At 39.9% G+C, this 144,179-nt stretch overlaps 1 protein-coding gene across 2 annotated transcripts; it reads left to right on the top strand.

Annotated features, from left to right (window-relative positions):
• Nucleotides 1–44,522: 44,522 nt before the first annotated feature.
• On the top strand, nt 44,523–114,543 carry MTPN (myotrophin). 2 transcript variants are annotated; one of them, XR_006738239.1, is made up of 5 exons: nt 44,523–44,923; nt 70,599–70,712; nt 71,629–71,712; nt 100,847–101,062; nt 111,366–114,543. XR_006738239.1 is itself a non-coding variant. In XM_045564936.1 (4 exons), the coding sequence occupies exons 1-4, from the start codon at nt 44,852–44,854 to the stop codon at nt 87,972–87,974; spliced, it is 357 nt and encodes a 118-aa protein (XP_045420892.1). In that variant the 5' UTR covers nt 44,523–44,851; the 3' UTR covers nt 87,975–91,149. The 2 variants fall into 2 exon arrangements, 1 of the variants encoding a protein (XP_045420892.1); XM_045564936.1 differs by lacking the exons at nt 100,847–101,062; nt 111,366–114,543 and adding an exon at nt 87,888–91,149.
• Nucleotides 114,544–144,179: the final 29,636 nt, after the last annotated feature.

The following is a 144,179-nucleotide window of genomic DNA, read 5'->3' on the forward strand; positions in this document are numbered from 1 at the left end:
AATAGGTGTTTTGGGTACAAAAATAGCTCTTCCTTACTTTGGAGCCATCTGGAACAAGGAGTTCAGTGCCTAGATTAACAAACTATTTCAATTTGTCTTAGCTTCCTAATGGCATGACGAGTTCCTTGAAGGCATGAACTTATTTTTTTTCTTGTGATAACCCAAATACCTCAGCATAGTACAAAGCTCATAGCACACTCTTAGGAGATATTTGTTAAATGAACTAATAGCAACATGAACTACCCAGAGCAGAAGCACTTCACAGATTCTCTTCTGGCTAGAGAATTTAGTTCTGCCACTCTCAGTTTATTTCTGTATCAAAGAATAATTTTATCTACCTCAAAGTACGTTATAAAAATAAAATTATTTGGAATGCTCTGCACAGTTGCTGGCACTCAGAGACTACTCCAGTAATGGTAAGTGTTATACAATGTAACTGTTGATACTAGAGAATTAGTCTCTGGGTGGAGAAAGCCCCTTAATTCTTACTTTGAAGAGCAAGAGAAACTGAACTCTCGTGCTCTAGTTCTAAATGTCCCCTCTCCATCAAAAATGCTCGACTTGGCAAATTCATGGGCAAAGAATAAGGGAACTCTCTGGGCTCTACATGAGAGCATTGCAAAACAGTGATTCTTAGCATAGGGCTCATGAATGGGATTTACCCCATTGATATGCATCTAAAACATGTGTGTACATATATTGCATTTCAATGCAATGGTTACACAGCCTGGATTAGATGCTGCTCAAGGGAATCTGTGGCTCAAAATAAAATTAAGACCAGAGCTACTGAATAATTTTAGCATAAGTATTGCTTTTCCCTAAAAATCACTAGAGAAAATTTTCTTCCATGAATTAAAGTGCCCAGGAAGAGCTTTGCACCTAGGGTGAATATTATACTTCATAAACCCAAGGAATTAATAATAAAAAAAATTAAAAACAGAGAACTGAGAAGGAAGAGGCATAAAATAGCAATATGCCCTCTGAAACAAACAAGTCCTAATAACTAAAACTCAACACATGCTTGCTTCAACACCTAGCCTTGAAATACATCAAAAAGAAATGTCATAACAATTAATATACCTTCTACCTTCTGTCCATATTCACTGAGAGAAAAATAAATAAATGTTTAGCAATTGCAAAAATTAAGGAGCAGAGTTTTGTTAGTTCTTCAAGAGATTCCAAGGAAAAAACATTTTTCTTTTAATGAAATATGCCACCAGCAGCCAAAAGATAATATAAGGGAAATTTTGTGGTAATTCCAGAATTTTGTTTCACAGGGCCATCTCCATAAGTCTGATTTCAACCACCTTAGGTTCCAGAGACTCCTAAGAAACTATATTTACAGATATATCCAACTATTTCCTTCACTAAAATTTGATCACTGCTTTCCATGTTATTCAAATGATCAAAGAATATCCTAAGTGGAAAGGAAAAGATTGTTGAGCTATTGCCTTTATATAAAATAATTTCTTCAAATGTCTTATTCATTCATTAAGCAAATTGATCCAGGCAGTGTAATAGATGCTAGAGGTAGGAAAGCAATTAAAATAGACATTGTCTCTGACATCAGAGAGTTTGCAATGTAGAATAGAAAAGATAAGGAGGAAAAAAGTCAAATCAATAGTTTAAATAATTGCACATTAAGGGCTCAAGTTTAGAATAACAAACAGAACCAAGGAAGATCTTTCTAAAGAAATGTCATTTAAGCTGAGACTAAAAGATTTAAACAACAGCTACAGCCATACATAGAATAAGAAAAAGAGATTCTATGGTTCAGAAAAGAGCATGTCTAAAGATTATGAAGCAGGAAAGAGCATGGCATTTTGAAGAAAGAAACAAGAAGAATGAGTGAATTCCATCCATTAAAGAAGAAAAAGGCAAGATATATGGTTGGAGGAGAAGGAACAAGACTCTGCCAGTCCTAGAGGCCATGGCCAGAAAGGAGTTCAGACTTTGTTCTAGGTGCAATGGTGAGTCCCTGAAGGGTTTCAAGCAGAGAAGTGACCTGATGCAATTTCTGTTTTAAGAGTATCACCTTCAATAACATGTGAAGGGTGGATTAGTGTGGGAACACTAATAGAGTTGGAGAAAAGAAGAAAGATGAAAGAAATAGAATAAACAGAATTTTCTGCTAGATTAAACCTGGGGAAGAAGAAACAGGAAGGGACCAAGCATTACTCCTAGGATTCCTGGAGTAACCAAGAAGATGGTGAGCCCATTTAGTGAGATTAAGAAGATTTGTGGGAGGTGTTCATAATGCATTTTGAACTTGTAAATTTTGCCATATCTGTGAGACATTCAGGTGGAAATGTCAAGTAGGCAGTAGGATCTATAAGAATGGAGTTCCAATGAGAGAGCAGGGCTGGAGGCATTACATTGGTGGTCTTTAACATGACTATCAAATTTATTTGGTATTGGAATCCACAGGACTGGGTGAGATACATTTAGGGAAAAAAATCTGGAAAAGAAAAAGGGGTCTGTAAGAGCTCCCCAGAAAACATTCATTTAGAGAACTAGTTGAAGACAGAAAGAAAGCAAGGGGGACTAAGACGGGAGGCTAGTGAAGCAGGAGGGAAGCCAGGGGCATGAGCAGCTGAACGGAGAGAAGAAGCAGTCGAGCGGATTAGATGCTGGTGAAAATAATCAAGTTAGATAAGAAGAGAGAAATGCCCATTAGATTTAGCAACACAGAAATCATTTTTGAATTTGACTTTGACCAGAGTAGTTTCAGTGAAGTGGTCATGGTAAAAGGCCAAGGATAAAAGCTTAGGAAAGAGAAGAGAAATGCAGAAGAAATATATGATGGCTGCATAGATAGTTATGGAAGTCTGATCAGGAAAAGGAGCAAAGGGTCAAGGAGTTTGTTTAAGCACTTGTTTGTTTTGTCAGAGAGACTAGAAAATGTTTGTGCGCAGCTGGGACGATCCAAGAGAAAGAAAGAGATTACCGAAGCAGGTGGAAAATAATATAACCAAAGGAGCAAGGTTCTTAAGCAGTTGAGACAGCGCAGAACTCAGAGCATGACGAAAAGGAAAGGCTGATCTTTAATGGGACAGGAGTCACTCTGGTCATGTGATGTCTCAGAGCTGACTGCCCCATCCCACCCCAAGGTTTTTCAAACCAATAAAACTCTTCTGTTATCTTGAGCACATCAATCTCACTATATCTCAGCATCCTCAGGCATAAAATGAAGGACTCGAACAACAAGATTCCTGAGGTGTCTGGTAGCTCTAAAAGTGATCCTCTAAGAAGCCTCAGAGAAAATGCCCATTTGCCTCAGGCACATCGATTTGTCATTGTCCCTGATGTTGCTTTGACTTAAAACACACCTTAAACCAGTACTTTCCAACCTTTTTCACATCTAGGCCCTGTAGAAAATGACATGTTTTACGGTTCCATGGGCAAAACGAGGGTATGTGGAGCCCGGCTGAGCTGCTCAGTGCCTGAGGTGCCCAGCTATGGAATCGCAAACCACACTAGTCTGTGACTAGACCAATGTATCAGTTAGGGCTCTCTTGGATATAGACAGTAAAAAACAATCTGAACTAACTTAAGCAAAACTGTGGAGAATTTATTTTAACAATACAAAGGTAACTCAAGGAACCCAAGGACTGGAATATAGCCAGGTCTGGGGAAGGACTGGAACTGAGAAATGGCAAGCCATCAATAGGGGTCCCTCTCTTGACATCTCTCTTGCAGCTTCTCTCCTGCTTAATTTTTCTTTCTTGGCATAGCAGCCTCTCTGACACTCTATATCCATGGCCTGCTGTCATCTCTCCCAAGTTCAGAGACTTCTTCTCTCTGTCCCAATTCCAGATTCCAGAGGAAGGGACTCTGGCCCAGCTTGAATCAGGGGTGCATGGTTGGTCTGACAACTTGAATCAGGGGTTCATGCCTGTTCTGACCAAGTAAGCCCAGGGGAAAGGTGCTACATTGCACAAAATGCCAGGGAGGTACTGTGACCTGAGCACACACTCCAAAAAGATACTTCTATATCCAACATGAAACTTTTAGTCATCTTGATTACAATATTATATTCCCTTGATTCTTAGACATCATACATTGTAACAAAAAAGTACCAATTTACTGACAACTCTTTCAGAAAAAGCAAATACCATATTAAATATATATTTTAAGAACCTATAATAGTTTGTATTTATTCATACCATTACATACCATTTTCTTCTCCAATATCAATATGACCATCAAAATTTGACTCTTGCTTCTTTTACAAAGTATAAAAATAATTCTGGGTCATTTTTGGATTGTAACAATATTCTGATTTTCATTACCCATGCCCATTGTCTTGACAGATGTAGCAATTTTGGGATTAGTAATATAATTTAAAAGCACATCAAAGAATCTGAAATTTTGTCTACATTTCTTCTTTGATTATACTTCTATTATAGGATTTTTAAGTGAATTACATCTAGCTGGATTTTAAACTGTTTTTCTTGAAAGTCAGCTAGAAGGTTTTATCTGATGTTCTGAGCTTGAGTGATAGACCTTCACAAAATTGGTTATTCTCACCTCTTTCTATTAACTTTGAAAATTCTATGATGTACTCTGAAAAACTTGGCCTTCTCTGATGTCTTTAACTGCATTGTGTTGTGTAATAGGCAGTCTTCTGCAGACACAGTAACTCTGCTTCCATACTGCAGCATTAAGTAAACATTTTTAAAAATATTTTTGTTGAAGTTTTGCAACTATGATTCTAAATTTAATTTAGACAGTATGCGCCTATGGTGCTACCGATGATACTAACTCAACTGAGGTGAGCACCTACCTCCTGTGCCTGGCAAAGTTGGCACATGCACATAGGGAACTGCACCTTGCCAGCTCTCTGGCTGGCACCTGGAGAGTCACTTTGGAAAGACTTTAAGACACATCCTGATTTCAAAAATGTCAAAATATGGAAAATGTACATCTTTCAATCAAGCAGACATGTAGTTTTCTTTTACTGAGATGTAATATGTGATAGACTTTTTTCTAACTAAGTGCTTCACATGGTTTAATTCACAATTAATCCTCATAACAATCAAACTATGGCTTTTATGCCCATTTTATAAACAAGGAAATTAAGGTTGTAAGATAAAGTAATTTCCCCAAAACCACCTAGCTAGTAAGTAATAGAGCCAGGATTTGAGCTCAGCCTATCTGACACCAAATCCCATGTGTTTAATCAGTATATCCAAATGCTTCTTAATTAATTGTATAGTAATGAGAGTCATTAAGATAAGATTAATAGGATAAATTATAATATTAATAATATAAATGAATATTTAATATGGTTTGCTATATTATTCAATTAACTGAGCTAGTGCTGTTTTTCCAAGAAATGTGGACAAGGCTACTAATGTAGCTATTGTATGTGTCAATATCATTCCTGGTAAAATCTGGATAAATCACTATTTACATGTACTTGGTTTTCTCATCTTTAAATTCATGAAATCATATCCTTTTTTTTTTAATTTAAAGAGGTTTATTCTGAGCTAAATGTGTGTGACTGGCCCAGAGCACATGGCCTGACGAGGTCCTGAGAAAATGTGCCCCCATGGAACCAATTCTAATAATAATAACAATGAGTGGAAAACAACTTGTAGTTAGGGTGCTGTGAGGACCCCAGTTCATTCCCCCAGGTCTGAAATGATACCAGCTTCCCCCAATCAAGATGACCAAAGCAGAGAACTGTTGAGCAGCTGCCTTGGCCACTACAGGACAGCACTACCCTCACCATCAATTGCACAGAAAAAGAGACAGAGCAAAAGGACATGAGAAGTGTCCTATCACTTAAAGTCAATGATCCTCTCAGTGTAGGATTCTGCCTCTGGGACTGGAACCAACAAGTGGTGTTCGGCACAGCTAGGTGTCACCTCAGAAGTGTTGGAAGACAATCCCAAGCACTGAGCTTTCCTTAGGAAGATTAGCAACCTCTATGATCCTATTTCCCTTTATTTGTCAGGATACAGTGATGCTTCCTCATCCTAGCATGCCAGGATTTGGTGAGCAAGGCTTTATTCTTGTGAAGGAGTTAGGACCATGCCACCACAAAATATGATGCTGACTTTTTGAATTAAATGCACTTAAAAAACAAAACAAAACAAAACAGCAGGTAAAAGAAAATCACTGAGACCTTCATTCTGTTTCTTAAAAGCAGGAGATAAAATTACCATGTGAAATACGTCCTCCCTATACCAGAAAGAAAGCAATATTCATATCCTCAAGGATGGAAAGTTGAAGCCAAGGGAAATCTGTCCAAACAAACCTTGGTAAACTAACCTTTATCTTCCTAGTCATTTCCGCATCCAGTTGCCTACCCTGGACTGAGCCCCTCTGCCTTACCACCTTTTCATAACTTAGTATTCCTTGTCCAATTCAGTGTATTGGACTTTAACTGCTTCTTTGGATCTTCATTTCCTTATGAGGGCTCCCATGCCACATAAAATGTGTATTAAATAAATTGGTATGCTTTTCTCCTGTTACTCGATCTTATATCCACTTAATTCTTGGGCCCAGCCAAGACCCTAAGAGGATAGCAGTAGAATCTTGCCTCCCATACACCAGCCACAGTGGAGGACAGATAGGAGATGGCAGATGCCACCAGCTACTCCCCACTGTGGTCCAGAGCTGCCCCTTCACCAGGTGGGCAGAATAACAAACTTCTTGCCTATTGAGTAAGCTCACAATTAATGTTATAATAACAGCAGGAGGAACATTTGCAATCCGAGCATGATAACTCATCCAGGGCACCAGGACACGATAGTATGTTCTTCCCCGATACTGGGGATACCACCCTGAAAAGTGTCATTGGCAATCCAAAAACTGTGGTTGGGTTTTTTAAATAGATTATTTAATGAACTGAAGAAGAGACCCATTATTATTGTTTAGAGAACTAAATAGAAGACAAAAAATATTTATGTGTAGGTTTTCAATCTGTTTGCCTTGTTTCTCATTTACTTTCAGACCCAGAGACCACTCTAACTCACCATCTTTGTGGTTTCTTCCCTGTCGACTTATTTCTGTTTTCCTGGTACTAGTCATGCTCATCTGTGTGGTTTCTATGTTAAATCAGCCACTGTCTGGTTGACGTACCCTTTTCTTTCATTCATTCATTTTTATCATTTATTTGTGCTACGAACATTTATTAGATCCCTATCACATCCCCAGTGTGTTTCTCTGTGTTACTAACTCGCTGGGGACATTGAAATCTCTTCAAAGAGAGACTGCTTTTATTTAATAATGAACAGAAAATTCAGTTTTACTCTTCACCAGGATCCTAGTTGGCTTTTAAGTTCCTCCTGGAGCCTCTTTAGAAAGGGGTATAGCTCTGCCCTTCCTGTGCAACCGTCCCTGCTGTTCAAAGGGAACCTCAGCAGATGGAGGACTGTGGATTTCGGCACTGGTCAAATCTGGTCCAAATTCTATACCACTCACCAGATGTGAGACCAGAAACAACTTTTATAAGTCCCCAAGTCTTCATTCACTGCTTTACCAAATGGGACAATCATATCTATCTCACAGGGTTGTTCAAAGAATCAAGTTATTATAAGTAAAGCGAAACAAAGAAGTAGTCAATAAACACGACTTATCCCATGCAAACCTCTTTCTTATTTACATATTTCCCTTACTTACATTTTGTTATATATTCATTCATTGTACATTTAGTGAGTACCCGTTACCTACTAGGCTCTGAGGACATGGGGAGGCAGGAAGCAAAACTGCTAGGGGGGAGCATCCCATGGAGTTATCTTAAAATGAGGCAGAAAGTGGCAGCTCCAAAATTTCAAATAAGAAGGGCTCAGAGGCAATCTGAATGCTATGGAGACTTGCATAAGGCTGTATTTGCAAAGCAACCTAGTTTTTTTGTTGTTGTTTATTTGTTTGTTTGTTTTTTACTAAGAATCTACATACATGGGGGGTGGAAGGTAGGTGGGAATGGTGATAGAAGTTATGTACTTCCTACCACCACCACTACCCCGTCTCCCATAGCCAACTCTTCTGGAAGAGCATACCTCCTTCTGCCTAGACCTGAATGGTCTGGGCTACTGCAGGCCTTCTCCCCTGCACTGCTGTGTTTTAGCCGGCCCTGACTCATGAACCAGCTCTTCTTGTAAACTGGCTCCCACGAAGGCAACTAATTTCCCTGCTGGTGAAGCTTCTCTGCCCTGGCTCTGGATGACAAGACCCCAAAGGCAGCTTCCTTCCATTGGCTTAGCACTGGACTCTTCTCCATCTACTCACACATCCATTGCTTATTTTGCTAGTCATATCTTCTTTTAGTATCAGTGACAAACACCCTTTCTTTTTTTATTTCCTTCATGCTGAATTTTCCAATTTGGAAGTGAAATAACTTTATGGGTATATAATATGTGCTTAGTGTTTTTTAGGCCACCAAATACATTTCACATACATTACCTCATTAAACCCTTACAACAACCCTGAGATGTAGGTATTATTACTCCTTCTAATTTGAAGAAGATTTAAAAAATATCTTAGACATATTAATATGTAGGAAGGCCTTTCAACTCCAAATACTCTTTCCATTATCCCAATATTGAAGAACTACCACAACTACTCTGCAAATTCATAAATTTAATTGGATATAAAAACAATACATGCAATTGCCCGATTGATATACACATTGAAATTGCCTTTATTTTTCTTTTGTTAGAAATTTGGTCCTAAGCACTTGGGCATTTTCTATTCAACAGGCAACAGTTGAGTATAAATTTTGAAAAGCAATATCTTGACTAATTTATCTTTTTCAAGGGGCTATTTATTCACATATTTTCTTAAGCATGGGTAGGCCAGAGGACTTTTTAAGAGTAATGGAATATAATCATTACCATGTGCGTCAATTCTTTGTGTCTGCTTTATATTTATTTAGTGACAAAGTCTTTCTCCCCTAGTGTCAGCACTGTATCTTTGATATAGCTATAAAAGAGAATTGTATTCTCCTAACTCATATATCCTGAACAAAATTACCAGCAAAGGTCCAATTCCCAATTACAAGCACAAAATAGTGCTACATTTTAGCATATAGCAAGCCCATCTATTTTAACAACTATTCACGAACGCTGATGTATTTCATCTAGACAAGCCAAGTCATTAGAAGCCCTCGCAAGTTCCCCAACATATTTTAGCTGGTATTGTTCTTTTAGATCTTCAATTTGTGCCTCACATCATAAAATCAATAGTGACCAGTTTTAAAGCACATTCTTTTTAAAGGATGTGCAATTTTGAAATTGACACCTCACTGCAAAGGTAAGGAGAACTTAGCACACTTGGCCAAGAATATTCCCGTCATTTATTTCATCAGTCAGCTTTGCTGTGGCAACAGCCTACTACTTTATTCTCTCCCACCCTAGTAAATACCCAACAATATAGCACGTCCTAAACCTCACAATATAAATGCCTGTCATAATCTGCTCAGGATGCTATAACAAGATACCACAGACTGAGTGGTTTAACAACAGACATTTATAGCACACAGTTCTGGAGGCTGGAAGTCTGAGGTCAGAGCGCCAGCATGGTCAGGTTCTGGAGAGAGCTCTCTTCCTGGATTGTGGATGGCCGCCTTCTTGCTGTGTCCTCATGTGTGTAGGGGGAGAAAGAGAGACAGAGAGCGCATGCTTGCACATGAGCTTTCCAGTCTCTTCTTATAAGGGCACTGATCCCATCATGAGGGCCCCACCCCCGGGACTTCATCTAACCCTAATTACCTCCCAAAGACCCCATCTCAAATACCATCACTTCAAGGTTAGGGCTTCAACATATGAATTTTAAGGGGACACAAACATTCAGTCCATACCAATGCCGTCATCATCTATGCTGTAATCTCTCTACAAGGCTTTAAATTTCTGACAATACTACTGGCTTGTATACCACCCTAAACATACCTGAGTCTCACTTTGTTAATCATAATACCAACGACAATCCAGGATAAGATTAGGAAGGAAGGGACGAAGGAAACACATTAGGATAATAAAAAGAATAGAGAATGAGTCCAGGGATCTGAGATCTTGTACAAGCTCTGCCACAAATTCTGTGATCTTAAACTGCATCTTTTCCTTAGGTTATATCTTGCCTACTAGAAAAATGAGTGAGGTTAGATGATCTCCAAAGTATCACCAACTTTAATAAATAAGTAAAGATTCTATGATTGCATGAATAATGTATATCCTGAAATTATAAAGAAAATATGCCACAAACATCACTGAAAAAAGCTTTACAAAAATTGAATGTGAACAAAGCAGATAATTGAAATAGTAATCTTGCTAACTTATCTCTTTATTTCTAAAGGGAAGGACCTAAATGCAATCAAGAAGACTTTTAGAAAAGATTAGTTCTTTAACCTATGAAATAGGAATATGTGATCTATTGGTCGCAGTGGCTCATACCTGTAATTCCAGGACTTTGGGAGGCTGAGGTGGGAGGATTGCTTGAGGCCAGGAGTTCAAGATCAGCCTGAGCAACACAGCAAGACTCTACTTCTACAAAACAAAAAAAAATTAAAAATTATCTGGGCTTAGTGGTGCACACCTATAGTCTTAGCTACTTGGGAAGCTGAGACAGGAGGATCACTTGAACCCAGGAGTTTGAAGCTGCAGTGAGCTACGCACACACTGTACTCCAGCCTGGGCAATAGAGTGAGACCGTATCTCTAAAAATAAAAATCTAAAAAAATGAATATATGATCTATTAAAAAAATAATGCTTGCCATTTGTTGGGTGTCTACTCTATGCTGGGCACTTTATATACTCTGTGCTGCAATCATACTGGCCTTCTAATAAGTCCCTTGTATTCACCCAGCTCACTCCCACATCTCCTGACTCATGTGTCTGGCTTCCTCTCATCATTTGGGTCTCAGTTCAAATGCCACATATCCTCTGAGAGTTTTTCCCTAGTTGCCCTGGCTAAAGTACCAACTCTGCCCTTACTCCCAGTCACTATCTATTCCATTGCCCTGTACCCTTCATACCATTTATCACTATGTGGAATTACTTTGTTTGCATGTGTGTTTTCTCTTTCTCCATTCCCCACCCCCTCTACAATGTATACTCCACCAAGCAGGTACTCAGCCTGTTCTCAGCTCTGTCCCCAGCACTTAGAACAGTGCCTGTTTAATTAATATTTATTAAATGGATGAACATCATCCCTACTTTACAAACACAGAAACTGAGGCCCAGAGAGACTCGATGACTTGCTCCAGGCAACACACTAAATTGGTAGGGCTAGGATTCAAGTCCAAGGTTGCCTAGCCCCGACATAAATGTTTTTTCCGGTGCTTCTCAAATCCACGGGATTTGAGCTACAAGCGTTGTTTTCAGTTTTGCATTTTTGTTTTTATGATAATCTAAAATAGAAAAGTATACATGTTCAAATGATACAGAGCATCTTATCACTTTATAAATGAATACTTCTCTACAATTTTAGGGCTTGTATTTGCATTTGGGTTTGCAAATGGGTTAACACTGTCTAAGTAAATGAAGCTTTTCCCCACGTGAAGACTAAATGTCGTCCTGACATGCTGTAGGAAATGAAAGGTTTACAATAAATAGTTCAAATAGAGAAAAATGTTGACAAAATTGAATCATCACATGACTCACGATGATTTAAACATAGCAAAGTGAAATGAACCTGTATTACAGTACTTAGCACTATGGTGCAACAAGCAGCACTGTCTGAAAATGGTCCCAGGGGCTCACTCTAGTTTGCCTGGATTGTAAGTGACAAGTCAGTTGGAACTGTGCCAAACCCAGTTCAATGGCCAGGCTCCCCCAGCAGGAAGGTCTGTGCTCACACGCAGCTCCACACCAGCCCCATGTCCCCAGGCAGCTGATCTCCCAAATAACCCTTTTAGTACCAGATCCAATTCCAGATATCCTAAGTGTTTGAATAGTATATTTGTCTCACTTATGACATGGCCATTCTGTGTTTCTGCCATTAAAAAGTAAGGCAATAAGGGACAAAGAAACTTCATAAAAACATGTCCACAGCATTTCCAGCAAAGCTTGCTACCCCCAGCACACCTCCCTCCATGGACAACCACACGCCTTTCATCTTGCTGATTCTTTCCTTGTAAGTTTTTCCAATAAAGCCTGTTCCCTATTGCCTCTAGCTGGCCTTGTGAAATTATTTTTGAGCCCTATTGCAAGACAGATGGTAATCATGATGGGACCTCCCTGAATGACAGGTGACAGCCACAAAGAGATTTTTGCAGCACAAGTACAATGTTCATACAATGAAAGGTAATTTAGTTTTCAACAAACCAGCATTAAGTAAATGCTAGAGCTTTGGAGTCTATTGGTTTTATATATTGTATATATTTAGTTTGTAACTTTACTTTAAATTATAGTTATATAAGAACTATAAACACAATGTGTTTATATCTGGTTCCATATTTAATCAATATTTTAACAAAATAATTTAAATCAACATCAGGAACTAGAAGACATCATTCTGTCTGTGAGTTCTGGGCTGTGTTCTAGCCCATGTCAGTAACTCCAAGGCTTCAGTGAGCACATTTGTTTACCCATGGTAAGAACTACCTAAGAGGTCACATCTGGGTAAAAATAAGTTTCTGTTCTGCTGTAGTAACTATTGCCTAAGTAGCATTCTGAACATTTGGATATGAGGAAGCCTATATGAGGAGGGTGTTACTCACCCTCCAATATTAGAAAATGTACTTTGGGCTGACTTTCTCTCTCTCTCTGGTCACGAGTTATACTGAGTCACTTAGTGCTCCTAGAGATTGACAAGAGACTCTCTGGAGACAAAACTTTTCTTAGATCCAAACTACTTGAGCAACTTCTGACCTTATCGGCATTACAGGTTCACCAGGAGTATGGGAAAGGAACAGATATACTATAATACAATCCTACCTCATTACTGGGTGACTGAAAATATTCCCTGAGTTTCCTGATGGAATCAAACAGTCCCAGTTCCATTCTGTGACACCAACACTGAATTCACTGAAGAAACTTAGAACAGTGAGGGTTATATCAGACACCAGAACTAAGCCAAGAAGTACAAAGATGAAGGATAGAGTCTCTGGACCCCTGCAAGTTTCTTCCCTTTACTCGAGTTTGCTTATCAAATCTACAGGCCTTGGTCCCATTTCTACTTTTCCCTTGGCCTTTAGGGAGCTCTCGACAAGCATATGATCACTTGGAAATGAAGCCATAATCACTGCATCTCTAGTCAAGTTCAACTGGGATAAGAACCAATGGTGATATAGCCTCTTGTATTTTCCTGGATAGAGCTGGAACCCACTCTACTAAGTGAAGTATCCCAAGAATGGAAAAATAAGCATCACGTGTACTCACCATCAAATTAGTTTCACTGATCATCACCTAAGAGCACATTTAGGAATAACATTAATCGGGTGTCGGGCAGATGTGGGGGTGGGAGGGGATGGGTGTATACATACATAATGAGTGCAATGCGCACCGTCTAGGGGATGGACACGCTTGAAGCTCTGACTCAAGGAGGGAAGGCAGAGCAAGGGCAATATACATAACCTAAACTTTTGTACCCCCATAATATGCTGAAATTAAAAAAAAAAAAGTTCAATTGGGTTCTTCTCTCATGTGTTTCTCCATAAACCATTTGAGCTTTTAAGTTTTCCAACAAGCATAAGTCATAAATTCATTTGTTATTGAGGTTCTAAATAAAATTTTAATTCTGTAGTTTAATAAACCGGCTTATAGTAAAGTTCTGAAGATATCAGATCTCACTGTTGATCCTCTCTTGGCCTGCTGTGTTCACCCTGTCTCCTACCTACATATCCATTCTTCTAGAGAATTAACTTATTAATCTTAAGTTCCAGGAAAAAAGAATATTTAATCCCACTGTTGTTTGTAACTTGAAACAAATGCAGTAATTGGTTTATGTATAGAGAACCAGTAGCCGACTACAATATTAATATATGACATTGCCCAAGCATATAACATGTTCAATTCTATTTAAATATGCTGATTATTATTGTTTTAAAGATATCCAAATATTTATCAAATGTGTTTATGCTTACATGTATTTTAAATCAAGCAGTATTTTAAATGAAGCATCTGTTTTGTACTCTCTTAGGAAAGGGTTTGTATAATTGATTTCCTGTTTTGTATTGAATTAGACTAAATAGACCAGCAGAAAGCCCCTAGGGATTGTTCAGACACCTGAGGTTAGAACTAAAAAACAGAACTTTGTTTTTTGATGTTTATGAAAAAACATGCCCTGTAAGGATTTTGAAGAGCTATAGCAGTTTAGTTGCTCTGCAAATGAAGTTTTATTAAAAAGAGAATAAGATGTTACTCAATAAAAGAAATTTAAAAGAAACCTTGAATTAAAATGAAAATGCAATTTAATGTCACAGTTCATGAGATTGAGACCTCTATGAAAATTTTGGTCATGACTGGAAATATAAGAGCATTCTCATGACTTTACTTTTATTTCCTCACTGACCGATCACAGGCTTCTTCCTCCCTGTTCATACTCTCTCTGTCTTCGTCACGCCTTTAAGAATGAAGGCATGTCAAGAAACTCCCGAGTGTGTTCCTGAGTATTCTCTTTCTTTGTGCACAATGAACTCCATAAAGAACATTAAGGTGCAACATGTTATGACTGGGAAGGGAAAAAGACAAAGACTCAACTACCAGATGGAATAAAAAAGCAAAAACAAACTCACCCAAAGAGCTCTAGGCATGGCAGCTCAGGCCAGAGGCAGACTTATGTATCGCCTGTGCAGTGTCGCTATCGCTTATGTTAATAACTGACATAATCAATCAGGGGCTCTAACAGATGTGTGTAGGGAATTCTCCATGCTCTATATAGAAACTCTACCTTCTATTTAAGTGTCAATGGATGCGTACAAAAACAGACCACACATTAGGCAACAAAGCAAAATCTCAATTAATTCCAAAAGGTAAAAACTATACAAGTAACACTGTCTAACCACAGTGCAATAAGACTAGAAATGAATTAAAAAAAAAAAAAAAAAAAAACAGAAAACAAAAACCCCCATTACTTAGAGGTGTTTAAACTCTCTCTTAACTTTTGGGTGAATAAGAAGTCAAAGCAAACATTTCTGCTAGGTATGCAAAAAATAGTGATAATGAAAATATTAAATGATTAAAACAATATTCACAAGAAAATTCATAACCATAAATAATTATTAAACAAAAGAAGACAAAAATAAATTAATACTACCTTTTAATTCAAGAACTCGAGAAAGCAGTACACATTAAAACTAAGAAAACTAAAGAAGAAATTAATAAAGATAATAGCAAATTAATGAATTAGAAAAGAGAAATGAAATATATTGAAAAACTAGCTCCCTGAACAAAACAAAAAGTTAAAATACCTAATTTTAAAAGGTCAGACAACTAAGCAGATAAAATTGGATACTGAGAAAATAGCCACAAATAACCACAAATATAGAGTAAATTTTTAAAAATTATAGACTACTTTATTCAGCTTCATGAAACCAATTAGGTTGGAATACATGCAGTTATCACTTTTATAGGTCAAATATGGCTAAATATGACAATTTCATATGGCTCAACCATATGAATCTTTGAAAATTTAGATTAAATGGATGACATTCAAGAATATAGCAAAATATAACAAAAATTGACCTACATGTATCTCCAAAAGTTAGTGCTATGCTAAATGGTGAAATGTTTTGAGTATTTCCATTAAAGTCAGAAAGGATCAAGACCATTATGTCCACTAGCTTCACCAATAAGAACTTCCAGCCAATACAATGCACTAGTAAGTGCCAGCCAATACAATTAATAACCATGATAATAGTTAACATTTATTGAATCCTAGTTCCAGGCACTACTGTAAATGTGTTATACATATTATCCCATTTTATGCCCCCAATAGCCCTATCAAATAAAGACTATTATTATCCCTAGTCTACAGACAGGGGAACCGAAATACAGAGTGGTTAAGTAACTTGCCTGAGGTCACAGAGATAAAAAGTGGCAGAGTTAGAATTTGAACCCAGACTCACTGCAGGTTCATAACCTTCAATATAACTCTCTATTGCCTCCTACTATGCTCACAGTAAAAAGAAGATTACAAAGGCAGAGACAAGACTGTAAGATTTTACACTTGAAAAACACAAATCAACCAAAATCTATTCTAAACTATAATATTAGAATGAATAAGAATTCAGTAAGATGTCAGATTACATTAATATACCAAAATTAATAGTAATTAATACACAAATCAGATAAGAATAGATACCCATATATATCCATACAGAAATGCACACACAAACACACACACACACATTCCACACACACGGAAGGGGAGGGGGAGGAGAGGGAGAAAGATCTTTCTTCAGGAAGATTCTGTTCATTTCTAGATTAATCTTCCTGTGCATAATCATTTAAATATGTGTGTTATATATTCTAAAGATCATCTTTTAAATAAACATACACATATATGTTTACAGTAGCAACAAAAAGATTTTTTTAAATATCTAGGAATAAATTTAATTAAAAATCAACAGACCCTTCCTCAAGAAAATGTTACGTCTCTGCTGAGATCCACAAAAGATGACTTAAATAGAAGAATATATCCTATTCTTGGAAAAAAAAACTTAAAGATGTCAGTCTCATTTAGATTAATCTATAAATTTAATGAGATTGGGGGAAAAAACTGAAAAAGCTTTTTAATCTTTTCTCACTTAACTTTTAATTGAAATACTTTGCACCATTAGTAATTATGCTGGCATTAGATGATACCCACACCCAAACTGTAATTTTTTAGTTATTGAAATAAACTCAACACTTCCTTATTCTTGTTTTACTGAACTTAAAAGCTGTCAACACAACTCCTCTCTCTTCACGATTTTCTTGTGGCTACCAATGCCACTATTAGAATTCCCTTCCTCTCTTTCATTGTGTTCCTTTGCTGTCTACACCTCTTCAATCTGACATCTAAAAGTTGGAGATGCCTCTGAACTTCTCTTTATCCAAACTCTTGTCCTATGTAATCACACTTGGTCCATTGAGATCATACTAAATTAAAATAGCCTGCCTGAGTATTTCTCCCAAGCTCCTTCCTTAGATCCAATTGCCTTATTGACATCTCCATTTGTATGTCAAATGAACATCTTAAAACTAATATGTCCAAGACAGAATTCTTTATTTTCTCTGCTCCCAAAACCATTATTCATTCATACTCTTTTGTCTCAGTAAATGATACCACCAAACACTAAGTTGCTTAAGTTCAAAGCTGAATTATTCTTGATTCTTCCCTTTTCCTCATCTTTAATAACCACTTCATTGTCCAGTCCTTACAGTTATACCTCTAAGATATCTCTGCAATTCATTCCTTTTTATCGTAATGCAAGCTACCATCATTCCTAACCTGGACCACTGTGACAGCCTCCCAACTGGTCTTCCTGCTTCCACTATGGTTGTATCCACCACCACACATTCTATTCTCTGCACAGAAGCCAGAATGCTCATGTGAAAGCATAAATCACATCTTGTTCTCCTGTGCTTAAAATCCTCCAATGGCTTCCCTTTGCAAGGAGCATAAACTCTGAACTCTTCACTGCAGCCAACAAACTCCCCCCAAGAGAACTCCTACTTACTCTTCCAATCTCAGCTCATCCCACACTCTCCTTCCCTCGCAGGCTTCCCATCCTCTGGCCCTGAGGCCTTTGTGTTTGTTGCTCTCTTTGGCTAGGATGGCCTCCCTCATTTCCCATTCCCATGTGCGGAAAACTGCCATCAAGTGTCAGAAAACAAAATGGGAAAAATCATTTGCAACACCCAAAGTTCTCATTACCTTAATTCATACAGAGGTCTTTAAAAATATTTTCAAGCATTAAAAAAAATTTTTAAAGTACAGGACAATTTTTTGTTGTAGAAGACTGAAAATCAGAGGAGGAGGAGGAGGGAAAAAGAAGGAAGAAAGAAGAAGGAGGAAGAAGAATTATTCACTTTCAGTTTCTGTAAAAATCCCAAAGGAATTGGGGAGGGGCATGGAGGGGTGTAACTAAAACAGCCAAGATCATTTTGAAAGTAGAATAATTGAAAGAGAATAGCTTTATCAGATGTTAAAACATATTACAAAGCTGCAATAACTAAAAACATTAAATAAGAGGTATATATTTAGTAAAGGAGGAAACAAATATTTGCAAGTGATATAATTATATACAGACACAGCACCAAAGAATGAACTAAAAAGGTATTTTAAAATGAGAGCTTAGCAAAGTTATAAAGAATATATAAAATAATGAAACATATGGAATCTTTATTTTAAAAAACAGATCCTATGTAGTAACCTATAAGAACCTCATATAACATATATAATAACAACACTAAATAAATGAAGAGACATATTCAGGCTTTTAGTAGAAAGGCAACACTATAGAAATATGTTATTTCTAATCTGTCCTCTAAATTCTAACTAATATGTGATCAAAGAATACTTATCCTTTGCACTAAAGCAAAACTCTCTTCCACCACCTATACGCAACACTTCTCTCACCCTACCAAATGCGCACAAATTTTTTAATAATCTTATATTCAGTGAAAAAGCAGAGCAAAAACAAACTAAATGTCAAATAAGAGAATAATGACACTGTGTAAACCAACAGCCCTGCTAAATCCTGTGTGTGCAGCCATGCTCAGAGAAACCCTTCTGCACGTGGCTTCTGATTACTGGCATACAACTATGAAGCAGGTGTGTTTGGGGGTGCCTGTGACACCCTTCTTATTCCTGTGCTTGGTCCCTGTCTCACATTCCTCCTGTTTCCTGTCCTCCCACTCTTGGGTAGTCCCACAATAAAACAGGAAGTCACTTGCAAGCATTCATTCATACTTGTTATACATTACCAAACATGAGCCAAGGCTCTCTGCAAACATTGATATTTTAAACTTTTTACATAAGAATTAAGAAGAGAAAAGTTTTGTTTCCTGTTATAAGTTTTGGAAAGTCAAGTAGGAGCCTAGGAAAAGGCTCCATAATCACACTAGTTTTTTTTTTCCTTTAGAAAAAAACATATATAATGTTTAAGGATTTATGCATACCCAAGTATATATAGTAAACCCCTTACAAGGGGTGGAGTTGGTAAGCATAAAAAAATGGGATTGGTAATTGAATTAGTTTCCCATTGCTGCTATAACAAATGTATTGGCTTATATATATCACAAATTTATTTTCTTACAGTTCTGGAGGTCAGAGATCCAAAATGGGTCTCACTTAGCTAAAATCATGGTGTCATCAGGGCTGTGGTCTTTCTAGAGGCTCTACAGGTGAATCCACTCTCTCTTCCTGCTTCTAGAGGCCACCGGTTCGCCTTCCATCTTCAAAGCCAGCAATCGTCTCACTCCCACCTCTGCTTCTGTCCTCATGTCATCTTCTCTGATTCTCACCCTCCTCCCTTCTTCTTTTATTGGGCCTACTCAGATAATCCAGTTTCTCAACATTGGCTGCACATTAGAGTCGTCCACGAAACTTGAAACCAGCCCAATACCAGGCCCACACCCCAGACCAACCAAATCAGAATCTCTGAAGTAGGAAACACCAGGATTTTTTTAATGTTCCTCAGGTGATTCCAATATGCAGCCAAGTTTGAAAACCCCTGGAGTAGCCACTTGATGATCTCTGAAGGCGTCTTTCTGTGAGTTCTTTTTTTTTTTTTTCCCCAACTAAAGAGGAAGTGTTCCTAATTGGTGAAGGGACCTGGAGCTCTCCTGATTGGCTGACTCCTATGTCCAGATAATTTTCACCCAGTACTGCTTCCTCCATTCCCTGGTAAAAGGTCACCCTCACATTCACTCTCTCCAAGTTCGTCTGTCTCCTCCCTTAGACCCAAGACTCCAAGGTATTAGGATTCAGTGCACCATCTTACTGAGCTCTAGCCCCTACCCCTCACCTCTGCTGCCTAAGATCCTTCTACGACCATCCACAACATGCTCCCAAAGTGTGGTGACAGTGTTTTGACTTTCTGGAAAGGCCATTCTGCCTCCTTGGCCCAGTCTCCCTCATGGCCCTCGAGTGCCCAGCATACCCAAAGCAAGGTAGCAGCAAGAAACACACGTTGGCTGCAGAGCCCTGGGTAGAAGTGAGGATGTAGAAAGGAACATAGAAATACAGGTGCGCAGGGAGCTATAAGAATTGAAGGGGTGGTTCTAGGCTAAGGGTGTGTTTGTGTTTGTGTGTTAAACTGCATGGGTGAAAAGTGAAAATTATTTTCATTATTGAAGAACTAATGGAAAGGAAAACTAACACTTTGTCCTCACTCTGCGAAAAGTAATACCAAGTAAGTAATTTTCATGACTTGCTGATCATTTACCCAACTATGAAGCAGCACAAATATTACTGTTCTGCTGCATGAATATATGTGTGTATATCAATAAACATCAGATTGACTTATAAATTGTATTTGACAGCAGTGCTTACTGCTGTTTATGTTATTCATATTACAAATTCATGGTTTGGTGCTCAAGATATGGCCATCTACTAACAATTTAAAAAACTAATAGAGGAATATTAATTTAGCATATCCATAATAGTTTACAATACTGCTGTCTAAATACAGGGCAAGTTACAGGCTTGTAATATTATTCAGAATTTTCGGTGTATGAGGTTAAGTTTTGAAGTCCATTGTTTGATCTGTAACATATATAATCAGTGCCAACTGAGTCCTGTTCTAGCCAGTGATTTTTCACAGAGGTTTTCACAATATCCTGTCCAATAAGGCATGACCTGATCTAGAAACAAGAATGATTAATTGAAATATTTTCAGTATACTGCTTGTAGTTACAGCTGTGTGTGTAATATCCATTCTTCCAGCAGGGGGCTCTCTCACCATAAGAAGTATAGATTGAGAAAGTTTCAAAAAATTATCCCCTCCGTTGTTCATTCATTCATCAAAATATCACTGAGTTTCTACTAACTGCCAAACTCCATGTTATTTTCTAGGGATACAGTAGGGAGGTCTTTTTTCTCATGGAATTTAGAATTTGGTATCCAAATTTTGGACACCTCCACTAGAAATAATCATTGTTTTCTAAGTAAAAACTGTTATCCCCAAACATTCATTTGGGGAGGAGGCATTTTGGTTGCAGGGAAAGCGCTTTGGAAAAGGCTTCAAGCACACATTGCATTTGGCTGTGTTCTCCTCTGTGCTCTGAGAAATGCCCTCCCCTTCCTGCAATGACAAGAGAAATTGCCTCTGTTCCCTCAATAGCCTCTTGACATGTCAATCCAGCCAATGCTGGGTTCTGGAAAGAAATGACTAATCTAGAGGTAGAAGCTTCCTGTACTAGCAATTCCAAATTTCTAGGCTTAGAATCTATTATTCCAAGACCAATGAGGGGATTAGAAACAATATGCAAGATACAGAGACAAAAAACCTCATCTAGTGCAGCTGGGGTGCAAGAAGCAATTTAAGAAAAATCATAATTTTTCAGATCACATGTTTGTTTTCCTTCCAAATGAAAATGGTATCATTGTGTCTTATGGGGGAAAACCACTCTTACAACCATTCTTACAACTTGGATTATTATTAAATTAAACTTTAATAAATTTTAAAATGTGAATGAGAAGACTATTCTATGAACCACTAAAACATTAACATCTGGACATATTCAAGAGGTAAAACATGATGTCAACTTCCATTTCTTCTTAACATTTCTTAACATTTCAGGCCAGATGCAGCTCAAGGGCCAAGGAATGTATATTATTGATCTAGTTCCCAACCATCTGATTTTGTAGATTAGACTTCTAGAGCCTGGATGGAATGCAGCACTTGTCCATGTCACACAGTAAGTTCTCAGGGCATTTTTTTTTTTTTTTTGAGACCGGGTGTCTCTCTTTTGCCCAGGCTAGAGTGCAGTGGCGTCATCATATTAATAGCTCACTATAACCTCAAACCCCTGGACCCAAGGGATCCTCCCACCTTGGCCTCCCAAGTAGCTGGGATGACAGACGCGTGCCATGACACCCAGCTAGCTTTTTTTTTTCATTTATTTGTAGAAATAGGGTCTTACTATGTTGCCCAGGCTGGTCTCGAACTCCTAGCCTCAAGCAATCCTCCCACCTTGACCCACCAAAGTGCTGGGATTACAGGTATGAGCCACCACATCTGGCAACATCTTTTTTTTTTTTAAATTCAGGCTCAAACCTTAAAGATTATTAAATCAGAATGTCTTAGAGTTAACATGAATCTTGGGAAGTCAACCAATGCAACCTTCTGCACGAAGTGAAAGCCACCTTGGTAGCACCCCTGAAAAGACACCATACAAGCAGTGACAGAGAACTGCCTGCCTTCCACCCCTTGAAAGGGCCCACTCCTCCATAAGAAGTTTTTGTCCTCATAAAAGTCTTACATCAGGCCAAAAGATAACATCGTTTCTAGTTTTGGTGTCTGGATATATATATAAAGAGCTGTCCTGCAATTATTTAAGAACAATCATCATAAATCCCAGTTCTCTTTTCCAAGCTAAACATCCTCAATTTTTCAGCCATTTTTCAAATTCTATAGTTTCTATTGATATCCTAACTAAACTTCATCCATATCTCAAAATATGATGCCAAATGTGGAACTATCACAGATGAATTTAATAAACATTGAGTACAATGGGATATACAAAGATATAAAATATGTTCATTTCTCAAAAAATATGTATTTCACCTATGGATAAGAAAATGAGGACTCCACCCCTGAGCAACTAAAAGAAAAGCTGTCTCTCATGTCATTTCAATCTGTGGAAGGCATTTTCAGTTTAGCCAGTTCTCTAATCTAAAGAATGAGTATATTTGAAAAATACAAACCTAAAAACATCAAGACATTCCATCCATACAATAGCAATACAAATCAATCAGAGATTCCAAACACCATCATCCTCCCTGACAGAGTTCCAAATACGACGCTCAGGGTTAACTGGTTCCAAATGGATCATTAATTAAATGCTAAGAGGTTTGATGCTCTCTTGGAGATTCATCATTATCATGAAACACGAGAGCTCTAGTATCTAGAGACATAACTATAAGGGATATTGAGGTTCAAATAATAAGCATAACAAGAAACTCACCAAGGAGTCAACAATGCAAATTACTTCTATTAATAAACAATATGTGGATGTGTTTATGCAAATAGAGTAAAAAAAAAACTCACTGCAACAATTTCTAGATAATGTCCAGCTCCTAAAACTAGTTTTAATTAATTAACCCTGGTAAAAACTAATCCATTGTCCTCAATCCTGCTGAAACTCTTTATGACACTTTAAGCAGCTCAGTAGTCACTCAAAATAGCCCCAGATTGGAGGCCAGAAAGTCAAGGTTGGCAGATGCTCAGAGTTTAACTCTAGCCCCTAAACACCCACATGGATTGTCTTCTGCATTTTTTCAGCCAGAAACCAGCCACATGCTCACCTACCACCAGTGGATCAGTACAGAGTTTCAGAGGCTTATAGCAACCATATTTACTAGGTCAAAAATAAGCTGACTTATTTATGGGAACAATGGTATCTTTGAACTAGCAGTATCTTTGAAATAGACTCTCCAGAAAATTTAAAAGTCACAATACTATAATAACAGCTATGCCAATTTGAACTCGGGCGTATTTAATATACTGAGATTCTGTCTTAATGCATAGGCATTAAAATATTACATGCACACTTGATTTACTCTCTTTGGAGGCATAGGACGTTAAGATAACAATTAACAGTAAATTTGTTGGGTGTCTTACATAAACCACTTCATTTTGCCTTCATTACAAATCTTTTCATATAGGTTCTTTATTCATCTGCAGATATGGAAACTGATTTTTAGAGAAGCGAATTCATTTGCCCAAGGCCACTTAGCTAAGAGATGACAGAACTGGGATTTGATTCCAGGTCTGCCTCCAGAGTTTATACTAAATACCACGCTTTACAGAGTGTGCTTCTCATTAAGGAAAAAACCTGGATTATGCTCTGTGTCTTCCACCTGCAAAGAATAAAAAGTACATGGACTGGGAAGGACTCTTTTCCACTTTTGACAATTCCCTTAAACACCAAACCAAATACCTATACCCACATCCTTAACATTTATTTTTGAAAATCCTAAAATTTCCTTAAAGTCAATGTTGAGATCCAACTGCATTAGCTTTCCTACACAAAGGCAGCTTCGTGTAATGAAATTGTACAGAGTTAAAAGTCAGAAAACTGGGTTCTAATTCCAACCTCACCAGCTACTATTGTGGGTAAATTACTCCCTAGAACTCTATTCCTTCAACTCTAGAAAGAAAAAAAATAATGTTATTAATGTCTTAAAATTGTTCTGAGTATTAAATAAGAATAATGTATGTGAAAAATATTTTGTAAAGCCCTATACAAACACTGTCATAATTATTAATATCAGGCTTTCTGTTTGTATAATTTTGTACTTTAGTCATAAGATGTAGCAATCTAGAATATTTTCATATTCCCACCTTTATTACGGCTAAGCAATAAGATCGCAACAGAATGAAGGAATTTTCAAATATTAATTTTCATAGTTTGCCAAACATACAATAAAAATGCTTCAACTGTATCACTTCTACCATTTTATTTTGCTTGTTTTATCAAATACAGAGAACAATAAGTTTAGCTGAGAATGATTTCAGATTAGCTTCTCTAACATACAGCACTCAACTTTTATAATATATATGGGGCAAGTGATACACATGAAAATATTTCATTGCTTTTTAAGAAACATTTGTTTTCAATTTAGGTTACATAGTAATGTGAAAGACTAAATTATATTATTTTAAATGGCCTTGGTCAGGTAAAACTTCTCAGTATCAGTAATAGATTAGGAACTGGAAGCATAGTCATAGAAAAAGGAAAATGAATTTTTAAAAGCATTGGACCTTAAATTCTATCATTATTCCATACACCATAATGAACATAACAGGCCATTATTGAAGTAAGATTACCAATCACATTTTATGGTATTTCTGTATGCATTTAGATACACCCATAATATTTTAAAATATAGATTTTCATCAAAGGTTTTTCTTTTTTATAACCAAGAAACAAAATACATTTTGATGCTAACTCAAAATTGAATTTCTGTTATGCTGTATCTTTTTATCTTCATATCTGAAAAAAAATTGACGTGTGGGAAATGCTATTCAATTTACACCCACAAAGCACTCCCCATGCCTGACTGCCACCCCCATTTCCTCTGCCTCTATACTGGTACTAGGCTCTAATCTCCAAATTTCCTTACTCCAAAGTCTGCTGTTATTTGCTATGCCCTCCTCCTGCCAGTCCCTATCCTATCCTAGCTGCATCCCAGCTGTTTGCCTTGTGCATCCAAGTCTCTGCAGGTCAAACTGCTCCCTCCATGGAACTTATGAAAGCCCAGACAGACAGGATATTAGCAATCCTCATCCTCAAAAGAATAATCTGGCTTTGAAAATAGTCTTAGAATGCTTCCTGCCCAAAAGCAGAAATGCCAGGTTGTACTTAGAATAATCATTTATGCACATGTTCGTTCATTTAGGGGTGGTGTAGCAAAGTGGTAAAAGCACGGTCTCTAGAACGACATTCCATTCCCATCTGTGCCACTGACCAGCTGTGTGACCTTGGGTGACTCAACCTCTCTATGCCTTAGTTTCCACACCTATAAAATACAGAAAATAATTGTGCCTATCTTACAGAGTTATTATAAGAAGGGACTGAGTTAATATATGTAAAGTATGTAACGAGTGGCTGGTGCATAACATATGCCCAATGTGTTTCCTGTTATTATCACTATCATTTGTTTATTATTCATTCATTACATATTTACTGATCTCTGCTAGTGCTGTTATGCTAGGCATTGTAACACCACAGTGAACAAAGCAAGCAACAAATAAACAACCCTTATGAAATCTACAGAGGGACAAAGATCGATCAAATCATCTCACAAATGTATAATAATAAATGTGATATAAGTGCATGAGAGACAACTATCCCCCTAAAAATCCTGGGCCTATCTACCAGATTTCTTAATTCTTGTAGTTCTTCTATTTTTCCCAGGTGACAGGAAGAAGTGGCTTCGTTAGCGCAGTGAACGAGCACTGACTTGCTTGTCTGACTCCTTGGTGCCCTATTTCTGAGAAAAGGCCTGGTTCCCATTCTTCCCCATCTTGTTTTTGAACGGCTTGGTTAATATAACCCACATCTCATGCCTCAACATTACAGCACTGCCCCTTCAAAGCTGTGCCTTTGTCCTGATTTCTTTAAATTTTGGACTTGGGTGGCAGCGGCTCTTACTGTTTGGCCTGTCACTGCAGCTTCTTCTCCCCCAGGTGGCCCCCGTCATTCCACTCTAGTACAGGGACTTTAGAATACTTGGCTCTGGCTTCAAATGCTGCCGCTGCTACTTACTAGCTGTGTGAGTTTTAACAAGTTGCTTAACCTTGCTCAGCCTTTGTTATCTTATCTATAAAATCAGAATAAAAATATCTCCACCATAGAATTGGGTGGCTTAAATAAGATAAAACCTCTTAAACAACTTATAGTGTCTAATGCTAAATATATAAATTCATTCGTACAGCAACATTTATCCCCAGGCACTGAGGACAGATACCCAGCAAGTATTTATCCCCAAGGACTGGGAATACAAGGGTAAAAAAAGATATAAATTGTATCTTCATTTGTGAGAATTCTGTTCTATATTCTACTAGAATATAGAATTATATTCTTTTTTTTTAGAAGAAATTTATTACTTTTATTTGGAGTTGCATCAAATTTTTTTTAATTTATTTCATGAAATTATGGGGTTACAAACATTTTGGTTATATGTTGTGACTTTGCCACATCCCAGCCATGATTTGAGATGTGCCCTTCCCCCTCCACACACGGTTCACCGCGTCCATTAGTTGTGAGTTTACCCACCCCCAACCCCCCTACCCCCAATGAATATTACTACTGTGTGAGCACCTTAGTGTTGATCAGTTAGTGCCAGTTTGATGGTGAGTACATGTGGTGCCTATTCTTCCATTCTTGTAATACCTCACTTCGGAGGATGGGCTCAAGTTCTATCCAGGAAAATATAAGAGGTGCTAGATCGGCATCGTTTCTTAAACCCTGTCTGATCTAAATAGCATGATAAACAATAATGTCACAATAGCCGGGGACTTCAACACCCCACTGAATGAACTGGACAGATCTTCTAAACGGAAAATAAGCAGAGAAATAATGGACTTAAACAGAGCTCTAGAACAAAAGGGTTTCACAGACCTCTACAGAGCATTCCACCCAAATAAAGCTGAATATACATTTTTCTCATCAGCTCATGGAACTTTTTCCAAAATTGGTCACATACTAGAATTATATTCTAATTTTATAATTTATAATTATGAAATTGTATTTTTGTTTTATATATAATAAAAACTATATAGGAAACAAACATTGCTGAGATGGTAAAAAAAGAGGGACTTACTAGAGTTTGAGTGGTCATGAAAAGGGGAGAAAAAGCAGCAGCCAGAGGAAGGAGCATGTGCAAAGGTCCTGAGGCAGGAAAGATTAGCATGTTTGAGGGCCTGAAAAACCACTGAGGCTAGAGCCTGGGGAGCCAGGGGTGGAGAGACACAAGATGAGGTTGGAGAGGTGAATCTTCTAGGTTGCCAGGCTGAATGATTTGGCATTTGCTTGTAATTTATTCCTCTCCCTCCTATCACCATCTCCAGCCCCTGGTGTTGTGTTTTAAACACCAGACAGCTATTGCTTTACAAAAGCCTAGTTCTTCTCCAGCCTAGGAGTTAGTGTTGTTACTACTAACCCAGTTCTTTATTGAATAAAGAAGGGTAAGGGAGAGAGGGACTGTGTAGTACACATAATGTTCTTCTGTTTGTTTCCTTCTCTTCCAATGCGGGCAGCCCTGAGGACTTACTCCTCTCTCTGTGCCTTCCCCGGAAATGCCCTTCAGGCCTGTGGCCTGACATGGCATTTATATGCCAATGACTCCAAGTTGTATCTCCAGCTCTGACCTCACTGCACTCCAGATGTGTATCTAATGGGCCACTTTACCTGACTACCTGGGTGTCTGATAAGCATCTCGAATTTAACATGACCAAAAGAGAACCCTTCATTTTTGCCCTCCAGACATGTTCTTCCCGCAGCCTTCCCTGTCCCTACCACCATCTAATCTTTTATTCAAATCAAAATTGTAAATATAATCCTTGATTCCTCCTTGTCTCCTTCCCTCCTTCATCTAATCCATCACATCTTATCAGTCACACATCTAAAATATCCTTTACTTATCTATTTTTCTATCTCAATAGCCACTACCCAGTTCATCCTGGGCTACTGAAATAGTCTTCTAAATGACTTACCTATTTCCCCCCCAAAATAAATTGTTTATTGATTGTTTACCTCCAACAATCTACTCACACACTAGACAAACTGATGTCTTGAGAACATGAACATAAATCAAATTAATATCATGTTATTCCCTTGCTTAAAACCTCCAGTGGCTTCCCATTTTACACAGAACATAATCCAAGCCCCTTACCTGGACCACAAGACCCTGTGCCACTTGGCCCCTTTGCTTCCCTCTCCTACCTCACTGCTATTCCTCTTCTGCTGTGTCGCTCAGCTTGAGCCACACGGTCTTAAAACATCATGGGAGTTTCCACCTTACATCTTCATGCATCTTGTTCCCTCTGCTGAGTACATCCTGTCCCCAGATCTTTTCAGGTCTGGCTTTTCCTTATCCTTTAGGTCTTGCCTCAAATACTTCCCCCTCAGAGAAATCTTCTCTAGCTTCTCTTTTTAAAGAAGCTCCTCGTTCCCCCAGTCATTCTCTGCCATAGCACTGCGCAGCAGAACTTCTTGTGATGATGGAAATGTTCTCTGATCAGTGCTGTTCCATACAGCAGCCATGAGCCAGCACACGTGACTACTGAGCTCTTTTAAATGTGGCTGCTGTGGCTGAGAAAATGAATTTCTAATTTTATTTAATTTTAACTAATTTTAATTTAAATAGCCCCATGTATAGATAGGGGCTACCCTATTGGACAGGACAGCTTGATAGCATCACCATGTTTTATTCTGCTCAGAACACTAGTAACTAGCTGAAGTTATCATGTTTATTTCTTTCAAAAGTTCCATGAGGACAGGGACCTAGTCCATCTAGAAAAAGTGCTAGATACACAAAAGGTATCATATAGGGTATCTACTTCTGCCTAACAAATTACTACATATTTAGCAGCTTAAACCACACCCATTTATTATCTCACACTTTCTATGTGTCAGGAATCCCAGCTGTGTGCTCTGCCTCAGTGGTTCTCCCAGGTTTGCAATCAAGGTGTTTTATCTGAAAGCTCGACTGGGGAAGGATCTGCTTCCAAGTTGATGTGGTTGTTGGCAGAGGTCAGTTCCTTAAGGGCTATCAGAATAAATCCTCAGTTCCTAGCTGGCTGTTGGCTGGAAGCTGCCTTTCGTCCCTCCCCACCCCAACAGGGCAGCTCATTTCACAGTAACTTGCGTCATCAAGCAGTGCAAGCCAAGAAGGCAACCGTGAGAGAGTTTGTTAGTGGGAGAGAAGTTATAACCTTATGCAAAGTAATCGTGGAAGTGCTATCTCATCACCTTTGTTGTGTTCCATTGGCTAGAAACAACTCACTAGGCCAGCTCACACTCAAGGCCAGAGGATTACCCAAGGGCATGAATACCAGAAGGCAGAGATCATGAGGCTGGTTTAGGAGACTGCCTACCACAGGCAGTGATTAAATATTTGCTGAGTGGGTGAATGAGTGAATGGGCAAAGACACTGTTCTACCCTGGCTGAGTAGTTATGCCAGAATAGCACCTTTGTTCCTAACTGTGGATGGTAAAGTCTCTTGTGTTAGAAATTATCAAGGAAGAAATGGAGGATCTTTCCTTGATGAAATCTGAAAAATTAAAAGAGCAGTGAAACAGGAAGTTCTTTAGCAAAGTAGACAGAGCCTTACTTGATAATTGTTTAGAGCATGGGCCTTGGAGTCAAAATGCTCAGGTTCAAAGCACAACTCTGCATTTTTACCAATTGTATACTTACCTTCTGTGTGCCTCTGTTTGCTCATAAAACTGTTGTCAGGATTTAAAGAGTTAATAAACGAGGTGAACGTTTATTATCTGTGTACCTGGCACAGAGTAAGCACTCCGGAAGTGTTAGCTACTATTGTAACTATTAGCACAACAATGACTGAATTCTGTATTGAAAACAAATTTTCTGCTTCTAGTGCTGTTAATGTAATTCTTACAAGCTAAAATGATTGTATCACTCTGGGTTCTTAGTTTTAGGCAAGAAAAACCAACTCCAGCTGACTTAAGCAACAAAAAAGAAATGGAATCTATTAAAAATACAGTGGATGGTTCCCAGAGTCACTGGAAGAACTGAAAAACTGGCAAGATGCTGTACAGCTAGCTGACAACAACACCCGAAATCACGAGGTAGAATCCCCTGTCCCCTCGGTTCCCACAGCTGCCACCATCACCTCTGAACCTTAGCAGCCGTGGCTTGCTCCGCCAACACCCCTAAGTCGCAGATGCTGCACAAGGACAACTGTCACAAGGAACTCAGTCTTCCTCCAGCTGCTGCTCCCACAGAATGTGATTCTCACAGTCTGCACATCACCGGCTCTCGGTTCTCAGGTGGCTCCATGAGACTGACGGGGCTAAGACTCAGAGAGATGCTAGATCAGCAAGAATTTGGCATTTTCTTCTTCTATGGTTACAGACAAACCTGCTTCCTTCCAAGACTCATTAGAAGGGGAATTTCCAAAACATAAGATGAGCATTCCAGGGCTGGGCAGCCAAAATAATTTTAAAGGCAAAATGTCCACTAGTGTGGCCATGAATGATTTCTCCTTCATAAGCATGATTTTTTAATATGTGTATTAAAAATTCAGTAAGTTCCTGCAGAGAAGTTCTCTCAAGGATTTACATCTTTCATTATATTCCTTTCTGGATCCAAGTGGTAGTTTTGGAGCCAGAATAAAACAATGGTCAAAATACGAGTTGTTTGACTTACTTATTTAGTGTTCTTGTTTTTTCATCGATTGATTTTCCTTCACCAGCAAACCATTAATTGCATATTATATTTCTCCATTAAGCCTTGTGCCCTTTCAGCACTCAGAGGCTATAATATTCCAAGCCTCTTGCCCTTTAAAAATTAGGTTGTCTCTATTCATGACCTCCTTGGAAGAGGTTCAAAATCTTACTGCTTGTGGTATTTTTATTTTATTTTTCTAGGAGATAGTCATGAGAGTTTCTCACATCAGAAACTTCAGAATGGGTGTCTCTGGGCCTTTGAAATTGGCACCAGTGAGGTTGATATGAAGTAGAGGCTCCTCCACACACTAGAGAAGGAGCCCCTAATACCAGGGTCAAGGGGAATGGTCTTCAAAAGGATTGTGCTGTTTTACATGCCTACTGACAGCTATGATGTCAAGGCACGAGCCTCAGGATGTTTCTGCTTCGGGTAATATTCTGTTGCCAGTATGTCAAGAATTTGGAATTTTTCCCCAAAGTCTTTTTCCTTAAGACCATAATTTCCCCTCTTATTTTTCCCTGATGCTACACATCTGTAGAGGGTTGTCCAATAAGCATACATTTGACAAGTTGATTGCATTGGTTTAAAAAATACTTTACAATTGTGTGCGGGGAAAAAAATGTTGAGATATAACCCATGTGCCAGTAGGTAAACTTGAAGCATACAATCTTGGTTACTGAATTCAGTTTGATTCCCCTTAAACAATGGTTGTCAACCATGGGTGACTTTGCCCCTTAGGGGACATTTTGCAATGTCTGGAGACATTTCTGGCTGACACAACTGGGGATGAGGAGAGGCAATGCTACTGGCACCTAGTGTGTAAAAGCTGGGGCTGTTGCTCAACACCCTATAACGATAAATGTTCCAGAACAGCTCTCCAAATTATCCCACCCAAAATGTCAATAATGCTGAGGTTGAGCAATCCTGATGGGAACACAATGACTTTCATAGACATTTCCAGTTTTTCTGCCTGACTCCAAAACCCTTCCCCTTCCTGGCCTAATGACATCTTTTCTAGCTGCCAGGTCTTCAAAGAAACAAGATTCTTTCTAACCTCGTCCTCAAGCCTGGACTGTGGAAAATGAAGGCATACACTGATTTCTTCTAAAAATTCTGAAACACTTTTACTTAATTACGTGCATTGGAACCTGGGACTTTAATAAATTCAACTCCTGTTCTCACCACACCATGCATGCCTGCCCCTCGTTTTTCTAAACAGTATAGTTTTAAAGCCACAATGGACATTCAACACCTCTACCTACAGCATATGTGGCCTTGGAAAGTCATAGAATCTCTCCCTGCTTCATTTCCACACTGCAAAATGACATAGCAACGAAACCAACTTCATAGGGTAGGTTTGATGTTCATAAGAAATAATGTAAAAGCATTTGACAGTCTATAAAACATTAGAATGTTTATTTTCACCATTATTCTTTTCCTCCACAACTCCTTTCCATACCTACTCCCCTGTGGCTAATATGTCTAGGCCTCCATGACAAAGATGTCACATGGCATGCCAGTCATGCATTTGCTTTTAACTACAAAATCAGCATATCTATAACATGCATATTTATTACACTTGCTCCTACCCATATAGACAATGAATCTGCACAGTCACATATTTCAAAGATTAGAGAAAGAGTTATACTGCTATTGAACTTTCCCCAAATTTACCAGAAAAAAAAAATGATGGGTGATTCAGAATTTTTCTATATAGTACTAGGGATAAAAACATAAAATGAATCATCATAAAATATATTTTTTCATAAGAACAAGCTTTTGATTTATGGTTTAACAAACATTTGGTATCAAATAGATCAAAGAAAGAACAAACATCTATAACCTTTAAAACAGAAGTAGCATACGCCAAGCCATATACAATCAACATAAATGTGTTGTACCTATTGATACTTGATATTTTTGTTAGCCTTTTTTTTATTATTATGGGTCCATAATAGTTGTATATCTTTATAAGGTACATGTGATATTTTGATATAGGCATACAATGTGAATTAATCAAATCAGGGTAACTGGGGTATCCATCACCTCAAGCATTTATCATTTCTTTGTGTTAGGAATATTCCAATTCCACTGTTGTAGTTAAAGTATACCCTAACTTCTACACCCAGTTTTTGGAGAGTTTTTATCATGAAGGGATATTGAATTTTACCAAATTCTTTTTCAGCATCAGTTGAAATGATCATATGGTTTTTGACCCTTGTTCTGTTCATATGTTGTATCATATTCATTGATTTGCATATGTTGAACCATCATTGCATCCCTGGGATGAATCCCACTTGATCGTGATGAATACTCTTTTTAGTGTGTTGTTGAATTCAGTTGAGGATTTCTGCATCTATGTTCATCACAGATATTGGTCTATAGTTTTCTTTTTTTGTTGTGTCTTTGTCTGGTTTTGGTATCAGGGTGATACAAGCCTGGTAGAATGAGTTTGAGAGTATTCTCTCCTCCATGATTTTTTGGAATAATTCAAGCAGGAATGGCATTAATTATTCTTTGAAGGCTTGGTAGATGTCAGCAGTGAAGCCATTGGTCCTAGGCTTTTCTTTGATAAGAAGCTTTTTATTAGTGCTTCTATCTTGTTACTTGTTATTGGTTTATTCAGGTTTTGGATTTCATCCTGGTTCAATCTTGGTAGTGTATGTCTAGGACTTTATCCACTTCTTCTAGGTTTTCCAATTTATTGGCACATAATTGCTCATAGTATTCTCTAATGATCCTTTGGATTTCTGCAGAATCAGTTGTAATGTCTCCTTTTTCATCTCTGATTTTATATATTTGGGTCCTCTCTCTTTTTTGTTAGCCTGACTAAACCATGTGTCAATTTTGTTTATTTTGAAAAAGGGACTTAGTCCATTGATGTTTTATAATTTTTTGTTTCAATTTCACTTATTTCTTCCCTGATCTTTATTATTTTTTTTCTTCTACCAATTTTCGGTTTGGTTTGCTCTTGATTTTCTAGTTCTTAGAGATGTGTCATTAGGTTGTCTATTTGAAGATTTCCTACCTTTATGGTGTAGGCACTTATTGCTATTAACTTTCCTCTTATTACTGTTTTTTCTGTATCCCATAGGCTTTGATATGTTGTATTTGCATTTGTTTTGAGAAATATTTTAATTTCCTTCTTAATCTCTTAATTTACCCACTGAAATTCTGGAGCATGTTGTTTAATTTCCACATGTTTGTATAGTTTCCAATGTTCCTCTTGTTATTGATTTCTAGTCTTATTCCATTGTGGTCAGAGAAAATATTTGGTATGATTTCTATTTTTTTGAATTGTTTAAGACTTGTTTTGTGGCCTAACATATGGTCTATCCTTGAGAATGATCCATAAGTTGAGGAGAAGAATGTGTATTCTGCAGCCACCATCTGTAAATATCTATTAGATCCATTTGATCTATAGTACAGGGTAAGTCCAAAGTTTCCTTGTTGATTTTCTGTCTGGATGATCTGTCCAATGCTGAAAGCAGTGTTAAGGTCTCCAGTGATTATTGTAATGGGGTCTCTCTCTCTTTATCTCTGACAATATTTGCTTTATATATCTGGCTGTTGCAGTGTTCGGTGCATATATATTTAGAACTGTTAGATCTCCTTATTGAAATGACCCCTTTATCATTATATAAGGACCTTCCTTATCTCTTTTCACAGTTTTTGTTTTGAAATCTATTTTATCTTATAGAAGTATAGCTACTCCTGCTCTTTTCTGGTTTCCATTTGCATAAAATATCTTTTTCCATCCCATTTTCAGTCTATGTGTATCTTTATAGGTAAAGTGTGTCTCTTGCACACAACATATGCTTGGCTCTCATTTTTTGATCCATTCAGCCACTGTATGTCTTTTGATTGGTGGGTTTAGTCAATTCACATTCAATGTTAATATTGATAAGTAAGCACTTACTACTGCCATATTATTATTTGATTTCTGGATGTTTTGTGGTCCCCTCATTCTTTCTTACTTCCTTCCTGTCTTTCTTTGTCAAAAGTGATTTTCTCTGGTAGTGTATTTTGATTTCCTGCTTTTATTTTTTGTGTATCTGCTGTAGGTTTTTTTGATTTGAGGTTACCATGATGCTCGTGGAAAATATTTTATAATCAATTATTTTAAGCATATGACAACTCTGCTTACAAATAAACAAGCAAAGAGAAATCTAACAGAAATTCTACCTTTTAACTCCATCCTCTTGCCCCTCCTTTTTAACTTTTTGTTGTTTCTACCCATAACTTTTTATACTATCTATCTTTCAAAAAGTTGTTGTAATTATTTTTGATAGATTTGTCTTTTAGGCTTCCTATTCAAGATATGTTTTGTGCACCACAGTTACAGCAATAGAGTATTCCATATTTGTGTACTTACTGTTACCAGTTAGTTGTATGCCTTCATATGATTTCTCATTGTTCATTAACATTGTTTTCTTTCAGATTGAAGAACTCCTTTTAACATTTCTTATAGGACAGGTCTGGTATTGATGAAATAAATACCTTAACTTTTGTTTGCCTGGGAAAGTCTTTACTTCTCCTTCATGTTTGTAGTATATCTTTGCTGGATATAATATTCTAGGGTTAAGGTTTTTTTCCTTCAGCACTTTGAATATGTCATGCCACTTCTCCTGGCCTATAAGGTTTTCACTGAGACATCTGCTGCCAGATATATCAGAGCTCCTTTATATGTTATTTTTTTCTTTTTTCTTGCTTCTCTTAGGACCTTTTCTTTATCTGTGACCTCTCGGAGCTTGATTATTAAATGCCTTGAGGTAATCTTGTTTGGGCTAAATCTGCTTGGTGTTCTATGACCTTCTTGTACCTTAATGTTGATATCTTTCTCTAGGTTTGGAAAGTTCTCTGTTATTATTTCTTTCAACAAACTTTCTGCCCCAATCTCTTTCTCTATCTCCTCTGTAAGGCCAATAACTCTTAGATTTGCCCTTTGAGGCTATTTTCTAGATCTTGTAGGCATTTCTCATTCTTATTTATTCTTTTTTCTTTTCTGACTGTATATTTTCAAATAGCCTGTCTTTAAGCTCACTAATTCTTTCTTCTGTTTGGTCAATTCTACTGTTGAAAGACTCTGATACATTTCTCAGTTTGTCAATTGAATTCTTGAGCTCCAGAATTTCTGCTTGATTTTTTTTAATTAGTCCAATCTCTGTGTTAAATTTCTCTGATAGGCTTCTGAATTCCTTCTCTGTGTTGTCTTGAAGTTCACTGAGATTCTTCAGGATGGCCATTTTGAATTCTTTGTCTGAAAGGTCACATATCTCCATTGCCCCAAGATCGATCACTGGTACATTATTTAACTTATCTGGTGAGATCATGTTTTCCTGGGAGTTCTTGATGCTTGCAGATGTTTATAGCTGTCTGGACATTGAAGAGTTAGGTATTTATTTTAATTTTCGCAGTCTGGGCTTGTTTGAACCTGTCCTTCCTGAGAAGGCTTTCCAGGTATTCAAAGAGAATTGAATATTGTGACCTAAGGCTTTGGTCACTGCAGCTAGTAATATATCAGCACTTGGGGTACCCCAAGCCCAGTAATGACTCTGGCAGACTCTTGGTGATACCACCTTATTGGACTAGGGTAAGATACAGGAGAATTCCCTGGATTGCTAGACAAAGACTCTCACTCCCTTCCCTCACTCTTTGTGCTGGGCTGCTAGAGTTGGGGGAGGCAAGATGTGGACACTCCCTAGTGGCCACCAGAGTCAGGTCACACCCGAAGCCAGCTCAGTCTCACCAAATCAGTGGTGACTGTTGCCTAGCTGCATCTGATGTTTATTCAAAGCCCAAAGGCTCTTTAGTCAGCAGGTTGGAGAATCCTTCCAGGACTGGGTCCTTCTCTTCAGGGCAGCATGTTTCTTTCTGGACCAGGATCGGTCCATAAATGCCTTCTACGAACTAAGGCCCGGACGCAGGGGCTTCAGGAGTCTGCTTGATACTTCATTTTACTGTGGCTGAGCTGGTACCCAAGTTGCAAAATAAAGTCCTCTGAACTTTTCCCTTCCTCTTCTGCAAGTATTAGAAGACTCCCTGAGCTGTGCTGCCTGTAGTTGGGGGAAAGAGTGACACAGACACTGGCTTGTCTGCCACCACTGGAGTCTCACTCAGTCACATGCACCCCAAATCCACTGGCTCCAAGGCAGCACAGCCCAGCTGCAAGAACTGTCCAAAAACTGCAGCTTTTGTGGCCTGACTGCCTTATGAATTTAGTCCAGGCCCCATGCTGCTTTCTTTTTGTCAGCCAGGGGTGGAGCTGGTGGAGCTAGCAAGAACCCTGGGATGGGGGGTGGATTTCTCTCTGGCAGACCTGGTCTAAATGTTCTTTCCATAGGCCATGGGCACTGGCAGAATTCTGCCCTGTGCTGTGTTCCCCTATGCCAGAGTGGCACTGGGTTTCAATGCAAAGTCCCACAATTATGTCATTCTCCCTTCCCCAACCATACAGTGTCTCTCTACTCTCCCTCCACTTGGAGGGCTCTGCAGCACTGCTGAGGGATGTGGAAGGGGTGGTGTTGGCAATGTAAGATTGTCTTTTCTGATCTCTTTAGTGCCCCTTTCCTTGACATAATGTCAAAGGTTCTTCTCAGTTCTTCAGAAGGTGCTTGCTTGCATAGATAGTATTTGAATTTGGTCTACTTGCAGAAGGATGATTGCTCGAAGTTCCTATTCAGCCATCTTGCTCTGTCCCCACCTAGTCTTAATATTTATAAGACTTTTTGATTGATGACTTAGTTGATGTTTTATAAAAACAAAGCTCATGGAACTTTGAATTGTTGTCTTCTTTTTCCCTTAAGCTAGCAAAAACATTCCTTCTCTTTCCATCTACCTTGGAGGACCTTGGAGGACCTTGCAATATTGAGACCTTTAGTCAACAGAGTTCACTACAGGATTTAACATCTGAAGCTTTCCCAGAGAACTTTAGTTCTCTATTGCTTTTATCCTCCAGGGTACATTTCAGCAACTGCTGTCACCTGTGGCAGCTTCACATTTGCGTTTCCTATTATATGTTTAGGAATGCAAAGCTAACATATCAGAGACTATTCATCTCAACCAGGGATGTGCCCTAAAATTCAGGAACTGTCCAAGTAGTGCCTAGCACCAAAACCCACATAGGTGTGGTAAATAAAAGGAAAAATAGCATACTTTCCAATTGGTTATATTTAGTCTGTAATAATACATTTGTTTCTATAAACCAAGGCAATAACAATAAATTATTCTCTAATAAGAAATGATAAATGTTCCAGGTGCTAGATAGCCTAAATACCCTGATTTGATCATTATATATTGTATGCATGTATCAAAATATCACATGCAACCCATAAATATGTACAAATATTATGCATTAACTTAAAAGTAATTAAAAATTTAAAAGACCAGAAAAGTAAAATATAATTTAGAAAATAGAAGAATACAAACATCTTAGTAATGTTCTACTCACAAATAAACTTCTGCAGTAAGCCAGGATCTCCCCTTATCTCTGAACTAAACCTCTCTGTTTGGTCAGGCTTATTTACCATCTTCCTCAAATGGCTCATCTTCTCTCAGCTAAGCCAGCCAAACTCCGAGTCTGCTGCTGCTACCACTACCCAATGCTTGGTAGGGAGTTTCTGAAGCATCAGAACTGTACTTCAGGGCCCTTCCAGTCTTCACCTTCCACAGCGGAGGCTGTTTAAGCACAGCTTGCTCTCATTCTAAAAATGAATCTGGATCCTCTGAAGCAGAGGTACCTAATGAGCTCAATCATTCAAGTTGTGTGTCCAGCCCAAACACTGTGGCCTCCCAGATTCACAGCCACCCCCACCACCAAACACATGCACACACAACCAACATGACCTGTATGCCGTCCCTCTGACCCAACTCACCGACTCAGTGTCTGCTGCCTAGAACTTGATGCCAACCCTATACGTCACTTTAGAGGGTTTAATCAGCATGAAGAATAGGGTTCCTTGAGGCATTATCTCGAAATTGTTTAACTATAAGAGTCTTAGCTGTTCATGACTCTGCGTGTACATGAGATACATAATCTAAATGAGAATTTGAGAGAAGTAAAAAAATGCAAAACTGAATTTTATACTCACGTAGACTTTCTGTGTGGTTTTAACACCATTTTAGCACTGCAATTATTCTTACCACATTTGACAAGTTTGTCAGTAACATCTTATAGGTAGTACTTTTTCCCCCTAAGAAAATTTGTATAACACATTCAGCAAGTCCACATTCTTATCAGGACTTGCCCTGACTTCTCACGCACACATTTGTACTATTATAGCTGAGCCCACCCAGTCCCTGGCTCAACCAAGCCTACACCTGCCTTGGCATTTGTCACTGCTGTTCCTTCTGCCTGGAAGGTTCTGCCCATGAAGGGTTGAGCGGGCTTGCTCCAAGTCTCAGCTCAGATAGTCCCAGAGAGGCCTTCTTTGACTGCCCTGTCTAGCTAGTGTTGCCCACCAACAATAACATTCACTGTTACCACGACCTTCTTTAGTTTCTTAATAGCATTAAATATTACCTGAATTACCTTATTAATGTAAGGTAATTCAATTCAATTACATTATTAATGTAAGGTAATCATTCATTATCTGCCTCCCATACCAAAATATTTATTAACATGAGAAGAGGGATCTTATCTGTCTTAGTTATCACTTTATTCTCAACTCCTAAAACAGTGTTGGCACAAAATAAATATTTACAAATAAATATTTGTTGTAAATTTCTATTATGTTGACTACCTACTAGAGCTACACTAACCACATTACCCTTTTTGCTTGACTTTTGTAAAATTCTTACTGCAATGACTTGAAACTCCTTCAGTTGATTGGACATAAATCCTGCCCTACATAGATATTAAAGTAGTACTTTTAATAGAAAATTAGAAAATGTAGAAAAGTATAGGGAAGAAAGCAAGAAATCAACCATAATCCCACAATCTGGAGAATACCATGATTAATACTTGATTCCTCCTTGTACTTTTCTAAGTATATATGTATACACATATACACGATACACTTATAAAACCATTTGATGTTTTTTCTATCTCCAATTAAGAGCATATGCCGCAGTTCACCAGTTCTGCAGAATGCTTTCGGTGGTTATCTAGGAGGAGGTATGTTATCTATGGGTTGTGTAAGGAAGAGATTAGAGACTACAATAAAGAGTATTTTCACTTTTTACTCTATATACAATGATGTTTTCCTAAATTTTTAAAAAGCAAGCATGCATTAATTTATTACTTTTGTAATATGGAAATAAAAGAACATGATCCCAGTTAAAACTGTCATGGCCATCTTTAAGTTCATTCTTTTTGTTGGCATTTTGAAGCAGATCTCAAAAGTATTTCCTTCGTAGAATATATAGACCCTGTTTGCAAAGGTTAGAACCATGCAAAGGTGAGGAGACTGTCTATTCAGGCATGACTCTTGGTTAATTAAGGTCCTTAATTATGCTGATAGAATTCACCCAGGATAACCTCTATAAACACTCCCATTGGAAAAGGGAAAGAACAGAATACAGACAGCAATCATTAGTCTGTGGGACTTCTGGAACCTTGCCCAGCAGACATTGCAAGGATCCTTTCCACTAGGGTGGCAGATGACCCTTGATGATGCCTCAGTTTTGATCCATGGTACCCCTCTCCCCCAGGGCATTGTTTTCTGTGGTTCTTAGGTCCACCTTGCAGAGGGTTTTTTCTTTTCCATGATCCCCCTTGTCCTTATCTTAAGTGAGTATCAGAGAACATGTTTGCTTGGAGTTTGAGCCGCCTTCTCAGACTACTTCCTGCCCACGGAAGATTGAGGTGCCAGGGTCACTTCCAGTCTATTTCCAGTTTCCTTGAGCCCTAACTGATAGATATTCTGGTACCTCTCTCAAAAATTTAGTCATCTTCCATATTTGATTCAAGTCAATTCTGTGTCATAGTTACAGCCACTGTACTTTCTGAGACAGAACTTTCTCTCCTGTTTCTTGTAGGTATCTTTAGCCTATAAGGCTTTGTCGTGGGAAGACCTGTACCACTCTGTCCAACTGAAAATATTCACTTTCTGCAGAGGTTTTAGTCATGGGTATGACAGTCATATCTTTACTTTGACCCTTGCCACAAGGTTGAGTTCCAATCAGCCTTTCTTGCTCATCTCAGTTTTGTTTTTTTAATGGAAAGGATGAGAATCACTTGTATCTTCCAATTGTGCAAGTCTTCACATTTCTGGATCCCTAGAATCACTTTCATCCCTAATTGCAGACTGGAAAATTATTTTCTGAACTCATCTTTTCCTGTAGTATTTTATGTACCCAATATTTACCAACACATGCTACCAGCTTTCCACTTTCCAGCCTCTCCCCCTAGAGCTACAAGTTTATAGGGCACATTATCTGCCTTCCATGTTTCACTCCTGTGAATATGAATCACCATCCCTATGGCTTCACACATCACTTCCTTTGTTGTGTACTACCTAGCCCCTGAGCCAATGCTATTTATTTAAAATTTTTGTTCTATTAATAGAACATCCCCATTCTGGCAATAATTTCTATATCAGTCAAGATTGGTTCAGTGTTCCTCCAGTAATAAACACTAAAATCTCAGTGGCTTAAAACAATGAAAGTTTAATTCTTATTCATGCTACATATCCATTATGGGATGGTGGGGGCGCTCTGATCATTGCAGTCGCTTGGGAACCCAAACTGCTTGTGTAGCCACTATCTTGAATGTTGCTGGTTGCTGTAGCAAAACGAAAAACGAGTTCTGAAGAGTCTTGCTTTGGCAAGCCTAGAAGTGACTCATATTGCTTCTGCTCATAACTAATAGGCCAAAATTAGTTATATGACATTACCAAACTATGAGGAAGCCAGGAAGAGCGATTCTCTCCTTTGCCCAGAATGACAGACAAAAGGATTTATTTAACACCATAAATACCTACCAAAATAGATAAATAAAAAAGGTAATTAAAATATTTGTGATAAATGCTGTGAAGGGGGTGGAAACTGTGCTGTCTGATGGAAGTAATTGAGGGACCTATTTAACATGGATGGTCTGAGAGGCCTCACTGAAGAGGCAACATGTGCATTGAGACCTCAAAGGTCAGAAGGCATGAATAGGAATTAAAAGAACATTCCAGACAGTAAACAACAAGCCTAAATGCCCTAGGGTGGAAAGAGCTTGGTTTTCCTGAAACTTACAGAAGACAAGATAGTTTGGAATTAAAGAAGCAATGTGGTGGGAGGGAGTGTCATAAGATAAGTGTCGTAAGATACTGTCAAGGGTCACATCACAGAGGGCCCTGAAGGCCATAGCAAATAATTAGGCTTTTATTCTACCTGCAATAGAAAGCCATTGAAAGGTCTTAGGACAAGAAATGCAAGTTTGATTTATGTTTTAAAAGAGTAACTCTCTATGCAGGAAATTACCTGGAAACAAGTAAGAGTGAAAATGGGAGACTAGGATGGCAGTCCCCAGCCTTTTTGGTACCAGTTTCAAGGAAGAAAATTTTTCCATGGGGGGGAGGGAGGAGCTCTGTGGCCTGGTCCCTAACAGCCACCAACTAGTACTGGTCCCCAGCTGCAGGGTTGGGGACCGCAGCTCTAGGAGGTATCATAGCAGTGCAGACGGAGATGGCAGTGGCTGAGGTGTGGGGTAGGGACAGGGCTCAGTAGTGAAGATGGCAAGAAGTGTACAAATTTAAGATATTTTGAAGGACTTACTAATGATTGAATAAGAGAGAAAAGTTTGGAATGACTCCCATGTTTTTTGTTTTAGTGACAGAGTGGTTAGTGTTGTGATTTACAGAGACCAAGAAGTATAGGGGACACCTAGGTTTAGAATCTATAGGCAACCAGATCCTATTTTGGACATGTAGAGACATTCAAATGGGTAAGAAATTAAATATAAAAATGGATCCCATAGGAAAAGTTTGGATTAAAGACATAAATCAAGAGCTCTCAGGATGATGTCACTCAGATCACACAGGCAGGAATGTGGATTGGAGGAGAGATGGGGACTCCAGGATTTGCCTAACAAATTCCTCCTTGATATTTGTTCCTGGAAATGTGTCATTGTTGGGTACATAGATTTGCATTTCTAATTGTCAGGAAGTAAAATTAACAAGTAACAATCTAGGTATCTGTTAATATGTAGAGGTTTTTCTTTTGATTTGAAACCTATTATTATTTCTAAATGAGAGCAAAAAATATATTTATTAAACACTATTGTTATCCCCATTTTACATATGTGGAAAACTGAAGTGGAGAGGGGTAACTTGCCCAAGATGAAATAGAATTAGTAAGGGGTGGATCCTATATTGAAAATTAAGCAATCTGACTCCAGAGTCTGTGTTTATAACCCCTAGCAGGAGTGGGGAACCTGCAGCCTCAAGACCACGTGTGGTCCTCTAGCTCCCCAAGTCTGCCCCTCTCCCGAATCCAAACTTCACAGAACAAATCCCTTTATTAAAGATTTGTTCTGTAAAATTTGGATTCAGTCAAAAGGCCACACTCAAGGATCCAGAAGGCTACATGTGGCCCCAAGGCTGGAGGTTCCAAAGTCGCTTGGTTTATTTAGCGGGTCATAAATAACAGACTTTATGTTTATAATAGTTCCAATAAGAGTTTTTATTGGATCTCTCTGTGTTCATGTGTGCATGTCTGGATCATTACGCTTGTGAGGTACAATTTAATTGGTGGCTGTGCCCTATGTCATTACAGCCAAACCCTAAGAACAGAAGTGGCTTCACTAGAATGGCCCTGAAGCTTCAAACCACTAAAAACAAACACAACATTTTTAAAAAAAGGCAAATTGTACCAGACAGTTTGGTTTGCTCTGCTTTGTGGCATCAATTTGGATGCCATCTGCTAGTCAGGGAGATGAGTTAATTTTTTCCCCACCATACACTAAAGCTTTTCTCTCCACAGAACATTATAATACTATTAACACACTGAATTTACATGGTTGTTTTAAATGTTTAAGATTTCCTTGAGAGTAGAAACTGCTTTTCCATTGTTTTTTCCGATAATATATTCTCGGTGTCTAGCAGTCTGGCACCTAGTAGGAGCCCAGGAATACTGGATAGGACGGCAGAAGGAGGGAGAGACAGACAGAGGGAGAGACGGAAAGAGGAAGGAAGGAAGGGAGGGAGGGAAAGGGGAAAGGAGGAAGGGAAGGAGAAGAAGAGGGATGGAAAGAAGAAAGACAAAAAGCGAACGAATTCAAATCAAACTCTCCTACTGGACATTTTTACAAGGTGAGCAAGATGCCCTCCAAGATCATGTTTTCCAAAAACAAGTTTTTACTATTTATGGTAGTACGGAAACCTCCTGATTCCACCAGAAATACTGTAACTCTGCCTCCACTCGCTCTCTGCCCTTCCGGACCTCCCCTGGCCCCTCGGCCTTCTTCCTCTCGGCCCCGCCCACTCATCCCCGGCTCCTCCCCGCCATCCCGGCTCGGGCCTACCTAGCTACTGCGCCTGCGCACCAGTACCCAGCCTCGGGCTGTAGGGGCGGGGTCCAAAGACCGACGTAGCGAGGAGAGGAAGAGGAAGAGGAAGTTGGGGGAGGGTCCTAGCGGGGAGTGAACCGGAAGCGTAAGCGCTCCTGCTTCTCGGCCAGGCGGAACCTGCTCTGCTGGGCCCAGTAGCCGCAAAAGAACTTTCTTTCTCCCGCCCGAACGGTCGCTGCGGCCAACTGCCTCGCCCGCCTGGCAGCCTAACCCGCCTTCTCTTCTCTCCGGCTTCGCGCGGCCCTGTCTCCCTGTCGCCCGGCGGTATCCGCTTGCTGCTGCCACCGCCTCCTCGTCTTCTGCCCGGCCAACCGGCCTGCCCTGGCTGCAGTGATGTGCGACAAGGAGTTCATGTGGGCCCTGAAGAACGGAGACTTGGATGAAGTGAAGGATTATGTGGCCAAGGTAAGCGGGGATGAGTGGAGTGGGCGAGAGCACGGAGGTGGGATGGAGATGAGGCTGAGGAAGCTGATGGGAGCTGGACTGGCGGGGGTGGGCGGGAGGAGAGACTTCCTGGATGGAGGTGGCATCAGGGGAGAAGGGTGTCTAGACTGAAAGGTCGGTCCACGTAGCTTGATAGCGTTCTGGGTCAGGTAACTGCTGTGTTGATAGTCAGGCTCTTCTTGCCTTCCTAACCCCTTGGGGGAGGGGAGGGGTGGTATCTGGCTCTTTGAGCGTCTTTTCTGAGAGCTGATCATTTGAGTTTGGCCCTCTTCTACACCAGATTACTTAAATCTTTCTTTGAATGAGGTAATTCTCCATCTTGGACTTGCCCATTACTGAATGAAGTTACCTAAGTAATTAGGATCAGAGGAACATGTCCTTTAACTTTGGGCCTGGTATGAATTTAAAGAATTCATTGACCGTGAAAGAGTACCGAAAATAGCAATAGTTAAAATTCTGAAACTTGGTATCACTTCACTGTGAGTCTTAGCTTTGGGTGTGGCCTTTTTCCTCTCCCCTACCACAACAAATACATATTTGCTTCAAGTGGTAAGGTTGTCAACTGGCATCTGGGAGTGCTTAAGATGTCTGACTAGTTTTTAAACAAGCATGTTAACTTTAGTTACTCCATTCTTCTCTTTGATTCCATCTGAAATCTTACATATGTAATATATAGTAATGCAGTTTAGTCACAGTATATTTGGGGGTAAAGTCATGATAAAGAAAGCCAAACTCAAACCTAAGGCCTGAAAATAAAACTGAATCCACATTCTGGCAGAGTGGGAAACTTAAAATTCCAAGCTAGCCTGCCTTTGGACGTGAAACTGTGCCTTTTGTAATTATGAAAACTTCCGTGTGATTTTAATATGGTGGTAATCTAAAAAGAAGTCTTCCAAAACAAAAGTATAATTTTATGACATAACCATGGAGGCATCTTGCTCACATTCTAAACCTGGTCTAGATTTTAATTTTTCAAAGGATATGACCCCTGGTATGCTGCTTTGTTTTTGTTTCAGAGATCTGTGTTAGGAAGCAAGTAAGCACAAGCACAGTTTCTTAAAATTTGCAGGATTGTGCAAGGCAAGCTGTTGGTGGTTTTTACTTTGTAATACCATTACCAGTTAGACTTTTTGGATGCAGCTTATCTGCTTAGTTGTTACTTGTAGTGGATTTTTAGGACAGGCTATCTTCTATTCACTGCTTTCTCAGCTGGTAGCAAACTGAAACCCTGACTTATTATTGACTGTTTCAATGTAAGGTTAAAGGGAAGATATTACGTGGTGTACTTACCAGTGGTAGAGTACTGCAGTACTCTGGAAGTGAGTGGGCTTTTTGTTTACCTGTCATGGTGGGACCTAGGTTATTTGATATACTTGAAATACAAAAAGTTGGTAAGTACTAACTGAACTTACAGCTACAAAAATAACACAGTTTATATAGTGTCTTCCTGATACATTACTTTATATCATCCTTGTGAGTCTTGTACGTCTTATTATTAGTCCCATTTTACAAATTACTGAGATGTAGGGTCCTTAAGAATCCAAAGTTATAGAGATATTTAATGGTGAAGCAAGAACTAAACTGCTGGCTCCAACAGAAACCCCTTAACTGCTTCATGCAGTCTCTCTTAATCTAAGATCTAACTGTGAAAGCATATAATACCAAGATTTCTAATAGGACATTTCCCAAGGTCCACATGCAGGCAGATAAATTGTGCACAAAGAATTCTCAATTAGACAAAAATATTTATGTAGAAGTAAGTGCCAGTAAAGGTGGATTAATTTATTTTCAGGTAGTTTTAAAATTAGGTCATTATGTTCAGTTTGATTTTTTTGTCCCCTTGCTACTACCATTTTGCCTATTCTTCATTAACATAAAAAATGTGCACAAGAAGGAGGGTAGACATTCAAAGAAAGGCAAAGGGAAATACTGAGAAGTGGTCTATCCAAAAAGATTTGACTGTAATGTAACCCTATGTACAGACCGCTGAGCTTTTTCCTTTCTTAGTTTTTATTGAATAAGGTAGGCTTCTTAAGATATCTTCTACTTTGTTAATAAGAAATAGTAAGAAGACGAACAACAAAACTAGCATCCAGTTTTACTGACTGAGCACCCTTATTGTGCCTCTTCAGACTCTCAGGTTCTTATCACATGGTTTCTTCTGCCCAGCAGCCATCCCTGCTTATTCATTTACTCACCTTTTTCATTCACCAATTTATGAACACTCATTATTGTCTGAGTTTATGTAATGTGCATTTATCTGAGTAGGTATGTACTAAGAGAGTACTGAAAAAACATTTGGACTTGCCTAGTTTTCATTCTCAGGAGTGAGAATCCTTTTAAAATACTCTCTTCAGTATTCCTGTATAGATCTCTCACATTGTTAACAGAAGAATATACTTATAAGAGAAGCATTTTTAATATTTTCCTTTTTTAAAATATTTTTTAAAATCCATAATTACACTTTTCCACCTGCTTCTGAATTCTCTATTGAAATTTGAAGTGTGGGTAGTCGTAAATTGTTGGTTTTAGGTGAGTTCTTGAACTCTGCCAAAAAGTCAATTCAGAGTTCCCAAACCACTGAAAATTGTATGTTTCTAAATGGAAAAGACAGTATATGGAGAAAAATTACTGCATTAAATGTTCATCTATAACTTTAAAATGATATCTCAAGCAATTTTAAAGTCTTTTGATGCTGTATTTTGGCTTCTTGACTGACCTAAGGACCACATTTAGTTAATTCATCCATTTTTATTGGGCATCTTTCAGGTCCCAAACACTTTACTAGGCCTTGGACGATAGTAAAAGAAGTTGGACACAATGCCCAGGAAATGTAAGCATCCATATTTAGCCTACCTATGTGAAAAAACTTTCAGACCTTTAAAGTAGTATGCAAATTATAAATAACATCTCACTTTCATAAAATGCAGTTGTCCAGTTGGAAAACAAGTGAAAGCCAGAAAGTAAAAGTGTTTGTGAGCAGTTATATATAACAGATATTCGTAGCCCCATTTTTGATCTATATGCTTCCTCTAGGTGACATTATTTTTGTCTTTGTCTTCCATTTCTGCCTTTATGTTAATTTCTCCCATTGGAGTTAATTCTGGCCTTAACCTGAGCTCCTCCAGACAGCTTAATGGATAGCTCTGTTCAGACAAATTCCAAATTGAGCTATTTTCCTCTCAAAAACTGTTGCTATTCTTACTGTCTCCAATATGACTAATGAGATCATGGTCCAGCCATTTGCCAAAACCAGAAATTGGGAAATTTTCCTAGATCTCTGAGGGTTACTAAGACTACCTTCTTAGTCTCGCTCATCCATTCTTTATTCTCCACTCTTATCACCACTACTTTAGATTAGCTGCTACTTCTTTCCAGTCTGGACTATATTTTCCTTGACGATAATCTCCCCCTTCCTGGTCAATTTACACAGTTTAGGTGGAAGGATCTCTCTATAATATGAATGTAAGTATGTTATCTTTTTCAGCCAACCTCCTTCACTGCTCTTAAAATACCTCTGTGATTCCTCCTTACTTATTTAAAAAGGGCCAACTCCTCCTCAGTATGGCGAACTAGGCCATTCTGATCTCGTCCATCCTGCCTTTCTAAATTTGCCTCTCTGCAAGCACCCTGCTCCAGACCCTGCCATGCTGTTTTACTTTACATGTGCCCTTCTAGCCTCCTTGATCACATCTGCTCACCTAAATCCCTAACCCCCAACCTAGTGAACTTCTCTTTGTCATCTTAGGGTAAATATCACCTCTTCCAGAAAAACATTCTGACTTCAAGTGGAGTGCTGCTTCTTTTAATGTTTCACTTATCAAATTGCTGTGACTTTGTTTACATGTCTGTCTTCATTAGGCTCGAGCTTCAAGAGAGTAGATACTATATTCTTTTTTATCTTTGTATCTCCAGTATAGTGAGAGCCAAGGAATTTCATACATTGAAAGCATACATTCCTGGTAAGGAATTCTTTTTATTCTTAGCTATAATTTCAACATACTTCATTAGTTATATAATAATAACCATTTGTAGTTTGTAACAATTTAGAAATAATTAGCATAGAGGCAAACATCTTTGTAAATTTAAATTCTCAGGTGTATCTGTAAAAGAGACCAATCGCTTGTGGAAACTGTTTTGTGTTCATTGTCACACATAATCTTACCTTACAATTTGTATTTCTAATTGTGATCCTGCACAGTCCAGAAAAAGTTAAATTGTGTCTCTTTGCCTTAGGAAGAAACAAAAATAACTAAATTACTGAGATTTCTATTCAGAATGATTTAAATTCAATAACACTTTAAAAAAAGATTATGTTCATAAAACTTTATGTATTTGAGCATTGCAGTATATAGGTATTATTTCATTATCAACATTAAGCCATGAGCATTGTTAATAATGTTAGTCCTATTTTAGAAATTTTAGAGGCAAAAATTAAAAAACTTGCCCAAGATCACAAAGTTCTTGAGTAATGAACCTGAGATTTGACCCTAGTTCCTTGGATTCTAAAGAGCTTCAAAGTTCCTTGCTATTTAACTACTTCAGCATACTCTTGACCTTCATTTCTCAGTAATACAAGATAACTTGGGGGGGGATATTATATTATTGAGTATGTAAGTATTTAAAATAATCACAGCAGGATGGTAATTATCCATTGAGACTACTTAAAGGTGAGCTTTGTGGTAGATTTTGAGAATCCAGCGCTCTTATAGGTGAATGCTTTTGAGTTGTATTGATATGTAGCCCCTTATAATCTCCAGCAGGTCTGATATATGTACTCTTGTTTACATGTACTTCTGTTTCACTTGCTGTGAAATAGAAGCCTGGTCTCTAACTTCCCCTTCTCTGTGGTTTCCTTTCCCTCTCCAACCCCCATTCTAATTACCTTTGCCTTTGACACTCTAATAAGTTTGAAAAGCAACAATTGTGTACCATGTGAGAGGATAGGATCTCTTGAACCTGAGAAAGGTATCAACTCTAGTCTTTAGAAATTGTAAGACTTATTGAGGTCACTTTTCACCTTCCTAATAAATTAGCCAATTTAAAAGAGGCCCTGATTCAATCTGTCTTATATTTATTAGTTTTAGACAGCTTCCTTTTCTTTTCTTTTTTAAATTATCAATTTCTTTGTCATCATAAAAATGTATCCCTATGTGTTGCCCTTTCTACAGCAGGGTTCAATACCCATTCAGAAAGCAAATATCAGCTTATATAAGATATAAATGTCCTCAGTAGATACAAAAAGTTTAATATAGATACTTTTCTTTATAAATATGCTTTTAGTCTTCTTTCTTTAAATGTAAAATAAAGGAAGATCTTTTTTTACATTGGAACATAAGTGTTCATTCATATGTCCATAGCTATGTAAAATATTTTGTTTTGAAATTTTAAACATTTTCCTTCCATTGGTGGAAATAATTAAAAGTTTAATGAATTAAAGCTGATTTAATTTATAAAAAATAATGTGTGCTTATCATTTTAAAATATAAAGCTGTGCCAAATAGAATAAACTAAAACAAGGTATCTCATTGCCTAGTCCCACTACCTAGGTGGTTTCTTTCTTTAAAATATAAAATTTATTAGGTATTCTTAAGATAAAAAAGTACAACCAAGACAAAAGTTGGCATTAAATTCTGCTTAGATAGCTGCTATTAGCTGTTAAAAAAGTAAAATTAATTTAGGTGTAGATTTAAAAATCCAACAGAACTGAAAGGTAGATTCCCCTTCCCAATTCTTGTGAACAAAGTTTGCCATTATTAACAAGTTCATGTAATTAATTTCAGAAAAACATTGGAAATTCACTTATCTCTTTCCCCACTCAAAAAAACCTTTGCACTTTGCTTTTGACATTGAAATTTATTCATTCTCCCCCTTTTTAAATGGTGCACAATATTCTATTTTATGGATATTTGTTTAGTAGTCCTCTATGATAAACATTTTATTTCCAGTTTATTTTTGCAATTAAACATTATAGTGATCACGTTTGTATGTATACCTTGACAACTTCTGAGAATATATCTGCATTACCCTCCAGATGAGTTTGTTTCACTGAGGCACACATTGGCAATGCCTGAGATAGATTGTTTCCTCGCGCTGTTGACAGCACTGGACATCATCAGACTTTAATTTTTGCCATTTGGATGGGTGAAGAATGATAATGTTGCTTCAGTTTGCATTTCTTTAATGAGAAGGTGGAACATTTTATCAGAATTTTATTAGGCACTGTATTCTTTTCCCCAAGTTATATCTTTTGTTCATTTTTCTATTAGGTAGTTGATCTGCTTCTTATTGATTGGTGTGAACTCTTTATAAATAAAGGAAATTAGTTTTTTTATCATATGTTTTACAAATATTGTTCCCAGTTTGTCTCGACTTCATTTATTTTGTTGTTTTACAATGGTCTTTATTTTTTATGTGGTTATATATTAATATATCATTTTTTCTCCATTTTGTTACTTGGATTTTGTATCCTGTTTATAAAGACCTGTTTATTTTCCTTTATAAAATTATAATTAAATTTGCTCTTCTAGTACTATTTTTTAACAGTTACTATACCATTCATTTAATTCTTCTTTACTAATAACTGGAACTGTTATCTTTATCATAAGCAGATTTCTTGTCCTTTTTCTATCCATACTAAACTAGTTTGATGATTTGTATTTTCACAGTATGTTTTAGTACAGGGTAAAGCTACTTTTCCTCTAATATTTTCTTTAGAAATTTTGGAGGTAGTTCCTTTAAAGTTTTTTTTCTTTTTTTCTATAATCTCAGGAAAAATACGAGGATGATTTGAACCTATCTCACATTTAACCTTATGCTTAATAAGAATTAAACATTTTTTTTCCTGGAATGCTGAGGTCATGTGATCTGAAGAACATAATAGTTTACCTTTTAATTCTTTATGAATTATCTTAGGATAGAAAGATATGGTGCAGTATGTGAATATGCTATATCAAAGTATCTGAAACAGAGAAATTGTGTTTAGGTAAATCACAGCAAAATTGATAATAGTTACTTTATGGTATTACATCAAAAGCCACCTTGTAATAAGAAATATGGCTGAAAGTAATTTTTTTGCAACTGTATCTTTACTATGTAAATGGTTCTGATAAGCTTTGAAGCTTGAATTTTTTTGTTTTTATTCCACAGAAAGCAACAAGAGTAGAGAGGAGCTGTGATTACTGAAAACAATGAGAAAAGGGACTACAACATAAGAAGCTGACCCAAGAAATTGAAGGGCAAAGAGTCATATTTACCTTAAAGTTCCAGAGGCCTGGACAATGATTAATATATATAAGTGTAACCTTGAGCTTGGAGAAAAGTTTAAATTTCACTACTTTTCTCTTATTTAAAAAGTCAGAGACATGTATGGTATATTTTAGGAAGATTTCTATTTGACATATATAAAATAGTGAACACTTTGATACTTAAGTCTAAACTAAGTATCTGAAAAACACTGAAAAATTTAAATACCAAAAAAAAAAAAAAGATTGTAGGTAATAAACACTTTACCCATAGTATAATAGTTTCTCATTATACCATTGTCCTTTGGGAATTTGGAATTGCGTCATTGATAAAACCATAGTGTAGAGGCTAAACATGTAGATGCTTTGGAATTAGATCTAGTTTTGGTCTTCTTACTAAAATAGATCACTTTGAGTGAGTTAATCACTCACAACTTGAGTTTCTTTAATTGGTAAAAATGGGAATGGTAATAATACCTACTTAATATGTATCAACTGTACCATTGTGCCTGCCATATAGTGAGTGCCAATAAATGTTATTACTAGTAATAATCATTAATTTGCTTAGAAGTGAACTTAAAGATCATCGAGTCCAACTCCCTTTTTTCATAGATGAAAAAAATTAGTTGTTGAAGGACTTGACCAGGATCATATTGCTAATTGGGATTAGGACTTAAATTCAGTTGTACTGAACCTGAACGGATACTTTTTTCACTACACCATTGTGTTTCCTAATGAAGTGCCTTATGCTAGCTGTTACCTCTAATTGAATGTTCTTTTTTTGCCCCACTCCATCTGCTTGGTAAATTTCCACTTACTTTTAAAGTTTTGTGTTCTTGTCTGTTTTATTCTGCGTAGCATTCCCTGACTACTTGTGTGGATTATCCCTCATTGGAAATATCCAATATAGAGCTTTCTTATTCTGTTTATACTCTGTAGTAGAGTTTCTTAAACATGAGGGCTTATGGGCTTCTGACTTTACTGACAAGTCACTTGACTTGAATTTGAAAAACAGTGGCTGACAACCTCAAATCTTGGTCTGTGGGATATGTCTTTTAAGTTTTGAACATTCAAGAAAAGTGTTGTCTTAATGACTGGTTAAAAAAAACAACAAAGGTACATTTATCCATATAGAGCAGTTATCACCATTTAGATATTTGAATAATGCCTCTCAAACTTGAGAACTCATAGGCTCCCCACCTCCCCAAAAAATATTTCTGTAGATCTTATTTAAGATACAATGCTTAGAGTGGAGCAATTGGTCTCTGGTGGGGGGTTGTAGCATGTGATGTCCTTTCCTGTGCTTGAGGAGTTCCCTGCTATTCATTGTGAATCTTGATGAAATGTAAGTCCTGGTGCCTACCACAATAAAAGCCAAAAAAGACAAATATATTGCTTTCTCCTGCCCACATGGGAAATGGGCTCGTAACCTAAATATGATTAATTAGATGCTTCTGTCTGGAGCTGATACAAAGACTCAGACATGGTAAAAGGATGTAGTGGCAACAATGAAACATCCAGTTTCCAAAAATAGCAGAAGTAGTAATGCGCCAGTTGTGGCATCTCTTCTGTACCCAGGTGGTTCTTGTGACAGATTTTGATTTTACAGATATTCGCCAACTTACAACAGTTCAACTTAAAATTTTTCAACTTTATGATGATGCAAAAGCAATATGCGTGTAGTAAAAACCGTACTTTGAATTTTGAATTTTGATCTTTTGCTGGGCTAGCAATATGCAACGTGATACTCTGTACGCAGGAAGCCACAGCTCCCAGTCAGCTTCAAAATCATGAGGGTAAACCACCTGTCCTCTGCAGTGTAGTGTGTTGCCAGGTGATTTTGCCCAGCTATAATGTAAGTATTGGCTAGGATATGATGGGAGGTTAGGTGTATTAAAGGCATTTTAACAATATTTTCAACTTATGAAATTCATCAGGATGTAACCCCATTGTAAGTCAAGGAGCATTTATATTTCTTTTAAGCCTCCTTGTTTCCTGCCCATTTACTGAGCTTGTTTATTTAATCTTCCCAGCAATTCTGGAGCTACTTTTCAATACGTTTAGTGTGTTAATATTTCTATTAATCAGCCTGAATTAGTTTCTTGTGCTTAAAATTAAGAATTAATGTGTTAACATTTCTATTAATCAGCCTGAACTGGTTTCTGTTGCTTAAAATTAAGAACCCCATATTAATTTTTACCTCTTGATCATCCCTGTTGTGCTGTGCATGGGTTTGTTGAAGATAGAAATTATCTTTGTATTCTCAATAATTATGACATTGCTTATTATCTGCCATACATGTTTTGTTGAATTGGTATTTGCAGAAACTAGCCCTTCCTTTGTTATTTTCTAAGTTGATTTACCATATACTTCTTTGTAACAGATGTTCTTAGTGTAAATGATGTTCTTTCCTCTCTTAGAAATAGCTGTTTTCAAACTCTTTGTTGTTTTAACTCAACGAAGTCTGTCCAATATTCCATACTATTGTAGTGACAATAGTTGTATTACTATAACACCAAGTTCTGTTTGTAGCCTCTCATGACCATCATTTTAGAATTTCAATTAAGAATTTTTAAAACCATACAGTTTTACAAAAGGAAAGATAGTGTTTGTGCTTGTCCCTTTGTGAAAAAATAAGAATCATCAGTGCTTTTTCATTGCTATTAATAAACAGATATTAAAGCCTATACTTAATGCCACATTAATTATAACTATAAAATCATGTGGACCCTTAAACCAATAAAACTGAAAGCTTTCTAGCTACAAACTAGGTCCTTTGAAAACATTTTTTGTTGCTTATTATTTTGAAGCTCTCTGTAAGAGAGTAATCATACTTTCACTTTGGATTTCAGTAGACTGATTTTGATTCCCAACCCTACCACTTATTATTCTTGACCAAGTTATTTAATTTCATCAAACCTCACTGGCTCACACCTGTAGCCTCAGTTACTTGGGAGGCTGAGGCAGGAGGATCACTTGAGCCCAGGAGTATGAGGCTGCAGTGAACTGTGATCACACCAAAAAACCTCAGCTTTCTTATCTGTAAATGGGGATTATAATGGTACTTAATTCATGTTCTGTTCAAGCTTTAAAAGAGATAGCAAATGTAAAATTCACAAAATAATACTTCACACATATTGTAACTGTATAGTAAGTCTTTGCTATTTATGGTGTTGTCTGTGTAGGTCCTTTCCTAAGAGGAGACTTAGAGAGACCAAGGCTTTATGGCAGAGGTTGGCAGACATTTTTTGTCAAGGGCTATTTGGTAAATATTTTAGGCCTTGGCAGTCACACAGTCTCTATTACAACTTCATCTTTGCTGTTGTGCAAAAGCAGCCATAGATGATATGTAAACGAAGGAGTATATCTTGAGTTCCAGTAAAACATTATTTACAAAAACAGAGGCAGCAGGTTGGACTTGGCCCATTAGCCATAGGTTGCTCACCCGTGCGTAATACTGAAGTTAGAAAAACTAATTCGTCTAGTAAACTAAATTTCACTTCTTTCTCCTCAAGTTTTTTAAGATCTAAAAAAATTAAAATGTATGATAAAATATTAAACTTATTTTGGGGATCAGCTTTTCCAAAAATGATTTAGGATTATTAATGGTTGAAAGTTGTTGAACTGGGAACGCAAGACATAGAAAGCCACATGTTGATAGATAAAAGAGAAAGAGGTTGAATGAAATTCTCTGAAAGAAAAAGCATAGAATCCTATAGTACATTTGAACCTTCAGCAAGAGGCCTAGAATTATTTTAAAACTGAGGAATCATTACTGGTAAATGTACAAACAGGAACTAATTTAGATCCTTAAGCTGAAAGGAGATTCCACAAAATCTTTTCTATGGTCAGAGGTCATTCTTTACCAAAAATGTTCCAGAATTCACTCCCCAGCCTTAGTGCCTGTCCCGTGACCTGGCTTGATTTTCCAGCTCCAGAAGTGAAAGAGAAGGCTAGTTGGCAGTTTTCAGCAGTTCATTCATAATTCATTCAGCAAATATCATTTGAGCACCTACAGTGCCAGCCACTAAGGATGAGTTTTCTTTGGTAGGTTCAGTTAAAAGGGTACACAGGACAAACAGCAAATAAGATAGATGTATGGGTTCTGAATAAATTATTTCCCTTATTTAATACATGAAATATGGATAAAACTTATAAAGCAATTATACACTGTGTTAAATAAAGTCATATTTGATTACAATATAGAGGAGAATCAGCACTGTAGAACATCAAATTCAAAATCAAAGGTAATGGGAACAGAATGCCTTCTCTGAGTACTTACTCTATTCCAGGTACATTCTACATAATAAGTTAATATACATATAGATACACATATTATTCAGCCCTCACAACTGCCCGAGGAGGCCTTATCCCCATTTTATAGTTAGAGAAATGGAAATTAAGTAACTTGCCTGAGATCCTACAGCTAGTAAGTGGAAGGACAAGATTTGAACTCTGATCTGACTCATTCTAAAAGAGTATTCCTATTCCTTTTCCATCATTTTGCATTGAAACATTTTAGAACTACAAATGAAATACATAGATGGAAAAAATTGAAAATGGAGTATTCCAGTAGATAAAGCATTAAGATAGAACAGCAAAAGATGGGGAGGAGCATACAAGATTGAACTAATAAATAGAAGTAGCAATTTTCAGAACTGAAGGAGGAAGACCCAAGGTTGTGTGGGTCCCGTACTTCTGTGCACAATTAGTAAACACAAATGAGGAGCAAGACACATACTAGCTAAAATGTTTTAAGAGGGTAAAATCAACTTAGCTTTAGATTTTTTTCTGATAGTACCAGAAAACAGTGAAACAAGCAGGTCTGCCAGGAATAAGAGATATGAAAAAATGTTTCTATTCAAGTTGCCATTCATGTATAATGACAACAGAAAAATAATCCTAAAAAAATTTGTATTCTTCTTCCCACTCAATAAAATTTCTACAGATAACGTACCTTGAAACTTTAGGTATTAAATTTTTCTCTTTCCCTGTCTCTTTCTCCCCTCTTGTCACCTCTTTTCTTTCCTTTCTCCCTTCTTCTCTTCCTCCCCTCCGCATCGTGGGTTTATTTACAAATATAGCTTTTTGTAATATAAACCATTGGATCAGGATACTAGATAATTTCTCAGGCTACATAAGATTTTAGGGATAAATTTCAATGTGGAGCCATGAACTAATATCTTATAAATGAAGCTACTTATTGATTATATCAGTCTTTTTTCCAAATTGAGATAGTACCATAGTGTTTTGAATGTATTTTCTTAATTTTGATAGTCTGTCTTTAAATAAATACATGCATTTTGTTATTAAAATTTAAATTTTATGCCACAAGTAAAAGTTTTTTAAAAATACTTCTCTATTTTCAATTAGAAAATGTCTGCGTGACTAATTTCCTTTAAACCTTCCAAAGAAGAAAAATAAAGTATTTAGTAAGTAAATCAGCTGTATAAAACTGAAGTTTCTATAATTTAAATGACTGAAATAATCATTTTGAATAAAAAAATGCTTAAGTTAAAGTTGCCAAGTAAATGTATAAGTGGAGGAATGAATATACTGTAAGATTTAGGGCCTTAAGTCCCTAAATCTCATTGGCTTCTATTTAAAACCCCCTTTTTTTAATAAGAAAGGTAGATGCTTAACACTTTTTATTAGTGAAAAATACTTGGCAAGAGTTATACATTTCCATGGTTAATAGGTGCAAAAATATAGATAGAATGAAAAATATTTGATAACACAACAAAATGACTATAATCAACAACAAGTTAGGGTATACTTCAGAATAACTACAAGTAGAATTGGCGTGTTCCTAACACAAAGAAATGATAAATGCCTGAGGTGATGGATACTCCAGTTACCCTGATTTGATTAATTCACGTTATATGCCTATATCAAAACATCCCATGTATCCTATAAAGATATACAACTATTATGTACCCATAATTATTTTTTTAAAAAGTAATGCACTTCATATGCACTTAAAATTTTTTCTAGTTCACATTTTATGTCTTTGACTTCCATGAGTTTTGTGTGAACTGAGAAGTAAGTGAATGAAAACAAGCCTGTCATTTGAATGTATACTTCCAGAATCATAACTAGTCCTAGGTGAAGAATCCCAGAGTTATGTGTACAACTGTGTTAAAAACACAGGACTTGGTTTTATTGTGTAGTTCTCTTCCATAGCAAGATATATGTGTTTTGTTTTTTACTGTGAACAATATTTTTGGTAGGATTCTGAGCAATCAGTACCAACCATTGAAGTATACCTTGTAGTAATTTGTCAGTGAAAATGCTCCTCATTAGAGACATGTCCTAGGTCAGTGGTCCCCAGCCTTTTTGGTACCAGGAACCAGTTTCATGGAAGACAGTTTTTCCACAGTAGTGGGGCGGGGTTGGGGATTTGGGGGATGAGTTCTGGGCCTAGTCCCTAACAGTCGGTCAGTAGTCTACGGCCCAGGGGTTGGGGACTACAGTCCTAGGTGACTGATCTGTTAGATTGTAGAAGGTGATCACTTTGGTCAGGGTCAGCTTATAACATTAAAACTTTGATGCATTTGTTGTTAATTTTTAGAAAATATGTTGAGTAAAAGCAAATTGATTCTATGCTTCCCAGACCTTCTTTCTTCTTTCTGTTGTTACCTTTTTTGTTTGCTTTGCCCCTCAGTGGTAGATTTTACATTTGAACCCATTGCTACATAGTCATTTATAATTCTGGTATTGTTTTACACACTAATCACTAATGTCTCTAGTGCGGTAATAAATATGATTCTTTTTCGCAAAATCATATCCTAAGAGAAGGACTTTTAACCTGGGGGTGGGGGGAGGTTAGGAGGAGAACAGAGGAAGAGTGAGGAGAGGCAGGAAAGGAGAGAGACCATAATATTCATCTCAAAGGGATCTGTAATTTTAAAAATATTAAAAACTGCAGTCTTAAGCAATTCTGAATTCTAAGTGGGGACAGGTAAACTATAACTGAATTATTGGGGACATGGCTCAACTATATAGAATTTGGTAAATTTAACAGTTTTGCTGCTTTCTACTGTCAGTCAAATGTCCAGTATTAATTTACATGCTGTGCTACAAAATGGTCACACATATGCTAATTCGGTTTACTGTTTGTTACATAGCTTTGGGGGATACTCGTCCCTTGTGACAGTACACTGTGTACTTAGGCTTTAGTACTCAGTTGCAGCAATGTGTACATGTCTTAGAGGTCAAAGGAACAGAATGTTTCTTTTCCCCTGAAGAAAGGCTTAAAAAAAGTTCTCAGCACGAATCAGGTGGCCATTTCATGTAGAAATTCTTTATTTCAACAGAAATGAAGAATGCTATTTCATTTTAATGTTTATTACTCAAATGAATCTAATGCTGTATAATAGAAGCCTGTAAGAAGTACCGAATCTAGTAAATAATCTCCACCAAACCACACATTTGAGATGCATATAAAAGATTTTGCTGTTCAAGAAGAAATCTAAAGCTATTAAAAATATACCACATATTTGTTAATATGTTTATATTCCATATTAAAACTAGTTAAGAGAGTAGGAGGGGCAAAGATTGAAAAAAGCCAGTATTATTTCGTATTCATTTAACTACGTCACAAAAACTCACTTGGTTTTCTGCATTTTTGGTTCTGTCTGTAAGTAATATTCTTGCCTTTAATATAATACCTTAATATTTTAACCTTTATTTTCAAAATAGTCTCTAATTCTAGTATTGAGTTCCTCTTTGCTCCATCAGCAATTTAGGACATTCAGTATTGGTTTGGTTGTGTGTGTGTGTGTGGTGGTGTTTTTGTTCATTCAGTTGTTTTCTTCTATTTTGTGTATGCTAGAGCTTATGGTATTAGTTTTGCTTTATTGCATTGGGATTAAAGAATGGGTTCTCTAAGTTTTTAAGCTTTAGAATGTATTGAGGTTTTCTTTGGCCTCTTATAATCAAGTTTTGTTAATGTTCAGTGGAAGTAGAAGGTATAGTTTCCATAGACTACAAAGTTTGATATACATTAATTCAATCTTATTTATCATTAATCATGCCTGCTATGTCCTTACCTACCAAAGACTGAAATTATTATGATAGTCTGTCACTACAATGCTGTTTTTTTCAGTTATCTTCCTATTCAGATAAAAGAGTCATGTAAAATAAACGTCTCTTTTCCATTTACTTTTTTATGCATTGAATTCTACCTTATTACTCTTCCTAGTTTTTTAGATTTATGTGCCTGATATATTTTTGTCCGTTTTTGAAATATTTTTTATATTTTCTTGTATCATTCTGCTTTTAGTTGTCTCTCAATAGCAGCTTCTGGTTGGAAATTTGTTTAGTCTTTGTCATTTAACAAAATTCAAGATTCATTCTTCACCTTTAAATTTGACAGTTAAAAGCTGGGTGTGGTGGCATGCACCTGTTGTCCCAGCTGCTGGAGAGGCTGAGGTAGAAGGATTGCATGACCACAGGAGTTTGGAACCAGTCTGAGCAATATAGCAAGACTGCTGTCTCTTAAAAAAAAAAATCTATTGTCATAACTGATAAATTTAAGCTTTCTGTTTTTTAGGCTTTGAATTTACTTTATTTAGACTTACTTTCTTTTTGCCTTTTTTTTTTTTTAGCCATAGGGACTTATTTTATTGGCTTCTTTTTCTTCCAGGACTGACTAGAAAGGTATATATCTTTTTTTAGTTCTCCTGGAACTTAAATTTCATCAAAAAACAAGTTTGAGTCTAAATTTTGCTAAGTCAACAAATAAGTTGTAGTTTTTGGTTTGTTTCAGCTTTTCAAAATGAAAATACTTGTTTTGCTTTCATTAATTATAACAGTAACACATGCCCATTTTTAAAAAATCTGTATCATGGAAATTCAGAAAGTAAGAGTATTCTCATAATCCTCTTCTCTAAGGATGTCTACTAATAAATTTGTTATGTATATTATGTATATTCTGTGAGATTTATTATTATATATAAGCATATACTCTTCTAAGTTTTAAAGTAAAGGTGTTCTTACTACTGTTCATCATTATCTGTAACCTCCTTTATTCACTTGATAACATGGTCATCTTCCCACGTCAACAATACAGAGCACGAGCAAGTTGCCTTCTCTGGACCCCAGTTTCCTTATACCAGAATAGGAATACTAGCCTCAAAGTTTTATGATAGTTAAGTGTATGAATGCCTGTAAGGACTTGTAACATTGTCTGGCACATGCTAAGCATTCAAAGAGTGTAAGCTATTTTCATTTTCATTTTAAATGATTCTACATAGTATTTCACATGATATGCCATCATTTATTTAACAAGCTTCCCATTTGCAACATTTAGCTGTGAACCTGTCGCTTGATGAGGTTTTTTATTTCCCCACCTACCTTCTATTTATTTTATATAAATGTGGGATTATATATACTTGCTAAATTGTATATCTTCTCTTTCAGACTTGTTTTTGATGTCTACATCTAGTTTTTAACCATATGTACTTAAAGTAAGGGCTTAATTGGCTTTACTTTTCATCATTCTTTTATACCAAACTCGAGGACACAGTTGTGTCCTAATTCTGAATATATTTCTTTCGTTTCACTAGAGCAAGAGTTCCTAAAGTATTATGGAACTCTGGGGATACTTGAGACCTTTTCAAGAAATCCATGAAGTCAAACTATTTTCGTAATAATATTAAGATTTATTTGCTCTTTTCAGTGTGATGACACTTTTACTGATGTGCCATAAGCAAAGCTGAGTAAAACTGCTGCATGAATCAAGGCATTGTCACCAAACTAGTCATTGTGAACTTTACCACCACTCATGCACAGTGAAAAAAAAATGCCAGTTACATTTATGAATGCCCTTGATGAAGCAGTAAAAGCGCACTCTTATTAAATATCAATTATAGAATGTACTTTTTTAATATTCCATGTGAGGCAGTGGAAACTGCTCATAAAGCACGTCTGCAGTTGTGACCTGAACTAGCTGCTTTTCTCATGGGGGACATCATTTTTATTTGAAAAAACAACTGAAAGATTATAAATTTGGTTATTTAGGCTGGGCACAGTGGCTCACACCTGTAATCCTAGCACTCTGGGAGGCCAAGGTGGGTGGATCCTTTGAGCTCAGGAGTTCGAGACTAGACTGAGCAAGAGCGAGACCCCATCTCTACTAAAAATAGAAAGAAATTATATGGACAGCTAAAAATATATATAGAAAAAAATTGAATATTTGGCAGACATTTTCTTGAAAATGAATTGATTCTCAGTTTAAGGAAAAACAATTAATAGTTTTTATTGCCAATGGTAAAAATTCAAGAGAAAATTTGAATTTTGAAATACTTATATCCACCATTTTGAGCTTGAGGCTTTCCAGTGCTTAATGATTTTTGATAATATTGGAAGTGATATTAATGAATTTTTTGATACTGTATAAAGAAATTTGGCAGTGTTTGGAAAATGTATATAACTTAGTAAACCAGTATTTTCTAAGTGACTGATGTTATAAAATCATGCATGAATAAAAGATCCATTTAAAATGTAAGACAGACTGATGGATTTTAATATAACAGAATATAAAATTCATTGACATAGTTTCAGATTCCACATTGCAAATAACCTTTAATAAACTGTCTGTTGAGTTTTAGTGTAGTATCACAGAAGAATATTCATAATTAACTGAAAAGGCTGTTAAAAACTCTTTACTTTTTCAGCTACGTTATTTGTGGGAGGCAAAATTTTCTTCATGTATTTCAACCAAAACAATGTATCAAAACAGATTGAATGTGGAAATAGATATGAAAATCCAGCTACCTTCTGTTAAAATAAACATCTGAAGGTTTGCAAAAAATGTAATATAGTGCTACTCTTTTCGCTTTTTTTGAAAATACCATTATTTTTTATTTTTAATATTGTCATTTATGTTAACATGTAATGTGTTTCTTTTTGTTATTTCTAAATTAATGAACAATTAGGTTTTCCACTCTAATTTCTAATTTGATACATATCAATAGATATAACCTATATAGACAAAAACCTTTGGGATCCTGAGATCAAAGTGTTGGAGAACTGCTGCACTAGAAGTCTTGATGTACTTCTCCCAATTTTCCTACCCTCAAAGGAAGCATGAGTGGTATATTGTCTGATTTACTGATACCTAAGACTGCCTTTACACATGAATATTGATTTGCTGTTGGTGTGGTATGTGCTTGGATCATAACTTATTCTCTCCAAACTGTAAATCAGAGATTGTCAACCTTCTGCCTACCCCCAACGTATTTAATGAGTACCTCACATATCTTCCATTTGTATTAGTGTTAATAACTCTCCTCAGGAGACTACACATGATCCCCAAACCCTCTCCAAATATCATTACTGTAGATAGCTTATAGTCCTCTGGAATTCAGTGATGTAGGGAGGTCAGAACGTTGAGAGAAGTGTAACTTAAATTTTTTTGGTGTTGATGTGTTTCTTTTTTATTTTTTGGTTTTTTTTCCCCCTTAATCCTTAATGAAACAGAATGCATAACTGTACTAATTTGGGAGGGAGGAATTTACTAAATTTTTGCCTGTAATACAGTGAGCTCTTAGAATCTGCAAGCTTAGGTCTATTCTTGAGCTCTAAAATTTTGTTTTTATAACTCTATGTTCCCATTGTTCTGGTTATATATTATTTATAGGTTAGAACTTTATACTTTTTATGCTAAGCATTTTTTTAAAAAAACGTTTTTACTTCTTTGTTTATCACCTCAGTATTCCTGGAGAATTTCTTAAGCTTGTTCTCAATGGTTTACTTAATTGAGTTCTCTTAATGTTTCCCAACTCTAACTGGTTTTGGTGTAAATTTTAATTTTGTAATTGCAGTTTTAGTTTCCTTGCTATATTTCACTTTCTCAGCAGCTCGCTTTTTCTATCAGCCTGCAGCTCACTTTGTTTACTTTGAATGTTTACCTGTTCTCTTTAAGATATACATCCTTTTTCATGGAGACCATGTCTTTTGGATTCCATTTTGATTACTCTGTAGATGTTTTCTAAAGTTAAGTTTTTTATATTAAATCATTTTGGCAGTATATTCATCCTTAGAGTTCAATATAAAATTTCTTTTCTTTCATCATACTAGTTTTTATACCCCCATATTGGTTTTCTTCTGTTACTTATCCTTTAAAGGGGTGATGCTATCCAGATTCAGAGTTTTCCAACAGTTAGAACAAGAGGATTGCCCCTAACCACACTGCATATATACTGCATATATACTAGGAATCCTAGTGCTGGTGGCTTTGTTGTCCTGATGTGAGATCTTTTATGTAATATTTTCTACTTATTAGTTCTAAGACATATCTTCATTACATTGTTAAAAATATGAAATCATGAAGACTGGAAAAGAGAGTCTTTTTTTAAAAGAAAATAATGTTAGACTTGGTTCAAGCTTTTTCTCTTCTTGATAGCTTTACCAGACCCTTCCCAGGCTGAGCTAGGTCTCTTTTTCTCTTTTCCCAAAGCAGACTTATAGCCTGTATTGTAACTTTATCACATAATATAATTTAATCATATGATATGAATGGTTTGCTTGCTGTCTTACCCTTTATGACTACAAACTCCTTGTGGGGAGTGGCTCCTTTTTCATCACAATTTCATATATTTACTACAATGCCTGAAACTTCATAAGCTGTTGGTAAATGGTTCATGAATGATTGAGTAACCAAATTGGAATCTTTGGGAAAATATTATAATATTAAATAAACTGTCTAATACCTAGAAAAGCAATAAACACTAGAAGGAAAAAACAACTTGGCATTGTGAAGAGGAAATTATACCAGATTAGTTTAATTTCATCCTGTTACAGTAAGGCAAAAAGAAAGCAATAGACTTAGTTTATCTTGATCTTAAGAAAAGTGGATATTTCCCTGGAATAATACTTACTGACAAACTAGAAAAGTCTCCCCTTGCTGGTAGTACTGTTAAATAAGCAAATAACTGACTCAGTGATAGTCAGTTGGCATATATTGACCTCTAGAGAGCATAGCGAATAGCATCCCTCTTAGAAATTAAATCTGAGACGTGTTCTATTTAATATTTAATTTCTGTTGATTTTCTGGATTAAAAATAATTGATGGCACACTCACCAAATTTTTATGAGAATAATACCAGCAGGCCAATTCAGTGAATTTCACCATTTCATGTTCTTCAAATTCAGCTTAATCTAATTCTGTACTTGACATTCTAACATCTTGACCCACTCATGTGTAAGTTTTGGCAGCAAAGCCAAGCATAGGCAGTGATGTTTAGTGTTTATACAAAGTACATAATCAACCCCTAAGTACCTTTTCCCCCAATCATGGCAAAAAGTTCTGTGATGAAGATTTTCTATATAGATACTACTTCAAGACTGTATAAGGATAGCCAAATTTATCAACTGTTTGAATTCTATATAATGACAATCTGAAATCATAATCAAGACCCCAAAAATATATTTTAAACATCTGGTAGAAATGGATGAGTCAGGAGAGGAAATGGAGTAGTAGTCAGAGAGATAGGAAGAAAACTATCATAATGCAGTATCACTGGAGCCAAGAGAAGAGAGTATTTAAGAAAGGAAGGAGTGATCAGTGTGTACTGTTGGGAGGTTATTAAGGCAGGGACTAAGAGATAACCTTTGAATTTTGCAATATAGACGTCCTTGACTTCAGCAGAAATGGTTACAGTATAGTGTTGAGAGTGGAAGCCAGATCAAAGTGGGAGGTGAACCACAGGAGCTAGCAAATATAGACGGTGCTTTGGGGAAGTTTAGTCACAGAAGAAAGGAGACAGAACAGTAACTAAAGGGTAGATGTTGGATCCAAGGAGAAGTTTTTGTGCTGCTATTTGTTTTTTTAGTGCAGCAGTCCCAAACCTTTCTGGCAACAGGGACCAGTTTTGTAGAAGACAGTTTTTCCTCAGACTGGGGAGTCGGGGAGGATGGTTTGGGAATAATTCAAGCACATTACATTTATTGTGTAGTCAAACCTTTCTGCCAATAATAATCTGTAATTGCAGCTCTCCCCACTGCTAGCATCACCGCCTCAGCTCCACCTCAGATCATCAGGCATTAGATTCTCATAAGGGGTGTGCATCCTAGATCCCTCAAATGTACAGTTTACAGTAGGGTTCATGCTCCTATGAGAATCTAATGCCGCAGCTGAAGTGACAGGAAACGGAGCTTATGCAATGATGTGAGCGATGGGGAGCTGCTGTAAATACAGATAAAGCTTTTCTCGCCCATGGCCAGTCACTTCCTGCTGTGTGGCCCAGTTCCTAACAGGCCACAGAACAGTGCCTATCCGTAGCCAGGAGTTGGGGACTGCAGTTTTAGGGGAAGAGCTGTGAGTGGCATATGCTAATGAGGAGTCAGTAGGGCAAGAGGTTGAAAACACAGTGAAGAAAAGCAACATACAAGTGGTTAGTTTTCCCACAAAAACCAAGAAAGGATGACATACAAAGCTTAGGTGAAGAATTGGCTTTTGCTAGGAAGAGAAGATGGGTCAGTTGCTGGAAGGTGTGGTGGAGAGGAGTTCCTGAGGGAGGTAATGTCTGAGGGCAGTCTCCTGTGTAAAGAAGGATATGAGGTCATCTGCTGAGAATAAAGGGCTGGGGAGAGGGAGGACATAGAAAAGTGTAAGATCTATAAAAAGTGGAAGAGCAAGATAAAAAGGAAAACAAGCTAAGATTTCCATGTAAACTAAGGGAACTGTTAAGATTGTGCTTCTCTCTCTTCTATCCCCAGAATCTGGAAGATAAAACTAGGATTTGATTTTCTCTGTAGCTTGTAATGTTTATTGAAGTTAGAGTCAAAATTACAGAGTAGGTGTCTTACTTTCCCTCCAGTGATGTCACTGCTGCCTAGAGTATGGGCTGGAAGGTGGGAAGAAAGGAACTAGACTGAGCACTATCTTCCTTCCCTATTTCACCACCACTATGGAAGCTCCCACCTATCAAGACTGCTGAAACCCTGGCAAAATTGTCATAGATCATGGGATCTGCAGATAAAGACAGATTTACTTCTTCCTTTTCAAGATGGATGCCTTTCACTTATTTTCTTGCCTGATTGTGCTGATAAGAACTTCAGTACAACATTGAAATGGTAAAAACAGACATCCTTGTCTTGTTCCTGATCTTAGGAGGAAAGCATTCTGTCTTTCACCATTTAAGTATGATCTTAGATGTAGGTTTTTTTGTAGATGCCCCTTACTAGGCCAAGTAAGTTTCCTTCTTGTCCTAGTTTGTTAAATTTTTAGGAGGAATGCATATTGTGTTTTATCAGATGTTTTTTAATGTTGAGATCGTCAGTTATATAGTTTCTTTTTTAGTTTTTTAAAATGATGAATTATATTGACTGGCTTTTCAAATATTAAAACAACCTTACATTCCTAGGACAAACCTCCCCTAGTCATGCTATATTACCCTTTTATGTAATGTTAGATTCAATTTGCTAAAATACTGTTTAGAATTTTTCTGTGTTCATGAGGAATATTGGCCAGTAGTGTTATTCTTGTATTATTAATATCTTTGTCTCATTTCAGAGTCAGAGTAATGCCAACCTCATAGAATGAGTTGGGGTACCTTCTCATCTATTCCATTTTGAAGGAATAGGTAGAATTGGTATTGTTTCTTCCTTAAATATAATATTTGGTAGAATTTACTAGTGGTGCCATCTGGAGCCTGGAGGTTTCTTTATGGGAAAGTAATCTATAGAGTCTGTATTGGCACTTTGTGTCTTCACTATTCTTTTCCTGATCACTCTTGCTAACGGTTTATCGATCATATTGATCTTCCTGAAGAATCAGCTTTTGATTTCTCTTATTTCTCTGTTTTCTGTTTAATTTTTGCTCTGACCTTTATTCTTTCCTCCTGCTTACTTTAGATTTAATTTGCTTTTTTCTAGTTTCTTTTGGTAGAAGTATGAAGATTATTAATTTGAAATCCTTCTACCTTTTTAATGCAGGCATTCAGTGCTATAAGTTTCTCCATTCATACTGTTTTGCTAAGGCCCTGAAGACAAGGAACTTTTCTGTCAGTCACACAAAGCATTTCTAGTATTGTCATTTTTTTGTCTGCTAAAATAAGAATTGTAATGGAAAGATCTGAAGGGATGAAGAAGAAAGTTTAAACTCACAACTCTATTCCATATGAATTGAGCGCCAGTGCATGGGAAGATGTAACATTTTGATTCAGGGAAATACCTTTGACAAAGCCATCTTATCAGTTACTTACTGCAAGTATTTATTTGCTTTGTCTCACTGTAAAGACCTACCCAGTTAATATTAATAATGGAAGAAAAGCTAGTTTTATTTGTGGATTGTTTAAACAGTATCTCTCTTTGCCTCAAAGCCTCACATGTTTACGGTTGTGAATAAAGACTAGGGTGGTATGCCAATTCACCCTTACTATTTAAATGTTTTTAAATATATAGTATGTTATATTAAATCATATCTTTAATTATTCATATTTCGGTCATTATGTAGAAACCTGCCTTGTTTTATCATCTAGTAATTCAGAGGAAAATGATTTCTGTTGAAAGTCTTAATCCCCCCCCCCCCAAAAAAAAACAGTATATTTGAAATAGACATCTGGGCTAGAACTCGAGAATACTCTATAATTTAGTTCCCTGACTTAATGCTCCAGTGCCTCCATTGATGCTGAGATACCCCTCAGAATGCTTACGACCAAGTAATGGATTTAATTCAGTATTTGAGTATGCCTATTATGTACATAGATATAATAGCTTATCATGTTTCTGTTAGTATTAGCTAATGTGTTATTTAAGTGCTTTATATATGGATCATCTAATTTAATCCCCACAATTCCATGAGATGTAGGTACTGTTATCTCCATTTTACAGTTAAAAAAACTTATACACAAAGAGAAAGTAACTTGCCTAAGGTTTAATGGTGATGGAGTTCATGCTGTTAACCTCTACATTATACTGTAGGAGGATATGAGAAAGAAAACATATAATTTGTACTCTCAAGGAATTTGCAATCCATTGGGAAAGAAGGCGTACACACATGAAAAGTTGTGAGGGCACCGTATATTTAAATACTAACTGATTCCTGTGAGTTTTAAGGGAGGAACAGCTCACCATAACCATGGGAGATTTCATAGATGAGGTAAATCTTGAATTTTGTTGGGACTTGGTGAACCCATATTATTTAAATTAATGGGAAGCAAGGCAGAAACAAGCATAAGTAAAAAGGGGAATTTAGGGTATGTATGGTTGAAAGAACAGCTGGTAATGACTATAAAATGATAGGGCTCTGAATATCTTAATTTGGGAAATGGCTTGATGGGTTGACCAAACTATGCTAAGTGAATGACATAAGTGTTGAGAAAATAAACTGTTTTAGACATTTTGGTACTCTGTAAAATCTGAACTCTCCTAAGAGGGAAGGGGCAAACAGTGAATTAAAAGCAGCATAGTGGTATAGAAAGAGAATTGGTTTAGATCTCTACTCTGTTACTGACTAAACCACATTAAAAAGTTATTTAACCTCTTTTAGCTTCAGACTTTTCATATATTAAATGGAGATCTTCTCCTCTTAGGGCGGTTTGAAGATTAGCAAAAATACGTACGACAGTGTCAAACGTGGTAGCTGGTCAGTAGAGAGGGTAGTCGTAGTTGTTATTGTTAGAGTCTCTGTTAATTTTCAATGAATGAAAACTACCTTTTGAGGCCTTAATTTTATTTTCTGACACTAGACCCCAATCCATAATTAAGATTGTCATGTTCTCCTGATAAGTATTTGTTTAGCTCTGTGTTTCTTTTTTTAATAGCATTTATATTTTGAAATTTTATATTTACTTATGTGATTATTTTATTAATATCTGCCCCACACTGGATGGTAAGCTCTGTGTAGTAGGGAACCTGTCTGTGTCCCCACTGCCTACCACAGTGCCTGGTACACAGTGGGGCTTTAGTAGATGTTGAATGAACGTAATGAATTCTTAATAACTAATACTGAAATTACCTTTAATTTGTTAATGATGGCTACACATCAAAGTAGGGTTGCTTTCTTTGACAAATTAAGGCACATGTCATATGAACTGTATAAGATCTCAGTTCTTGAATTCACCAGTCTTTTGTGGTCACATATTGACATTATGCTGAGTGAATGCCTTAGAAATGGAGCACAGTAATGTATTTCATTATATTTATCATTATTGTATATTGTTTTCAGCTGGACTAATCATGACTTGAATTACTGACATACTGGATTTTAACTGTTGTGCAGAATTTCATTTCAAGTTTTTGGCTGTTTATTTCACTTTGCAAGAAATGTAATTGTTTCATGAAATTCTTTTATGGCTTTAAGGATAAAAATATCAGGTGCCTCGTTTCTCTTCTTCAGTCTTCCATCAATATAAATATTGTTTTTGTTTGGCTTTTCTTATAAGGGAGAGGACGTCAACCGGACACTAGAAGGTGGAAGGAAGCCTCTTCATTATGCAGCAGATTGTGGGCAGCTTGAAATCCTGGAATTTCTCCTGCTGAAAGGAGCAGATATTAATGTATGTAGAGAACGTTGTCATTCTAGAAAAAAAAATTTTATTAAATGCTTTGGGTAATTGTTTCTAGAGATTATAAGATAGTTATTTGCAGGAACCTCAGTTTAAATATGAATGCAATCTGAGATGTGATATCTTATATTTCCTGTAACTTTGAAATATATAGTTGGGATTTTAAAAACTAAGCCAAAAAAACCTAACTTTTTAAAGCTAATAAAACCTAGGGTTAGGATGTTTCCTCCTTGGCTATTGCTTTTCAAGTTCTAAAGCTTGGGAAGTTAGCACTATCTGTGGGTAGCAAATGACTGTCACATAATAGAGCACAGGACTATGCAGTCATGGGATAAATCTAAACTGAATTGTTGGACAAAGGTCAGTGGGCAAGCGGTCAGACAAGAGCAGTCATCTTCTGACTCTAGATTTTTGTAGCTTCTGTACTTTGGAGTTTTAGAAAAGTGTTCAAGTAACGGTGACAGCAAGTGAGATGAACTTTTCACATTCCAGGGAGCACCATGTCACTTGGCCCAACTGTGACAATCTTCTTTTACCTCCTTATCAGCTATGTTCTCCCCCTCTCTTCCCTTACTGGACCACTTTGGCATTTCCACAGTAGTGGGGAATTGAGGCTCAGAGAGGCTAAATAATTAGTCCCTCAGGAAGTGGCAGAGCCAAGATTTAAGCTGAAATCAAAACCCTCTCCCTTACTACACTAACTCCCAAGGAGAGACACTGCTGTAGGCTCGGGCCTCTGGTAGCTCACTAAGAGACTAGAAACTTGTTTCTGTGGAATGATTTTGTGTAGAAAGGTGAATAGGTAAACACTGATTTTGAAATATTTACAAGAGTTCCCTAATTAGATCTAGAAACAAGGAAGAAGTGAAAAATGGATAAGCTTATCTCTTCATTTATTATTTCATAGGCTCCAGATAAGCACCATATTACCCCTCTTCTGTCTGCTGTCTATGAGGGTCATGTTTCCTGTGTGAAATTGCTTCTGTCAAAGGTGAGGTTCATTGCTAATTTTTATTGCTTTTTCCACTGCTGCATAACTCTTTAAGCTAGGTATCTGATTATTAATTTATTTGAATTTTGTGTGGCAGCAGGGACAGAAAACCGGAAGCAGTATCTAGAATTGAAGTCTTAAACAGCATTACTCAAAATAGCTGGTCCACAAACTGTTACCAGTTCATGATGAGTAAGGAGCTTAAATCAACTGAGTCTCCTTTATTGAGAAAATCTTTTTATGAAAAAAATGTTAGCCGAACTAAGCATCATATTTAGTGATATAAAATGTCTTTGTGGACAAGTAACAATTTGCAGACTGGCAGCAGGTTCACAGACCGCACTTTGAGTAGCACTGCTTTGAAAATTGTAAGCTTCATTTTCTGTGTTACATACTGAGCAAGATTATTAGAGGTAGTTTGCTATAAATAAGGGCTCTCCAATGCATCTGGTTTCTTGACGTGTTGGAGATAGTGGTAAATTTGGAGTTTTCCAGTGTATTTTGTCTTTACTATTATAAGGCCTTAGATGGAGTCAAAATCCAGCCTCAGGAATTAACCAATTAGTTGCTGCCATTCTAGCTATATTAGATGGAACCAGCAAATGCTGGAAAGCAAGAAATCTTCATAAAATGAGGCACCAGTATTAATCCCAAGCTTGTCATTTCATGACCATACTCTGGAAAGTGCTGTTCGTAATAACTTCATTTGGGATTTTAAAATAAGCCCTGCTAAGAGAACCAAGGAAGAATAGAAATTAAATGAGTAAATGTACATAAGCATTTTGCCACAGTACCCAACACGTAAGCACTCAATACATAGCCTTTATTATGACTAACTTTATTTACTAGAGGATTTTATGCTTCATAGGGTCAGCTTCAATAAGATATGGAGAATATTGAGAAAGAAGGTAGCACATTTATCTCTTAACACTTCATTGACAACTTTTTAAAGATATGGTTCTGAAAGTAGTTAATTAGGGTCCTCTAAAACTAAGTTGTTTTTCTACCTATGTTAACCACAGTTATTGGATTTCTTTAAATATGTTTTTGTTGTTTTGTTTTTTGGTTGTATATCAACAGCAGTCTTCAGATACTTCACATCATACGGATGTGAATGATGCAGTTCTGAAAAAGCCAAAATAAATGGAAATATTATTCTTTGCCATTGTAGCAGGTTCAGCATCTTTGGTGGGGTGTGCTTACAGAGATTTCCAGTCACTATGTCCTTCTCTTTACCGTCCATCCCTAGCCCACACCCATGAAAAGATACAGAGTACTTTAGAAAACTGCTAGATAATTTCATCCCTGGGTGGATATTTTTGCTTACTTTATCAAAAACTGGTTGCCACAGGCTACAAATATTGATTCACAGTTCATGAAGATTTATGTAATTCAAATATTGTATTAGTTAGGACTCATCATAGTGCAAGTAACTAAACCCAGCTCAGACTGGCTTAAACAAAAGAGAGATCTTACTGACTCTTATAAACTGTACGGTGTAGGCATAGCTTGACCCTGGGCTTAAGCCCCATGACCAGAATCTAATTTCTTTTTGTCTCTCTCTCAGCTCTCTTCCTCAGTGTTGACTTAATTCCTATGGCTTCACCTATCTGCTGGCTAAGTGTACAGTAAAATAAATGAATGATACCTTCCTTACTCTTCTTTTCCACCTTTTCCTTGACCTTTTCTACCCAGTCAAGGGTTTTGTTCTCTGAAAATAAAAATCTCCATGGGATCCTTTTTAGCTTAGGCCTCTGGGCATTTACTAAACGACCTGCCAGGCTTTCTCTTTCCTTTTAGCCATATCTCAAACTATAGATCACAACAATTTTTCTTTCTGATAGGCCTCTCTTTCCTCCTAGGAAAAAGAAAACAAGATATAACTATTCTTACGCTAGAGAGAGCCCAAACCATTGTTCTGTATTTTCATGATTCTCCAGGTCATTGAGACCTTGTGGTTGTAAGTGTCCATTGTTAAAGCATCTTCTACATTAATTGAGTTCCTGAAAAGCCATTTATGTGTACATTGGACCCTAATATGTTATTCCAGAAGATTCTCTGTAAACATATACTATATTGCCAAATTATTCATTGAGCTGAGTTGTCTTATATTTAACTAGTTTGTTTTTTTCTTTTACTTGTGCCTGTATTTTTTTTTTTACTTAAGTCTTGATTTCTGTAGCCAAATAAGAGACATGTAGAGATAGCTATATTGATGGCACAACAGTTATAACCACATAGAGGTGTTATTTGTTTTATATGAGAGATGTTTCTTTTTACCTTTTTGAAAGTAGCGTGGTAAATTTCAGTTCTCCTTTTTCAAAATTAATTACTTTGATTTTATTTTACATAAGCTTCTTTAATAGATATTTTGTAGTTTTGTTAGCCAGATTTTTTTTTTTTTTTTTTTTGGAAATTGATTATGCTCTTTCAAAAATCTTTAATTGCTAAAACAGGGCTATTCCAGTGCATCTTTTAAAAGTTACAATCAATTTTTATATTAAGTCTAGTTTGTTCTATCTTTTATCAAAAGTAGAATCCTTATAGATTATTGTGAATTCATTTTAAAGGACCTGGTTTAAGAGCTTTTTCAGATTTGTTGCCATTTCTAGCATAGGAAAAAAGGTAATATTATATAAACAGGAATTTAAAAATCAATATTATTACAGCTAATAGGAGAAAAAAATTACAAAAACAGAGATTTTTAGAATATTTGAAGTCAAACTTTGGATGATATGCTATATCATTTATAATTTACTATCAACCCAGATACTTAAGTAGTATTATCTCCATTTTATGGATAAAGAAATCATTTGTCTCAGGGAGGTCTAATTGCCTGAAGGGCAAATAGAATGTAATAGAATCAAGATTTATTCCAAATGTGTGATTCAACAGCTTGTATTTTTTTCTACTACTCAAAATTGCCTTTCAGTATTACTGTTAGGACAGTTGTGAGAAATGGAACATGTATATAACTGCAAGTAAAAAGACGTAGTCTGATTTTTAACTGGTAAGCTGGTAAATGAGGAAAAGTGTAGAGATCAACAGATGTTGGGCTTCTATTTCAAGGTTGAGGTCTGAGCACATGCTGTGATGTCCCCTTTTTGCCCCCAGTGACAGAAAAGATGTTCTTAAAGTGAATGAATCAGGATCTGCTTTGGACCAATAAGAAGGGGTTCAATAGACAAGAAATTATAAGGAATACTTGAAAGACAGAAATTGGGCAGGATAGGATCAAAGAAGAAAACATTTCCACATATGAGCAAGAGTATTTTTGCAAAAGGGGAGCTGACCCAATGTTGACCCAAGCCAGAGGTGCCCAGTACCCCTGAGCAACAGACAGAGGGATAAGTTGGATGCACTTCAGTAAGAAGCAAACCCAAAAGAAAAGACTGAAATGCAAGAAGGAATCATAAGCAAGAAATTAATATATGAATTACTCTAAGCAAATAATTAAAATACAAAACAAATGCTAAATTAAAAAAAAATAAGCTAGAACCAAAGAATTGGTAAATAATGACACCCAAGATGGAAGAGGATGATCAAACCTCCGGTACTTTGACCAAATCCAGAGTACATGAGAAATGTTGGTAAACTGGCAAGAAGAGCCAAGGGAAAGGAGGCAGATGAGGCAGGCTCAAGAGTAATCCTAGGAGATGTAGCAGCAGCAGAGGAGTGAGAGTGTGAAAAAGAAGAAGCTGAAGTGAGCGTGTGAAACAGGAATCCGTGATAGAGAAGTTATTTTTCAGTTACATATAATTTGATTTGTTAATCCAGTATTGTGGTTAAAAAAAATAATTCTCTAAGAGAAATTAGTAGTTTGCCTGTCGCATTAATACACTGCCATGTTGTATATTTTTATTGTGTCAGTATTGTATATGTTTAATGTATGTTCCATTTTCTATAATAGTACTCATTAAAATTCCTTATATGTAATCCCTTATAATTTATATAACCTATAATAAAGGATTTTAAGAAGTCCAGTATCCTTGCTCCCTAATCATAAGGAAAAGCATTTCTAAATAATCCAGTATAGGTATTATGGGGAATTATCCTGAATATTTACTTATTTTATCAATCTTTTAAGGATCTTACATTTGCTAGAATTTAGAATTTAGACAGATAAGCTTTCAGTCCTTTAGTCCAGTGTGTGTTCACACTCCATCCCTTACATATATATATACATATATACACACACATATATATTTATATACTATACATATGTATTCAGAAATACTGATTATTGTGCAACACTAATTTTAGTGACTCACAGGTATTTCAGACCACTCTCTAAGTTAACTGTTCCTGGTTTGTTGAGTAGGATAAAAGAGTGAAATACAAAACAAAGGTTTACTAAACTGGGTTCTTTTTATAAAAAGGAAGTCAAAATGCTTAATATCTTATTTATTAATATAATTGTTTTATAGAGAGTAAAAAATGCCAAAAATCAGTCTGTTAGATAATATAGAAAACCATCTTTTTTGATAATATTGATGTTTTTGATAAACATTTTCTGTGGTTTTCTTTTGTTTTTAATCAAGTAGCCAGTTAATAAAACTTGAATACCCCTCTCAAGTACCAGCATTGTTGAATCCTCAGGGAAATGTCTATGGTGCAGAATTTGCTGCTTGAATTGAGAATCAGATGTATAAGATATTAAGTGCTGGGAGTCAGCCCCTTTCAGTATAAGCAAATAAGTGTACTTGCAGGTAGAAGCAACATTTGTTATTCAAATTACTACACTACCTTCAGTGAAATCTAGATAGCTTCAGATAGTCTCAAGCACACATTTGTGATTATTTGAAACCACTAGAATTCTGTTCTATATAATATAGACTAGTTTGGTTTCAAAAAATTTTAGGACTGGTGATCCTCAAAGAACTCAGCAGTACCTTTCCAAATTACCTTATTTTAGGAAGAAACTTCATTATAAAGGGCCAACCAGAATGATAGAGCTACAAAGTTTACCCCATAAATAACTGAAGAACCAGAACAGAAAAAGTTGAACGCCAGCATGGTTTTGATAGGTTTTACAAATCTCATAACACAAGTATGCCTTATTGTAAGTTCATTGTTTTTAATCATTTAGCTCTTTTAGACTAGAGCACATCATTATTTTATATAGTTTCTGTTAGTGACTGTACTCTGTCACACCACACACCCCGCTCCAAATTTAGTTCTCAGTTCTTCTTAAAAGCTCTGTGGCTTTGAGCAAGTTCCTTAATATCTCAGCCTAAGTTTTCTCTTCCGTAACATGGGCCAGTACTTACCATATAGAGTTGATAAGGGGATAAAATAGCTCACAGCTAAATGACAAGTCCCATGTAGAAGTCCTGTTTTAAGTGCTTTATGTATCTTAACTCATCTAATCATCACAGTAATCCCATGAAGTAGGTATGATTTTTATCCCCCATTTTACCATTGGGGAAACTGAGACACAGAGCAACTAGGAAATTTTCCCAGATCACACAGCTGGTAAAAGGGGAATTAGAATCCAAAAACCAGTCATTCTGGCTCCAGAGCCTGTGTCTATAACCACTACATTATACTGCCTGTCAATATAACCAAGGAGTTATTAAATGAGATAATGTGCATAAGCCACTATGGCAATGCCCAACACATCATAAATTCTCTGGAGATACTAAGACCAGTTAGGATTGATATACTTTTCAGAAAAGGGAAGACCCAGCACATCATAAATTCTCTGGAAGTACTAAGACCAGTTAGGATTGATGTAGTTTTCAGAAAAGGGAAGACTTACTACAGGAATGAGGGTTCCCAGCAAAAAATAAGCTTTATGAAAATAACTCTGTTTCAGGTGTAGACAAACTTTTTCATCCAAAACTTATGATGTACCACTTTGTAAGTAATACAACAGCTCAATATCTGAATGTCCTTGGAGAGGAGTAATTTGAAGGCTCAGTTCTTTACCCTGTCCTCTTATTTCTGTGATGAATTTTTCTCTGAAACCTTGAAATGATCTTTCTATTCTTGGCTTAATATGATTTCAGTAGAGATGTTAAATCATATTTTTACTAGAGGTAACATAAGAACAAATCCAGGACCATTATATATGCAGCTGAAAATGAACTATAGTCACTGTGTCCAAATAAGGAATAAAATGAAATATAAAATGTGTCTCATTTCTCATTTACGCGTGTGGGTCTCATTTGTTATATGAGTAAGTTGGGTGGCTACTTGGAAAACTTTTGAAGTACATGTCTCTTTAGAGTTCATTGAAATTGTAAGAATCAAATTTTTAAAACAGTAAAAGAGATTAGACAACAAAAACAACAATATTTAGCCCACCAGGTAAATTAAAGTTCTCAGCAAATGCTATAGTTCATATATGTCATTTCCCATTGCATAATTAGCACATTGTTTGAGGCAGAATGGTGCAGATGGAAGAGCTTGGCAATGAGAAAACCTATAAGGCCTGGTTCTATAACTTAATAGCCAGTAAATCACTTGACATCTGAACTTGGCAGGATTATTGGTATTCATATCTCAGGATTATTCTGAGGATCAAAAAAGGTAATGGTCTGTCCCTCTATTTTTAGTACTTGCCACACTGATATATTTTACATGTGTGATTCCCTTCTATGTCCCAGCTAGATTGTGAAACAGTGAGAATTTGCTTCTCATTCTCCTTAATGCCCCAGAACAGTGGTAAACAAACATTTTCTGCAATGGCCAGGTAGTAAATGTTTGGGGCTTTGCGTGTCGTATGGTCTCTGTCATAGCTTCTGATCTTTACCATCATACACAAAAGGAGCATAAACAACATGTAAATGAATGAGTGAGGTTGTGTTCCAGTAAAATTTTATTTACCAAAACTACATCTGGCACTTAATAGATACTCAGTAAATATTTGTTGAATCATCTTGTAAATTGAATGTCTATGAAAATGTTCTCTAGCATCAGAGTGTTCCACAGATGACATGTTGTATTTGTGCCATTCCACAAAGTTCTTCAGTTTCTATAAGAGGCACACGTAAGTTGCAGATATCTAAAGGTAATAATGAATTCTAAAATCTGGGTCTTATCCTAACATTTTTTGGGGAAAGGTTATAGATAATTTTCAATTAAAGATACCATAGAACATGAAATTTATAGTCAGAAGGTTCTAGTTTCTATAATTGGCTGACTGACCTTGGGCAAGTTTCTTAATGTCTCTGAACTTGAGAACCTCTAGCTGTAAAATAGAGTTAACAATGCCTACTTCACAGGGCTGCTGTAAGAAAAAATGAGATTATGTATCTGCAGTATTATGTTAAAAACTCAAAACTGCTACAGAAATGTAACAGACATAACATTCAGTGTGTTTTGTATTAGATGCTGTGAAATATCTTGTCTTTACTTTGTCTCCTGTATCAATGTGTAAATTAAACATGAAATTCAATGTGCAGTGAAATCCTGCACCTATAGATAAAATTGTACAATATGTATAATTATAGGTATTTGAATAATTTTTTAATGTCACTAAATACCAAATCTATTTTTAGTAGTTTCCAAAACTGAATTGTATCTGTAAGTTCTATGGTAATGGTAATGGTGATATTTAAGTATATATTTAAACAGTTGAAAGTTCTCAGATTATGAACAGTTTATCATAGTACCATGGAACTACAAACAGATTCCCCAAATCATGAGATAATGGAGTTCTTTATGAGCACAGTATAGTTTCTCAAGACTGTGCTAAAATGCATATAAATTACTTCAAAATAAATATTTTGCAGTATTCTTTCTAATGCAGTGATAAACAGTGGTACATACTTAGACAAGATGGTAGAAAAGGTACTTTTTCCTTTTAATTTGGATGTGTGTATTCACTAAGGGTAAGGTTTATATGATATTAACTAAGTATACATTTATACTATGACCCAGTTGTGAACTGTTTTCATTTATTTAACGTATTTATTGAGCATTTACTATATACAAGCCATTATCCTAGGTGTTAAAGGTACACAGAGAGGACTATATCAAGGTCTCTGCCCTATGGAGTTCAGCCTAATTTGGGGAAGACAGATCTGTTAACAGATAATTACAGACCAGGGTAAATTCTATAAGAGAGGTAGAATTCAGCCGTTAGTAACAAAAACCTATGCAGTGATTTGAATAAGAGAGTGCTAGATGTCTGAAGGTGTGCAGTCCGACGCCGAATGACTGGCTCCACTATGTATATCATCAGTGCCCCACACTTCATGCTTCCACCCCGGATTTCCCCCAGTCCTCATGGTCCCAAGGTGACTGCTGAACCTTCAGGCATTGTTTGTATGTTTGGAACAGGATGAAAGGGAAAGAGCTAAGGACGTTCTCCTCCCAGGGCTTTCCACAGGAAGAGGCCAAAATTATGTCAGATGGTCACCTCTAGCTCTAAGGATTACACCTCTGTTGTAGAGGAAAGCAAGGGAGAAGGGGGTTGCACTGAGCACTGAGTGAGCCAAGCTACAAGATCTACCTACTCAGGTTCACCAACGGGTTGGGTAGCAGGCATACAACAGAAGGAGGAGCCAGCTGCTTGGGAAATTCCAGAAGGGCTTCAAGGAGAATGTAACAATTGGGTGGTTAGAGGGAAAGAACAAAGAATTTCTTTGTTCCTTTATGTTTTTTAGAGTCCTTATGGGACATTTAATATCAAATAAAAGGAAATACACTGTATTCATTTAAATATTGGGGATCTATGAGTGAACAAGATAAACAAGTCTTCTGCCCTTAGAGACCTCATTTTCTAGAGGGAAGACAGGGTAAAGAAATACACAAATAAATGTAATTTAATTTCAGGTAGTAACAAGTACTGTGAAAAAATAGATACCTTTGTAAGAATAAAAACATTTTAACTATTTTGGATAGAAAATTTCTTAGGGGTATTACATACTTTTCTCTTAAGCAGAATAAACAAGACATGGTTAAACCTTTTCTTAAAAACTTATCAGTGTCAAACCCTCTGTGCTCTGTTGAAGTGTTGGGTTAATTGTCCTTACACTTAATAACTAGTTCACTGCTAGGCTTTAGTAGTGGTTCCATCTCAATTACTTTCTTGCTCTAGTCATGTCAAGCTCTTGTCAGATGTTACTATTGTTAGTGTGACCATCTTCAGTAGGCCTTCTCTCCTTTTCTGTTTTCTATTTCTGATTTTCTTTGGACTGAGAAAATCCATGTTTGAATTATAAATTCCTGAGTAAGGACTCTAGCTGGCTTCTGTGGAATAATAAAAAAATTATTAACTCTGGAAAACTGTGATGGTTTGTAAAAGTTTTAGATTCACTTCCTGTGAGTTTACATCAACATAAGCTGGCTGGAATCCTGACCTGATAAGTATCTGTCACAAAATGTTAAACTAGAAACATTTTGAATGTTCCTTGAATTGGCTTAAACTGCAGTTTTAGTCCTTTCAGACAATCATTTTGTCTTTGAATTCAAACTGCTTTCTCTCCAAAGTGAATTGACTTTTCCAAACCATGATTGCTAAAAATTTTTTTTAAATAATTGGTTATATTCTAAGGGAGTGTATATATATAAATAGGTAGATGCATATACATACATACATACACTCACACAGTCAGCCCTCCGTAGCCATGGGTTTCACAACCACGGATTCAACCAACTATGGATCAAAAATATTTGGAGGAAAAATAAATAAAAAATAATACAAGATTTTAAAAATATCAATAAAAAAACAACACAGTATAACAACTACACATGACCCTTGAACAATGTGAGGTTAGGGGTCCGGACCCCCACACACAGTCAGAAATTCACGTATAACTTTTGACTCCCCAAAAACATAACTAATAGCTTCCTGTTGACTGGAAGCCTTACCGATTACCAGTTGATTAACACATATTTTATATGTTATATGTATTTTGTACTATATTCTTAGAAAAAGTAAGCTAGAGAAAAAATTATTAAGAGAATTATAAGGAAGAGAAAATGTATTTACTGTTCATTAGGTGGAAGTAGATCATCATAAAGGTCCTTATCCTCATTGTTGTCACGTTGAGGCGGAGGAGGAAGAAGAGCGGTGGGTCTTGCTGTCCCAGGGATGGCAAAGGTGGAAGAGGTAGGAGGCGAGGCAGAGAAGCAGGCACACTTGGTATAAATTTTATTGAAAAAAATTTGTGTGTAATTGGACCCACACTGTTCAAACTCATGTTGCAGATCAACTGTATTTATATATCATTTGCATTGTATTAGGCACTATAAGTAATCTAGAAATGATTTAAAGTATACAGGAGGGTGTGCATAGCTTTTTTGCAAATACTACACCATTTTTATATCAGCGATTTAGGTGGGGGGGGCAGGGGACCAGTTCCCCTCCAATACCAAGGGACACCTGTATGTATAAATTCAAGTCCTAATTTTTTGACTAATTTTATAAATTTCTATTGAAACAAAGCTTCTTGTTATTTTGACAATTGATCAGATCAGTATAATTATAATCAGCATCTTCAAAACCTTGACAAAAGCCTTTTGTCAAGATAATGTCAGATAACCACAGTAGAAGTTAAAGAGTTTCATTCTTAAAGTGTTACTAATCTAATTTTTTGGCCTATTTGTACATGTTGAGAGCTGATAGTATACAGTGGAATTAGTTTATCTGAAATAAGCAGTAGATAAAAGTAACAAGTAGGTAAAGATATATTCTTGTTGTTTCATGCTTGTATATCTTATCTTTTCAGCTACGTTGTAAACTATTCATGGGCAAAGGTAGCATGACTTGAAATTTCTTTTTAACATTCCACATATTCTACCACATGCTATCAAATATTACTTGATTATCTAAAAGTGTGACTTCTGAAGATCAGTGAACTAACTACTTGTAGTGCCTTAAAACTTGTACTCCCTAGAATGACAAACAACCTGTCTGTCTACCTGGGCCACTTTAACATGGCCGTAGCAACTTTTTCTTCCTCCAGAAAACCTTATCCCCTGAATCATGCTCTAAATATAGGCAAATGAACCTAGTCCTGATTCTAATCAGGTGTCAGAACTAAAGGGTCTTCAATGTTAAAATTACCTGAAAATAAGTTAAATATTTTATATTGTGTGCTAGTAGGCAGCCTATTCACAATGGAATAGATTGTTGATCTGGTCACAGCAGTGTGTCTTTAATGGATAATGCTATAATCGTATCTAGTCCCTTAGTACATATTTTTAGTTCCTGTCTATATCAAATAATTTCATAAACATTTATTGATTGCCTCTTATTTGCCCTGTTCAAGGCCTTGGGAATGCAAAGACTAATAAGCCTGGTTGCTGCCATCAACATCTTTAATAAAGGGAGACAAATATGTAAAACAACCAGTGCATTAAGCATTGTGGTTGCTGTGACAGGAGTTATATGTAATACATTAGGACCTGAGGGAAGAAGAGGGCACATGTGGTCTTGGGAGTCAAGAGAGTAGTTGTGTTATGAATGAAGATATCGTTACAGCTCCAGGTACCATTGTAACTTCATAAAGCAGTTCACACTTGAGCCAAGCCTTAGAAACTTAGTAAGTGTCTAAGAGTTTACTAAGGAATCGGGGTACCATTCCAAGCAGAAGCAACAATGAGAAAAGTCACAGGGACAAGAAGTAGAGACCATGATATATTTGGGTATGGTAGATTGTTCAGCATAGCTACACTGTAGGGTAGAAAGGATTTAGCAAGAAATATGTCTACAGAGGTATAGGTAGTGAACAGATCGTGCCTTTGTGTGTCATGTTATTTATCTTCATCTCTTTTGCAAGGATGCCATTAAAGGCTTTTAGATAGGTGAGTAGTATGATCAGACTTGCCATTTTAGAACAATCATCCAGACAGATGTGGAGTAGTGGTGTAAGAAGTTAAAAAAAAGGTAGAGAGCTATGCAATCAGAATGATTATATGAATATCCTGAAGTAAGAAACTTATGATAGCAGTGGAAAAGCAAGGACAGATGGGAAATGTTAAGAATAATATAGTCTAAAGATTTGCAAAGTAAACAAGAACTGCATAGTCTCTCTGCATTTCCTGGAAGAGGGTAGTATGCATCATAATAGTACCGAGAAAGGATGGAGTTTGTAGGTAAAGACTACAGGTTCATTTTAAGGAGACGTTGAATTTGAGGTATTTACAACACTTAAAGCAGGTTAAGTCTCAAAGCCAGTCCTCAGGATGAGCATAAAGGCTGAACGTGGATGAGATGATTAGGGAAAAACATCTTGAGCAAGTCGTGAAGAATGCTGAAGAGCAGAACCCTGGAGAATACCAACATATAAAGGACAGGCAGAGAGAAAGTAGAGGTGGGGAGAGGAGAGTGGAAGGAGTTGGTGCGGGAGGAAGGAAAGGCAGGCTAGACTGACAGAATAATGTGGACATAATACTGTCTTGAGAGTTAGGGCTATAATGGGTTAGCAGTGAGATTCTCATCACTGTTCAGATACCATAAATGCTGATTGAACTTGGCATTTAGAGGACAATGGTGACTTATTCCAAAGTATTTTCAAAACAGTCTAGGTCAGGTTGCAAATTGTATGCCATGTCTATTTTTCCCTCTTCCTTTTAGGAGGAAAACCCCAAGATGTAGTTGCATATGGGACAGCCTAAGCTAGTCCTTGTATCTCAGCTTCCCTTGCAGTAAGTATGGCTCTGTGTCTAAGGTTAAGCTAATGGGATGTGCACAAATGATATGTGTCACTTATAAATCAGTACCTAAAACGTGAAGCCACTTGCTGTGGCCTTTTCCCCCATCAAGCAGGCTGGATGCAGATGCAGAGCCAGCTGGGCCAGCTGCAGCCATGTGGGTGAGGAGAGTACCCATGGGAGAGCAATGGAATGGAAGGAACCTCGGTCCTTAGGAGACCTTACAGGACAGGGCCATCCACCAACCTTGTTGCACTTAGCACTAGTCTGTTATATGTGAGAGAACTAAATTAACTTCATTTAATCCATCGTGTTTTAGGTTCTCTTTGTTATAGCAGTGTACCCTAAAAGTAATAAATAGGTTTAAAAGTTGATAGGACTAGGGAAAATTCAGGCTGCTGCTGTGGGTGTTATCTCCTGATTCTCTCATTTGTGAGGGTTGTGATACTGGAACAACGGAGAGAAAATTCATCATCTTAGTCTCCTAAGTACCACAGTGAGCAGTGTTTACCTAGAAATAATTTAAACATAGTTCACTTATTTTAACTATAAGAATCAATCAATAAACAAAACAGTTTTTCCAGACCTGAATATAAAAGTTAATCTTGACAAAATAAAAAAGCTGGCAAGTTCAGAGGAGGAGGGAATGATAGGAAGGTATAGCGGAAGAATCTTTATGAAATTATTTCATGAGAGAGGAGATACTGTCAAAACTGGTGGAACAAGAAATACAGGTCTAAATATTTAAATTTATAAAAAACAAAATGGTATTTTAAGTATAAGAAATTTCAGGGGTTTGGAGAACAGACGTGGTGAGCTAACGCCTCATCTGTGTAGCAGGAAGTCAAAAGATGAGTTCAAAAGTCAATAACTCAAATAGCATGAGTATATCAAAGCTCTGGAAATAATTGTTAGAACTAAAACAACTAAAAAAGTTTCCTCAAGGAAGGAATGGGACCAGATATACTTAAGTTCTCCAGTAACTGCATCAAGTACCAAAAGAAAAAATCATTTTCTTTTAATATTCTCATCCATATTGACAAAACTAGTTCATCTTTTTTAAAAGAGTTTGACTTTGTTTAATTTATTAAGTGTTTTTATTCTTTATGATGCTGTTACAAATGGAATTGTTTTCTTAATTTCATCGTTGAATTGTGAACCTTTTATTATGAAATGTCCCTCTTTGTTTCTAGTAATATTTCTTAAAGTTTCTTTTGTCTGATATAAAAAGTTACTCTAGTTCTTTTATACTTAATCATTTATTTTAAAAAGAAATATTTAGAACAAAAGAAGGAAATGCTAAAATATTAACATTAGTTGTACCCAGCTTATAAAATTATGAGTTCTCTGCTATAAATTGGTATTAGAAAAATTATATAAATGTTTTAAATATTTTTGTTTGCAAATAGGAGAATTTGACTCTAACAAGTCAAAAAAAAAAACAGTTTTTGAAAAGATATTGGACTAGTCACAGAATCAACAGGAAAGCCCAGGGACCAGGCTGAGAGGAGATCAGAGCTGGAGCAACTGCAAGGGCTGTGGGTAGCAAGAACTTTCCAGTGGTTTCCTCTGGGTGATGCCACAGGAATAAATGAGCTCTAACTTCTTTTATTCTCTTTCTTTTGATCTCTCCAATCCAGATTCAAACTCTAGGAGACAGTGTCCTGTTTAAGTTAAATACATCTTTGTCACTTGGCAAGGAAAGTACTTGGCGCCTCGATATATAGTCCTAGGACTCCCACACTAGGGAACAAATGAGTTCCCCAAGATGAAATTAGGATGCTGTCATCCAAAGGAGGGAAACAAACTCTGATAGCTAAAAAGCAGCACATATTCACTACAACATGTACTTTTTTGTTAATGCAGAATTACAATTTACAGTGCTAGTCATAAAAAACAGCAGCCATCAAAATGAAAAAGAAGTCATTTGTTTTGAATACAGTGATCCCAGTTGTCCCTTAACCTTTGTTGCAAGTCTCACCACAGTGAATTGAAGTTCTCACTGATGTTCTTCCACTTGACCCTGAGTTCCTTGTCTTCCATGAAGCAGTTTAATTAGAGAATGAAGAAATAGAGACTTATAGTAACATTAAGGAGGACTTTGTAATATTCGACACTTCCTAAAATGTTTGTCATCTCCCCTGGTCAGTTTTTATTTACTTGTCAAGACTCAGGTCAAGCATTACCTCGTCCAGCAAGATGTTGTCCCGTATGCCCTCCTCCCACATCCTGTTCTGACTTGGGGCCACTCATCTCTGTGCCTAGTGCGGGTATTGCACTCATCACAGGTGTTGTATCGGTTGGTTTGTCTGTCTCCCACACTAGCCACAGTGGCAGACTCTCTGTCTTGTTTTTCTTTGATTCTCCCGTGCCTTACATGGTAGCTGCACATCACGTAAATATTTGTTGAATGCATGGATGAATGGATTTGGCAGAGAAAGGGGGTAAGGCATTCCAAATAGAGCCCTGCATGTATCAAGACATGACACACGGCACGTTCAGGAACCGGTGAGAAATTCTGTGGGTTTAGAGCATGGAAAGAAAAGACTGGTAAATTTGACCAGTGTTTGACTCTGAAGGACCATTTATGCCAAGCTTAGACAGTTCTGTAGGCCTCAGAAACTCACAGAAGAATGAGTGAGATTTGGCAAGGGAAGCAGAGAGGGCTGCTAGAGGCTGTGTGGCGAATAAATGCCAGCTGGGGCTGGAGCTAACGAAGAGAACCCTCAGACGGTAAAATATCTTGTCTCTGGGAGTTAAAAGGGTCAGAACTAGTCTGAGAGCAAATTCATCTACCCACAGTAGGCGCTTCTCTAGGTGCTGGGAATACAGTGGTGAGTAATATGGACAAGATTCCTGTTTCCTTGCAACTTTCACTCTAGAAAGGGCAGACAGATAAAGCAACAGAAAGGCACAAAAGTACACATACAAATTCTCAAAACTAAAATACCACTAAAATGCATATCAAATGATCCAGGACACCACTCTCCAGTGTCTGCTCCAAATATTTCTCTAGCGTGTAGCAGGGAACCGCCTTACAGCCTGTATCCCAGGCATTTACTGCTAAGTTTTTACAAGTAAAGTCACCAGTACTATACGTATCTTTCATGTGAATAATACTGTGCCCTCTACAAAAAGTGTTGCAAAGAAGAAGAAAAAAAAAAACTTGTCACAAGAATACTTGTTTAGCAAAAGTATTTACCTTTTTTCCATTTCATACTACAAATAGGGATGTTATCTTTTAAAGCTTAATTAATTGGGTAAATATATGAAGCCAGTCATTGCCTCTGTTAATTTTGTAGCTTACAATTTCATTTCTAGTGCCTGGAAAATAATGTGGCATTTTTATACCTTTAATCCATAGCCTTGGCAACTTTTTTATTTGTGTGGGGTTTTTTTTGTTGTTTTTTTTTTTTTGGTAGTAGAATGGGCTCTGTCGCTCTGTCAGTAAAGGAATTTTTAATTCTCAGTATAAACATTAGCTTGCACCATGCAATCTAGTCTTATGTTCTCTTCTCCCATAGTGGGCTCATTTAATGATAAGGGCCCTTTCCTCTCTTTTCCAGGGTGCTGATAAGACTGTGAAAGGTCCAGATGGACTGACCGCCTTTGAAGCCACTGACAACCAGGCAATCAAAGCTCTTCTCCAGTGATGGGTGGATGGACTGATAACTCGGGAAGAATGACTCTCTTGTGGCCTCACACTGCTGCCTGTCTGTCTGTCACTCTCTATCTGCCAGCTTCTTCAGCTAAATACTTTAAGAGGGGTGAGGGGAGAGAGAAATTCATAACAAATCAGACTACCAGAAAAAAAACAATATTTTGGAGGAGAGGGGAAAAAACGTGATCAGGCTTTTACTGGGATTCCTGATCAAGTCAGCCTCTTTTCCATTTCTTATAAAATACACAGCTTATACCCAAGGGAGAGCAAACACAAAATATACCAGTAACATTTGACCTTTTCAGCTCCCCAGCTAATTTATTCATTAGATTGTGTTGAAGGTCCGATTCTACAAAGGCCAACTCTACATATTTGGTAGCCCTAACTGCGAGCAGTAGTGGCTACTGCGATGTAAACTTAGGGTGCTGAGATAAGCAATTAGCTCTAGCCTTTCTGCCTTAAGAATGCACTCTACTGGGGGTTCCTGGCGTACGTAGTTAAGAGCGCTGCCTGTGGTTGGTGACCAAATCTTTCCTCAGTGACTTTAAGCTTAGCAAAGGTGAGGAGGGGCACACTCCTAAATTGCTGGATGGCTGAACTTTGGATTTTCTCTCCCCTTTCACATGGATTTCATGTTTGCTTAGATAAAACTGACTAGTTTTATTTATAAAATCTTAAATTTTGGAAGTCTAAAGGAGAAATCATTCCAGTATGCATATTTTTTTCTCCTCTAGATTCAGACATTTATATAACATTGAAACACTTTCAAACTCCTGCTGGTAGTAAAAGGGGATTTAAAAATAGAATCATAGCCATAAGCCTGTTAGTATCATATAAAGAGAGAACAGTTGTCTTAGTACCTAAGAATTTTCTTTATTTTCTATTTGAATGGATAGACTTCAGTTATGTTTGAAGAATCAAGGAACATTCTTTGGAATGCCTCTCTCAGACCCATCTTGGATACTGATTACTTATTGCACCAAAGCTATCACTGGGGTGAGATTTACTATTTGGACAAATTTAGTCCCATTCCTTTTAAAATATGCTTGTTACTGGGTTTCCCCACATTGTTGATACGCTTCTGCTGAACATATGCCAACCCACCTGCATAATATATTTTTGTTTCTTTTATAAATCATGCATGGCATAGTGTGACAACTTCAAAATATACTCTGTGTTCTTAGAATACAGTGCCCTAAAATGGTATTCTTATGACCTGCAGAAAATATCTACGTACTTCTCCAAATGTTTATTTCATGAGCAGTGCAACTAATTAAAACATAATTTTAAATTTGATAAAATATTAAGATTCCTTTGACTTGCCATCCATATAAGCTTACGAAAAAAAAATTAGGGTTTTTTCCTTAGCCAAGTCATGCAATAATTGAATGTACCTCAAATTTTTAAAGAGAGAGGAAGAGAGTGGGTTAGGGACTGGTATTCAGATTGTGGATAATAAAGAATTAATGATGGTTTTTGAAGGCAATGTAGCATTCTACAGCAGGGTTAAGCGATTATCAAGAACAGTCACCCTGGCTAATAGTAAGTTTTATTGATCAGTTGCTGATTGGTTGGTTGGCGTGTGGGTTTGTGTGTGTGTGTATGTGTGTTTGTGTGTATGTGTGTGTGTGTGTGTATGTATCTTTCCCTGTGAACCCTTTTTTTATCCTGTGGCTTTTTCACTTACAACTAGCCTAACCCTGTAATTTTCCTACGTCCAAGAAAACAATCACAAAGTTGTGGTTTAGATACTTTGTTATATTTGGCTAATTCTGCTGTCTTAATGCAGCCTGTTAGAGTTGGATTAAAAGTCAGTAATCAGTACTTTATTGCATCACTGAACTAAAATACAGAGACATCCTCATTGAAAATGGAGGGCACTCTATCAGTCTATAATTAACAACATAGTGCAACAGGATGTTTTGATATCCTTGTTTTCACCTCTTGGCATAATGCTATTTAAAAGGCTTGAATTTTTCTCTTTACACAATTTTCACCTTTACTTTCAAAGTGTTTCGTTGTAGTTGGCTATTGCAGAGAGTGCATTGTCCTATCATTCCTAAACCTGGTCTACTTTCTACAGCCATTATGGTAGAGAAACCATGTGATCCTTTGTACAGTTTATCCTGATGTTCCTTGTAATGCAGTAGAGGCTATTGCGCCTTCCCTATTCTTTCTCAGCCATTTTGTAAACTCCATAATTATGAAGCGATTGCTTGAGAAAATAACATATAAACATAGAATAGAATAGACTGACCAAGATGGTTTACAGTTTCTTTTTTTAACTAGGTTATTTATAATGTATTTCTGAACCACTTGGCAGAGAAATTCACAACACTTAATGTTCATATTTTGAGTAAAGGAAGCTAAACCATGTCTGCTTTTTGGTACTACATGCATTAGCAAAAGGTTAAGTTGTTCTCCACTGAAGTAATATTTAACATCTCAGAAAAAATCTTGCATGTTCTGTAGTTTTGTATTAAATCAGTCATTTCTTATGCACTATATCGAGTACAAACAGGTAGTTTACCTGTTTAAAGTAGTGGACTAACAAATTCTCCCTTGCAGCTTCAGACTGGTATCCATAGACTTATAGTTCAAGTACAGCACCTGAATATCCCAAGTACTTCTTCTGTGCTTAGCTCACCTTTCTACACCCAGTTGGACACGAAGGAGAGATAATAGGTAGGTGTAGTGTATGGAAGCTGCAAACAAGTGGGCCCTTAATTCATTGATTTCTTTCCCCAAATAATGGATTTCAAATCTATATGTACCTATTTGATTTTTTTTCCTAAAACTTCAACTGAGCTGCTGTTTTCTTCCATGCAATATTATATACTCAACTGTGTATAGAAGAAGCTGGTGAGAGTGCCCTCCTACATAAATAAGCAATTGCAGTGTTTTGCATGCAAAATTTAAAAAATTTAAATTGTCCTGATTCTATTTTGTAAATGGAGAAACAATCATATCTTTCTAAGCAGTAATGGAGGAAGACTAGTGCTTTGTGCATTTTGATATATTTGAGTTCATTTTTCCACAATGTCATATTTTTGACACAATTGGGTTTCTCATAAGTATCCTAGTTCATGTACATCCGAATGCTAAATAATACTGTGTTTAAGTTTTGTGTTGCAAGAACAAATGGAATAAACTTGAATTGTGCTACAGCTAATGTGTCAGCAGCGCTTTTCACCCTCCGTTATGATCACCTTCCTTTTTCAGTCTTCTCTGCAACTATCCCAGAACCTTGATTGACTCAGACTTTTGATTAACTTAGATTACTTTATTTAGGTTAGTTAATTTTTTTAAAAATAAGTGGAAAAAATAAAATGTTAAAAATTTAATTGAAGTAAATCAGACTAGTCATTGGAAGGTTTTGCTTTTGTATTAGTCTCCTGATACAAATTGTTTTGCTGTAACTTGTTCAGTAACCCTCCTGGCTGACTGGGAGCAAGGTGTAGCCAACACATCCCAGCATCAGGATCTTCAGAGGGGTTGAAGAACACAGTCATGGTAAACCTCTGTGATTTTTTCATTGTTCATTTAAGTTGCTACACATTTCTTGGAGATCTACATTTTCCAAACTTCACTGGACCACAGGCACTTTTTAGGGTGTACCACCTAACCATTTCCTGTTTCAGGTCAATTGTCTTCCACAGATACTAGCCAGATCATCACACATCAGCCAGGGATATTTTTCTTCAAAGCATTTACTCCACTGAAATATAATTACTGTTTGAGAAGAGAATTTAGCAGCAACTTTAATAGCACCTGACCCATGATCGACATGCACTGTGTATGTTCTGAACTACTGATGTCAAACCATTACGCAGTAAAATAAGAGCACAACTTTGATTCTGTAACTCCTACCCAAGAAGAGACTGGCTATTAGAATTATGAGGCTACCTGAGTGTCAGTGTACCCAAATATTAGCCAGGTAGCCTCACAAGTGCTACTGATATTGATTGCAAACCCAAATCAATGAGGGGAAGACAAATATCACAGAGTCCCAACGATTCATTGAGGAAATGCTGACCAAGAGGTCAACTGTAGGTCACTGTGAGCCATTGTGGCATATACTAAAGCACAGCTGTAAATGGTGGAGCAAAACAAAGGATTGTCTGGCCACCCTAGCAACTTCTATGCATTCAGCAGCTGCAGCAGCAAAGACGGTCTTATTTACACTGTTCGGAGGGAACAATGGGTCACACGTCTGACAACATTCATAGCAACAGCATCTTGTCACACAAAGGAAAATAATACATAGACAATTCCTAGCCACCAGATGCTGGATTTGAGAATACTACTAGATAACCAAAAAGTTTTTTAAAGAAGCTGTATTTTTCTAAGAGTTTACTAACAAATCTGAAAATATATACCTGTCTGTTCTCTTCCTGATATCTAATAATCCATATGTTTATGCACATCCCCTATGGCAAGCTGCCAAATCTAACCATATTGCCATGGCTTGTGACTTGCTAGTCAAATTTTAGTAGGTTTGAAAGCATTCATATCTAAACCAATTTATGTTCATTTTTTAATTAAAAGTTCTTGAAATGATACCACAGTATGAACCTGGAAGCTTGGAACATCATATTGCTGTTCATATGAAAAATTATCATTTAAGGGAGTTAGAGTTTTACATTTTGATGTTTGTTTCACTATTTTAATTGAGCATTTACTATAATCTGGGGACCATTCTAAGTATTTTATGTGAACTGACTATTAGATCTTCATAATAACCGTATAAGGTGGTTAATATTGTCATCCCTATTTTCAGATAAAGAAACTAAGCTCAGAGAAGTTCAGTAATTTTCCTGTAGTCACAGCTAGTTAATGGTAGAGCCAGGCAGTCTGGCTGTAAAGTTTGTGCATTCTACACCTTTATTTTATTGCCTCTCAACTCTCAACCAACTTATATTTTTTAGGAACACAACTTTTTCAAAGACATTTAGAAAATTACTTAGAAAACATTTTATGTATTTATGATTTTAAACAACTACATGGAAAATCTGTGTAACATGCATTGATCAATCATTTTTCATGATGAAATCAAATGGTACAAAGACATTTAATTTTCAAGTTTGAAAAGTAGCAATACTTGAGTGTGATATATAGATCTTTGACAGTCTCGAAAATTATGATATAATCATGAATCAGCAAACTATGGCCCATAGACCAAATCTGCCCACCACCTGTTTTTGTAAATAAAGTTTTATTTCCATTGTACTAAGCCGCCCAGGTTGTGGTGCATTGTTAAGGCAGTCCTAGGAAGCTAATGCATCCCCCTTTCTTCCTAAAACCTTCGGTTCTCCCATCTTGACAAGTTCAATTCTCTGGCCTAGCTCTGGAGGCCCTGCAGTTTGCCATCTCACCCTTGCTTTGCAGATTCACTCTTTCTTCGTGACCTTCTCCAAACTCCAGCCACACTTAACCTCTCCCTTCTTCAAAGTCTTGCTGCCTTTGTCTCCACTGAAGTGTCTTCTACTACCAAGTATGTTTATTTCTGCCTTCCCTACCAGTCCATAAGCCTCTTGAGAAATGGCCTATGACTTATTTTTATTTTTATTTTCAGTCTCCCCTGAGTGCACAAATACTCTAAAAGTACTTGTAGATGAATTGATCTAGTTGCCTTTGCACACACTTTGCCCTTGACCTGGAATACCTGAGTGAACTGTGATCTGCGGGCCAAAGACCATTGTTCTAATCTTTGTGTCCCCAGTGCCTGCCACAGTGTCTGGCATTTCACAGACATTTGATAAATATTTTACTTAATTCATTTTTGAAATCCAGCCTCCAGGCATAAGTTCTCTGTCCACCCCCGGTAAAGCAGTATCCGCCTTCTTTTAAAGAACTTGCTAATGAAATAGCTTCAAGTTCTTCAGACAAAGGTGGCTGAAGAGGGGGGAAAAAAATACCATTCTCTCTCTCTCCAGTAGCCTCACTAATAAGCCATTAGAAGGACCCGGCCTGGAGCCCCAGGGAACATTATTAGTCCTTGTGACCCATCCAAAGGAGAGCCTTCCTCGTGATGACCAACAGGGTTTGTCCTTCACCCCCACTGTTACCTGTGCTTCCAGAGCCCTTTGAACACATAAATAAATGATAGCTGGCTGGTCTTCTTTCCCCAGGACATTGTCAATGCTGAGAATCCTGACAGCTTTCCAAGACATGATTTGCCACTACAAATGCCAAGTGGGGAGCCCCCTGTCCTCTCATATTCATTAAGACACTTGATAATTCAAAGTGCTAACTTTCTCCAGCAGAGTCAGACAGACTAATGTGCTGTCATAAGTCTCCAGGCAAGAGAGCTGTGCAGTGTGCTTTTTAAACAACCCAAGCCTTAGCAGGGCAGAAGACCTGTGCTCAGTGGGCACCCCATTCAGATCTCCTAGATGCCAGCACCCAGGGAGCCTGCAGGGGCCTCATGTGACTCTGGAGCATCAGAATGAGGAAAGGAGCCCAGAAGATGGTAGTGGTTCCAATTCTGTCTGCCTGCCATTGCCCCTTGTCCCCCTCTCTCACCCTCCACCCCCATTCTCTGAAGCTGAGGGTGAGCCTCCCTGGTAGACATATAGGTTTTTCCTTGGCTTTGACCTAAGCCCTCAGAATACAAATGCTCTGACCAGCCACTGGGTGTTCAGAGGGTTAGAATGGCCTCTGAACATCCAGTGGGTTGTTGAACATCAGAGGGTTACGGGTGCAGTGTGGGGGAGTCCAACCTTGGAGGGTGGTTGGAAGCCTTTCAGGAATATGGATGATCTGAAGGTTTATAGTTGATCAAATGCACTTGAGAAGAAAAGAGTAGAGATCAATTAAAGAATCGAAATTCTAGGAGTCAGTCAAGTCTAGGGCAGACTTACAGGGAAAATCATATTAGAAAATGGATGTTAAGGCCTCTGGTGGCTCAGAACAAGTTATTGAAGGATTCCCTAGATATTTTTGCCAATATTCTCTCCTCAGCAACTTTCTCACCCAAAATACTCAAGACACTTTGCACATTCCCAAAAGATAGAGGGAAGGAGGCCTGCTCTCTTTGGGAACATGAAAAGGTGGGATGAAGGGTAGATTTGGCCTCAAGGAAATGTATAAGTGAGCTGGAACAGCCACTGGTACACTGGTAACTACCCATTTCTCTTTCAGTGTTCCTCTCCTGCCCCCAACGTCATGGCTGTCCTTGGCCATGGGCTACTCCTGGGCCTCCTTCACAGGGAACCTACTTTCTCCTAGTGGTCTGTGATCACATCATCCTATAGCAGGCATGTTTGTGTTCTAACAGAGGACTGCACAACTTTCCAGACCCAACAGTCCATCTCTGAGGTAGCTGGAATGTTGCAGAGTGACTTGGTTTTGATCACGCAAGTTTCTAGGAGTCCCAGAATTCCAGGCACTATGACAGGTGGGAGCAAAGAAAAATATTTTTGGAGGGAAAAAAGTGTCCCTTTATCAATGGTCCCCCAGTAGCAATGAGCGCACCAGCACCCAGATCTTGGTTTCTAAACACCGTTCTCCAACAAAAGGAACAGCGGCTCCTTGAAGAAGTGGTTGAATTCTAGGTCTGGGCAAGAAAACCACATCATGATCCTGGAACATCTTGTGCCAGAAAGTAAGGAGTGCTCATAAAAGGATGAGACCATCTTGAAAAGTCATAGAAAAGCAACCTAGAAGAGCTCACAATAACCAAAGTTCAAACAATTTTAGCAACAAAATAAATAACAATAACATTGAATTATAATAAAATAGAGTAAAAAATATGTGAATGTATTCTGACGTAAATAATTGAATAAATAAGAAAATTAGCACTAAAACATAGTTCTTCCTTATAGAAGAATTCAATTAATTTAAATGTAGACGAAAAGAAAGAAATATAAAATCACCATTAGAACTCAACGTAATCATTTTTGTGGGCAAGATCCACCAATGGATGCCAAAATTAGCTGGCAAAAGTTTGAGGAAAGACAGAATATTCACATGATCTAAAAGTTTCTCCCCTGAGATATTTATTCATTACAAAGGAAGCATAATAACTTTACAGAAGAAAACCCCTTCAGATATACCTTAACCCACTGATCAAGGAAAAAGCCCCAGTAATAAGAAATATTGACACCAGGTACCCCCTGGTGTGATGCCCAGAAGGGCACATCACTTCTGAGATATCCTTGCCAAGAATACACAACCATGATTAACCATGGGAAAAAGCATTAGACACACCCAAATTGAAGGATAGTCTACAGAACAACTAACTATTACCCTTCAAAAGTGTCAAGATCATGAAAGATAAGGAAAGACCTAAGTAATGGCATAGACTGAAGGAGACCTGAAAACAGCAGGTTCGGTGAAACTCGCACTGAAATAAATATATGAGAGCAGAAATAAAAAGCTCAATAAATAAAGTGTTAAAAATTGAGGAAATCATATGCAAAATAGAAATTAAGACAAAGAGATGTAAAACCAGAGGGACAAGAGAAGAAAAATAAGAGACACTGAAGTGGAGAACCAGAGACCCTACAAATAGAAGTTCTATTGATTTAAATAATTTTTTAAAAACAGAAAATCAAAATTAGTAATAACAGAAAACAAATTATTATTACATTCAAGAAAACGTCCCAGCACTGATGCACGTGAGAAACGGCTCACGCGTGTCCGGCAGGAAGGGTAAAGGCAGGCCCGCCCCAAGGCGCGTCATCGTGGGAGATCCCACAAGCTTTCGGACAGGAAAACAAAATTGCTGACAAAGGGTCAGGGGTCAGGGGTGACTTCTGACTTCTCCCCAGCAACTCTGGAAGCTGGAAGACCATGGAGCAGTGTCTTCAAAATTCTTAGGGACAATGATTTCCAACCTAGAAATCGCTACTATTATTAAAGGCACTTATACTCCATGCCCTCAGATGTGAGATTTCACTGGAGCAGGTTTCCCAAAGCTTCAGTCATTCACGTGTTACCGTCAGGATTTTTGCTGTATCCATAGAACACTAATACTATTTTTATTAACTTTTTTCTTAAATTGAGTCTTTTTTACTTAAATATATTAGTTATAGAATTCACTACGGAAAACCAGCTATCACTTGTGATCAATAGAAAGTAACTGTGAAAATATAAAATAAAGTAAAATAAATAAAATAAAATAATGGTATCCAGCTCTTACTGGCTCCTGTTGGCTTCCCAAAGCTCTGAGCCCAGAGCCTGCTTCTCTGTGTCACGCAGGAGGATTAGCAAGGAGAAGAGAGGTGTCAGAGACCAGCACTGCCTGGTATGCCTTTTGATATAATCAAGAAGATTGAGATTTGAAAGGACTAATTGTCTGTATGAGTCACCATTATGTAATGCCACCTCAGCGCACCACCTACACCCCCACGCCCCCGACCATTCCACCAGCTCCTCGTCTTGGAAACACTGCACTGAAAGGACAGGCAGAGGCCACGTCCCACTCTAGACAGTCTTGGGAATAACAAGGTGGCCCGTGTCTATGCAGAGAAAAGCACTAGGTGCTCTGAGACCTCCCGAGGCCAACAGCAAAGATCAGACAGGATCATTCAGCCCTATTTTGCTTTTTAAAACCTGCCCTTCTCTGCTCTTCAAAGCTCTTAAACCTTCCTGCAAAAGGGCAGGTTTCCTCTTAGGGGCCCAAAACAGGGCTTGCTTCAACCCACCATCTGCACCTGCAAGTTTATTCAAATGTCACCTCCGAGTGGCTTCTGCAGGCCCTCTCCCTGCAGGCTTGGGGTGCCGTGTAAATGGTAGTTTCAGAGTCTTCTCCAGGCCTCTAGCCACACTTGTGGTTTTCCTCTGTGTTAACACAATCATGGAGGCTGGCCTCCAGAGACTGAAGTTTTGGTGGACCCTGACTGAGTTGGGCAACTTCATAAATATTAATCCCATGCTCAGCATATTCTCCGGCAAGAGTAAGCCAGATCTCAGACCCAAGACCCTCTGTCGCCTGTCCTGTGTGCCCGCCATGACCCACTCCAGCCATGAGGCAGGTACGGCACGGTCTGGCTGCCAGGAGACCAAGGAGAGGTCCTAGGAGATGTGTTTCTAAGTCAACAAGAAACCAGTCACTCCTGGACTGACTAATACAACTACCGCAGCTAAAGCTGACAACGTGACCTAGAGGCCTCTTTAATCTGGATGTTTTTCGATAAATGTCGGAGGACCTTGGGGATTCACCCTTAGGGAATCTCTCATCTTTTCTATTTACTCTCTGTCCTTTGTTATCTCCTCCAGTCTCATGGTTTAAATAACACACACCTATATGCTGATGGCTCCCAAATGCATTTCCCCACACCAGATCTTTTTGCCTGAAATCCAGGCTTAAGTATTCACCTGTTTCCTCCATATCTCCAGGGGGAATTTTAACAAGCATCTCAGACCTGACATGTTCCGATCTGAGCTCCCCATCTTCCCCCCCCAAAAAACTCCTCCAGTCTTGCCCTTTCAGTAAACGGCCACTCCTTCCATTTGCAAGCCAAAAACCTTACAGTCATCCTTGACTTTATTTTTTTTCTCTCACAACACTCCCGTCTGACCCAGCAGCGAACCCTAGCAGTTCTGCCTCCAGAGTGCACCCGGCGTCTGAGCTCTTCTCACCAGCCCCCCTGCCACCACCTGGGCCACCGGCTCCGTGTCCGCCCTCGCCCCATTCGGTCAGTTTCAACGCAGCAGCCAGAGGGACCCTGGGAGTTAGACCTTATTGCTCCTCTGGCTTCTATGTCACTCAGAAGAGAAGACCAAGCCCTAATGATGACCCACAGAGGCCCCCTATGATCTGCCCCAGCCGCCTCTACGACTTCTTTTCCCACTGTTGTCTTCCCTTTTCACTCAGCGCCTTTTCACTGCTTGGGGACCAAGCCAGGTGAGCTCCCACCTCAGGACCTTCCCACCTGCTGTTCCCTCCCTCCGGGATGCCCTTCCACCAGGGAGTCACCCGCCAGCTCCCTCACTTCCTTCAGGCCTCTACTCAAAAGTGACACATCAGTAACGTCTCACCTATTATGGGCTGAGCTGTGTCCACCTCCCCAGATTCACATGTTGAAAGCCTAAACCCCAGTGCCACAGAATGTCACCGTATTTAGAGGTAGGGTCTTTGGAGAGGTGATTAAGGCAAAATGAGGTCATATGGGTGGAGCCTAATCCAGTATGACTGGTGTCCCTGTAGGAAGAGGAGATGAGGGCACAGGCAAGCACAAAGGGAAGACCAGGCGAAGACAGAGGAGAGACAGACACCCGCCAGCCAAGGAGAGAAGCCTCAGAAGCACCAACCCTGCGCACACCTTGATTCTGATTCTGGCCCCCAGAACTTGGGGGCAGTACATTTCTGTTGTTTCAGCCACCAGCCTGCGTTGTTTCACTGTGGCAGCCCAAGCAAACGAATACGCTGCATCCTGTACAATTTCAAAGGCCCCACAATACTTATATTCCTCTTCCCTGCTTTGTTTTTTCTCCCTAGGATTTGTCATTTTAAACATACTATAGATTTTTCTTTGTTTATGTTTTTGCCATTAGAATATGGTAGCTCCAGGAAAATGGAGATTTGTTTTGTCTGTTTAATTCACTGCTGTGTCCCCTGAACCAGAGCAGACCAGAAGCCTAGCAGCTGGCAGGCATTCTAGAATCACCCGATGACAAACGTGTTGTCATTGCTCCCTCCGTCCTGTGGCTGTGAACGTGTTTGCTGTGCACAGGCTGTGGCGCCTGGACAGTGTACCCTGCAGGGTGCGATGAGCTCCACTTTCCAGAACATGGCATTTTAAAAGGAACATTCAAGCAGAGGATGTGGTGGTTTGGTGGGGAGGATGAGGATTTACAGTGGCTCCTGGGGAGAAGGCCCTGCGCTTACTTTGAAACAGTGTTTGGTGATATCTGTGGCCAAACTCAAGTGTCGTCGTGAAGGGTGCCAGTCACCAAAACACAGGCAGCTTTTCAGTGCTGGTGAGGTCTGTTGTTTGACTCCTTCTGTGTGCTGGTCAACAGTGAGAATGAGTCGGCTGAATGCAGGAAGCAATGCCAGGGCACCACATGCATATCTTATCTCTGTTGTCTTTTACAATTTAAGAGGGAACTAAGGTTTAATGGGGGCACTTTTTCTATGCTTCTCATCTTCATAACCCTGTGATGTAGGTACTGACGTCTCACTTTGCAAGTGACAAAACTGAGGCTCCTAGAACCGGCAAGTGGTAAGACCCAGCTTCAACCTGGGTCTGTTTGCTAAGCTCAGACATGAACCTCCAACCACACAAATGTGGCTTATGGGAAGAGAAGAATCCCTTAACTCTAGGAGAAACTCGCATCCCAGGAAAGTACAGTTCAACAACACTGGTTTGAACTGCATGGGTCCAATTGTATGTGGATTTTTTCCAACAAATATATTGGAAAATTTTGGGGAGATTTGCAACAATTTGAAAAAACTTCCAGATGAACTACATGGCCTAGAAATATAAAAAAAAATTGAGAAAAAGGTATGTCATGAATGCATAAAATATATGTAGATTAACTAGTCTATTTTGTCATTTACTATCATAAAATATACACAAATCTATTATGAAAAGCTAAAATTTGTCAAAATTTAAGCCCACAAACACTTACAGACCATACCTGGCACCATTTGCAGTTGAAAGAAATGTAAACAAACATAAAGATGCAGTATTAAAACTGTATCAAATTCCCTGTTGTACATCCTATACTACTGTAATAATTGCATGGCCACTTCCTGTGGCTACAACAGTAAGCCTAAGTTTTGTGAATATCTTGAAATGCCGTGTCGTGTGACACTTGTCATCTCCACGTGAGCAGTTTGTCTCTCCAGTAAGTTACAAATCAGTAAAAAGTAATCTCTCGCAGTTCTCGTGTATTTTTCATCATGTTTAGTGCAGCACCATAAGCCTTGAAGAACACCAGTGGACCTCTACAAAGTGCCACCAGTGATGCTGGAAGTGCTCCCAGAAAGTCACGACATAACAAGAAAAAGTTGAATTGCTCGCTATATACCACATAGTGAGGTCTGCCGCTGCGGCTGCCTGCCATTTCAGACGGACAATTCATCCTGTAAACAGGCAGCATAAACTTACAGCATCGCTGAATACGGTACAGTCCTGTAAATATATTTTATTCTTCCTTATGATTTTCTTAATAACATTTTCTTTTCTCTAGCTTACTTTATTGTAAGAACACATTACATAATACAATGTATGAAATGTGTTAATTGACTGTTTATGTTATCAGAGAGGCTTCCAGTCAACAGTAGGCTATTAGTGGTTAAGTTTTGGTTAAAGTTATACACAGAATTTCAGCCACACAGGGGATTGGCACCTTTAAACTATGTGCATTGTTCAAAAGTCAACCGTAATGTGTTTCAACCCAGATATGTCCACAGTGCGATCCAAGTTATCAAAGCAACAACTTTCCTATCTGGAAAAAAGGAGTTTTTGTTGGAGCACATGACTTGCAGCAGAAGAGTGGCTGGGTAGAGGGCACAGAGGTGGTGTCTCCCCGGGGTGTCAAGAAAGCCCTTTCCCACCTAGAAAGCTGCTCCCAATGTCTTCCCCACACCCAAGAGGTGTTCTTTAGGCTGTTTAAGATTTTTATGACTGCACACATCTCTGCAAAGTTCTGTTAGAACGGCCCCTGGGCAGGGATTGAGGAATCTGGTCCTAACTGCTATGGCTGCTAGTGGGACATGGAGCAGTTACAGGAGTGGGGAACACATCTTGAGATCTGGAGCCGTCACCAAAACTGGACTTTCCCTATTTCATAAATCTGACTGTTTACATTATCTCAGTTAGTCTATGAACCAGGACTCCCATCTGTGAAATGGGAATAATGTGAGACTCTCCAGATGGGAGACTTTTTCAGCAGCAATCTGGCATATCCCCTGCACCAGGGGCCAGCAGCGCTCTCTCTGTGTTAAAGGAGAGACCTCATCCTTGAAGATGGTTTCTCAGCTCTCCCATAAGCACTTCCTAGAGTCTAATCATCCCATGGAGAAATTCTCTCTTATGTCTGATTTCAGTTCCTCCAGGAAAATTCCAGCTCATTTTGTTCTCCATGAAGATGGAAAACCCTTTTCACAAAAGATTTAAATATATTCAAACAATATTAGAAAATCAAGAAAGGAAGTTTTGTAGGATATTCACTCATAAACCCTACCGCCCCACCTTAATTTTCATGTCTTTTTAGCCCCTTCCAAATTTTATGTGTATGTATCAATATTTACAATGATTATAATCTTCACATGGGCACCATTTTGTAGCATCCCCTTCTCATTACAACGCTGCTTCACACACAAGCTAATTGACCGCACATGTCAATGCAAACCTACAATTTTCTGATGTCCATCCTGAGTTTTCCCCATAGCCAGGCACAAAGCCAAGACAATGAGAGAGCATCCCTGCCCTTTGCTGTGCAAATCCTGCTCCTCTCAGAATAACATACGAGGAGGCTTGTTCACAGTGGTGTGCTGGAGCCAGCTCCAACCAGCTCAGGAGAGCTGATTATTAAATTTTCAGAAATTTTGCGAGCAGATTGACATCACTTTGAGAGCTTGAAATCAGCCATTGCTGTGGAAACCACAAGGGGGTTTTGTTCTGGGTCCAGCTGCTCATCACACAAAGATCTAATTATTGAGACAACAAGGATTGTGAAGGAAGAAAGGCATATTTGATACGACAGATGTCTTGCCAGAACTGGAGAAGCTGCCTCAAATCCACCTCTCTGAATAAGGGAGGTCATGGGCTTTTAAAGGAGGGACCACAGACATGCACCACCATGCCTGGCTCATTTTTTCTATATATTTTTAGTTGTCCAGCTAATTTCTTTTCTATTTTTTAGTAGAGACAGGGTCTCGCTCTTGCTCAGGCTGGTCTCGAACTCCTGAGCTCGAACGATCTGCCTGTCTCAGCCTCCCAGAGTGCTAGGATTACAGGCGTGAGCCACGGCACCTGGCCAGTTTCTGGAGTCTTAAGAGGTTGTCAAGGCTGAGTTCAAGCAGCACTGAATTCCCTGAGCACCTAAGGTTCCATCCCTCTGCTACATGCTGACCTGGCACAGCTGTCCTCGGGCTCTGGTGTTGACACCATGCCTGAGGGACACTGAGTGACCAGAGTGACTGGGGCCTGGGTAGCTCATCAGAATTCCTACGGCCAAGATCGCCACACCTTCATCACCCTGGAAGGCGCTGGGGAGCTAGGGAGGGAGTGGACCATCAGTCCTATTTTGTGGTTTGTGTCAAAGTATAGCAGCTTGTCCAAGTTTATAAAACAGACAAGGCAAAACTGAGAACTTTTCACCTTATAGATTTATTTTACGGGTGGAAAAAATAGTTGAGAGCATCTCAAAGAGTAAGAGTGAAGTGTTGAGCCAATTAGCACTTGTGCATTGTTCGCTAATAGTTCTTTCAGGAACAGAGCACCTGCCTTTCGTACTTAAAAGTTTGTTCTTGACACGTAATTAAACAGAGTATTAACTATTCAAAGGAAAAAGTTAGGTGTTAGATTATATGATTGACTTTATTAAAAAATTACAATGTATTCTATAAGAAAAGTACATTTGAATGAATCCAGTCTGAAGTCGCTGATGTCCTTAGTTTCCATGCTTGAAGTAAATGCCACCAAGTCTCTTATTTACTGTAAACAAGTGTCAACAGTCATGCAGACACTTTCAGTGCATCCGTGGCATCTGGTAGGACTGCAGTCACTTCAGTGAAGCTAACTTTGTGACTTGGATTTATGTTGGCAAAAGGAAAGCATCGTTGAGCTCTGAGGAGGCTAGGCTGGTCTGCTGGTCCTATTCAATTCCACACTCAATGAGTGCCTGCTGTACGTCAGGAACCAGACCAGCTTCTCAAACCACACAGTGCATATGAGTTTCCTGGGGGTCTTGCTGCTAAAATGCAGATTCTGGCTCGCTAGATCTGGGGTGGGGCCTGAGATTCTGTTTTTCAAACAAGCTCCAGGTGATGCCTATGTTGCTGGTCCAAGGAGTAAACTGTAAGCAGCAAGGAGCTGAGCAATAGAAATAAAATGATGAACAAGGCAAAGGCTTCACATCTTAGGAGCTTATGGACACATGTGCAGGCAATTTCAATATGACATTAGTGCTATGATAGGGGTGCCACATGCACAAGATGCTGGGGTGCAAAACAAAGAGAAATTTAACAGCCAGGGAGGGAGGGGTGCCAAGGAAGTGGAGAGAAAAGCAGGACCCGATGAGGGATGGCCTTGTCTCTTTGGCTACAAAGTTTAGAATTTGTTTGATAAGCAATAAGGAGCCACTAAGGATTACTGTTGAATCGTGGCAGCAACGTGGCTTGCGCTGGACTTAGAAAATCATTCTGGAGCCACTGATGGAGGTTGGAGGAGACATCCTTGATTCTTTCCTTTTCAGGACCTATTGATTCTGCATCAAAATTCTATTCTAATTCTGTCACTTCTTTCCATCTTTCCTGCTGCTCCCTCAGGCCCAGGCTCCATCATTTCTTACCTGGAATAGTGAAATCACCTCCTAACTTGTTCCCCCACTTCTACTCTTGCCCCTACAGTGCATTTTCCATGCACCAACTGGAGTGATCTGTTTTGAAGATAGATAGGATCATGTCACTCTCCGGATGAAAACCCTCTGTGGGGTTGAGGGGAAACTTCCCCTGCACCCCAGAAGGCTTGCTGAAAGATCAACTCACAGTAAAGCAGATGAATAAGAGAAAGGTTTATTTACTATGCACATGAGGAGAATCACAGAGTGATTACCTAATATCCCAGTGGGGTCCAGAAATTTATATACCCTCATTTTAGAGGGAGGGGAGATGGGGAATATAGGTAATTCTGCTTAGGGGTGATAAATGGTTACTAGGGAGGGTGAATAGATACTTGGGAGAATGAATGGATGGGGGAAACAGATTGACTTGTAAGTGATTCTCTTTGGAAATCATATTAACCTGAGAGACAGGCGTTATATTTAAAATGATTTAGGCCAGGTCTGGTTGCATCCTCGATCTTCTTTCCTGTAATGTATTGAGATAACAATATATTATTATTACATATTAGTAGATTATCCTTTTTATTTATTTATTTAATTTATTTTTTTTTTTTCTGGAGACAGAGTCTCACTCTGTTACCCTGTGTCGAGTGCAGTGGTGTCATCATAGCTCAGAGCAACTGGGCTCAAGTGATCCTCCTGCCTCAGCCTCCTGAGTAGCTGGGACTACAGGTGCATGCCACCATGCCTGGCTAATGATTATTCTTTTTAGTGGGTCTGGTTTTATATGAAGAAAGAGGGAAAGCCCTTTCCAATGCCTGTTGATCACCAAGGGACTTTCTTTCAAAATACTCTATATACCAAGGAATCATATTTTAGGGTGAAATTTCCTGAGCTCTTTCCCCTCCAATAGCTTCCTATGACACTCCAAATTCCCAAACCCATCCATGGCCTGTAAAGCCCAACACGATCCTACCTCAGCTGAGACTGTCCTTCTCTCCCTTGGGAGTCTCCATCCACACCAGCCTATGACCTTCCTAAGACACAGCAAACGTGGACCTGAGACTGGCTCTTTTTCATCATCTCTCAGGTCTCTGCTCAGATGTCACCTGCTCAAACAGCCCTGCTCTGAATACCCAAATTTAATCCACCCCTTCACTCACCTTCTATCTCATCTTGTCTTTGCAACACTATTGGTATCTGGAATTTGCTTATTTAATGTATTATTTAGTCACTTATATCACACACACACACACACACACACACACACACACACACTCTCTCTCATACACATTACCATAAGCTCAGTGACAACAGAGACTTTGTCTCTTTTATTTTCTGTGATATCCCCAGCCTCTAGAACAATGCAGATGGAAGATGCTCTATAAATATTTGTTGAATGAATGGTTTCCTTGAAGGTAAGATGAGTGCCAGGGAAACATATTAGAAGCTTTTGAAGTCATCCAGCAAGACCAGAGGAAGCCTGAACTAGAGTATTGGAAACAGCCAGGGAGAGGTGATCGATTGAGAAACATTTAGGAGGTGATTGGTTGAGAAACATTGATTCAGTGTTTCAACAGGACTTGATAGGACTTGGTGATTGGAGAGAGATGGAGCGTGCAAGTGAGGGAAGAAATAAAAATGACTTGACTTATATCTTGTGCATCAAGTGAGTGGTGCTGCCATTGAGATAGGGAATCCTAGAAATAGAAAATGATAAATTCATTTATAGATATGATAAATTTGAGGTTCTTCTGGAACATCCAGATGGAGATGAATACATGGGTCTCAAGCTTGGGAGAGATATCTGTGCTGAAGACACAAATTGGGGAGTAATCAGTGTCTAGATAGTGGTTAGATTGGTCAGGGGGATTATATGAAAGAAGAAGATAAATACACAACAGACAAAACCTTGGGGTAGAACAACAATTAGATGATGAGTGAAGAAAGTGAAGCTCACAAAGGAATAGTCAAAGGCGAACTAGAACATTTTTCTATGTGTCATGGAAGCCAAGGGAACATAAAAGTTCCAGGGAAGCAGGAGTGAGTAATGGTGTTAAATTTAGCAGAGAGGTCAAGGAAAATAATGAACAGAAAGTGCCCACTGGATTTGGCAATTAGGTGCTCACATTATCCCAGTAGAACTGTGTAGGTGGAAGTCCAATTGCAGTATAATGAAGATGGAATTGGAGGTGATTAAAAAATAATTCCTTCAAGAAGTTTGAATGAGAAGGGAAGGAGAAATGACAGCAGCTAAAGAGGTCACAGGAAGGTTTTGTTTGAGAATGTTTTCAATAATGGAAGAGACTCAAATATGATGTTTATGTGCTAAGGGCAAAAGGCCAGCAAAGTGGGGGTGGTTGAATGAGGAGAGGAGAGATAAGTGATGTTGGAGCAGAGAGAGGAGAGGAGGACAGAGGATGGGATGTAGGACACAGGTGGTGGTACCCACCTTCGGCAGAGAGATTCCGTATTTTCAGTCAACAGAGAAGGGAAAGGCGGAGTGAGACAGGTAAATGAGATTAAATAAGTATAATGACCTCAAGTTTCTCAATAAAATAGGCAGTAGGTAGGCAGTTTAAATTTTTGAACACAAGAGGCAACATTTTAAAAATGAGAGCCAAGACATCACGTCCTGGCCCCAGCGTAACGTCCCGCAGCAAGTGGACTGGAGGCGGGAGCCCGGGGAGGAGGTTACCCCAGACCCTCAGGAACAGCAATAAATAAGGACCAAGAAGACTCACAACATCTGGGAAGTAGAGGACAGCTCTGCATCACCCTCCACTGGGCACACACAGGCAAACTGGGAGGTACTGTGGGTTCCACGCCAGACCACTGAGATAAAGTGAATGTCACAATAAAATGAGTCACACAAACATTTTGGTTTCCCAGTGCATATAAAGGTTTTGTTTACACTACACTGTGGTTTATTAAGTGTGCAATAGCATCATGGATATATCTTAATTTTAAAAATGGACAATTTCTTAATTTAAAAATACCTTATTGCTAAAAATAAAAAATGCTAACAATCATCTGAGCCTCCAGCAAGTCATAATCATTTTGCTGGTGGGGGGTCTTGCCTTGGTGTTGACGGCTACTGACTCACCAGGGTGGTGGCTGCTGAAGGCTGAGGGGGCTGAGGCAATTTCTTAAAATAAGACGACAGTGAAGTTTGCCACATCAATTGACTCTTCCTTTCACAAAAGAGTTTTCTCTAGCATGCGATGCTGTTTGATAGCATTTTACCCACAAGAGAAATTTTTCTCAAAGTTGAAGCCAATCTTCTCAAACCCTGCCCCTCCTGCTTTATCAACTAATTTTATGTAATATTCTAAAATCTTTTGTTGTCATTTTGACAATATTCACAGCATCTTTACCAAAAGTAGATTCCATCTAAGAAACCACTTTCTTTGCTCATCTGTAAAAAGCAATTCCATGTCCACTCAAGTTTTATCATGAGATGGCAGCAATTCAGTCCCGTTTTCAGGCTCCACTTTTCATTCCAGTTCTCTTGCTGTTTTCACCAAATCTGCAGTTACTTCCTGTATGAAGTCTTGAAGCTCTCAAAAGTCATCCATGAGGTTGGAATCAGCTTCTTCCAAACTTCTGTTAATGTTGATATTTTGACCTCCTCCCATGAATCACAAATGTTTTTCTGGAATGGTGAATCCTTTCCAGAGGAGAGATGGAGCATGTGAATGTAGGAAGAAATAAAGATGACTTGATGGCTTCTATCAAGTCTGGGAAGTTTTCAATTTACTTTTCCCAGATCCATCAGAGCAATCTCAATCTGTGGCAGCTATAGCCTGATGAAATGTATTTCTTAAATAATAAGACTTGAAAGTTGAAATTACTCCTCGATCCATGGGCTGCAGAATAGACGTTGTGTTAACCACATGAAAACAACATTAATCTCCTGATACATCTTTGTCAGAGCTCTTGAGTAACCAAGTGCATTGTCAATGAGCAGCAATATTTTGAAAGGAATCTTTTTTCTGAGTGGTGGACCTAAAATATTCAGTAAACCACGCTATGAACAGAAGTGCTGTCATCCAAGCTTTGTTATTCCATTTATAGAGCACAGGCAGAGTACATTTAGCATAATTCTTAAGGGCCCTAGGATTTTCAAAATGGTAAGTGAGCACTGGCTTCATCATAAAGTCAACATCTGTGTTAGCCCCTTAGAAGAGAGTCAGCCTGTCCTCTGAAGCCTTGAAGCCAGGTATTGACTTCTCCTTTCTAGCTATAAAAGTCCTAGACAGAATCTTCAGTGCGGCCACCTCTATCAATGATCTTAGCTAAATGTTCTGGATAATTGCTGCAGCTTCTCCATCAGGACTTGCTGCTTCACCTTGCACTTTTAGGTTATGACAACAGCTTCTTTCCTTAAATCTCATAAACCAACCTCTGCCAGCTTCAAACTTTTCTTCTGCAGCTTCCTCACCTCTCTCAGCCCTCATGGAATTGAAGAGAGTTAGGGCCTTGCTCTGGATAAGGCTTTGGCTTAAGGGAATGTGGTAGCTGGTTTGATCTTCTATCCAGACCACTCACACTTTCTCCATATCAGCAATAAGGCTGTTTCACTTCCTTATCATTCATGTGTTCACTGGAATAGCACTTAATTTCCTCCAAGAACTTTTCCTTTGAATTCACAACTTCACTGTTGGGCACAAGAGGCCCAGTTTTCTACCTATCTCAGCTTTCTACATGCCTTCCTCACTAAGCTTAGTCATTTCTAGCTTTTGATTTAAAGTAAAAGATGTACGACTTTTCCTCTCACTTGAATGCTTAGAGTCCATTGTAGGATTATTAATTGGCCTCACTTCAATATTATCGTGTCTCAGGGAATAGGGAGGCCTGAAGAGAGGAAGGGAAATGGGGGAATGGCCAGTGAGTGGAGCAGTCAGATCACACACGTTTATTAAGTTTGCTGTCTTATTTGGGTGTGGTGCATGTTACAATTACAATAGTAACATCAAAGATCACTGATCACAGGCCACCATAATAGATATAATAATAATGAAAACATTTGACATATTGTAAGAATTAGCAAAATGTGACACAGAGACACAAAGTGAGCACATCCTGTTGGAAAAATGGTACCAATAGACTTGCTTAATGCAGGGTTGCCATAAACCTGTAATTTGTAAAAAATGCAATATCTGTGAAGCACAGTAAAACAAGGCACGCCTATACACCATTATATCATGAAGACTCAAAACTCCTACAGGACACAAAATAACCTTTGGCTTTATGTCCTTCCCTATCATTCTTATTCCTTTATCTATTCAAATCTCTCACAGCATTGGTATGTGTAGAAAAGAGTTAATACATCAGGTCTAAGACTGGTGTCCTTACAAAGATCTGCTTGCAAGGTTGGCATCTGGGAACTCGGCACTCAAACAGTTCCCTAAATGATAAGGGTGGTTTACATGACTGACTGTCCAAATGCTGTGGTTTATGCTAAATACCTGCTTTCCTTCTGTGAGCCTGGAATTTTGGTATAAGCTACACAGTCAGTGCCTATGTGACCAGCCCCCAATAAAAATCTAAGGTGCTGAATCTCTAGTGGAATCCCCTGGGCAGAAACATGACACACATGCTGCTGCGTTTTCACTGATGGGGGAAAGTGAGCTCTGTGTGACCCTCATGGGAGGGAGAAAGAATAAGGAAGCCATGTGAGAGTCCTCCTGACTCTGCATTTGGAATCCTCCAGACCTGCCCATGTCTTTTTTCCTTATGATTGGATGTGAGCCCTTATTATATTACTGTAATAAATCTCAGCCATGAGTATAATTACACACTGAATCCCATGAGTACTGCTAACACATCTCTGAACACGGGGGTCTTGGGGATCCCTGACACAGGTCTGCACCTGTCTCCCACTGTGGTGTCCCCCTGTTCTCTCTTTCTCTCTGTATGCACGCAAAGAGGTCATGTGAGAACACAGAGAGATCATTGCCATTGGCAAGCTGGGAAGAGAGGGCTCACCAAAACCCAACCATGCTGGCACCCTGATCTCAGACTTCCAGCCTCCAGAACTGTGAGAAAGTAAATTTCTATTGTTTAAGCATCCAGTCTATCATATATTTGACAGTAGAAAAGTTAAGTAGGAATTTTAAAGTTGTAACTTATCTGTGTATTTGATTTTAGGTAATTATCTGCTGTCTTATTTGAGTCATAAGTAATTTAGAAAGCTTTGTGGAGCATTCTGGTAAACAACGATTTATTAAATTACCTTCTTAAAAGAAAGAATTATAGTACAAGAAAGATAGGAAAAGGACACATCTGGATCTACAGAGCTTATGAGATATTGCCCATAAAACTATGCTGGTCTTTAAGTTTCTGGGCTGTGAGAGTTGAAAGTGCATATCAAGTACTATTTTCTCTTATTTCTTGACAGTTCATAGGAAATTTAATTCATAAAGGTCTACTATAACTTAAAACTCATCTGGGTAAGATTGAGTCAGACTTTTATAAGATTCAAAGAGCCTTGAATACCTTCTATAAATCTTTCAGATCAGTCTTCTTTGGAAGAAAGAGATTGTCTAGGTCAAAAGTAAAATTAATTTGATCCTCAAAAAATTTAAATTTATTCCATCACCTAAGCAGTGTATCTAGATTTGGCAGGATGCCTCCTCATCTTGCTGAAGATTCAGTCCACAGAGATAAAATAAAAATGACTTGTGCCCAGAAACATTCAGGAGTCTGCAGAGAGGGACCGCTACAGTAAATAAATGAAATGTCCACTTCTGGCAGCTGGGTTGTCATGTGAATGTGAGAAATAAAGTCACTTCTTTCCTCTCATCTGGATAATACCAGCTCTGTCCAAGGCTCAGCCTTGCACTTGCCTGGGAAATATGGTGTAAATCCCAGGGAAGAAATCTCTCCCCAGTCTGAGAATAACATCTATCCACAGGCTAATCCCTGAGATCACTCATGGAGAGCCGTGATGCTTTGGGCTAGAAGAGCCAGAAAGGAGAATGGGTCAGGTCACTTGTCCGGGCTGGAGTCCACAGGGCTGAGACCAGGGTGAGAGAAGCTTTTTGCCTCAGATATAAAATGTAAGGGGGCACCAAAAACTCAGCCATCAAGATAAACAATACTGTAATGCAATATTTTTAAAAATCAAAATGAATACAAAACAATCCAGGATGAACAAACTGCCAACATTTCAAATAAAGACAGGATCAATATTATTGATTTTTCTTTTTGCCTCAGGTCCCAATACAGCTCAATACAACACCGTTACTGATCCTGTCTTTCTTTACAATGTTCATCCTAGATTATTTGTGCATTAATTTTGGGCTTTGTAAATACTGCCTTCAAATGTTATTTAACTTGATTTCTGAGGTTTGGGGTGCCCCATTAGGTTCTGGGCCCGAGATTAAGTGTCTCACTCTTCTCACTCTCCTTGTGTTGCTCCAGTTCCCTCACCTTCCTTTGACGCCCTAACTCATTTCCATTTCTTTTAGACTCTTATCTCCCCTTCGTGGCTGTACAGAGGGAAGGCACAGAAGCTGGCATCTCTAGATGGTCCTGCTTCCGTTTACAAGCCTTCCTGACGTTCTCTGGGCTCAGCGCTGCCTGTTTCCTGGGCTTGTTTTATACGCCAGCTCCCTCTTGCTCTGATCCCATCATCACCGGGGCCCTTCCAGCCTGTGACCCCGCATTACCTGCAGCAGGAGGCCCTCAGAGCTCCTGTGTGCCAGCTGTTTTTTTCCTCTTCTGAAGGAATTGATTCCCCGTGACCCCCTGAGCTGTAATCTCATCAGGCTGGAATAACTTGACACTGCCATTTGTCTGAAACAGAAGTCGTTTGTCTTCCAAACCACAGGGCTGGGGCTGTCACCAATTCTGCCCCTTGACCTCCTCTCGGAGGACTGTGACCACTCCATCAGCTGCTTTTGCCTCGCCTGGGAGAGATTCCATTAACCAGCAGGGAAGGAGAAAAACGCCCAGCCGAGAGTGAAGGGGCGCTGCAGGCACTGTTCTTGCTGAGGGCGCCTCTCCACCTGCAGGGGAGCCTGCTCACCGTGCTGGCCCCGGAGCCGGGACAGAGCTCTGCACAGGATGCTGACTACAAGCACTGAGGGGCCTTCAGAGCCCTGCAAACGCCACAGAAGGTACGACTGTCAGCAAGGACACCAGACCTTGAGTGACTGACCTCTTTACAGCAGCACGTGGTATTGCCATTAGAAGCCTCACAACACTGTGTTGCAACCCCGGGAGCACCATGTGAGGTGCAAGGAAAACTGGGGCCAAGTCCAAGGCTGCCCGTTAGCAGCTGTGCGACCTTGGGCACTTTGGGCCTCAGCGGCTTGACCTCCGTGATGGGAACAATAACAACCTCCCCTGCTATTTCAGGGGACGGCTAAGACAGTAAAATGAGTTAGTTGTGGAAATGTTTAAAAACTCTACTGCACCAAACAAGTGTAACATATTATTTTGATAGTTATCTAACCAAAAGTAATTGCTAGGCACTTTCAACATGCAACACCAAGGCAAGAGATTGCCCCCAGACAATAGGCAAGACAAGGGGGCCACTGTCTTAGCACAGGACTCGGGCTGTGGCAGTGGAGACACTGCAGGAAGCACAAGAGTATAAGGTCCCAGCCTCTTGTCTCTCTCACCCTGTTGCTTGCTGGGACTCCACACCCACTGTGGCTGAATCGGGAGAGACCTGAGCCACGTAGCAAGAGAAGCACCATGATCCAGCACGCCATGGAGGAGCCCCGGGTGCTGTCCGGGGACAGAGAAGATGCAACAGGAGCAAGGCAGCCCTGCAGAAGACGAGAAGGGGGTCCGAGAGCATCTTGCACAGAGAACAGGAAGCCCAGTGAGTAGTGGCTCCCTGGAGCCAAAGATGACCAGAATGTTCCCATGTGGCAGGACCTGGCCTATGAGAGCATATAAATCTATAGTGCATGTGACCAAGTGTCAGGACATTGGGTTTTCCTTTTGTGGCTACCCAGCAATTGAATCCCATTACAGCACATTTTATTGTGCTTCTAAGTGGAAAGCAGAGCCTTCTTCCATTAGAGATACTGGAAAAAAAAAACAAAAGCCAAATAGTCATTTTCCCAGCCTCCCTTGCATCTAGGCCCAGACAATCAGGCCTTAGGACATACACAAAGAAAAGAGGCAAAGCATCCTTTGGGCAGTGCGGCCACAGCCATGGCAGCAGCTTCGAATGTCTGAGGGCAGGGATGTCCAGCGCCCTGGGCCAGCCGCTGGGATGGTACAAACAGAGGTGTCCAGCAATGGTGAAAGCAGTTGTAGGGGCCTCACCAGGCTGTTTTCTGGAATGCAATTTAGATTGTAGTCCTAGCTGATGCCTAATCTCTTCTTGTTCATACCTGATTTCCAAACCTGGTTCTATGACCTTCTGTTTTGGGCTGAATATTTGTGTACCCTTGAAATTCATATGTTGAAGCCCTAACCCCAAATGTGATGGTATTTGGAGGTGGGGCCTTTGAGAGGTGATAGATTAGGGCATGAGAGTGGGACCCTCATGATGGGATTAGTGCCTACAAGAAGAGGAAGGCAGAGATAGAAGTAGACAGGACAGGTCTCTCTCTCTCTCTTCTTCCCCCCTGCCCCCAGGGAAACACCGCTTGAACACTCAGTCTACAAGCCAGGAGGAGAGCCCCCACCAGGAACCAAATCTGCCCTGCCAACACCTTGATCTTGGACTTCCTATCCTCCAGAACTGTGAGGAATAAACGTCTGCTGTTTAACCTGCCCAGTCTACAGTATTTTGTTACAGCAGCCTAAGCTAAGACACCTTCCTAGAGGTTCCTTGACCTGTCTAATCTCCATTCAATAAATCTCTTAACCATACACATCAGCAGCAGTAGTTTCTGTTGTTTGTCTTGAAGAAGTGTGGATGACACACCAAGTCAAAGAAGTATCACAGACCCACACTGCTGATCCCTGAGGGCTCAGGAACACAATGGCCATTAGGTGCCAACACAGCTTTTCAGAGGCCCTGAAATACCGACTTAGGGCTTGATGCAAGGAACATGCCCTGTTGCCCAAGCCACACAGTGCAAGGTGTGAAACTCCCTGCAGGAGGGGAATAAAATAACAAACATTCAATTCATGCCAGAAATTTGAAGAAATTACATAGTTTTGGTTTTATGTTTTCGTGACCTTTATCTTAATAAAATAACTCTATATGGTGACTTTGACCATAACCTGGATAACTTTTAGAAGTTAAAATGTATTCCTGGCACACAGGACCTTACTGAATGACAGAGGACTTGGCTTGCTAATTCAGAAGGTATTCCAACCCCTGAGTTAGGAAAATGTCAAAAACTTCCAGCCACTGAACAGAAATAAGGTTCAAAAGGAAGGGCGTGGCCCAAGCCAGCCGGCTCCTTGATGCTGGGCCTAATTCCTGTCTTCATCATAGAGACCCGTTGTGGTTCAGACGCACACATGCTCTCCTGCCCTCAGCTGTGTGAACTAATGATTTCTTTTGAGATAATAGCATCAAATCAATGTATAGTCACAGAATTCTGAAACTGGTGACAGTAGTGTGCTGGTAAACACTTAACAAGCAGCTCTCAAAGGAAAAAAAAAAAAAGAATGCATGTATGTGCCCACATGTGTTATTATACATTTACTGATATAAAGGATGTATGACACAATTTACAGATAATAATAAAATACACAATATTCTTTAGTGCAGATTTCATATAGTCAATTGCTTCTCCCAGAATGTTTCCTTGATTTTTGCTGACGCCTTGTATCTTTCTTTAAATTGGGGTTGCCATTTAATCACGATTTGACAGACAGAATTGCATCTCAATCTGCTAACTCTTTTCCCAATTAATTCATCATCATTACAAATGATGAGATGTACTGATAAACTCGCTGTTGTACAAATTACGTTCGTTGAACTGAATCCTCTTCCAGCTCCAGCACTGGTCACAACAGACGTTTAAGCTGAATCTGCATTATTAACATCTTCCCCTTTACGTGCTTAAGTCTATACAATCAACAGAACAATAAATCAAGCACTGATTGGTAGTATTTGCCAAGTCTGTGGTGCAAACACTCCCACCACTGCCAATGTCAAGCTACCAACGTGAGCTCCCCAACCAGAGTTGGGAAGGGATGGGCCGCTGTACACCACCACATGGTATTTCCGCCTTACAGATACAATCCATGTAAAGAAACCCTCAAAAGCATAAATAAAATGTAGTAAAAATAATTAGGCAGGGATGTGTGTTGAGTATCTATTTACTTTTGTTTTTAATAAATATATTTAATTGTAAATTTATATAATTTTTAACAATGATCATATTTAACAGCCAACTCACAAAATTTCTAAACACTTGTCAATGTTTGCATGCTGGTACGAGCCAAAGGCGGCTGGAGGGGACCTGGAGAGCGTCACCTCTATTTCTCCATGTAGACAAAGTATTTGGAGACAGGCGCTATGGGTGGTGGGTATTTGGATCCAGCAATCTCACCATCCCACAAAGGTGTCCTGTGTGTTCACAAGTGCCGTGGTTGTGCATATATGTTAAAAGGGATAAAGTCTGAATTCTAGTATGGCCCTGGCATGAAGCTCTCCAACTCCTCGCTGCCTTTGTGGATTTGACCTATTTTCAGACCAAAAAAATGCTGATTTATTCTCCAGTTGCCAACTTTGGCTACTGTTGCATAGACCTCCCTATCCCTACAGACACACCCTGGCTTTGACAGCAGCCGTTTCTCATAACTCTGCAGGTCTGGAAAGAATGACACAGCTGGGGACCATTTCCAAGACAATTAAGGCTAATGAGCTGACTCAGCAAAAGCAGCCCAAAGGCAGGAAGCAGCTCTGGCTAGAGGAGAGTGATGCCTTGGGAGAGATCAGTTAGCAAGCAAAATGGGAGAAGATCTGATTGACTAGCAAAAATTAAGATGGGCTTGACCGGGCCTTGACTTCAGCTGAATTAGAGGGTGTGTGTCCAGGGAGGCTGTGGGGAACCTGCACTTTTCTATACTGTTGGTAGGAATGTAAATTGTTACAGCCTCCATGGGTGGCAATTTGACCTTGAATCACAGAGTTAAAATGCACATTCCCTTTGACCCAGATGCTCAAGGATATTCACTGCACCATTGTTTGTTTTAACAGTGACACTGAATTAGAAGCAAGTTCAAATTCTATTAATAGGTGGTTTGCTAAATTTATAAATGATGAGACAAATCTAGGCAAATGAATACTGTAAAACCACTAAAAAAAATGGCAGCTCTTCGTCACCTGTGGTTGAACAATCTCAAAGACATACTGTAAAGTGAGAAGAGCAAGATGAAGAATACTGTGTGTAGTATGCAGCCACGTGTATATTTTAAATATATAAACGTATACACTTAAATATGCATAAAATATCTTTGGAAGGATATACAAAGAAACGTCACCGTTTGCCTCTGAAGAAGAGAACTGATAGAGACCTAGAGTGGAGAAAGACTTTCTTATCAGCATATCCCTTTAAAACTTTTTAAGTTGTATCGCGTTAATATCTGTTTTTAAAAATAAAATAAAAAATATAATGTGTGGATATTTTTAAAAAGACAACAGCAACTACACTTCCATGGTTCTTACTCAAAGTCCTGAGTCCCTGTCTAGTTTTTCTCTAGTCAGATGGGCTCTTCAGCTCCAGTTTGCCACTCACTATTGCCCCTAGGGACATACTAGCAAAATCTTTCGTTCCTGTTCCCATGACTTTATGCTCTGCTGGCCTAGAGGTCTTGTTTCCAGAGGGAGACAAAACAGTGATTGAATGGGAAGTTAAGACTGCCACCCGTTGTGGGTGGGCAAAATCCAATCCATTAAGGGCCTGAATAGAACAAAAGGCAGAGGAAAGAGGAATTCACCCCTTTTGCTTCTTGCCTGCCTGCTTGAGCTGGGACATCTGTCTCCTCCTGCCCTTGCACTGGGATGTACACCATCAGCTCCTTGGTTCCCAGGCCTTAGGTCTTAGACTGAATTACACCACTAGTTCTCCTGGGTGTCCAGCTTGCAGAGGGCAGATGTGAGACTTCTCAGCCTCTATAATCCAGTGAGCTAATTCGTCATAATGAATCTCTTCCTATGTGTATATTTTTATGTCTATTGGCTCTGTTTCTCTGGAGAACCCTGACTAACGCAATTGGTCATGCTACTCCCCTCGCCAAAGCCCTGTGGTATCTTCCGATGAGCTCACCGCGGTGTCTGCTCCCATGGGCTCCTTCTCCCTGTCTCCCACAGGTGCCTCCCACTGGCCAACCCTTCCAGAAGCCAGAGGGCAGGGAGCTCTTGGCTGCAGTCCAAGCAGGTCCACCTCCTGGGCCGAGCGGAGGAAGAGAGCAGAGAATGGTCCTGGAGGGGCTGACAGACGACATCCGGAGTCGTCACCTTTTAAAGAGTTCTCACTTTGGTGACCTGGATACGGAGCAATAAGCAGGGACTATGAGACCCAGGGTGTAGCCTCAACTGTACACTGTGTTACCATCGATCCATCCTTGCACCTCAGTTTTCCCATCTGTGTAATGAAGAGGGGGAAGTCATAGGTACCCAGAGTACTCACCTCTTAGGCTGTTGGACGGGGGCTCACTACCCAGCCAGCCATGACACGAGACCTCAGACACGTGCACAGTGGTCTCCGAAGAAACGACAGAAACCCTCTCAACTCTCAGTGCAGACTGATTTCATGTGTGTGAGCCGAAGCTTCTACCCCAAAGCTACCCAGTCTACCGCAGGATCCACTTGAAAGCTGCCTTTGCATAATGTAGTATTTCTCCACATAGCGGATTAGTTCATACAGTCAGTCATGGCCCCGCACCAGAGATCCTGCTCCAGGACAACTCGGGCAGGAATTCCATGCAGGCTCTCCTTACACCACCTGAAACCCGCTGTCTCGAAGGACAATGCTGTGTCACAGTGCAGGAGTTTTTAAGTTCCTGTCCTCCTTAATGAAAACAAGCTATTATTCTGTAATGGCTATTTTTAAAAAGCAACCATAAGAGTTCGGAGGCATTCAATCCACTTAATGCGCGGCAGCGTGGAACTACTTGCTAAGTAGTAAAATTGCATTTCAAAACATGATCAAACAGCAGCCTAATCAGGCAGGTGTGAGGCTCTCAATCACAAGCCTCCAAACACATAATCAAGTATCAGTAAGGAGGTGTCTTAAGTGAAGATGGAAATAAACAGTTGCCTTTGTGGTTATTTAGGAGGTTTTGCAACATTAAAATGGAGTACCTCACGCTCAAGCAAGCCGACTTCAGAAGCTTCCTGGCTGAATAAATCCAGGCTCTAATTAGCACAGGAGATTTTAACTGGATTGCAGTTTAAAAGCCTCGAGTCTTACTGTGGAAACCTGTTTTGTTTCCTTTATTCCCAGCTGCCTTTAAGGTATTGCCCTGATGGATGGCGACTCTTTGAAAACTCACTAGAACACACTTCACTTTTTTCAGACTGATGTTTCTTATCCCTTTAGAGAAATTTGCATCCAGATCACATATACACATGTAGGACCGCAATGCCAGGGACCCATCCTACTGTCTCTCCACTATGACAAGACTAGGACTGCGAGTTCTGAAGAAAAACCAAAGTTTCACTTTAAAAATTACTTTTCATTTTCCCAAACATTCAAAATGGCTTCTCGGTGGCCCCAATAACTAATCCAACATAACCCCCTGAAAATCGCTGGAAGATCTGGGGGACAATCTTCAGTAGAAGTGCTCTTTTTAAGAGCCAGTATCAATAAGACTGGCTTGTCACTTAGGTTTATTAGAGTTCGCCCATGCAATTTATTTTAGGGAACGCTGAGAAAGGGTCCCTGCTTAAAATTGTAGCTCATTAATTTCTATTCATTCTCCTTGATTGTGAATAGTAGTGTAGTTTTGAGAGGATTTATCATGCTTCACTTTCTGTTTCTCTTCCCTCTCTCCCTGGCCTTGTATTACCACCAAAATATTCTTTTCTGTTCTTACAATTTTATCTCCCATAGTTAAAGGAGCTGTTATAGCATTTGCTCATACGTGATACTGACTGAATAGAGTCACCATTGCCCTTGCCATTCAATAGATAGAGAGGCATTTGTGACATCAAAAATTTCATTCTTGATTGTGGATGTCAATGTACTCCCCCTGAAACAAAATTGAGAGAGTCTAGCCAGGTCTGAAAAATTCAGAGGATCTGAGACTGTGGGTTCTGAGGATGAATAAGCCCAAAGGACATCATCCTTCCCTCCTACCAGTCCCTGAAACCTGGCAGTAATTGCAGAACCACACAAGGGCTTCTCTTTCAGATAATCTTCCTCTTTTGAGCCGTGGGCCCCAGCTGGGTGCTGGTTAATGTGTAGCTGGGGCTTTTGTGCCTCAGAACATTCAAACCTGAAGTTCAAATCTATTTGCAAAGATAAAATGTTTCTCCTCTAAACCAGGGAGTCTGGCTATCTTTGGGCTTTTCTGATCTTCCTTTCTCACCTAACATCCTTCCTTCTTTGGTCTATGTCCGCCACATTTTTCCTCTCCTGACAGCCCAGGAAGCGTTACCTAGACTTCTCCCTGTGCAGAGGGAACTCACCAGCCCTTTCCACGGCCTACACCCTTCGCATGGGTTTCACAGCCTTACGCTGGACTGGAAATTCCCCCAGAATCCCATCCTGCAAGTGACTGAGAACAATTCAGTCAAGATTTTTCCTCTTTGCTATACTTCAGTAAACCTTTGATCTCTTATTTCATAGAGAAAATCGAAATCACCAGATGGCAGTTCTATCAATTCTTTGAGTGTCTCCCCTCATCTGCAAATCACCTTTATCTTCCCTCCTGTCCCAGTGGAAAACAGGCCCCTCCTTCCCGCTAGACAGATTCCTCCACCAATGTCTGGACCTCAGCTCCATCAGCCTCTGTCTCCTGCACCTTCAGCTTCCCCTCTCTATTAGTCCTGACTAATCACCGTTTGTACATACAGAATGTTAAATTAGAACTTGAGACCAAGGCACCAAGATGTAATAACCGCTACATTCCAAAGGGTGTGCTAGACCACATGTAAAATTTCAAAACAGCACCACCACGAACCAGTATTATGACTTTTAAATACCCTCATTCACACAAAGGACAAAAAGGGTCCAAGGAGTGCAGACTGAGAGCATTTTTGAGTAAAGCCATTCAAATGCTACGTGTCTCGTCCCCCAAGGATGGAAGGATGGAAGGAATGTGGCCTTCCCCTCAGACTAGTGAGAGCTTTAATGGGACCACTTGGAGAGACTAACTGTGCGCCCTGCAGTTGGGGGTTTGGAGGGACTGGAATGTAGCTCATGCCTGAAATTTACTCCTGGGGAACAATGTAAGAGTCCTGCTCAGAGAGAGGCTACCTAGAAAAGAGGACCTCAGCGGTCAGAGGCTCTGGGTGCTGCTGGTGGTAGCGATTGAGGGCAGAACTGAGGCAGGATGGGCGACGGGTCAGCTGAGGAGTTGCATTCGGAAGGGCCCACCAGACGCACTCCTCCAGGAGCCCATGGAATGCCCAGCAGTTCTGCTAGAAGTGTCTACTGGCCCAGAGAGGGCAAAGCCATCTTGCTGTAGAACCAGCCCCACTCTCATCCCTCCTCCTGGGTCTGACCCAGTTGGGAGAAGCACAGTTAGCAGGCAGGGAATGAGAAGAAATGTCAGGTTGGGGGAGAGAGACCCTGCCAGCCCCCGCCATCTCATCAAGGGGCCTGCTGGGGAAAGGGCAGAAGATCTGACATTAAACCAAGTTCCCAGCATTGACTATTTATTACTTTGGAGTAGACATTCTAAATTAATTAGTGGAGACTGCAATTGTGACCTACTGTGATTCCAAACTTTCTTTTATGTAAGAAGAACCAGAGAAATGACCAGTGTCTTGAGCAGATTTAAGGGACAATGAAAAACAAAAGGCTGCTTTGAGGAAAATACGCTTCTAGCTTTGTCCTGTCTTTGTCCTCACCCTCCCTCAAGATGATTAAAGGGATTTCCACCCTCCCTGCCTCTCCTTCATCCTCACCCATTTCCGGTTCCTTCACAGCCATCTGGCTGTTACTGCTCAGAAACATCTCTGGAGAAGGTCACCACTGACATCTTTTTACTTTTTTCTCTTTTTTTTTAATTTTCAAAATAAAATAGGATGTGCTTTCATAATATACAATGAAAAACACTCATTACAGAAAAATTAAAAAAAATGTTAGGCAGCTAAAATGAACACTAAAAAATAAAATCCCTAAACCCATCCACACCAAGTCAACCATCGTCAGCAGGTTGCTGTGGATCCCAGAGAACCTTCTGTGCACGTATGTGTGTGTAGATGGAGAGAGAGAGAGAGATGCACAGAGAGTACACATACGCACAGAAACATTTGAGTTACCTAAAGTTTTTCATTATTACAATAATGCAAATGTGAATCAATTTGAATTCATACATAAACATATATATACTACTTAAAATGTACACATGCATATATGTACATATACAGATTTCTATACATATTTTCACAGGTATTTGTAGGTTGATATAGATGTCTCATTAAAAAAAAATAGGCTTGCCAGGCGCGGTGGCTCACGCTGTAATCCCAGCCCTCTGGGAGGCCGAGGTGGGTGGATCGCTCGAGGTCAGGAGTTCGAGACCAGCCTGAGCGAGACCCCGTCTCTACTAAAAAAAATAGAAATAAATGATCTGGCCAACTAAAAATATATAGAGAAAAAATTAGCCGGGCATGGTGGCGCATGCCTGTAGTCCCCGCTACTCGGGAGGCTGAGGCAGTAGGATCGCTTGAGCCCAGGAGTTTGAGGTTGCTGTGAGCTAGGCTGACGCCACGGCAACTCACTCTAGCCTGGGCAACAAAGTGAGACTCTGTCTCAAAAAAAAAAAAAAAAAAACAGGCTTATAGGAGATTCAGATGGTTTATTTACACAGGTATATTCCTTAGCCAGTATTGCCACTATTATTATTGATTTTTGTATAGTGAGCTCATAGGATATTATGGTCCACAGCTGCTTTCTTGTCTGTCCTTAGTCTTTTGCTGTTTTGTTTTATCTTCACATAACCTACATAAATCAAAACTGTCTTGTACTCTCTGCTGCTTCTGTGTTATCCAAAGATTTATAAAAGAAGCAGCTCTGGGCAACTTGGCACATCCATTTACATGTCAGGAAACAGTGGGAGCTAAAGGATGTGATATTTTACTTAGCACTTTATCAAATAATAACACATGATTTCATTTATCTTCTAATTGCATGTATTGTGATGTTAAGGTATGAAGAGACAATGGTGGAAATTCTAGACAGATGATTTTGACACAAGGAATCTATTTTACACTCATAATTACGTTAAATCTACCATTGCCAAAATGCCAACATATTGTTTAATTTATATTACCAAGAATGTTTAGAAACATGTCACTATGTTTATTCAAAAAGACTAAACAATCAAAAAGGGGAAAAATGGGAACTAAGAATCCCCCACGATCCCACCCACTGGAGAAGATAATGCTGAATAACTTTGTGTAAGCCTTTCAGAGCTTTTTCTAAACATATGTAACCATATCTAACAATACATAATTTTATTTAGTTGTTTTTACAAGATGACATCATATTATGTAGACTGTTCTGCAACTTGGTTTTCTTGCTTCATGTCATAAATGATTTTCCAAATCAGGATGTACAAAATGACCTCATTCCTTTGAACAGTGTCGTATCGTTTTATCACATGTTATGGCCCACAATTTATTTAAGAATGTGCTTCTGGTGAAACATCTGAGTTATTCCAAAGTTCTTATTGCCACCAACAATGCGGTTTTGCACATCTTGTACCTGTATCTTTGAACAGTTGTCTAATTATTCATGTAGGCTAAACAGTCACAAGTAGTCTTGCTTAGTCAAAATAAGCACATTTAAGTTTTTATGGAACCGAATTATACACTAACAAGATTGTGCCAATTTACTCTCACCCTCTCCAGCAACAGATATCACCTTTTAATTTTTGCCAATCCAGTAGTTAAAAAATGAACTGATTTCAATTAGCATTTTTTATAGTGAGGAAGACTGAACTTCTCGTATGCTGATTGGCCATTTTAACTTCTTCTAGGACTTACCTGTTCCCATCTTCATTTTTCTTCGGGCCTGTTTGTCTTCTCTATCGATTTATAAAATTTCTCTGGATAATAGCAATTTTCACTCTGTAATGCTGATAACAAATAATTTTCCCCATTTTCCTTCTGTCTTTTTTATTTCGGTTATGAATTTCGCCCCGCAAGAGCTTTAACTGTGCACATAGACGACGAGTACATCCATCTTTTCCTCACAGCGTCTGCTTTGAATATTATGTATCCAAGGCTTTGCAGCCCCAAGATTATAAAAACTTCACCCATATTTTCTCCCAGTATTGTTCTAATTTCACTTCTGCACTTAAATCGTTACTTCATGGAGTATATACATTTTGGTAGAAAAAAGTAAAATAAGAACCCAATAGGACGATACCCTACATACTATTTCACAATCCTTTTGCCACATAATGCATTGTGACTATATTTCCATGTTAATAAATATGGTTCTGTAATATTACTTTATACTGGTTCCATAGTTTATTTAATCAATCCCATTATTGGGTAATCGGATTGTTTGCAGTTACTTCAAACAGCACTGTGATAAAGGTGATGGTAGCTAGACCCTCATCCATTACCCTACCGATGCCCTTAATATGCATTTCAATATCTCTATGTCTTCTCTAAAGCCCAGAACCTGCCCGGTCTTCTCATCACGTTGAACTGTACCTCCACCCATCCTTTTGCTCAAACAAAAACCCTTAAAAATAATCTTTGGTTCCTTACTTTTTCTTTCATTGAAGATGGAAGGAAAGTAGAGCTAAAAGGTAGAACTAAATCCCATCAGCTCTACCCAGCTGCCCTCTTACATCCTGTTCTTCTCCTACCACCCCACTCCAAGCCATTGTCATTCTCACCTGGATGACTGTGATAGACTCATGTTCCTACTCTTGCCCACTACAACCCAGTCTCCAGACAGCAACCAAAGTGGCATTTTAGAATATAAATCAGATAAAGTCACTTCCCTGCTTAAAATCCTCCAGTGACTTTCCATTGTACTTTGGGAAGTAAAATATAAAAAGCCCTTACCAAGTCCTAGAAGGCCCCTGTCATCTGGCCTCTGCCTACATTTTAGGCTCATGTTCCACCATTCATTCCCTTGCTCACTGGTTCTCAAACACTGACCACCTTCTATTCCTTCAATGGGCCAAACTTGTTCCTAATTTAAGGCAGGATTTCTCACCCTTGGCACTAGTGACATTTTGGGCTGGATAATTCTTCACTGGAGCCATTGTCCAGTGCATTGAAGGATGTTTACCAGCATCCCTGGCCTCTACCCATTAGCTGCCAGTATCGTCTCCCAGTTGTAACAACCAAAAGTATCTCTAGACATTGGCAATGTCTCCTAGAGGACAAAATTACCACTGATTTAGGACCTTTGCACAAGCTGTTTGCTCTATCTGGAATATTCTGCCTCCTGGATCTTCATACGATTTTTTTTCCTTATATTCAAGCTCAGATCAAGTGTCACCTCCTCAGAGAGGCTTTCCCTGTCTATCAAATCTAAACAGGCTCCCCACCTATCACCAGTCACCCACCATCACATCACTCTGTTCTGGTTTTTTTTTTTTTTTTTTTTTTTTTTTTGAGACAGAGTCTCACTTTGTTGCCCGGGATAGAGTGAGTGCCGTGGCGTCAGCCTAGCTCACAGCAACCTCAGACTCCTGGGCTTAAGCGATCCTACTACCTCAGCCTCCCGAGTAGCTGGGACTACAGGCATGTGCCACCATGCCCGGCTAATTTTTTTTCTATATATATTTTTAGTTGTCCAGATAATTTTTATTTCTATTTTTAGTAGAGACGGGGGGGGGGGGTGGTCTCGCTCAGGCTGGTCTCGAACTCCTGACCTCAAGCGATCCACCCGCCTCAGCCTCCCAGAGGGCTAGGATTACAGGCGTGAGCCACCGCGCCCGGCCTGTTCTGTTTTTGTAATAGCTCTTACCCCTGTCTGAAATAACCTCGTCCGGTTATTGGTTTACTTGCTTGTTGTTTGTCTTCGTGCTGAACCAACGTAGAGAGAGAACCCCCCAAATGAAAGCCAACTCCCAGTCTGCCAGTCCACCCAGCTTCCCAATCAGGCCACCCCCCAAGGCATTTTCAAATGACACAACCCTCAAAGGATCATATTTCTCTTACCTTACCCTTAATATTACCAGGAGGTGGGCAGTGACCTTGAGAACTGACAAGTACCTTTGGATATTGCCCATGGTACAAGCTGTTTTCCCAAACTGATTAGATCTGGGAAAAGAGCAGCAGCATGTGACAACTGTGAAGCAATGGCCAGACAGCATCCTTGCCAGTCTACCTCCAGCTCAGAGGGAGTGAGCAGGGAATTCGTCCTGCAGATTAATTACAGCAAGTGCTAACAGGGAGCAGCAGGTGGGGGTGAAGCTAGCTTCAGGGGTGTACACAGCGTGACTCTCTGAATTACAGTTTTGAGAACTCAGAGCCAAGTGCCCCAATATCATCTCATTCTTCTGGCCTGGGTGACGCAGGACTCTATCAGCGTTAGGAGCCTATCATGGCCAGTTTCCCAAGGCTGTGCCCCAGAGTCCTTGACAGGCCCGTCCCAGTCTGATAATGACCGTGGAACCTGCAGGGAAACAGGTTCCCAGAGCCTCCTAACAATTATTAACAATAAAATGTATTCATGTTGCAACTTGTTAAAATTAGCAAACCAGCCATAGTGTGCAGCCCTGTGCTCCTGCTAGGAGGGAATTATAAAAGAAATTCCTGTGTATTTGCCACTTTGTATCCTTTGTCCTGCATCGCTCCATTTCCTCTCCCCCACCCCAACCCTGGTAACCACTGTTTTATTCTATCTCTATATATCTGAGCCTTTGTTTTTTCAATTCCACAAATAAGTGAAATCACGCAATATTTGTCTTTCTTGTATCTGGCTTATTTCACTTAGCATGATGTCCTATAGGTCTGTGGTCCCCAACCACGAGGTGCCCCCCACACTGCCCCCCACCCCCGGCCATGGAAACGTTGTCTTCCATGAAACTTAGGAACAGGGAGGGAGTGGGGGAGTCTGCACAACTATGGCAGAGTGAAGCTTCGTTGCTCCCTGTTGCTGGCATCACCGCCTGAGTTCTGCCTTCCCCCCCACGCTGTAGAAAAATTGCCTTCCATGAAACTGGTCCCCAGTCCAAAAAGTTTGGGGACCACTGCTCTAGGTCCATCCATGCTGTGGCAACTGTCAGGACCTCCTCCTTTTTAAAGACTGAATAACATTCCATTTTAGATATGTTATATATATACATATATGCACACACATACATTTACACACCATGGTTTCTTTATCCATTCATCCATTGATGGATGCCTACGTTGTTTCCGTATCTTGGCTATTGTGACTAGTGCTGCAAGGAACATGGGAGTGTAGATATCTTTGCAAGGTGGTGATTTCATCTCCTTTGGGAATATATACCCAAGAGACGGATTGCTGGGTCATTTGGTAGTTATCTTTTTGATTTCTTGAGGAGTCCCCATACTGTTCCCCGTAGTGGCTGTGCCAGTCTACATTCCCACCAACAGTGTGCAGCACTTCCCTTTCCTCCATGTCCCGCCAACACTTGAAAGATCCAATGTACCACATGAGGTCTGTAGCTAATAAGAGTGTTTTGTGTTCAGGATTTTTGCTAAATAAGTAGATTATAGCTGCTCTTGCCACAGGGGGAATAAATGGGTAACTATGTGAGATAATGGATGTTAATTTGTTCCACTTTAGTAACAATTTTACTATGTATATGTGTGTCTTATAAAAGCATGTTGTATACCTTAAATACACACAATAAGATCTACTTAAGAAAAAAGAGAGACACATTCTTGCTATCAAGGCAGCTGTGACCTAGTTAAGGAGGAAGCACCTTTGCTTGTAAAATTGCTCCTTGCGTCGGGGATCTTGGCTTTCCTGGACCCCGTCAGCCACGCATGGACACCAGGAAGGTGGAAAAAAGCAGGCCAGACTCATCTCCTGGGCACATGTCTAGGAGCCCATGAAACACCTTAATTTCTTTTAGAGTCAGAAGAAAAAAGTGAATATAATCCAACCTCGATTGTATTCATCTATATACCAAGGCAGTCATAAAATATAAGTTTTGATATTTTCTTATGCAAGGAAGAGGCCCATGAAAGGCAAAAGCTTCAGAGGACCCATGGAAATCATGATGTGGCCCTGAGCATAAGGGAAACCAAACAATAGGCTGCATGAAATGCCTGATTTCTAGTCAGGTGTTGCATGTGTAGCTGCCAGGGAAGCCCCGAGCAAGCCCCGAGCAAGCTGCTATAGACTGAATTGTGTTCCTCCCAAATTCATATGTTGAGGTGCTAACCCCCCGTGTGATGGTATTAGGATGTGGTGCCTTTGGAGGTGAATAGGTTTAGATGAGTGCGGGGAGGCAGGGCCAGATGGGATTTATATCTTTGTAAGAAGAGATACCAGAGAGCTTGCACACTCTCCCTAAGAACTTTACATGCTTGACCTCATTTAATAACCTCTGCAGCCCTGAGAAGCACATATTATTATGCACATTTTATAGACAGAGACCGCAGCTGAGAGGATATAATTCACGAGCCCAGGCCATGAGCTCTGCACTAACAGCTCCAGGAAGCAGAGTCCGTGTTAAGGCCCGTGTTAATGTGCACCAGCAGTTACGTGCTCTTGCCAGGTTCACCCATGTTTTTCGCATCTTCACTCCACTGCCTGTAAAACTGTAGACTTTTCCCAGCCCAAAAGCACAGCCCCAGCCCAGATAACACGAGAGGAGACAGGGAGAGGGAGAGAGTTCCAAAGTCCAAGTTTTCCTCAACCTAAAAGTATAAGTTTTTCCTAAAATACCCGACACCTCAAAGGTCACAGGCCAAAAATGCCCCTCGTGGCCCAGGCCCCCAAGCTTTCTAGTCTTGTCCCTCCTCCTGGGGTGCCTGTGCCTCTGGCTGCAAACAGGGGAGGGAAGAGGGGTCATTTGTTGCCATTTGTCCCAAACAGTGCATTGAGCTGATTCCCAGGTTTCTCATTGAACCGTCATCACTGTTGGGCATGTCTCTGCCGGTTTCTTTTAGATGCTCTCCAAGGCCCCCTGTAAGCATGTCTGGATGCAGATCAAAGCAACTGCTAATTTTGTTTATGTATTTCCCATAAGCCATTTTAAACCTTTTATGGGCCAAGATGGGTATAAATCCTCAGTAATGATTTGTGTAGTACATTGCTTTTCAAAGCATGGTCCCTGAACAAGCAGCACGGAGCTCCACCTTGGAGCTCTCTAGAAATGCAGAGTCTCAGGCCCTTGCAGAGCCGTTGTTGACTTGTATGCACATGAAAGTTTGAGAAGCCCTACTGTCATGTAGAAGACCAAGGTGCTGACAGTCAAACTTGGCTGTACATTGAGTCACCAGGGGCTTTAAAAACTACTGATGCATGAACAGCAAGGCAGAGACTCTGAGATAATTAGAATAGGGAACAGCCCGTGCACTCGGGATTCTAATGGGCAGCAAAGTTTCAGGACCCCTTGGCTAAGCGTTGTGGGCTGGCAGCGCTGCTGAAGACTGGGGAGGAGTGCGTGGCAGGCGAGGAGAACAGCAAGAGCAGAGGGTGGAGGTGGGCGTGAGCAAGTGTGTTCACAGGAGGGTGAGAGGACATCTCTGAAGAGAGTGCAGAGGCCAGGGGTGGGCAGTGGGGAAAGGGCACATTGTGGTCATGGACTTGAAGACTTGAAGTACTAAGAAATCGGGTGCTGGAGGAGATGAAAGCCATTCTTGGCAAAGCTCATTCTGATGACAGTTTGCTGGACAGGACAGGGAATAGGGACCTAGAGTCAGGGAGGCACGCTGTCCCCAGGAGCCTGTGTTGGGCGTGGAGGGGCATGATGACACAGGAGAGAAGCACATGCCAGCCAACACGCTGTATGAGTGTGCCAGGGCTGCTGTGACAAAATGCTGCACACTTGGTTGCTTAGAATAGCTGAAATGTATGGTCTCACAGTTCTGGAGGCTGTAAGTTCAAGGTCAAGGTGCAGAGAGGGTTGCTTCCATCCGAGGGCTGTGAGGGAGCACCTGCTCCCTGCCCCTCTTCTGGCTCCTGGTGGTTTGCTGGCAATATTTGGGGTTCTTGGCTTGTAGACACGACCCCCGATCTCTGCCTTTGTCTTCATGTGGCATTCTCCCTGAACATTGTCAGTTTCCAAATCTCCCCTCTCTATAAGGACAACAGTCCTTGGATTAGGGGCCCACCCTAATGACCTCATGTTTACTTGATTACTTCTAAAAAGACCCTGTCTTCAAATAAGATCACATTCTGAGGAACCGGGATTTGGAACTTCAACACAGGAATGGGGGCAAACTCAACCGAGAACATACGTCACAGGGAAGATCTGTGAGAGATCAGTTTTTCCTCCTCACACCGGAGAAAATAGAAGTTGGCTGACAGGGTCTTCTGAGGCTGATGATGGTCTGACTATACTGGGGCAGGTGCAATAAATGTGAAACTCAAGGGGACTTTCCATGGCAGGGAAAGCTGGCAAAAGAACTGTTTTTAAATTCTATTTTTCTTGTATCACCTCAATGACAGTTGGTTTAAATGTATCCATTTACAGAGTTGGGATTTGTAGCCCACGGTGCAATATCAAAAAGCAAACATGCCGTCCTTTGTATATAGAAATAACTGTCACAGCCGGGCAGAGCCCCCACAGGCCCCAGCTGATGGAGCGGAGGAGGAAGTGGAGAGACGTCTCGGTGGTCGCCCCGGCACCAGCCAGAGCACTGCGGCCACGGGCTCACACCTGTCGGGGAGTGGGGAGTGCCCAGGCGGGGCGCAGAGGCCTCAGAGGCCAAGGCAGCCCATGGGGAAGTGATGAAGGTGAGCTTGTTGGCAAGACACGCCCCAGCCCTCTGCACACACTCTGGTCTTGTGTGTGGCGGGGCCCAGGTGGGGGACTGTATTACATTCCACACCCAGAGCCTGGGCTCGTTGCACCTCAAACATGTGCCATTGGTCATGAGGGGGAGAGAGTGAGAGAGCCTAAATTGATGAAAGCGGTTCCCAAAGTGTGGCCCGCAGCCCAGCCTCACCCGGAGACTTGTCAGGGTTGACTTTAACAAAAGATGCTCCATTTCAGAGCGGCTCCTCTGTTTGAAGATCCCCGGGGACAAATAGTCAAGTAAAAGGAGGGTCCAAACTGCAGAGGCTTCAGGGGTATCCTGACCCAGTCCTGCCGCTGCTCACCGACAGCAGGAGCATCTGCTGACTTAGAAGGGTGGGACGGTGTGGCGCGCCCCTTAGCCTTGGCTCCGAGTGCTGGGTACAGTCAAAGGAGAGCGCTTTGCCCACAGGGAGGGACCTGTGGCTGCTCTGTGAGCAATAAGAAAAGGAGAATGCGGTCTTGCTTGGGCATTCTTTGTCCCAGAAAATTACCCTTTAGTCTGACTCAGGAATTGTTCGAAAAGACAGGAAAAACCAAGAGAACGCAGACAATGGAGATCTGGCTTGTAGGTGAGAGAGGGTTTAGTCTCATACAAGAATCCTGAGAGTCAAATATCCTCTAATTGGACAGACGTGCTGTAGGAATTGCATCAGGGAATTCGTCCAAGGGGAAAGTTTAACCAAAAGAAGTTTAAACAAGAAAAGCCTGTGGTTTTTGACGTGCAAGTTAGCGGTCCAGATGAGCTGCTCTGAAATGGATCAAGAATGGATTGACGTGCTCTGAGGTCCCCCCTCCACCAGCGTCAGAAAGAAAAGCCTGCTGGCCCGGTCTTCCCCCGACGTGACCCTGCTCCTGCCAACAGTGCTGGCAAAGGCGAGGTTTTCCTGGGCATGGGCAGGCCTGCTCAGAAATTCTAAGTTTATGGACTCCTCTTTGGACTCCAAACAAGCCCAAGGAAGAATGTGACGTTTTGTAACAGTATTTCTACAACAATATTTGAGAGTATCCTGCTTTTCCTGCGGGTTCCTTCAGGAGCTTGGAAAGTGCCCCCCAGAAAACTGTTCCTTCAAATCTCTACTGTCTGCAATTCCAAGGTCACCCTTGTCTGGCTGACATCCGGCTCCCCCGCCCTAGTCCCCTCGGCCCTACCTGCAGCCCCCACTGTGTCCAGAGCTGGAGCCGGCACCCAGGAAAGAGCCTCAGAGCCTCAGGCCACCAGGAGCTGGGATCTGGGACACAGTGACCTGACCTTTTGTGCCTGCAGAGGAGCCTGACCGTCTTCATGCCCACTAGGCCATAACCTCCTGTCAAGCCCTGCCCCACAGCTCGGTGTCCCTCAAATGCCTCCCCCGGGGAAATGGCGCTGACCCCCTATCTCTAGTCAGGGGCTGGGGACTTCCTAACTGGGCAAATCATCTAGATCCCCACACCACTCCCTGCTGCCTGGCATTGCCTGTTGCCACCCCCATCCTCCATGCGGGCCCCGTGGACGGCCACCCCTGCCGCACCACACCTGAGCACTCTGTAGCTCAGAGGTTCTCAAACTTCAGTGTACACAAGAATACCTGGGAGCTTTTTAAAAAATGAGAAGTCCTGTCTTCACTGCTGGAGCTTCTGATTCAAGAGCCTGCCCCATCCACTCACCCCCAATCCTGGGGATCCATATGGAAAAGCTCTGGGAAGCATCTTGGATAGCCCCGCACAAGTGAACCGAGCCCCAGGCCAAGTCCCGTGAGCTCTGGCGCCTTCTCCCGCACTCCCCGCTGACCTCACCTCTTTGTGTCCCAGCCTGCTCTGTGGCCATGTCCACCTAAGCCATGACACCACCTTCTCACATTTAAGGCATCTTTCAGTTCCAGGACATGTGTTCTCTCTCAACCCAATAAGACTAAAAATTGCACCCTGACTTCTGATCTCAATGTATGTGCAAACTTCTGCATACACTGGGCAGGTAATAAATTCTGTATCTGGTTGACAACCCAAAATGAATGACTTAGGCAAAGATCTCAATCAATGGAGGTTTATCAAGTCGAAGTCTGAAGATGTGCCTGGGAAAAGCACAAACCACAGAAGCATCTGTGACCTGTGCTCTCTGCAGAGGGATTTCGGAACTCAGTATTTAAGGGGAGCGGGCACACAGAAAAAAAAAACAGAGGTGGTGAGCAGTGAGGCAAATGGTTACATTCTTGTGAGACTGTAGTTAGTGCCCAGGAAATCTCCATTTCACTAAGATAAGGTGAATGTTTGAAGAGCAAAGGGGAGTAAAGGAAGAATCAGTTACACAGATGTCCCTGGGGAGGTGGCAGAATGATGGCTCTTGTCCTTTCTCTGTTCTGCACCTAGGAAGATAAACTTGCAATCAACGCTGCTAGTGTGGAATAGATTTCAGTTTTAGGAGCTAGACTTAACCTGCAGGCCCAAGTTACAATTTGCATGTCCTTGTTCATGGGAGGCCAGCAAGGAATTTCCTCAGGAATGATCGGTGGGGACAGTCCTTGCAGATGCCTGAGGCCTGTTACCTTGGCGTGGGATCTGCTCATGCACAAGGTCAGTAACAGCTGTTCTTTCCGAAGAGGCTGTTGCATGACTCAGCCTCCAGGCTTGACCTTCCCTTTTGCATAAGGAGTTGGGGGTGGGGGGCATCCTAAGATTTTTATTTTCCTTTACATGATGAAATACTATTCAGCCTTAAAAAAAGGAGATATTGCCATTTGCTACAACACGGATAAATCTAGATGACATTATGCTAAGTGAAATAAGCCAGACACACAAAAAATAAATACTTATGATCTCACGGATATGCAGAATCTAAAAAACAAAAAAATTTATATAAATAGAAACAGAACAGTGGTTACCAAGGGGCAACGGGGGGGGGGGGGGGGGGGAGGAAAGGAGAAGTAGGTCAAAGAGTGCAAAGTTGCAGTTGTGTAGGATGAGTAAGTCCAGAGCCTCATGTACAACAGGAGGACTATAGTTCATAATGTTGTACACTGAAAAGTTGCTAAGAGAGCAGACTTAGGTGCTCTTACCACACACACAAAAAGGTAACTATGGAAGGATGAAAGATGATGGATACGCACACTTCCTTGACTGTAGTAATCATTTCGTTATGTATATGTGTATCAAAACATCATGTCGTATACCTTAAACATATACAATAAAAGATAAATTAAAAATAAATGCATAAATAAATTCCATGTCTGGCAGTGACAAGAAGCTAATTTAAGGGCTATACATTATTAAAGAGACATATGGGTTGATATTTCAAGCATGATAAATTTTTAATGAACTGTAGTCACACAAAAATGAACAAACAGATTAATCCAAGGAGGTAAAATAAAATGAAATCATTTTATATTTGTTCCATTTGGCCTATCTTCATCCTTTGCATGTGGCAGCAGAAAACATTTTGCTCTGACACCACAAGGAACTTTCCACCCATGGCTTTGTTCCACAAGGCTGCCCGCAGAACCCGCACCCCACCTTGTGGGCAGAGCGCCCTTTGCACAGCACGCCCGCTCTACCCCACACCCACCCGGACGCCCAACGCTGGGACTGTCCGATCTACTGCCCTCCTCGGTGGGAGGGGCCCCCTCATCCCCTGCTGTGCTCCGCTCCTGAGCTGTCATCTGGATTCACAAGACACCACACTGGGGCCAATATTAGCATAGAGAAAAACAGCAAGAAACAAAGTATTTGGGACAAGCCCTCTCCGCTTCTCCTTTCTCTGCAATTATCACTCAACTGCTTCAGTAAACAACAAAATTGTTCGCCACACACATCATTACCGTTTACAAGATTAAAATAGTCTGGAGGTCGGGAAGGCAAACACAGGTTAGTTTGAGTTTCTGAAATGAATTGCTCTGTGGCTAAGCCTCCCTAACCTCCTCTTTCCTGGGGGAAATTGAGGATAAGAGGCCAGGCAGAAGTCAAGCTGGCAGCTCCCTCCTCAGATGGGAAGAGACTTTAGAGAGAGACAGAAGGAGGAAGAGGGTGGGAGAGGCAGATGGGGGGCTGGGCTTGTACTCGAAGGTCTCTGTGCTCTCCACAATGCCTTCCTGGGCCTCTGCCCCTTTGGGGCTTCTGGATTCTGCCTGTGGGGCCACAGATCAAGTCCAAAATAGACAGTCTTGGATGAGCCACTTCGTGTTCCTCTCTTCAGATTATGGTCTCAATTTTGCTTACCCAGTCCACCCCCTGACAAAGTTGGCGTAAGCTTTGGGCACAGCCAGGGCAGAATAAATAGAAACCAGACCCAACAGGCCAGGGCTCAGAGCCACCTGACAGACCCCAGGGCCACCTTGCCCCACCACAGGGGCTCCGAGCACATTGTGCTCTGTGTGAACAGTGCCCTGGCACTGGCTGCCACCGCAGAAGCCTGCATGACAGGGACGTCCCTTTCTGGCTTTATTAGCCAGTGCTCTCTGATAACGGGCAGCTCCTCCAGAGGAAGAGACATTTTCCATGATCTTGAAATGTGCCCTGAAAGGAGACATGAGGATCAATCATGAGCAGACAGATTTAGTTGGGTGACATTTCCACGCTTGGCATCAAGTCTATGGGGTCAACAAACTCAAATGACTACCAGGACCAAGAAGGTAGCACATGCGTGAGTCACAGCCTGCTAGAGACACACCCAGCTGAAGGGCTATAAATTCAAGTTTAAAACTGTGCTGGCCAAACAAAAGACAGCTGAAGACCAAGTTCGGCATCCTGGCTTCCAGTTTGCAATCCTTGAATTAGAAAAAAGAATATGTAAAAGCAAGAAATGAGAATAAACAAGGGCAAAGTGTTTTGTTGTCCTACAACTAGCAGCCCACATCCTCTCTCCGCTCTGAAGTGTCATCCAGACTTTGGCAAATGGTCCCCATCAAAGGGACATGCTTTCAGGATGTTTTTCCAGGAAGCAGGATGGGCTCCCGCAGCCAGCCCCACTCTGTTCTCATCTCCTTTGGGACCAGGGACACTGAAATGTCTGGCCAGCATTAGAAGGGAATCTGTGGCCACCGGCTGGAGGGTTTTCTTCTACTGAAACTAATCAGCATTAGCCGTAATAAAAACCCCGTGAGCTGGGTGTTATTAGCTTGGTGTTGTAACCACAGCGTGGACCAGCCCAGTCCTCTGGCATTGTGTCCTGGTGCCTGGGGAAGACAGGAATGAGGAGACACATGATGACTGTGTCCCAAGGGGTCTTCCAAGTCTGTGCCAGCCAGAGGCGCCAACAAAGAAGCCAGCCCATTGCCTCACACCATCATTCCCACTGCCCTCTGCGCTGCAGGGCACAGCATGAGAACAAGACGAGTTAGGGACCAATCGGATTGGAAACAGATGGATGGGCTGCACCCGGCTGAAATGATTCCTGCAGCTGCTGCCAGCTAAGATGCTGCCGGTCCGTGGAGACTCTGAACTGGCTTATTGCGGGGGCGGGTGGGAGAAGGGGCTACATGGGGTTGTCGCCAGGAAGGAAGGGGGGCACTGTCAGGTGCTGGGGACTTGGATCACAGCTGAGTTCCATATGGCTTGGACCAGTAACGATCAATATTGGGGATGGGTGTGAGGATTTGGGGTCTAATTAAATAGTAAATTACTGTTAATAGGTTTAATGACATTTTCTTCAGTTCCTTTTCGCTAAGTTTTTCCAAAAGTAGGAAAGCGCCAAGGACTTGGGAACGGGAAGGAGGGTAGTTCCCTTGCGTGTGCATTTGAGGTTCAGATGGAGAATCTGTTAGGAATTCTGGGAAACCAGAAACTGCAATGAGGGAAGGAAAGGGCAGATGGAACCATGAGGTCCCTACTCCTTCCACACCACCACCTACTGCCCTGGCTCCCGGAGCCCTGGTGGGCATTGTTGGGAATCCCCCAGCACCCACCAGCTCACCAGATGACCCGCCATCCCACCGTGGCCGCTGCACCCCTGTCCCAGACCCTGGGAGACACTCAGCACCTCCCTGGTCCCCCGAGGCAGTGGCTGCCTGGCCGACAGCCTGCACTCCCCTAGGGTTGCCTTGCGTGGCCGCCCGTGGGAGCTACGGCCCCTGCAGTGCCCCACACCAGGCAGGTATGTCCACGATCACTCCCAGGGGACGGGCAGTAATAGGAATGCATTGGCATAAGAAGACTTTATAATGGAAAGGTAAAAAAAGGCCATGGTTAATAACTGTGTATTGAGACTATTGGGGAAAATGTAAGACTTGATATGAAATTGATGTGATTGGAAAGGCATCAATTACAAAGGAGCCAGAAAGGAGATAATTTCTTGATCAGATAAAGGGTGAGATTGGTAAAACAAACTTGAGATGACATGAGCTACCCCAGCCTAGAAATGCCTGTCAGTCCAACCCTGAGACAGCCTCCCAGCATTTTCATGGTTGAAAAACAACAAAGAGAATCTCAGGTCACTCAGCACCCCAAAAGAACTCTCCCAGGAGACGTTGCAATGTGAAGCTCACTAATCAAATGCCCTAGAATAAGTCAGCCTTCTTCACTTTACTTTTCTAACATCTATAAGAGGAAGAAGAGGGTAGGCTCAGTGGCTCATGCCTATAATGCCAGCACTTTGGGAGGCTATGCTGGGAGGATTGCTTGAGGCCAGAAGTTCGAGGCTGCAGTGAGCTATGATCATGCCACTGCACTCCAGCCTGAGTGACAGAGTGAGACCCTGTCTCAAAAAAAAAAAAAAAGGAAAAAGAATTTCTGACCCAAGTCTTAGCCAATTTCAAATCCGTGATTAATGAGCTGGTCTTGGTGCTTGAGAATGGCACATAATTTTTTCTTGTTTGGTAGTATGTAGGGACAACAAAAAAGTTCCAAGGGATATAAGGTTGTCTTATTAAGCCACAAGATTGATGCAAGAAGGACGACAAATAGAGCTGGGGTCTCCTGACAGACAATGAATGACTCCCACACCCATTAGACATCAATGAAGCAAGAACATGCCATCATAAGTGAAGTCAGCAGCCTCGAACCAAGGCACGTTCGAGAGTGATGTCCTGGCTCATTTCAAGTTCATCAGAGCTGTGTGCCGTATATCCCATATTTGACCCCGATCAACAGGCTTTTGTAACTTGAGACCATTAAGCCACCTAACTGGTGCACCTGTTCTAATTCCAAGCTCAGCAAGCATTCTATTGTTGATAATTGGCTTGAAGATTGTTCTATAGGAAGAGACAGGTGCAGGCCATTACAATGTATTTTATTGGCATGACAGTTGTGTTTCTCGGTATAAATAAGAATCTAGAATTCTGATTTGATACACACGCCTATACATTTGGTTAGAACAAATCCTTCTCAAACTTTGAATTTGTTCTCACAAAACTGGCTGAATCAGGCTTTGAACCTACGAGGCTAGGGGCAGACCCTAGACCTTAGAAGATCTTCAATACCAATATCCCTGGAGTCAGGCAGCTTCCATGGATACACCTCACCCTAGACCTTCAATTCACATCTATGACTTCCACTTGAGGTGTCTGTTTTTCACGAGTGTGTTGTATATTGGGCTACCCTGAGCCTCATCTTCCAGAACCAAGGACATAATTTGTAAGGTATCTGCCTATGGATGATTTCCCTCTTTGATCAGTTACCTGGTCTCTCTGCAGATTAAACCCACACCCCAGGTGTCTGGGCACCCAGCTCAGGTCAACTGAGTGGTAAAACTCTGGTGGAGGCACCTGGAACGTTCCTGACTTCTAAGCATCTTAGATGGGATGGAGTCCCCAGGGAGACAATGGGGGCTTCCATAGTTAACAAAGGGCTTATCAGCCTCTTTCTCTCTCCAGCCAGGTTCTTCCTGGCTCACTTTGATGACAAGTTCTGCAGAGATGTCAGTAAGTGCTTTCCTCCAGCCTGCTACTCATACCAATATCCCCAGCGCCGGGAGAGTGCCTGACACATAGCAGGGACCCAGTAAGTGTTTAGGAGTAAATGAGTGAGTGAATGAATGAAGGCAGTGTTTTTCTACCTTGCCTCTGCAAGTCGTTGACAAGCACAACATGTCCTACGAGCAGCATTTCTCATTCCACAAAGTGATCCTCACCAGTGTGGCGGGGGACAGGGAGACAGCTGCACATCAAAGTATCTGGGGCCACACACATCCCAGGAGATCCTAAAATGGCCAGGCTGGCCCTTTGGAAAGAGACTAAAAGAAAGCACTTGCTGACTTCCTCCATCCAGTCATCCGGCCAACCTTGGGGGAACCCAGGCAGGGCCCAGGGAGAACTGGGAGGGGCTGCTGGCTCCCCAGGCTGCGTGGCTCTGCTGCTCCCTCGCATCCACCCACACGCAGGGAGCTCATTCACATGCTGGGAGTCTGCCATGCCCTGCACGGAGAATGGTTAAGGTAATTTTGTTCTCAGAGAAACGAGTCTCCCACTCAAACGTGCAACGCCAAAAGAGAAGCCCTGGAGGGGGAGCCCACGCCCAGGCCACTGCGAGGAACTGCATTTCCTTCTCACCCAAGACAGCCTGGGCTGTTCTTTTGCCCCGTGGAGGGGAGCTGCGGGCTGCCTCACCTCACCCCTCCAGGCCGTGGGGACCCAGGCTGACACCCCAGACCCCTGCCCCCGTAGCTCTAGGTTCGTGTGGGCACCATGAGAGCCAGAGACCCACTTTTGGGTCCTGAAAGAGTGAGACAAAAGAAGGTTCATTTTGAATTGCAATTCACCAGCGTGGAATCCGAATCTGAGAGAAGGCTCCGGGTGCTCTGCTGCCTGAGAATGGCGCATACCTAGAGCAGGGAGCTGTCAAACCGCGAATCAGGACCCCAGGACCACTGGCCTGCGTCCCCACTGCCCTTAGCCACCAGCCTCGAGGATCTCTAGGGGCCCCCATACTTTAGTGGGTGCTGAGATGACGTGGCGAGAGGCTGCATGTCCGGTGGGAGCTACCCTGTCAGACCTCAAGCTGTCATAGTTCCCACCTGCCACAGAGCAGTAGAAGCATACCCTAAAGGCATCCCATGGGGCTTGAGCTGAGGCAGGAGGGAGCAGAGGTGGCTGCAGGGGTCCATTTGCCTTTGGCATTTAGTCCAAGCACCTGAACGGTGCCCTAATCCCTGCTGCCTCTCAGAGCTCTGCAACAGCCAGGCCATGGCTTTTTCCTAGAACAAATGCCTGGCACAGTGACTTCAGACTCTAAGCCTCACTTGGAGTCTTCGTGGCCCTGTGTGACTACTCAAGTTCCAGTTGACAACCAAAACCCGCTGCCTGCCTGCGTCTGCCACATTCCTGTGCAGAGACCAGGACAAGAAGACCCTGTTCCCCAGGCACAACACGGCTGCTCTGACTCACCACCCAAAAAAGGCTGCTGGGACTTGTAAAGCTGTAAGAAGAGCAGCCACCAGTCACGGAGGGCTTGTCACACGCCAGGCCTGGTGCCTAACACTCAGAGCATCCTCTCCTTTGAAGTAAAGACTCACATGACCTATTTATAAAGGAGACCTAGAAGGATTGAGCCTGTGCCCTCAACAATGACCTTCACCCTTCTGTCCAGTAGGGCCAATTTATACGACCAGGGCTTAGGACTAAGTTTGTTGCTACAGGAGAGAGTTTTCTCGCAGATGTGGAAATAGAAGACCCCACACACAACCCCCCACTGTATCCCTCACCTCATCTAGCAAATTAAATCGACCTTGACCTTCATTAGCATCTCCCCAGTGCTGATGTTAAACATTTTCCATCAGAACAGCAGTGGTCAGAGGGCCCCGTGCTGCTGGTCACCAGGTCTTGTCCTGACCCTTGGGGACAGAGTGACTGTTTGCTCACAGACTACCCCTGAGACACAGGAGAGAAAGGGCTCCCTAAGATGCTTGCTGTATAGGCAGCAAAAAATGCCCCCAAAGCAAAGCTAAAAAGGGATCTGTATTCAAGGACACTAGGACCCTTCTTTTGTTCAACAGGAAGGAAATAAAAACACCCTGCAAAGTGCTGAGAGGATTGAATTATACAACATCAGAAAGATTATCTGCTCTTGCTGCTACATTTCAGTAAGGAGGACCGGTGGAGGCGGAGTGAGGCGGGGAGACAGCCTCAAGGACTCCATGCTCCCCAAAGAAACCTGGCCCTTTGCACACATCCAGCTGGGCCTCATTCTCTCAAGGTGATGGAGAGCAGAGATCCTCAGAGTGAGGTCCCTGGGCCAGCAGCATCCCGTGGGAGCTTGTTAGAAATGCACGTTCTCAGGCCTCACCCCAGCCCTGCAGGGTGGTGGCCCGGCAATCTGTTTTTCTGATGCCCACGCATTTGAGAACCACCATTCTAGGGGAGGAGAGGCACTTGGGGGCTTTATTGACTTCTTTACTCTGGCTGGAACTGCAACACAGCTGCAAAGTCATGACCACAAGCCAGGGAGAGCCCGTGCCACTGGCCGTAACACGACGGAGTCAGCGCTTTGAATTTCAACTTCTCGGCTCATCTCAGAGGGCAACATGTTGTGTCCCCAATCATGGATGCACCAAATGTTTTGAAAATCAGTTTTCTGGCCACACTCTGCCTCTTGCTCCCTTGCCAGATGGAAGCAGGACTCCCCTACAGGATAAGGGACCATCACAGGACTAAATTAAGTCAATCTTCGTGAAGTGCCTAAAACCACATCTCTATTTTTATAGGGCCTCAAAAAACATTGGCTCCTGTTCCTTCTTCTTGCTTCTTGCATCTTCCCGGAGCACAGCACATCCTGACTCAGTTCTTCTGATATGATTATGAATCACAGACCCTCCATCGGTAGCTAACCTAGCCCTGATAGGGGCACAATCTCTCGGTGAGACAACGTCCCGTATCATCATTTTTCTCTCACCGTCCATCCCCACCGATGGCTGAGACTCCTTATTATTGAAAGGTACGGTTCAACACTGTTTTAGTACAAAGACACAGCAAGGCTATACAAACACCTGTCTGGCAAATCATCTGTCAGCACAGCAATCACCATCCCCAGACTTCCTGCAATGTAGCAGGACGAGAGAGTCATTTTCCGATGGGTGATTTGCCTATTTTCTCTTTAAAGGATGGAAGAGAGGTTTTGGCTTCCGGGCCCCAAATTTAAGTGTATGCCACTGTTATTCCACCGTTAGCATGGCCCTCAGTGACCACGCTCAGACCGTGTTAAATCACATGCTTTGACACAGCCTGGGTAGAAATGGTGACCCTGTGATGTCAGGAGCCAGTGCCCTGGCGAGGCCCCCACGGTGCGCCTGTGAGCGGCCGCTAATGACCCGTTCTATTTGTGGCTGGAACTCAAGGAGGTCAGTGAGCTGGTTCCATCTCCTGTGATCGGACTCTCCATCTGGCAGAGCACGGTTTAATTGGCGAGTTAGCTAGGAGTGGGAGTGACACAGATAGAACCTCCGCCGGCCTTGCTCTTTCCCCGGTGACTTGGAGCAACTCATTTTCTTCATGGAAGACGGACCGGAGCAGGTTGCTCATTTGCCTCACTCCGAGTCTCGGAATTCTCCAGATGCCAGGCCGTCTGCCACTCTCCGTCCTCGCAGGGGAGGCCACAGGGGCTGGAAGCAAATTATCTTTAATGAGCCTGGAAGGATCCCTTCTGGGACCAACCTGCTCTCCACACTCCAAAACCCTGCCACAGAGAGTTCCCTTTCTTCTCTGTCCCCAGAAGCATCTCCTTCTGTGCCTCATTTAAAGTCCCTAAAAGGCAAATGGCTTCCAGACCTCTTTCTACCTCATATTCTAGCTCATTAATGAAGACAAAGAGGGACTGAAAAAAAAATCATCACATACAAAATACACTTTCGAAAGGTAAAATAGATATTCTTTTTGTCTTTGGTTATTTTAATATTCATTCACACCTGGGCACAAGCGTTTAACAATCTGGGCTAGCCTTCTATGAAAAGACAATAAAACATTTATTCATTCAATAAATATTTATACAACACATCCCTTAAGCCAGGCATCATGCTAGGTCCTGGAGCAAATTAATGCGGAGCAAAACTAACAGAGTCCTTCTCTCGCTGAACTTTAGTGCAGACAGCAGACAGGCATTCAACAAGTAAATAAACAAATACATATGTAATTAAAATGCGTGTTAAGTGCTAGGAGAAACAAAGTAAACAATGGAGCAGAGAAGAGGGAAGGCCTTGCTGAGGAGGAGACATTTAAGGCAAGACCTGAAGTATAAAAATGGCCCAGCCATGCAAACATGCAGAAGGAAAAGCGTCCCGGGCAGAGGAAATGATGTGTCAGAAGACCAGGTAGGGGAAGTATCGCGTGGATTTAAGGAATACAAAGAAGCCAGAGCGGTCCAAGTGACATGGGTGAGGAGGGGAGTAGAAAAAGATGGAGTTGTCAAGGTGGGCAGGGGCTGGATCAGGTGGGACGGAGTTGGCAAGGTGGGCAAGGGTTCTAAGAAGGTGTATAATATGATACAATGTATCTTTTTTAAAAAGTACCTAGGCCACTGTCTGGAGAAGAAATGTGGAGGAATGAGAGAGGACGCAGGAGACGAGGAAGCAGGCTTTGCGGCAGTCCAGGTGAGAAGTGATGCTGTCTGGACTCGTGTGTTAGCAGCAGAAAGTTGAGTAGGATTCCCTCTAGCTGTCATCCATCCAAGCCCAAAGCATCTCCTTTTCACAACCACCTAACAAAAGTGCCAGATGGGAAATCCTTAAGTCAAGCAGAGGCCTTTCTTATCTCTAAAATGGAGATAATAGTAGGGTCCTTACGAGGATTCAATGAGATGATGTGTGTAATTGGCTTACAGCAGTGCTCAAGAAATGATGGTGATGACGGTGCTGGGTGATGGAGACGGAGATGGTTCTGGCGATGGCGATGGATGATGACGGTGGGAACCTTGCTCAGGGGGAGCAGAAACCAAGCCGAGATCTCCCAGGGAGTTACTGTCCTGTGAAGTGCTTTGGGCAGGTTTTGGACGAAGGAGGCCTGATGAGAATGGAGTGACAAACAGCAACATGGGACTCAAGGAGCAGTGCTCTGCAGAGGCCATCTAACCACAGCCCTCATTCAAGTTGGCCCAAAAGAGAGAAAAAGTAAATCCCACAGAGAAAAAGTAAATCCCACTACTTCCTTCTTTCCTTCATTCCAGAAACAAAAGTGGTCATGAAGCATCCTTCCTCTGCTCATCCCTACAGCCTTTCCACCTTCCTCGTTTATGCCCCACTCCCCCTTTATCACATCTCGGCCTTTAGACGAGCCGGCCAGAAGATGGCTTTTAGATGTTACTCCTATATTCCTTAAGATAATGAGGAAATGCCTAATTCCATATTAACCTACCAAAAAAGGACTAATTAGATTGCCAGGCCATTAATAACACCAGTGGGAGAATGCAGACCAACAGGGATATTGGAGAACTTATTTCTCAGAGGAGGGAGGAGGAGAGGCTGGAGCAGATTCTGGGCTGGCACAGAATCCTGAGTGTTCTCATGCTTTCTTCTAGTGGACGCGTTAGCTGCATGGTGGCCACTGTCAGGGCTGTGCGTCATGCTCGCCTGTGTGACTGGCCACTCTGCTGATCCTATCCCAGCCCTTTCTAGACTCCTAGGGAAGACCCCTGAACCCTTGCTTTGGTTAAACTCCCTTCATCAACCTTTGGGACATCAAGGTAGGATCCAGTCGTTTCTGTCCCCTTCTTCTGACCAGGCATACTTTGGCCCAACACTACAAATGTTCTTTGGAAGAACTAGAGGTTGCTCCCCTGGGAAAACCCTCCTGCCATTAGCCAGCTGCCTCCAGACAGCTCCAGC

This window comes from Lemur catta, chromosome 11 (genome assembly GCF_020740605.2).
Source record: "Lemur catta isolate mLemCat1 chromosome 11, mLemCat1.pri, whole genome shotgun sequence".
NCBI lineage: Eukaryota > Metazoa > Chordata > Mammalia > Primates > Lemuridae > Lemur > Lemur catta.

What these genes read in the sequence shown, in the direction of transcription:
- MTPN (XM_045564936.1), top strand. Translation starts at nt 44,852, where the DNA reads ATGTGCGACAAGGAGTTCATGTGGGCCCTGAAGAACGGAGACTTGGAT. An exon ending in TGAAAGGAGCAGATATTAAT is followed by an intron (nt 70,713 to 71,628) that starts GTATGTAGAGAA and finishes ATTATTTCATAG; the next exon opens with GCTCCAGATAAGCACCATAT. An exon ending in TGAAATTGCTTCTGTCAAAG is followed by an intron (nt 71,713 to 87,887) that starts GTGAGGTTCATT and finishes TCTCTTTTCCAG; the next exon opens with GGTGCTGATAAGACTGTGAA.